The sequence below is a fragment of the Perognathus longimembris genome, chromosome 1 (assembly GCF_023159225.1).
Source record: "Perognathus longimembris pacificus isolate PPM17 chromosome 1, ASM2315922v1, whole genome shotgun sequence".
In the NCBI taxonomy this organism is placed as follows: Eukaryota; Metazoa; Chordata; class Mammalia; order Rodentia; family Heteromyidae; genus Perognathus; species Perognathus longimembris.
In genome coordinates, this window is record NC_063161.1 from 115,066,853 (window position 1) to 115,211,031 (window position 144,179).

Consider the following 144,179-nt stretch of genomic DNA (forward strand, 5'->3'; position numbering starts at 1 on the left):
TGCAGAAATCCACAATCATAAAGAAATGAAGGAGCCTGATGAAAAAGGAGTTTAGCTGGAAGAAATACCACCAAGAAAGGGAAAACACTTAGTATGGCAGGGAGGCCAATGACTAAGACTACCTGTGACACAAGAACATCACTAGATTAAGAGGAAGAGGTTAAAACATGACTGAAAACCAGATGGACTTGCCTGATCCATCTGCCATTCATTTATTCATTTCCTTAACTGTATTAATTTAATAAGCATTTACTATTGCCTAACATGTGCCTGGTGCCACGTGTGACACAATTTCATGATTCCTCATGCAAAAAGAAGGACAGTAAGTGGGAAAGAAAATTATTATGGAGATGTGAACCTGAGTCTGGCTCTAATCTATATGATTTTAGAGTTCTTACTAGCCACACTGTAGTACTATTGGAGTAAGTCAGATTTCTTTCACCATAATTGCAGAGAGCTTTAGGCCTGAACTTCTGAAGAATGACAATTTATCTGGCTCAGCATAACCATGCAACCTTGAGGCTTGCAGGCATGCTTTACCATAGGTAATCCTGAATGTAGCCTAGAGACTGTGTCCATGTACAGCCGTCCTTGGCCAAATGCCACTTTTGTCTAATAGGAATATATAAAAAGAAACTACTAACGATAAGGGAGTTGAAAATTATAAAGTTATGAGCTATGGAATGCTGATGGACAAAATGTGAAAGTGTGAATGGGGTACAGAGTTTGAGTCTATGCTAGGATGTTCTGGTGTATAGAGTCTTATTGAGCTATTACACTCAATGCTGCTACTGCTCCTGCTACTCCTGCTGTTTCTGCGGCGGCTGCTACTGCTGCATCTGTGGACAGGCCAGCCTGTGAATAAACGTGATCTCCATCTTCACCACGCCTGGCAGCTTCCTTCAGCTTTCCCAAATCACAGAAGCTGAGAACCAGACACACAACTATGCTAGTCTTTTTATCTGTGCTCTCTCAGTGGGTCTAAGGGTAATGTGTTTCACAGAATTTTAAAATTTAGCATAATGAAAGAGCCAATGAGATGCTTCAACTCTATTCATTTTACTATGTTTCTCTCAGCTGTAATATTTCCCCCATAATATAAATTTAATTTGTGCTCTTTACTTAAAACATTTATACCATGGCAAGAAATAAAGTTTTAACAGTAAATGTAAAAAGAAAAATTCTGAAGATGTGACTTTCTTTTACCAGTTCGAAGGTTTGGATTCCAGGAAGTTCTACTCAAAAATCTTAACTTCCTAATATGAAAGTCATCGTTTTTGTTTAATAGATTCCTCATGCAAAGAGTGCTAGACATATTTACAGAAGTCTGTCACCTAGCTAGGGGGCTATCTCAGCCCATCATGTCTTTCTCAGTGTTCAGCAGCCATAGGTAACATATGCCAAAATTTTAAGCAAGTATATTTTAACACTGGATAGCTTGATTCAAAATACTGTAATACATGTGAGTTCTGACAAATGATCTTGCTGAAAGAAGAGAAGAAAAGGAAACTCAGGTCAATGTGAACTGAAAACATGCCTTGATTTCTAGTCTACTCTAACATTAGAGGACGTTTAAGCATAATTCACCCAGTTCTAGTTTTATATACAGTTTGAACCTGACCCATCAGAGCTAACCTTCAGTTTTTTGTTTTGTTTTGCTTTACTGACAAATGAAAGTAGAGCCTACCACAGAAGGGATGTCTACAAAATCAAGTGGAACCAGTATTATAATATTCTGTAACCAACCATCCTACCTAATACAACCAGTTTTAATTCCCTGTCACATGACCCTAGGTATCTCTACCACTTAAAAATATCTTATTCATTTACTTGTTGATTGATCTGCTGTTTCACCTCACTCCCTCACTAGAATGTGAGTCCAAGAGTACCAAGAATTTCCATGTCAAATACCAAGCTGTGCCTACTACTTAGGGGAACTCCTCAGTAAATACTGGTTGAATAATAGAGGCTCAGGAAGTGACAGATAATTTCATATGTATATGAGAGTATATGCATATATTGCATACATAATATATTAAACAAATGTGTATATTCATACACACACACACACACACACACACACACACACATACACACACACACATAAACACCTAGAATCCCAGAACTTAGGAAGCTGAGGCAGAAGAGATGGTCTGTACCAAATAGTGAGTCCCTAACTCTTTCCATCCATTTGGAATTGATTCTGGTGCAGGGTGAAATATAAGGATCTAGTTTTAGTTTTTTACAGGTGTTTAACCAATTTTGACAGCAGCATTTGTTGAAGAAGCTGTTTTTCTTCCATTTTATATTTTTAACTACCTTATCAAAGATTAGGTGGCCATAAATCTGTGGGTTCATTTCTGGGTCTTCAGTTCTATTCCATTGGTCCTCAGGCCTGTTCTTGTGCCAATAACAAGCTCTTTTTATTACTATAGCTTTGTAATCGAGTTTGAAGTTTGATATTGATATTCCTCCAAAACTGTTCTTCCTGTTAATGATTGTTTTTACTATTGGAGATCTTTTATTGTTCCATATGAATTTTTGGATTGCTTCCTTTATTTCATTAAAGAATGGTGTTGGGTTATTGATGGGCATTGCATTGAATTTGTAGATATCCATTGGCAGTATTGATATTTTCACGATGTCAACTCTCCCAATCCTGGAGCACAGGAGGTTTTTCTACTTTCTTAAGTTCTGTTTTAATTTCCTTTTTCAGGATTTTAAACTTGTCATCATAGAGGTCTTTCACTTCTTTGGTTAAGGTTATTCCTAAGTATTTTTTAGGCTATTGCAAAAGGAGTTGCTTTCCTGACTTTAGCCTCACTGTTCACATTGTTGACATACAGAAAAGCCATTGATTTTTGAGGATTAATTTTATAACCTGCTACTTTGCCAAAGTTTGGATCCACTCAAGTAACTTGAGAGTAGAGTCTATGGGGTTCTTTAAACACAGGATCGTGTCATCTGCAAAGATAGAGTTTTAATTCATCTTTCCTTAATTGGATCCCCTCTATATTTGTCTCTTGCCTTATTGCTCTGGCTAGGAATTCTAGTACTCTCTTGAAGAGGCATGGAAAGAGAAGACATCCTTGCCTCACTCCTAGTTTGAAAGGAAATGGCTTTAACTTTTTACCCTTAAGTATAATGCTAGAAGTAAGTTTGTCATTCACAGCCTTAATTATATTTAGGAATGTTCCATGGATTCCTAGTTTCTCCAGAACTTTCATCATAAATAGGTGTTGGATCTTGTCAAATGCTTTTTCTGAATCTGAAAACACTACAGGAAGGATTAGGAGAAACATTTGGGCTTTTTGGCACAGGTCAAAACTTTCTTAATGAAGACCCAGAAACACAACAAATCAAAGATATGTCAGACAAATGGGATTGCATGAAACTACAGAGCTTCTGCATGGCAAAGGACATAGCTAGCAAGATAAATAGGAAGCCCACAGACTGGGAGAAAATCCTAACTGGAAATACAACAGACAAGAGCCTTATATCTAAAATATATTTAAAACTCAAAAAATTAAGTTTCCCCAAAATAAATCCTCAAAAGAACAACTGCCCCATTAATAACTCGTGTAAACACTTAAAGAGAGACTACTCTGAAGAGGAAATGAGAATGGCCAAGAAGCGCATGAAGAAGTGCTCAACATCCCTAGCCATAAAAGAAATGCACATCAGAACAACATTGAGATTCTCCTTCACCCCAGTATGAATGGCCATTTATCAAGAAAACTAATAATAACAGATGCTGGTGGGGAAGTGGCCAAAAGGGAACCCTACTACACTGTTGGTGGGAGTGTAAACTTGTTCAACAACTCCAGAAAGCAGAGTGGGGGTTCCTCAAAAGGCTAAACATAAAGCTCCCCTGTGACCTGGCAACCCTACTTTTGGTCATTTACCCAAAGGATCACATACAAGACAAACAAAACTACACGCACAACTGTGTTTATTGCTGCATTATTTACCATAGCTAAAATATGGAGCCAACCCAGATGCCCCTCAGTAGATGAATGGATCAAGAAATTGTATATATACACAATGGAATTCTATGCTCCTATCAAAAAGAATGACATTGCATATGGAAATTGAAAGATTTTGAAAAAATCATACTAATATAAGTGATCCAGACCCAAAGAAACATAGACCATATGGTTTCTCTCATTGTTAATAATTATTAAATGTCTAGGATAGTCCTAGCAGATGATCACAATAGCTCAATAAGATGATGCTAAGCGAAATGAACTCCAACTTATGGAGACAAGTTGTTTATCATTGTTGTTATTTTATTTTATTTTATTTTTTGCCAGTCCTGGGCCTTGGACTCAGGGCCTGAGCACTGTCCCTGGCTTCTTCCCGCTCAAGGCTAGCACTCTGCCACTTGAGCCACAGCGCCGCTTCTGGCCGTTTTCTGTATATGTGGTGCTGGGGAATCGAACCTAGGGCCTCGTGTATCCGAGGCAGGCACTCTTGCCATTAGGCTATATCCCCAGCCCCATTGTTGTTATTTTTTAAGGCAGGTAACTAGCAAGAAAAGCCAAGACACTGTGGCCTACGACTGTCCACAAATGGGAATAATTAGATATACTTAGAGCATAAGCCCTCAGCACTGGAAATTTTCATTCCTCAGCAGATCAAAGCTCTAATAGAGAATGAGAGGTGCCCTCAGTGAGTGATCCCATGAGACAAGGCTCCTATGGTTCAAATAACAAGGAAGGCAGAAGACTGCTGTTGTCAGCATCCTGCATGGTCTATGACTGAGCTTATCAGTCACCAGAGGAGACCTTACTCTCCCCCATTTTACTCTGGCTCAAGACACTGACCCTGACCTTACACTATTATTCAGACATGGTTAATGACTTTGAGATGGAGTGATTATTCTGGCTCAACCACATGGGCCCAGTGTACTCACATGGTCCTTCACAAGGAAAGGCAGGAAAATCTAAGCCAGGGAAGGCCTTATCACAATGGGACTCAGGGAGGTAAGAAGTGATGACAGAAACAAGACAGTGGTATGACTGTTCACCCAAGAATGTGGGACACTTCAAGGAACATACTTACCCGTTGAGCCTCCTGATGGACTCTGCTCTGCTGACACCTTGATTTTAGTGAATTTCCTGTTTCAAGGTAAAGTTGAGGCTTTCTCTTACGGTGGATTGTATATAGATACATACATACACACACATATAATACATACTATGTGTAGTATATATTTTATGTAGTAGTATAATATATAACATGCAATATATTATATACAATGAAAATAATTATTATATATAGTGTGTGTGTGCGTGTGTGTGTGTGTGTGTGTGTGTGTGTGTTTAGGTAACTGTACTAATGACACAGCAGTGAAATAGGCAATCCTAGGAGTTGAAGCCACAAACACATACCAGGATGTTTCTTCCATTAGAGCACAGCTGCCTACCCACTCTTTTCTACTAGGGAGATGGCTGTCATTCTCCTTTAGCTTGTTTTAAAGTCTACTTAATGGCATATAACTTCACCCATCTGTCCTGCTTTCCACAGCTCCCTTTTCAGGCACAATAGCCTAGCCAATTCCATCTGCCCAGGCGGAGGCAGCCTTGCTTGGCTCCCAGGCTCTGCTCTTATAACTTCTAGGAACTGGTTACTGAGCATTGTTAGAGTCCCTCATTTAATTCAGTATTGAAACATCGACCTTCTGTTCCCATCCCTACAAGGTTAAAGCCCCTCCAAGAAACCTTCCATATTTTCTTATACTTCTCAGAGAAGTGTTGGATACATGGGTCCACCACTGAGGGACTCCACAGCCCAGCTGTGTAGCTGAAAGTTGACTAGGGAAGCAATGGCTCCCTGATGAGCTGCTGAGATGGAGCCTTCAGAGTTTTGGCAGGGTAAATGATTGACTCCTCCCGGCCTGCCAGCCAGGCTTCTCTGTGGGCCTGACCATGTGTAAGTTGGTTCTGGTGGCACTCCTTCAGAGCCCACATTTGGCAGGCAGCAAAGCAGACAATGTTTTAAAAGATGTTTTTATTTGCTTTAACGTTTGTTTCATTTTCCTCCACCTTCACTCTAACATGTTGGAACTGAAATACACTTTTTACATTTGTGGCAAAGTTCCTGTGTCTAATGAGATAGATGTCCCGAGGGGAGTTCAAATCAGGAAGCATGGGCCTGATGTTTGTATTCCGGGGTCTGCCACATGCAAATAGGCAGACTTACCTATACCTCTTAAAGTCTGTAACTTCAGCTCTAGAGTCTTTCTACACAAGATCTGCTCCATACCCACGTATAATATTTAACTTGCCTTTAAAATTTTATATAAAAGATACCATGGCTTAGGACAACAGTGCTTTTGTGACAGACTTCCTGAAAGAAAAGACTCCCCATCATTTTATGCCTGATTTAACTTGATCCTTCAGGAACAGGAATTTAGCCAGCTATGCTATGAAACAATGCAAATCACATTCACAAGGTCTGTAATATGCCATTCATTAGGATGACTCTCTTGGCTTCCACTGTGGGTGTCCTCTTGCTCTACCATAAGATCTGAGGGAATACAAAAGAGCCAAGCCACTAAAATAGCTGCAATAGAAAGCACTGTGGTCATAGGGCCAACGCCAACACCAAAGGCATGCACCAACTAAAGTGCAGATGTTCCATTTGGCAATGAGACATGGCATGTGGGCCTTTCAGAGTCAGTGAACCAAACAGGATGATGAGGGTTTTCATCTTCAAGAACTTGTGCCCGTAGTTATAATTGAAGAGATTGAATTCTCTTTCTTCAAAAATGATGTGTGACCAGTCCCTAGGGACTTACATACAGAAGACACTTGGTTCTTGTTCTTCACTTTGGTGTCATCAAGTTTTCAGGTACAGTAAAGACACAGGTACATGGAGTTCTCAGGGTGTTCTGCTGCTTGTTGTGAAATGAAGCCATCAGAGGGAAATTGCTAAGATAGAATTGGAGAGAAGGTCATGTTTCTTGAGGATCATGATCAATGTGTCCTATTTAAAATTTCCAGTCTTATTGAGCTTGGATGGCCCTGGCTTGTAATCCTAATTACTCAGAAATACAACCCTCCTCTCAAACGTTCAATAATATGGGGTCAGTTAAACACTAAAGTTCATACTCTGGATTCCCAATCCTCAATACCTCAGACTACAATCTTATATATAAACTAAGAAGATGTTGTAGAGCATGGTGGCTCCTAATCCAATGCAATTGGTATATCTTATTTGAAGAGAAATTTGAGACCAGAGAATGTTACTAGGGGAAAATGTCATAGTAAGATGAAGGCTGAGATGGAGGTAGGACAGCAGAACTCAAGGAACACCAAATGTTACTAGCCAATCAGCCAAAACTAAAGGACCTAGAACAGATTCCCCTCTCAGTCCTCAGAAGGAGCCAAAATTTCCCAAGATCTTGACCTCCAAGTCTACCTCCAGCTGTATCCACGAAAGAAGAAAGCTCTGTTGTTTAATCCATTCGGTTAGTAATGCTTTTAGGGGCAATCATAGAAAGCTAATTAACACAGCAACTATTTTTGTGCATAGGTCTCCCTCAAAATTAAAATACATAAGATAGTATAGCTTCTTCCCTAGATTTCCAGGCAATCAAATAAAGATATGACTTAAAAGTTGAAAATATATGTTAGAATTAAAAAGATACTTTCATGTTTCATTTGTAAGTTGGTATACTTTCTGAAAGGTAAGCTGCAAATTTTTCAGTGTCTTTCTGAAGAAAGGGGACACCGAAATTTTGAAGAGCAGAAACACTGTGAATGAGGCTGTGATGTGTATGAACACTGGGTTTTGAGATCTGAAGAGGATATGCAAAGGAGAACTTAAGTGGTGGTGTAGCTGTATGAGAAGAATGAAATGATGAATATATATTGTCCCCTCACCAGCTACCATGATGAGAACCACTGTTGATGTCACTAATTTCCTTCCATTTTTCTCAGACACCAACCAGAATTATCAGGAAGTTATTCCAAGACACAATGAAATTCCATCTAAATTATATGCAGTACTAAATTACAAGCCGTACAATGAATGAACTGAAGTGGTTGCTCTGGCCATCACCCAGTCCCCTCTTCTGTGAACCGAGACTCACATTCCCTGTGATGCCAGGAAGCTTCTTTTATTTGGTGGTTGAAGTCTCATTGCTGAATATGCCACTGTGTATTGCCTCTTCACATTAGGCTCCACTTCATCAAGAGTACAGACCACATTCAAGTAGTACAAAATCAGCAGAAAGCAGTTGTAACTTATTTTTAAGTTTTAAGCAATGATTTATTTGAGCATAACAGGAGTAAGACAGGGAGAAACAGAAAAAGAGAAACATGTCCTGCTATAATTCCTATTTAATGTTGTTCTTGCTCTGTTACCTGCTAGAAACATTCACTCTCGGCTGAGGAGCTCTAGATAGTCAATTCTCAGAGAGAGAAAGAAGAAATATCCAAATGGATCTATGGAAACAAGGGCCAAACTAGATAGTCTACCTTCTAGAACATAATATCATAGAACGGCCACAGATTTAAAGTTTATATTCTATTCTGGGAGGAATCTTCTTTTGGCAAATCCTCTTCAGGAGGGCATCTAAGCTGTTCTTTGTAAATATCCATTCCTCTTGTCCCTTGTGCCAGCAGTTTTTCTGCGGTTCAGTAAATGCTATGATTAGTGGATTCATGGTGGCCTATCCTGTGCTCTCAAGGGGATTCATTGGTCTAATGTGATAGTGCATGTGGTCCTATGTTAGTGAAGCAAACGTCCCTCACATAATGATGTTGACTGGGGCCCTAGGAATGACCATATCATTTAGAATGTGTTGGTTTTAGTAGAGATAGATTGTAGTCAACTTGGCGGAAGTGGCCAAGTAATCTCCTTAGGAGCACTGTCCCATTAGGAGTTCTGAGTTGGCTTGTCATTGGCAGATTAGATATTCAGCAACAGTAGTTATGACATTAGTTTTGATGAGGGGAGCCTTGAGTTCTTCCCTATCACCGTAACTTGTCTGGTCAGGAGTTAATTGAACAAATATTAGCGTCTGGTAACTGACACTGAATCTTAGACGTACCTCTTCCACATCACAAGAGATTGCTATTGAGCATGTCTCATCTTTTGAATTAGTGTATCTGTCAGAAAGCAAGCCCTGAGAGGAAGCTCTGGTCACAAAGTCATTTTATGGACTATCATCATCCTACCAGGGCCCAAGGACTAGGGCATAATTTTCGGGTACAGATGGCATAATTTTGTTCCAGAAACATATGACTCTACACTGTGGTTCTCTTATTGTGGCTCACCATAAACTTTGCATAGCATCTTTTCCTACCACAATGATGTCTATAATAATTTTATATATTCTGTATAATTCCTCCTGGGTCTTCCAGAGCTTATGGCCTAAGCAGCAGGGTCACTTGCATTGTGACCTGGCCCTCTGCAAAGCTCTCTTGCTAGGGTTTTACTCAAAGCTGGCCATCTCCCAGGCCATTGGGTAAATAAGTTGGGACTATTTTCCCAGTTTCAAATACAGCAATGCATGCTTCCTAAATACAAATAAGGCATTATAGTTCCCTTTTTGTTGTAACAGGTACTTTACTTCAGAGGAAAGTACTGCTGATGTTTAAAAGTTAATGATGCTGGCTGGCCCATGAATCTGTAGATGACTAGTCACCTGATCCCTAGAGAGTTTCCTAAAATATTGAACATTTGCTGCTTCCTGATAATCTAGTTTGACTCATAAATCTATGTTTTTGATACAGTGGGTCCATTTGATGTTTACAGAATACCCACACTATACCCATTCCTTCAGACCGTATTGAATTAATACAGTTCACAGGCAAGATAGCAAGAAGCTTTTGTCTGCTTCATGGGAAGAGAAACGATATTTTTAATACACATAAAATGAATGTATTTACGGCTCAATGGCTACTTTTCACATTCCTAAAACTGTGTTATTATTTGTATACATGGACATCTTATCCAACAAAGCAGGTACAATCTGAGCTCCAACTTGAGTGATTAGTAGTCCATCACCATTCTCCAGTGTTGCAGTGGCAAAACTGATGAATGACTTAACAAGGGGACGAGAAGTACCACTTCTACATAATGTACATGACAGGTAGCACTAATCTCTGCTAGTCTAGCATACTACCTTATTTTTAAGACTTCCATTAGACGGAATAATGAAGGGATATTTTCAGAAGCTTCCTTTTGGGCTTTTACAGCTATGATGATTCTAGCCTGGCAGGTAAAGAAATCAGCATGAGGAACCTCCAAAATGATAAGAAAATGGTCCCCATGTGAATCCATGAAAACAACAATATACTGTAATCTAGGCTTTGGTCCAGCCTCTGTCTATTGCTTGGTTACCAAATGTTCACCTTCACAGGAGGGTCATTGTAAGACTTGTGTTCTCAGAGCCAAATTAGATTCTGCATCAATAGCATTTGAAATGTCTGGATGTTATTCTGCCTTTTCTAACCAAACAGAGGTGAAACATTTAGGGAGAAACTGGAGAATTCCAACACACTGTGGAGCTGTAAGTCCCCTCCATCTTACTCCCCAGATACTTAGCATCTGCTTCAGCAAATGGATTCTGAGTCCAAAAACAAACTTAATCCAGGAAACTGAGCAATGGAATGTGACTGTCTACTGAATGATTACTTACCATGTCACATTTTGTTTTGTTTTCTGGTACTAGCACTTTAATTCTAGGTCTTACACTTGCTAGCAGATGCCTTGCTACTTGAGCCCCAACCTCAGCATTTTTTTTTTGCCTTCCTTACTTTTCAAATAGAGTATTGTGTTTTTCCATAGATTTGCCTGGATGGTGGTTCTCCTAGATGGTGATTCTCCTCCATATGCCTCCCACATCACTGGGCTCATAATTGCATACTGTCATATTCAGTTTACATTTTAAGTTAAATCTTATTACCTTATTGCCTGGGTTGACCATAAAATATGACCCTCCCAATCTCCATCTCTGCAATAGCTGGGAATCAAGGTATGGGCCACCAGATACAGCCCTGCTGTAACCTCTTGGTATTTGGATGATACAGTTGGAACAATCTTTGAAAATTTTCCATTTATCCTTCCTGTGGTTCTATTAAACATCTCTACAGTTTTATGCAATGAAGGCCCCCTGTGCTGGCACATAGACCAAGTTGTCACTGCCATTGTTTCTATTTTACATGCCAGTTGGCCTCCATCATCTTCAGATTCTGTTACCTACATTGATGTCAGGAAGCTTAGCTCTAGAGTTGCATCTCCATGGTCATCCCAAGCCCTTAGAGTTCAGATATGAGAATCCCTGTTTTCCATAGGGATGTCTCCTGGAACAGTAAGATAGTGTTTGCATACCTTATACACTGCATTAACTCAGCACATCCACTTTCTATCAGCCTCTTACACCCTTTTATTTTGCCTGACCTAGAGCAGTTCTAGTAGCTCTATTTCATTCTCTGTAATCCTTTGATTTCTCGAAATGTATACCAGGATCCTTGTAAAAAACACTATCAGTGAAAAATACCCTAGTATTAATAAATTCTCCACAGTCTAAATTTCATTCCTCAGCCTGTGATCAGTAGCCTTGTGACTTAGTCACTACCTCGACCACCTGTTGACTGGATCCCACAGTTATATTGTGACCTCGTTTATTTCTGCCATTAGACTTGATTATTACCACTTTAATGGTTGAGTATTGTTGTAAGATAAAGTAATTTTTGTTTTGGTGCCAGTGGAAAATTAGGGGTACATATTGAGGGAACAATATATTATTTGGCAAGACTGAGAGCTCTATATCAACTTTAAAGCAAAGAAAGAAAGATAAATTATTACAGAGAAGAATGAGTCACTTTGGAAGAGATACAGTATAATGTAGAAATTTAGGGTTTTCCAGTTCACCAATTCTGATTCTTCTCTTAAATCATAGAATCCCGTTCTTTGCTAAACACAGCTCTGACCTGAGTAGCAGACATACTGAGGTTAAGAGTCTAACCTGGACTTCTGGATCTCCAATTGTTTTTAGATAGCATCTCTTTAGATGCTATCAAGAAGACCATCTCACTTTCAAGTTTAACATCAAATTAATGGTTAATTGTTCTTAAGTTGAGTTGTTCTCCAATGCATCAATATCTCTCAGAAAGAGTTGTCTGAATTCTTCCTTTTCACAAAAGGCCACAAATTCTATCCGTTTAGAACTTTCCTTGATCACCTCAGCTAACCTTACTTGCCTCATGAAAGCAATATTTACAAATACAATCACACTAAAGTTATAATTTCAGCACACAAATTTGGGAGGGGAGAGGACTCCATATCACTTTTCTACCACCAATGATAAGATTCTGCTCCAAAACTCCATTTTACCAAGTGTTTCCTTTTCCTCAAGGAGAGCAACTCTGAGATATGAGACTAACACCCAGGTGATATGATGAAGCATGTTGTTGGAATCTCAGAAGTTAGGGAAGCAAGAATATACCCGTGATGCTGCTTCAATGAGGTGCTCATTTGATCCTACGGAGAGCATTAAATCTGGGAAGTCCAATTCAAAGAAGGAGGCTAAACTTTATTTTTCTACTCCAAGACCAGCTTTTACAACAGAGCTATCAGCCTGAGCAACCATCAGTCTCATGAGCTGGATTAATGTGCTCACTACTTCTAGAGAGGATCTGGGTGGCAACATGTAGTTACTCATTCTAGACAAATGAAAGTCATTGGCCAAAAATAATGTGATAGGGGAGGATTTAATTAGCTAGGAAAATGGGATAGCAAGGAAGGAGGAAATATAATTTAATTAACTACTGTATTTTAGACTGATTTTTGAGAATAATTTTTCTTGGTATGTTTATCACACTCTAAGATATAATTGGATACTGTTAAATATATGTAAAGACACTTATAAAATATTCCAAAGCACATTAATCTTATATAACTGAAGATATGCTAGAGATGTCCTTAAAGTTAATTTAAGAACATCTGTTGCTACCCATTAACTAGTAACAGAAATTGAAAATATTTGGGCAATTTATTACTTAATCTTTTGATTTAAAGAAAATAGAAACTTAAATTTTACTGCGCCTAAACTGATTCCATCTTCTTGGTAAATAAATGAGTTCAGTAAATAATGACCTTGAAAATTAAAAAAAATAACTCAAATGTTTTGTGGGCTGGGGATATGGCCTAGTGGCAAGAGTGCCTGCCTCATATACATGAGGCCCTGGGTTCGATTCCCCAGCACCACATATACAGAAAATGGCCAGAAGTGGCGCTGTGGCTCAAGTGGCAGAGTGCTAGCCTTGAGCAAAAAGAAGCCAGGGACAGTGCTCAGGCCCTGAGTCCAAGCCCCAGGACTGGCAAAAAAAAAAAAAAAAAAGTAATAAGTATCCATCTCTTCTTTCTTTGCTTTTGATATTCTCAGTCATTATTAAAAATAGGCCAGATTAGGCAATGTTACTCTAAAGGATTCATGTGTAGTTGCCAGAAGGTTTTACTATGGTTGTGTCAATGGCACACAATACTACATACGAAAAAACCCAAGTCCTTAGCACACAACAGGTGCTACCAGGAAGTGACAAAACTTTTTTTTTTTTTTTTACAAACTTTTAGATTTATTTCTGTCATGGAATTTCCAGTTTGGAAGCAACCCTAGAAATGACACAGCCCTTCAGTGTTGTATTATGCAGAACCCGGAGAAACATGGTTTATCAAAGTTTGCTCCAAGGCCATAACCCAAGTAATCTTGTTCCCAGATTGCAGAATTGACTGGTGAGCCCAAAAAGCTTTCTGAATGTTGGGCTGGGAATATGGCCTAGTGGCAGTAGTGCTTGCCTCATATACATGAAGCCCAGGGTTTGATTCCCCAGCACCACATATACAGAAAATGGCCAGAAGTGGCGCTGTAGCTCAAGTGGTAAAGTGCTAGCCTTGAGCAAAAAGAAGGCAGGGACAGTGTTCAGGCCCTGAGTCCAAGGTGGAGCCTAGTGTGAGGTTTTTCTGTCATTGCAGTCACTCTTAAAGGAGATTTTTAGAACAGCCCCCCCCCCCCATCTTTATTGCTGTCACTTCATGGTTATTCATGAAGGGAATAACTATCCATGCTGTGCTGCCACATAACAGACCCAGAAGTCATGCAGACAATGAATTGAACTGAAACCTCTGAAGACATGAGCCCAAACCAGCCTTTTTTATATATTGATTATCTTTGGTGTTTATTATAGTAATGGAAATCTAACTAATAGTTTATTGATATTTAAAATTGTATTTCCAGGGAGCTATACTCACCAATTCAGAGAAGTACTTTATCTATACTTTCATTTGATTATTGCAAATACAGGATATTCTGTAAGTAAGGCATTTTACTTTTGTCCAAATACAAGTAGTGTAAGAACTATATTGCCTATCATAAGTAAAACTTACTGCTGACTCATAATATGACTGGGAATTTTACCAATAGCTTTAATTGTATATATTAATCATTTCAAAATGGAGCACTGGGAGAGACTATTTTTATTCTGTCTAAGAGAAATTCCTTTTATTAATATCAATTTAGAGATACCACATTAAAAATAAGATATATACAACATTAACAAAAGTTATGCCTGTGATTCAAGCTCTAGTGCCAACATTCATCATAATTATTTAATAACAACTAATTTGTCCTGAGTCTCTTAGGTAATTTCTTTTTAAAGATTTTTCCATTTGTCACCCATAATCTCATGCTGTGCTAATAAAGTGAGGTGGTTAATCAGGTCATTCTTTTGGTTAATAGATGGAACTCCACAGTCAATAAGACAAAGTTTAGGTTCTTGGTATGAAAGAGAAAGCTCACCATTTCCAATCCATAGCATCTCATCATGATCACCTGTTATATAGTCACATATTTTTCAGAAGAATGGATCAAGTATCATTCTTCAAATTCATACTTTGCTTAGGCCACACAGAAATGGAAATTCTGGAAGATATTGACATTTCTTTCTCATTTAATTAGCAAATTCCTTCTCATTTTGACCTCATTGTTCACTCTTTTTACAAAATTTGTTTTATCTTCTCAATGTAAGTGTTACAACAGTTATTTTAAGTGTAAATTTAACTTCAATAAAGACTACCAGGACAATTAGGAAAATATTATTTCCAGATGTCTATGAGAGTAATACTGAAAGAGATTTGCATGTGAGTCAGAATAGATAGATGAATAGATAGATAGATATCGTTCACTCAATGTGGATGAGTACTGTCTGCTTATCTAAGAGTATGGATAAGCCAGAAAATTTGAGGAAGGCAATTTCCTCTATTTGTTACCTCTAGAACAGGGATATTCAATCACTTTTACCTTAGGATGTCAACACTGCAAATTTTCTGGTCTTTGGCCTATGAGACTTGCCTCAGTGACCACCTCCAACTTCCTATGTTCCCATACCTTTAGATTTGAACAGAGCCATGCTACTGACTTTCAAGTTTTCCAGCTTGCAGATAGCTTATCATGGGATTTTTCAGCCTTCAAAACTGCATAAGCCACTTTCCCTAATACACCTTTATCTGGAACTACAATATAAGTAACATACTGACTCTGTCATTCTGGAAAACCCTTATTAATAAATAAGGTCACTATGTAATTTTTCATCTAAATTGGGACAAGTTAGAAAGTGAAAGAGAGCAATGCTACACTATAGTCTAATAGATGTGGGTGAAGTGTGATAAACTAGGAACTTCCCTTGGCTACTGAAATGGGCCACCCCTTACCTGTAAAAAGAGTTGATTGTTTCCTTTTCTTTGAACTTCTTCCTTTACTTTGTGCTAACCACTATCCAAATACTTACTGTCTTACCTTGAAATTATATGTATGTCTTAATATATTTGGAGCTAAAGCATTAGGCACCATATACAAACAATAACCACCACAAATCTTATCAGGGCAACAGCACATGGTACATTATTAGAACTCTATATCTGAATTAAACCAAAGGACAAAGATATATCACTAGTCTGGCAAAAACATACAGTTGGTTAACATTTGGAGCCCTACTAACCCAGCCTGAAGGTAAGAAGTTCCATGTGCTTACCTCAGGATAGTCTTTCGAATCAGACTGACGAGATAGTATAAGCAGCCAGAATCAGAAAGGTGCAGACGTGTTTGACAAACAACTTTAAGGGCTGGGAGTGACCAGAAACCACAGATAAAATGAGAGCCAGATGCAGATGAAATAGGAGTTGAGGAGATCCTGTGTGAAAGCAAAGTTTGACAAAAGAGAGGGTTAAAAACCAGAAGAAGGAGTCAAAACAGCCAACATGTAGTGCTTTTGGCAAAGAAAGAAGGAAGGAAGGGAGGGAGAGAGGGAGGAAGGGAGAGAGGGAGGGAGGGAGGGAGGAAGGGAGAGAGGGAGGGAGGGAGGGAAGGAAGAAAGAAAAAGAAAGAAAGAAAGAAAGAAAGAAAGAAAGAAAGAAAGAAAGAAAGAAAGAAAGAAGAAGAAGGAAGGAAGGAAGGAAGGAAGGAAGGAAGGAAGGAAGGAAGGAAGGAAGGAAGGAAGGAAGGAAGGGAAGGAAGGAAGGAAGGAGGGAAAGGAAGGAAGGAAGGAAGGGAAGGAAGGAAGGAAAGAAAGAAGAAGAAGAAAGAAAGAAAGAAAGAAAGAAAGAAAGAAAGAAAGAAAGAAAGAAAGAAAGAAAGAAAGAAAGAAAGAAAGAAGAAAGAAAAGAAATATCCTGGAATGTTGGTTAATTAACCTTCCCTAGGTTTGTGGATAGATGGTACTTAAAATACTAGGTCAGTGATCAGAGGCCCTCATCACCACCCGTTGCATAATATACATATGTTCAGATACAAATATACATGTTTCATCAGTGTGGTTATGCACATATATTCAAATTTTACACCCTATTAAGTCCATATATAAGGATAGAAATGGGCATTTGCTGTGATAAAATACTAGAAGAAAACAAATTGAGGAAGATTTGTTTTAGCCCATGCCTTCAGAGGTTTCAGTACATTGTTAGTTGGCTCCATGGCAGAACGTCGTGGTAGACTTCAGGAGGGTGAAGGCGATACCCATATCATGGCAGTTAAAAAATAAAGACAGAAGAAAAAGCCCCAGTATCCCCTTCAGTAGGGGCAGACCCCTGGTAACCTAATGTACTTCTGCTAGGCCCCTCCTCCTAAATTTTTCATAATTAAGCAGGGAGCTAGCCTCTCCCACAGGAGCATTTAAGGAGAACATTTGAGATCCAAACCACAATAATAAGTTACAAGTAATTTCATTCTATTCATTTTCTTCTAAAGAAGTAAGATTTTCTGAAATGTGTTATATAAAAGTTAGCTTATTTCCAGAAACTAGCTAAGCCAAAGACTTTGCACTTTTTCCTGATGAAATAAAAGTTCCTTAATAAGAGGAAGAATATTACTTTGATTAATCAAAGTTTTACTGCTCAACTTAAATATTCTCAGAAACCTTCTCAAGCTCCACTTAAATTATCCCAGCTGGACAAGGAACACACCCTATATAAAAATATGTTCCAGGGTAACACATTTTATTCCAAATCAGATACATTTTAGCTCCATTTCCTCATCAGTCTACTTAGAGGGAGAAAGTCTGAAAAGAGCCTGTGTGATTATGCACTTGATAATACTGACTCTTAAATTATTTCCATTGTATCATTTCCATTTAATGAGGATTTTTCTTTTTATTTTCAAATTATTATTATCAAACTGATGTTCAGAGAGGTTACAATTTCATACATTAGGCATTGGATACATTACTTGTACTATTTGTTACCTCGTCCCTCGTACCCCCCCCCACCCTCCTCCCCCTTTCCCTTTCCACCCATGAGGTGTTCAGTTCATTTATACCAAACAGTTTTGCAAGTATTGCTTTTGTAGCTGTTTTTCTTTTTTTACCTTGTGTCTCTCAATAGGATTTTTCTTTTTCTTTCAGTGATTCCCAAGAAACAACATTAACTTTTCCCTTCAGTGTTTCACCTCTTTGAAGCTTGATCTGTCCATCTTTTCTCCACCACAGTTGTTTTCTTTATTATAATTGAAGCCACCCTCTGCTAGAAAGTGAAGGTCCTTTAACAGTACTTGAAGTGCAATTTTGATATTAGATTTGGCCAGAAATTATCTTTGCTTTCAGGATGTATTCAACTACCTCCCCTATAAACCCACATTCCCTAGGGTCCCTGTTCATAGACCTCCCTGATAAAGCTACCTTTCCAGATGATGTCCATTCTCTTCTGTCAGAATCCATCCCAGACTTTCTCTCATCTCTATCTCAGGCAATTGTGTTCTGAAAACCAGTACTGTAAACCAATCCATGTTAGAATGATGCCAACTTAACCTCTGAGTTGACAAAGCCTTCTAACCAAGAAACAAAAGCATGTATGATGAAATTTCTGGCCAGGAAATAACATATTAAGTAATACAGCAATTCTACTACCCCTCAAAACATGTCACATAAGTTACTGTCTATCTCACCTGGCTGTGTCGTGGGCCAGGAGTGACCATCATATTTAGCTTAAATTTCCATAAGAGTTACTTTATAAAATTATTCTTTAAAAAATTCTGCAAACTCTTAATATGGCACAGTTAAATAGGCATCAGTTTCATTCTCAGAAGCAGTTTAAGATCATTTGACAGTCAAAGGTAGGTAGAAACCCCTATGAATTAACGAATTACACTTAAAGAATTACAAAGGAAAGTTTCTGGGCCTAGAAGATATATGGCTTTCCAGGTTGGTCTATAAAATTTTTCTTTGTCAACTGCCTCAGGCATTTTGTAAATGACATTATATGGGAAGCATTTTGGAGAGAGCACTCTGATGTGCACATTAGCAAAATGTATTTCTGTACTTTTGTGAATCTGTGAATTAGCAGATTGCACTAATGACAGTCATAGAAATACAACTACAGTTAATGAAGAAACTCTAATTGAGGCAGAAGAGTAACTGTACTTTTGGAAATTGCAACCACAAATACTGTGGACTCTCTGAGATTAATACAATAAAATAAACTATATGGATGAATGTGGTGCAAAAAAGGATCAGATCACCAAACACTGCTGGAGAAGCTGGACAAAAAAAAATTAGTATTTAAACAGATTATAATTTCTTAGAGAATGGGAAGGTGTGGACACAGGCATGTATAACTTTTATATTTTGTGCCCGTGTTAATGCATAATCTGTGACAAAATTCACTTCTATACATATGCTTCCATGATTCTTTTGTTGTTGTTTTTTTATTAATGTTTTAAGTAAAAGATGTAACAACTAAATTAAGGAGGAGCTTAAACTGGAATTAAATTCTACTCAATTGTATTGCAGCATCTCTGCTTGAAACATTTTAGTAGTTTCCAGAGGCATTTAAAATAAAATTCAACCTCACTCAATAACCTACAATTTTCAAGCCTCAAATCTGTCACTATTTGCTTTGATCACAACATTCCAACCACCCTTGTTTTCTGTAATATCCCTAAATACTCAACTAAAACCCTATTCTTGTTTTCCAGTGTTGCTGTGTGTCCACACTGGCCTTGAGAATTTTCTTCCCTGCTGATAGCATAGATGGCTCCTTCTATGGCTTCATGTCTCAATTTTATTACAGTCCCCTTTGGGAGACCATCTCATTTCTCCATATTTAAATGGCTTTCTTTTTTTTTTTTTTCTCCTACTACTCACACCACAACTATTTCCTCCCAGAAGCCAATTTATTTCATTTTCTTCTCTTAACCATTATTTAACAATCTTCATTGTTTATCTCTGCCCCTCTGTTAAAAGCTGGGTAAGGGTGGGGCCATGACTGTGTTGGTCATGACTTGATATCTCTCAATAGGTCCTTGTCATCTCTGCCAAGGGTTCCACAGAGATATGCTTAAGGCAGCCCTTAAGTGAAGCCAGACTCAATGGTTTCTTGTGAGGTAGAGATCACTGGATCTTCCACCTAGCAAACACAAAGCCTCAAGTCCACTCTACCTTTTTCCTAAAAAAAAAACCAAAACCCTTAAAGACTAATTATTTTTCCTCATTTCAGTAAATATTATTTTATATGATCAGAGGCATGGAGGCATTGTGCCTTTGTATTCCTTCTCTAAGCGTATCCTCTTTTGGTCTCTCTGTGTGTAAGTGCCTAGAGTCCAGCATAATTTATCAAGTTCTGCTGTATTTTAGACCTAGCTTTTCTGCATATGAGAGAAAACGCATCATTTGTCTCTTGAGCTTGGATTACCTCACTTAAAATGATTTGTTCTAGGTCCACCCATTTTCCTGTAAATGACATAATATTATTCTTTCTAATGGCTGTGTAAAATTCCATTTTGTAAATGACATTATATAGGAGCCATAGTGTATAAGTACCACATGTTGGTGTGCATAAGTACCACATTTTTTGATCCACTCATTTATTGTAGGGTATCTGGCCTATTTCCATGACTTGGCCATTATGAATAGTGCAGCAATGAGAGTGGATGTGCAAGTGTCTTTACAGTATCCTGGCTTATGATGCTCTGGGTAGATGACCAGGAGTGGTATGACTGGGTGGTAGGGAAGATCTATGTTTAGTTTTTTTGAAGAACCTCCAGATTGCTGTCCCTAGTGGTTGTGTTGGTTTACATTCCCACCAACAGTGTAACAGGGTTCCTTTTTCCCCACTTCCTCACCAGCATTTGCTGTGGTCAGAATTCATGATGCTAGTCAATCTAACTGGAATGAGATGGAATTTCAAAGTGCATTCCCTTTGTGGCCAAAGATGTTGATCATTTCCTCACAAGTTTTATTTGTTCTTTTTAATTTTGTTTTTGTTTTTGTAAAAGGATCTCTCTCTCTCTCTCTCTCTCTCTCTCTCTCTCTCTCTCTCTCTCTCTCTATTTTGTGCTGGTCCTGAGGCTTGAACTCAGGGCCTGGTTTCTGTCCCTGAGCTTTTGTGCTCCAGTCTAGGCCTCTACCACTTGAGCTAGAGTTCTACTTCCATTAAAGGCAAATTCTTTCTTGGGAGATCCAAACAGAACAGTACAACTTAGAATGAAATAAAGAAAAGTGAGAAAGAAAGAGACAAATACAAGATCATATCTAAGATTCTCAGTTGCTAATTGGAATACAGCTTCTCCAGAGACATTTGGCTCAGCCATAAAAGATGTGTTCAGATGAGACAAATCATCACTGGGCCTTGGAATTACCCCTTAAAGGGACAGAATGAAAAGAACTTACATCCCCTTTTCTCTTGTGGCTATGGCTGGCATATGTTCTGTTCCCATACAAAATTTATATGCTAGAAGCTTGGTCTCCAGGACATGGTATTACAGTAGTGGAAACTTTAATAGGTTGGGCCTTAAAAAGTTCATTAAGTCACTGGCTTTCTACTTCAAGAATGGATTGTGTTTAATATTAAGACAAATATTAAGATCACCATAGCCAAGTAAGATTGACAGTAACCTACATGACATGATTTTATGAGTAACAAAATTGCTGTTTTATCACATACATTGTTTTTGGAAGTAAGTTGTTATAATATGGGGCCGTATCTTCCTGGTGCTTGGTATTTTCTATATGCAGTCACTTTCCTTTCTGCTTCTCTGTCATATTGCCATACAAAGTGCCCCTCACCAGGACGTCAAAGCTGAGCTCTTGAATCTACCAATCCTGACCCAAGTAAACCTCTTATAAAGAAATTACTTGGTTATAACAAAAAGAAAACAGACTAAGGCATTCACTGATTACAGTTCTGCAATAAGCAACTGCCTAAGCAACCTCACAACCTCTGTACTTGAGGGAAGCCAGAGAAGAGCAAGATTTTGTATCATGTTTCTTTAATGTTGTTAAAGGATAGGAGGAAGAAGTATCTTACAAGTCTGGTTAGGGCAAGCTTAGGCTCTAGTTCTAAGTGATTTTTGCTACAAAAGTATAATGGAGGGATGATCAGAGCTAAGTGGTCACCACGGAAAATGATAAGTGTGTGTTCCCCAGAGATGAGGAACTGTAGCTGTACTCATGGGTACCCTCCACGATCACGTGACCAGAAGACTGAACGATAAGTGAAACCAAGGAACTTAGAAAAGGTGCTTCAATTGGGTTTCATTTGGTGCTCAATTTGTGTTTGTCAAGTTAAAAATGAAAAGATGGATATCACCAGGTGCTTGTTGCGCATGCCTGTAATCCTATCTACTCAGAAGGCTGAGATTTGAGGATCACAGTTCAGTCAACCCAGGAAGGAAAGCCCATGAGATTCCTATCCCCAATAAACTACTAAAAAACAAAAGCCAGAAGTGGAACTAAGGCTCAAATGACTGAGTGCTGGCTTTGAGCAAAAAAGCTCAGGAACAGTGCCCAGGCCCTGAGTTCAAGCTGTAGGACCCATGTACTGAAAGACAGAGAGAGAGAGAGAGAGAGACAGACAGACAGACAGACAGACTGAGAGAGACAGAGAGAGACAGAGACAGCGACAGAGACAGAGACAGAGACAGAGAGAGACAGAGAGGAGGCGGGGAGGGGAGAGAAAATTTTAATTCTATCGTTTAGCTTGGTAAACAGATCCACACAAAAATTGTTTGAGAAGGACATACTCCTTTATATTATCATTTTACATGTTATATTGTTACTTCTGAACTTTCACTAGAATAGAGTTTATTTGATATCTACCAGTTTGGCCTTTTATTTCTGGTCCCTGTGTCAATACTTTCATCCTCTTCTCCAATACAGCTATGTACTCCTCACATTCATTTGCATTGTTTTAGCATATCTTTCTATATCTCAACATCTCAGCACCAATTTCATAGAAAGTGATCTGAGGGCAATTTTTTCCACTGGGCATCTTAGCAATGGACTAGTGAGAAAGGAGGGGAAATATGGGAATGAACAGCTTTGAGGATATGCACTAATTTGGCTGATGATAAAGATCAACAGTCAGTAGCTCCAATTGTAAGTTCATGAAAAGTTGAGATTGAGATGACATTTAATATACAAATGGGAAGAAAGTTTTGTCTATGACATGTTTTATCATTTGATTTTGGGCAAAGATTTAAGTGGTTAAGCTTGGAATATATGAAATGGATTCCAACTTCAAGATAGAAGGCATGGCCGAGGGAAGATAGAAATCAAATTTACTGAGCATCTGGTATATGTTAGGCAGTGGATATATGATTATTCAAATTAAATTCATACTTACAAACTATATGAAGGTGTTACCATTTCTGTTTTGAGATGAGTTAGTGGAGACTCAGTCAGGTTATACATCTCTTCCAAAGCAGTCAAGTTTATCTGACTCCCAGTTCTATGGTAACCTATCATAGCTTGGTATGGTGACAAGTTTCCAGAGCATTTGGCATGGAAGGTAGAGGACAAAGCAAAATTCAGGTTCTACGCAGAATGAGGAATGAGACATGGCAGTATATAGAGACAGATTCTAAGGAGGAAGATTTCAGGCTCCCAATTAAGACTGTGGGAGCAGGGCTCCTGCTCTGTCTCAGGCCCTGGACTCACATCAGCTTTCCCTCACTGATGCCATTATACAAAACATTCTACCCTCTATGCTTCTACTTTCTCTGTATAACTGAAGCACAGTCTCTTTCCAGAGGTGTCTGGTTTACACTGCCATATAAACTGAAAAACAAACAAAAATTTAAAAACCTAGTATGTCCCATACATTCAAGGAAGATTCAGTGAGACGACCTCCTTTGCATGTGTTTTTTTAATTTATTGTAAGGGCTATATACAGAGGGGATTACATTACATAAGTCAGGTAATGAGTATATTTTCTTTTCTTTTTTCTTTTTTTGCCAGTCCTAGGGCTTGAACTCAGGGCCTGAACACTGTCCCTGGCTTCTTTTTCCTCAAGGCTAGCACTCTACCACTTGAGCCACAGCACCACTTCTAGCCTTTTCTGTTTATGTGGTACTGAGGAATCGAACCCAGGGCGTCATGTATGCTAGGCAAGTACTCTACCATTAGGCTACATTCCCAGCCCTCAAGTACATTTCCTTTTGAACCGTATCACCCTCTCCCTCATTCTCTTCTAGTTTTCTCCTCCCAATCCCCTCCCCAAAAAGTTGTATAGTTCCATTCCATTCCAGTGTCTAGTGGGTTCCCCTGCTGAACTGGTTTACCCTGGTCCCACCATTTCTGTGCTTCCCCTTTCTCTTCCAAATCAGATAAACTTATATATAAGACAAAGTGTACAGAAATCAAAAGCAGTGACAGAAGGGAATAAACCAAAGAAAAGGGAAAGAAGAAAAGAAAACAAAAAAACCCACTAATAGTATATTTTTTTAAAAAAACTTCCTACTTCCATTTCTTAGAGTTCATTTTGATAAACATCATTTTATATGACCTTATGTTCATAGCTATTGAGGCCTTGTGATCCTCTGCTAAGAATGTCCTTCTTTGTTCCCACTGTGTGACTGTTTAGATAGCTTTTTAATAAATCATCACACATGGGCTTGGCCAAAACTGATCACTGTTTATTAGCAGACTCAAATACAAAAATCACAGACACCTCAGTTCATCCTAATAAGCCTATTGATCTGATCCTATTGCCAGCATCTCCACCTTCTACAAGGATCACAGGAAGTTATTAGCTTCCTTGAAATGTTTCCAGCAGTATAGATCTCGTGAATCAGATCCTCCATATAGATGATGCTATCTTTACCAAGAATCCCAACAGCCAAAGAGTTATCTGTGAAGGCAATTCGCTTCTTACTGATTTTGCCACAACCATGCTTGCACAGTAGCTCATTTACTGACTTCCGGTTTGAGTACCCCCATGCAATATATCTATGGTTCCACAATCCTCAGCATATTAACTGAAGCCTCATAGAGCTTAAAAAAGCTGACACGGATGATCTAGCAAAATCAAAGAAGCTGCAACACCTGCAGCACCGTATGGTCCGTTGCACTCACATCATTGATACCTCTGATTCTGATGACAAATGCCAATTTGGGTTCTGCAGGTAGATAGAAGTTGCCCACTTTTCTGGTCAGTTTAGCCATTGGGATATCAGTTCTGTACATTTGACTATATTCCTTGGGGAAGTGCTTAGCTTTTTATAGATGAACTTCCTCCTTGCCTTTCAAAATATCTTTTTGGTACATTTCTTTTTCAGATGTTTTATCTTCAGCTCAGGGAGATTCCTTTCCTTTTCCCTAAGGGTTTCTGGCACAATAAGAACCTCCTTTTTCGTGTCTTCAGCACCCTCCTTGGTTCTTACTGGGAAAGAGAAATAAATATTTAAGTCAAAAGAAATTTCAAAAGCAAAACCGTTTAATGCCTTCATACTCACTATATCTGAGAAGCTCTGTCAGCCCTGTGTTATCAGTGCTGTTTAAGCCATGTGTGACTTACTGAGTGTTTCCCTGACCTTAATTGTATAAAATACAGGTCTCCTAAAAAGCAGATGTTGCCCTCAAAGTAAATTACAGGTTAATATGTTTAATTTAAGGGAGAAGGTGAGAAATTTTTCAATTTGTTGAAAGGTCTAGTGTCTTTAAGCAGAAGTTCTGTACCCACAGCACAGCACTAAACCCTAGGCATGCTCAGCATCCATGGTGTTTCCTCAGTGGAGATCTCCTTGGAACCACAAACCCACAGATATCACAGGTCTACTGTACAGGCTTCTTGGAGAAATGAAGTATATTCATGAAATTATGTTAGCAACACTAGAGAGAATGCAATGACCCTTCGTGTGTACACACATGTGTTTGTGTGTGCAAGAATGCAAGAAATGTACACACTACCTTACCTATGTAACTGTAACCCCCTCTGTAATCACCTTGACAGTAAAATTAAATTTAAAAGAATGAATGCATAGCAGTTAGCAATAAAAGTGAAGGGTGAAAGCAAGAACAGGTGTGTGTAGAGTGCGGATACTGAGAAAGTATATATATAAGGGAATGGATAGACTTGGATAGACTGGGTCTAGAGCAATTGCTGTCTACCCTCAGGACCACTAAAGTTATGTCTACATTCTCTGAAAATAAGCCAAATGTCTAACTTTAAGGTGTCCCTAAAACCCCTCTCCCAAACACATATACACACATCAAAGTAAAATGCAATTTTCACCTCAAATCTCTACAGTGTTCGTTTGACTTTTACTCTCATTCTTCGGAATAAATCTCATTCTTTGGAAAATAAAATGGCATCTTCTCTTCCTGCTCTTACAATTCTCTCCCATTACTTAATAAAATATCACTAGTTTACTGGATTTCAATCCCATAATATTGGCATTTGAAGGAAAGAAAGACAAAAATACTAAAAATAGAATATTTAAAACATTTGTGCTTTCTTTGAAATCCTGGGAATATGTATTTCAGATTCTTTTTCTCTGATCTATTTAGTTGATACAGAAGAAACTAAAATAAGAAACTTGTGTTCAAGAGATAGCAAACATGAATAGAGACAAATAGCTTAGTACAAATGGAGAAACAGATTATAGCGTTCATGGTTGAACAGACTATACTTAAAATTACATATAAAGTTTCTGCATACATTACTTCTTTACTCAATCAGAATGTTTCTATGCATTATCATTTTTGGAGTTGGAAGACTTTCATTCTTGGTCTTATCCCAAAGATAAAGCTTTCAGAAGTTGAACATAATGTTCTCATCTGCTTATAACTAAGCATAATGAAAAAAATCACCTTCACAACAATTAAACATAATTTTTTTCATATAACCCAAACCCAGATGAACTATAGTACTGAAATTTGCTTGTGTCTAAACCTAAAAGAAAGTAGAGGCTTTGAATAATTTGAACCTTTCCCCTTACATGTAACCAAGTTATAAGTATAGACTGAACCTTCAGTCTATACCTGGTCTTATCAGCTTATGTATGCAAATGTCTCAACATAAACAAGTATACTTGATTTACAAGGAAAAATGTTGTCAAGATATAACAAATATTATAATTATACTGCATTTGCTTCAGAAAGTTTCTGGGGAGAATATGAGGGGTTGAAGATCAATATATCCTGCCACAATTTTTTCTCTCTCAGAGGTAGTCTCCTTAGAGAGAATATAAAGTCATTTGTATTCCTTCCTGTCCTGTCACTATATATGTATGTATATATATGCATCAAAAATGTATTCCAATGTTTCATGTATTTTAAAACATATATATGTATATAAGTGGCGGCATATTGTACTTATCCTTTTGCAATCTGCTTTTTTTTGCTCGACATTTTGTTTTTGAGAATTATCCATGTTGATACAGAGAGAAAGTTAAACATTATTTAAGAAAGTAAAAACATCCCATCTCACTAAGAGAATCTTAAAAACCTACATGGCATTTTGTGGATGATGTAAGAACTATATCCAAGCAACCCAAAGGTCTTCTACCTTGTGACCTCAATGTGGTGGCTGCCTTGTCACCTCATCCTTTGGCTACCCTTTCGTCTGGTAGCCAGGGAATGATAGCTAGGACTCCCTGATGCCACAGTCAAGGTAGCACAACAACCATTCTGACCTTAGCCTCTGTTTCTAAAAAGACGCCCTTAAAATGACTGTGGCATCAACATCCTACTAGTTATGGGCTACCAACAAGCCAACTGTTTTTTAGAAGAATGAGAAAAGTTTCCATATTCTTGTTAGAGTAACTACAAAAAGGCCCATTGTTGGATGCTTCTTTTAAGTGTTTCACAATTTGTGTTAGATCTCTGAGTTCCTATATACAACTGGTGTTAGGTACATCTTCTATTTCTTAGGCATACTTATTTCCTGACTAAGTAGGAATTTGGGAAGCCCAGCCTTCCAGCTGGATTAATGAGTGAGCCTTCTTTCTCACAGAGAAACACTCTTTCTTTTAAATGGAATGTTTTCTAGCTTTCTACTCTCATCTCTTACCCTTGTTTTATGATGAAGTCTCATTCTGATAAACTCATTATAAGTTGTAAATGTCCTACCTTGAAAATGCATTTCCTACAGCTAATATACAAAGCATCATAGCTTGCTGTGAGCACAGCACACTGTAGTGTATTGGGTTGGTTTTTTTTTCCTTCCTGACTGTGTGGCGAAGTGGTAGCGACAGCTCACTGCTTCTGCCAACCATCAGAAGAAATTATCATGTTACATATAGGTAACCTGAGAAAAGGTCAAAATCCAAAATTCAGTTCTACTGACCACATTTCATCATTCATTGATGCTTTGCATCATCAAATTGAAAAATAGTATAAGTCAAGCTACCATAAGTCAGGACTGTCTGTACCTTACTATCTTATTTTTGTCTTGACTTCCATGAAAATTTATGAATGCAAGTAGATGCATTGGAGGTAAGAGAGAGAATTGAGAGAAGTGTCATCTGATTCTATTCATTAGAAAAACTAAATGTCAACTTTGGCTCAGCAATAACACCAACCTAAGAATATACTTGAGGTAAGAGGCCCATATGTCCAGAATAGGTAAAAGAGGTGGGGGGGAATACAAAATCTGGTACATGATATACCACCTGTATACCACCATGTTTCTTTATGGAAGATGTATACATGATGAGGGTGGTAAGTATAAACACTGGGAACCAATCAATCTGTCTCCATTATTACTGAAAATGTTATGGTCAAGCTAGATTTTTTTCAGTCCCATGTCATTTACTTGATAGACTGTCATATTATTTGGATGAAAATACAATAGCCTTGTGTGATCACTTGTTCAGAGTTCATACTTAAGGGCTGTCTTAAGTCAGGACTTAGTGGCTCATGCCTGTAATCCTAACTCCTCAGGGGCCTGAGATGTGAAAATCAAAATTTGAAGCCAGCTCAGGCAGACAAATCTAAGGCTCTCAAATCTGCAATTAATAAGCAAAAACTCAGAAGTGGAGGTATGGTTCCCATGAACAAAAAATAAAAAAACAACTGAGTGCTCAAGGCCCAAAGTTTTGGCACACAATAAAAGATGTTTTATATCAATTATCCACATCTTCATGCATATTCTCTATTCCTTAACATGTTAAACTTTCATGGAATGTGTACTGTGTGTGAAACTCTAAAACTAGACACTCATATAAAGTAAGTCATGGTCTATCTTGGATTGTGTTTTTCTATCAATAGTCTTTTAGTAGCTTGAACTTTGTGAGAGCAGGGGTTGTAACTTATTCATCTGTATACAAATCAGCCATACCAATTAAGGATCTGTCATTGCTGTGTTTGTTTTGATGAATTCACATCTTAGAGATCTCAGTTTTATGAATTTAATATAGTAATATTTACTGGAGAAAATAGAGTATTTGATTTGGCCCATATAGGAAAACAAAATCATCACTAAATATCAGTATCTTTTCTAGGACCAAAATCCCTTATTCAAGGCTTTGAAGGAGATGTCAAAGGTAATAAATGCACTTTGAACGCAATCATACAATACAATGCAAGGAATGTGGTAACAACTGCATGAAAAATAAAAGATTAGGAAATATTAGGAAAGCCTAGGAAACATTTTTTGAAGCTTCATGGAGGCTCTCAGTTAATTTCCTCCTTATCACAACTACGTTTGCTTGTTTCTGAAAGACACAGGATGCACTGAGCCCCTCGACCTTTGTATTTGCTAATCTGTACATGTTATGTACTTAGCACAGACTTGACTCAGTCTGTATCAGGGCAGCACAAACCAGCATGAGGCTGTGCCTGACTTTAATTTGGAATCCTAAGTGAGCCCCCTCAGCGGGATGCCTGAGCTCACATCATCTGTCCTTGTCAATCACATTGCCTTTCCCTCCAATTCTATTTCAGATGAGACCCCCCAAGGAACCATGGGAAATCATGCCATCTTCAGAGGCTGTGGTAGCTCATTCTAATCTGAATCCCAAATTGCACAACAAGCCTCATATTTTAAAAATAATTTTGGGATCTTTTGATGCTCTGATCTCAAATGAAGCATTTTACATTGGGATAACTGTGTATAAACAAATAGCTTCCTATCAAAGAGTCTTGATTTTTAATCAGGTTTAATCCGGGAAAGTATGGGAGGAAAAGACTCATGGATACAGAGACAATAGAGCATTTTGCCTATGTGCCGAGTTGGCATTTCTCTATGTTAGCACAGGCTGTAACAATTATCTGTCCAGCCCATTTGCTCATGACCTTTCAAGATCCTTCTCAGTGTCATGATATATCACAGCATGAGTATCAATAACTATCAGTGTGATGAATTAATAAGGGAACAAAACCAGGTAGGGCAAGTGACACTGGGTACAGAATTGTTTCTGTAACAATAATGGCACATTATTTCTTATTTCTATACACACACCTTGTTTTCCCTAAAAACACAAAGCTAGTATATAAATTATTATACACTGTGATTTGGCAGCAACTTTTCTTGTGCTCAAAATAAATACAGCAATACTCTGAACTACACATCATTACCCAATTTATAGCTGCGGCAACTGAGGCTTACAGAAGTGAGAGCCTTGGCCAGTATGTAGCCAGTATGATATAAAGATCTCTCTCTCTCTCTTTCTCTCTCTCTCTCTCTCTCTCTCTCTCACACACACACACACACACACACAGACACTCCATTGTGACATAAAGAACTCATAGACTTGGGGCTAGAAATGTAGAAAAGTAGTAGAGTATTTCACTAGCCTGTGTAGTATCTTGAGTTTGATTTCTTGCGCTAAAAAAGATAAACAAAATGAATAAACATTTCATACTCTATTCATATTCTTTATAGTTTTTTTTCCAGAGCTGAGGACCAAACTCAGGGCCTTGCACTCTCCAGGCAGGCACTCTTCCCACTGTGGTAAACCCTCGGCCCTTACTCTATTCATATTTTACTTCTCACTCCAGATCTTTGACTTTAAAATTTTAGAAGTTAAAAATGGCTTTACTGAGCTCAAGTAATGAACATGTTTTAAGTTAGGAAATGTTTAATATGAGGCAGACAGAGGGAAATTTGCCTGACTCAAATTTCCTGAAACATCTCGTTTTCCACAAAATGAGTCATGTTTAAAGCAATGGAATCTAAAATAGAATATTTGCCTTAATCTTCAATGTGGAGTTGGACACATTGAGCCCAGGAGTGTTCCTTTAAACCTACCTCAGTTGATCTGATAAGTGATGTAAAAATATCTCTTCCAACTGCTCAACATGTACCTAAAGTTCAGTAAAAAGAAATAATATTCAGGAAGGATTTTCTGACAGATGTGTTATTCATCATCTTAACCTTGGACAAATTCAGCCCAATGGAGATTTGAATAACTCTGGTCTCATTAGAATTATTCTACCTAACATTAATTAGATGACCTCAGTTTGACTAAGTGAACCCCATCAACTGGGCCACAAAGTATGACAGCAAAGTGCAATCCCCAAGGGCACCTTCACATAGCCAATGACGTAAGCAGCCTCCCCTGGAGCTGTGCAACAGGTAGTCCTGTCTACAAACTTATTCTGTGACAACCACTCTAGAATTTACTGGGAAGATGTTATAGTGCTGCATCTTCTTCATCTAAGCCTGTCCTAAAGAAATCCACTGTAATATTTTTTTCTCTTGTATTCCCTTCCCGTGGTTTTACCCCTGCTATCGCTGTATCTGATCTTAGTACCCTATATACTGTATATATGTGTATTAGAACTAGGGAAGGCAAAGGCAATACCAAAATCAAGAGACAAAGGATAAAAAGACAAACCATTCCAAAAGCAATACTTACAAAACCATGTGGTGTAAACCAACTGTACAACTCATGGGGGGGGGGGAGAGAGAAAAGGGGAGGGGGAGGCAGGGGGAAATGAGGGAGGAGGTAACAAGTTGGATAAGAAATGTACTCACTGCCTTACACATAAAACTGTAACCCCTCTGTACTTCACTTTAACAATAAAGAAGGAAAAAAAAAAGAAATTCACAAAGGGAAATCCTAGTTGGATGCCCATGGCTCATGCCTGTAATGCTAGCAACTCAGGAGGGCTGAGATCTGAGGATCTTGTTTCAAAACCAGCCTGGGTGGAAAAGTCCCCGTGAGACTTTTATCTCCAATTAACCACTCAAACACCGTTAAGTGGCTCTGGGGCTCAAGTGGTAGAACACTAGCCTGAAGTACAAAGAAGCACGCACAAAGAGGCTCAAAGACAGTGCCCAGGTCCCGAGTTCAAGCCCCACAACTGACCACAAAATAAAAAAAGGAGATCCTCTCAGGCTTCAATGAATAAGGTGCTTTTACAGGTAACTCGCAGTCAAGCATTGATATTTTGAACATAGTTTTCTGGACACTCAGAGAGAAAGATTATGCTCACCTTCACAATTTATCACCACACACTTTTATGAAAATATTTGCTTTACATTATTCCTTTAGCCTAGTATTTTCACCTTTTTGAAAACTTACAAAGTGCTGGGAATATGGCCTAGTGTTAGTGTGCTAGCCTCATATACATGAAGCCCTGGGTTCTATTCCTCAGCACATATATAGAAAAAGCCAGAAGCGGGGCTATGGCTCAAGTGGTAGAGTGATAGCCTGGAGCAAAAAGAAGCCAGGGTCAGTGCTTAGGCCCTGAGTTCAAGCCCCAGGCCTGGCAAAAAAAAAATCATCCAAAATGTGCAGAATTATATACATTTTATCCTGTTCACATCCTTTTGAAAGATTTTAGAAATGCTTTAAAAAGTAAGCTTTCAATTATTTCTAATCCTGAGAATCAAATTACAAGAGCAACCCACAATTATTGTGGAGGTATTTGATAATACTCATTATCTAAAGAGTATTGAAAGAAAACAATGATGAATATCAAAAGGGGAAATAAATTGTCAAAGATTATTAAAGAGAAATAAATAGGACACATCCCAAAGTCACAAACCCGGGTATTTATTATTTTATTGCCTGCCTTTGTAACACATTTGTATTCAAGCCGCATTTTCTATATTGTTTTCCTGTGTACATAGTATATTCATTGATCTTTGGAAGGGTTATTATATTATTGCATTTATATACTTAAAATTAATAGTCCATTAAGTTGGGCTTTTATAACATTTTACAATATTCACTTTTACATGGCATTTTATCAAAAACCCTTGTAGCTGAATCTTTACAAAACAATTTGAGTTGTTTCAATATAATAAGCAAGATATGTTTTCTTTTAGGTGTTAAGAAAATTATGTGGCTCTGGTACACATAAAGGTTAGTTCTGCCAATTAGTATATTCCTCTCCTACATCTACATTACTGTGCTCCTGGCTGGTGTTTCCTAGACTTCCCTTTTCTTTTTGAAAATACATGTGTTGGTCACTTAGTGCTTCTAAGTTATTCTTATAGTTGCATGCTTTCTCATGTGTTTACAAGCACAAAATACAAAATGAACAAGCCATAGACTGGTGTCTCATGCCTGTAATCCTAAGTACTCAGAAGGCTGAGATCTGAGGATCGTAGTTCAAAGCCTGCTAAGACAGGAAAGTCCATACTCTTATCTCCAATTGACCACCAGAAAAAAAGAAATATGGAAGTGGAACTGTGGCTCAAAGTGATAGAGCACTAGCCTTGAGCAGAAAAGCTCAGGGACAGCACCCAGGCCCTCAGTTCAAGCCCTACTATTGACAAAAAAAAAAAAAAAAATCTGTTTCCTCCTGTTATGTAAGTGGCTTGCAGCTGTAGTCTATGAACAGTGGAATTTATCTTAGTGTTCAGAGCAAGTAACAACTCTTTTAACCTTGGTGAAGTTCATAAAAGTATGAGACTTTCCAGGACTGCGATTTGCTCTTACACAGAGCCTAAGAAGCTCTACAGAGTTACTTTTAAAAAGGATTATTGACAAACAGGTTGTAAATTGACCTTGTCCTTGTGTTTTGCTACTATGGAGACCACAAGGAGACCAAGAGCCCCCAAACTGTCTGTTAAGTGGAATGTAGCTTCCAAAATGCCCCCCCTCCAAATTCCTAAGCCTTCTCACCTAAAGAGCTAAACTCAGAGTCACAACTCAAACTCCACTTCTCATTCCAGCAGCCTTTGAAGAAGTTGCTCCTTAAGAATAAAGTAAAGTAGTTCAGACTCTTCTGTGTACACATGACAGTCTGCCCTAAAGAATGTCCTGAGAGTGATCACCATGACCCAGGGAATAATGCTATTTTGGGTGCTGCTTTGTGGATGGGCACTTGGACTTAACCTGTTTCTCCTGGGCAAAAATATAGCCCCTAACTTACATCTGCCACATTATAAACCAGGAAAAAATCAACTAAAGCTGCTTGCAAGAAAAAAAAATGGTCCTAGCTTTTCCTTCCTCTTCTGCTCTCTCTTCTCTTCTCTTAAGCTTGATGGGGAAACCCCTCACAAATCTCCACCTTGAAAAGAGAGATTCTTCCACCGTGGGCTCTGTCTTGTGTATTGTCTCCATATGCCACTGAGGACCATTTATCCTGAAGTCAAATGATAAAGTTGCACTTCTGTTTCCAATGGCACACGTCCAGCCCAAGTGAGACTGGCAGCCTTGTGAGCAAGCTTCCCAACCGGGTCACCAAGTGCAGTAGTGCAGCTGGAAAGCGTTTTCTCACTGCTGTGCCCCCAGACTGCGGTTAGCTTCAAATTCCTGTGAATGTGACTAAAAAATGTTTGCATTTTAGCCACAATCACTAACAAATTACACACACTCACTCTTCAACGCACAGACCAAAAGAAAGCCTGACCCCATTATCAAAACGCAAGCCCAGATGGTGAGGAGACCCAGCCTAATGAGGGCCTTTCCGTCATCTCCAACAAATTTCTTGTCAATCATGCCACAACACATATGGGGTCTCCCTTCAGAAACATCAGTGTTGGAAGATTCAGGGGCCTTCCAGCAAAAGGAGCCTGCCTTCAAAAGTAGTTACTCATTTGTTTAGAGCTTCAGGAATGTTTCTCCCTTCTCTTCTTTTCTATGTCCCTTTCCCTAAGAACAAAGATTACAATGCATATAGGCTAGACAACTTTATCAGCCTTAAATCTCAAAATGGAGCAGCCAGAAAGTCTGAACAGCCTTCTTGGCTCAGTACTGAGGGCAGGAGGGAAATGAACTCAGAGAAAAAGTAAGATATCAATAAGCATTCTCAAATGGTCTTCTGAATTCAGAACATATTTTCTTGAAACTAAATTACAGGGCACAATTCTCACTTTTACAGTAAGAGTTACAAAGAAAACTTCGTCATGGGTGGATTATAGTGATACAACCTATCACCCCAGCACTCTGGAGATGAAGGCAGGAGAATAATAATTTTGAGAACAGCTTGGGTTTCAAGGGAAAACCTTCCTGTAAAAAGAAAAATTAAAAAAAAATCAGACAAAATCAACCACAGCATGGTATGAACATTAAAAAAAATACAAAGCATTGCATATATTCCTCTTTCTAGGAAAGAACTTTGCCCCCTGCCCTCCCAGGCCTTCTAATGTTGGCCTTCTAGGCCTGTCCATGGATGTTTTCCTTTTACTACATTTGGGTTCTCCTTTACACTCTCAGGTAAGATCATTCCTCTTTCTCTTTGCACTTTATCTTCTTTCCAGCCTCTATGCATGATTCTTTGATTGAGAAGTATTGCCTCCATGTTTTTCCCGGCCAGGCTGTTCTAATCAGTGAGGGAGCTTCTCCCCTGAAGAAGCAGCCACAGCTGTGTATCCTTTGCAAAGGCCCTTACTTGGTGTGCTGAGCTCCAAGCAGAAGAAAAGCTTTGTAAATTTCATGTGGGAGATTTGTAGCAAAGAGCAGAGTCCAAGAGCAGGGCAAGTTGTGTGTAGAAGGCTGAGATCCATGCACTAAGGACAAACCAGTGTCTGTATCAGGAAGTTTTCAAAATGGTTGCTGCTTCCATTATACTGACAATGCGAAGTGGATTGTGGAGCAGAAGAAAAGTCCTATGGTGCAAGAATGGAGCTCTATTTTCTATGTGAGTCTAAGTAAAGAGAAAGACAAATAGAACCTTTCACCGATAGGCATATTTTAGAGTTCAAGTGTGACATGACGGGTCCAAAATAGATTCCACATGATTGGAGCAGCTCCAGAATCCCTGTCCCTGAATAGCAATCAGTGTTGGAGGCTAAGAGCCGGCATGCACTATCATCACATAAAACATGGAAGAAACAGCAAATCCCACACAGCTGCTAGTGAGCAAGGACAATTCATCCTGCAGCAATGTGCTGTGAGCACATTTTCTTCAAGTACTCAGCTTACTTTAAATTGAGGCTCCCTTTGCCTCTTTACATGGAACTTAATGAATATCCAGGCTTTTACAACAGCTTTCTCTTCATGAAGAAGAGTTAGGCTCTCTGCAATGCTCAATCTTGGCAGAACTAATGACCCAAGAGTTTTACACTAATTTAATTTCATGGAAAGCCCCTCATAATTTGAAACCATGCAGGATCCCAAGCAACTGAGAAGAGGCAGACTAAATTTTCAGGCCCCTCCAACCTGATCATGTAGAATACTGATAGGGGATAAGAAAGTTTTGAATGGAGTGGTTTATTACAATATGACTAATGGCTACCTATCTTTGAAAATTTACAGACTGTAGGAAAAGGAAGGAGAATGAAGTATGTAGCTAAGAAGTGAGGAAGACAAGAGAAAGGGGAAAGTAGAAGGCTAAAAGGCAGATGGAATCCACAAGTTCTCAAGTATTCCCTTTAACACAGTTACTAGAATGGCTTCCTATTTTCCTAATCTTGATGAAATCCTTCAAAGTTTTATGTTGAAAGGATCAGCTATAGGTTATGCTTAGACCCCAAAACTAATCTAATGGGCTCTTGTTGGTAAATAAAACTTTGGGAGACATTGTCAATCCATGAATTCTCTCTTCTGCCATCTTTAGGAGTCCCATTATTGTGAAAATAAGGAAAATGAGACAAAAGGAAGAACTGAGCACTTACGGAAATGACTGGTACAGCACTTACTACCACTGCATGCAAACTAGCCAGCAAGTCAGCATCTGAACAAAATGATAGAAATAAGATAATTAGATTTTTATCCCCTGAGTTGGCATTCTCTTTATCATTTAAATATCTCTATTTGATAGTCTGTGACTCTAACTTGCTTATATCATAAACTGATTTTCTACAGATAACCCTCTTTGATTATAATAACAGTTATTATCATTTAGGAGCTGAGAACGAGATCAAAACATAAATCAGTAGTTGAGAATGTCTATGAGTTGCCTTTTTTTAATAACTTGAAACTTTCTTTTTTCCTTCAATCATGGTATGACTAATACAAAGCTTAATGATACAAAGAAGTAGTACTTTCAGACATGTTTCTGGTCACGTTACTGCGGCACTTTACTATTCTTTAAGACGTACAAGTACTATAATATTGTTTAAATATAGGCCTGGGATATCCTGCTAGGGTTGAATCACTAAGGTTACAAACAAGTAAAGCTTCAGTTAGTATATTGCAAAGCATCAATTCATGGTTTTCAAAAATGGTATGAAATGACATAATCATAAAGCTTAGAGCTCAAAGCAACCTTTATGGATCATCTGGTCTTGTCCTATGCCTTTAGAAAAATCACATATTATGGCTGGTAGATAAAGAACCTGAACTTCAAAAAGACAAGCTGTCTAGTTCAATTTCACCCAGTTAGTTCAGGGGTTTTGACCTCTTGTCTTTTGCTCCAAGTATAATTCTTTATGTGGAATCAAAATCCAACTAAACTTAAATCCATAGAGACAGAAAGCAGATAAGCAGTTTCCAGTGGAGTAAGGGAGGCAATGAGCACTAACTGCTGAAAAGGTACATGGTTTCTTTTCGGAGTGATAAAAGTGTTGTATAACTAGATAGTAAGATAGTGAACTTCTGAAATATCACATTAAATGGTTTGAAACTTTGCCTTTTGTCTTAATCAAGAAAAAGGTATCCCTATTAACTGCTCACCATTCTATCTCCTCAAATTCCTTCAAGTTCCTTGAGCTCAAGGGCTATACTCTCTCTTTACCCTCCAATACCTGGAACATGCTCATTAAATTCTACTGAATCCTCTTTAAAAATTCTAATCATCCTTAGTAGTAAGAATCACCACAAATCACAAGTCATGTTTCTTAGCTTACTGCAGCATTACTATAATTTTGTCTAGCCTCTTCATTCCACTAGTTTGTCAGATAAGATTATCTGAGGGGCTGGGAATATGGCTTAGTGATATAATGCTTGCCTTGCATGCATGAAGCCCTGGGTTCAATTCCTCAGCACCACATATACAGAAAGGCCAGAAGTTCAACTGGTAAAGTATTAGCCTTGAGCTAAAAGAATCCAGCGACAGTGCTCAGGCCCTGAGTCCCAGCCCCAGGACTGGCAAAAAAAAAAAAAGGAAAGAAAGAAAGAAAGAAAGAAAACGAAAAGAAAAACGGTTATCTGAGACGTGAATGGATTTGATTTCCTAGAGGGTACAAAAATACATATTGTTATTGGTATGGTAGTAGTGATGAGCCTGTTCCTAGTAGATTCTTATTTGTCTAGGTGGTAAGAATAAATCTTTTGACATCCCCAGCAGCTGGAAAAGCATATTTCCTCACAAAGTTAGAATGCTATGTATTTATCGCACCAGTTCAAATCAACTTTGAATATCCTACTCCTGTTAATTCCTTGGGAGACCTGTTCATAAGACATCCCAGAAGCACTACACTAGCCCAAGGCAGCACACATTTATTCTTCAACCAGAGAAATAAGGAAGCCAAGCCTGAGCCTTATACTCTGATCCTCACACATGGTAAGGCAAGAAATGAGTTTTCCCTTTTAATGGACACTATTCCTCATAAGTAATTTCATTCCTCTCATAAAACCCCTATTCCAAATGGAAAGTTATCAATGAAACACACAAACTTACTATTTTAGTAGAAAAAATGTAAGTAGAATTATGCAGCAAGTCTTGGAACAGATTTTTTTAATTTATTTATTGTCAAAGTGATGTACAGAGGGGTTACAGTTTCACATGTAAGGTAGTGCATATATATCCAACTTGTTACCTTCTTCCTTATTTTCCCCCACCTTCCCCCCTCCCCATTTACCTCCTCCTCCCATGAGTTGTACAGCTGGTTTACAGCATATAGTTTTATAAGTATTGCTGTTGCATTGGTTTGTCTTTTTATCCTTCATCTCTCAATTTTGATATTCTCCTTCCTTTCCCTAATTCCAATACATGTATATGCAATATCCAGGGTACCAAAATCAGTTACAGTGATATCAGGGGAAGAAAGACAAAAGAAAAACGCATAATTTCACATGGTATGTTGAAAAAAACAGCAACAATGATAAACCACTTGTTTCCATAACTTGGAGTTCATTTTGCTTAGCATCATCTTGTGTGTTCATATATACATATCTATTGAACTATTGTGATTTTTCTGCTAGAAAAATAAGAGCAGATTCAGAGGGTTTTAATTTTTTGAAAATAATGATAAAATGATAACTTATATGGGAAAATAAGATGTACTCAAATAAATCCAATAGCTGTAGTGTAAATGGAAAAGCTGCTAAGAAGAAATTTAAAATATTTCAAAGAAATTCCACTAAAATATTGATAAACCAGATGTTTCTTCCAATGAGACTTCTCACATTTTCAAGAAACAGGTAATTTCCATACAGAATAAATTCTACTTCAGCTCATAGAAACAGATGGGAAGTTTTAAAATCAATTTTAGAAAGTAAGTATAGTCTTGAAAACAAAACTTCATAAGAAGGAACACAAAATAACTAGCAAAAACACTGTGAATGATATATTTGGTTATGAATATTGGAGATTCAGTCCTAAATAAAAAAGCAAATAGAGTATAATATATTTTTTAAGTTCCCTCCCTAATGCTGGTAGCTTTTGCCTGTAATCCTAGTTACTTGAGAGGTTGAGATCTCAGATCACAGTTCAAAGCTAGCAGGGGAAGGAAAGTCCATGAGACTTATCTCCAAGTAACCACCAGAAAACCAGAAGTCATGCTGTGATTCAAGTTGTAGCACTAGCCTTGAGTGAAAAAGCTCAGGGACAGCACCCAGGCCCTGAGTTTAAGCTCCACAATGGAATATATCAATTAAAACAATTTTTTAAAACATAAATATGTAAACTTAAAATATACTAAAGTCAAGAAAAGTATAAAAATCAATCACTTCCTAATTATTTTGATACATGCAAAAACTGACTGTGTTAGATTACTTGCAGGTAAAGTATCAGAATGGTAGATATAGTATATAAGGGCACAAGGCTCCTATCGTCCCAACCCTGCCTTCAGTGACATCACATTGATAGCTTGAAATCACCCCTGAAAGGAATATTTGCAACAACAAATTCACCATACAATTAAAAGAGAAAAGGAATTGGGAATTGGTTGGTGATTGATTGATTGATTAGATAAGGAATTAGCAAAATTTTTCTATAACAAGCTGTATAATAACTATTTTAGGTTTTATGGGCCATGCTCCTATGCCATAGCTGCCATTGAATGCTGAAAGCCACCAGCTGACAATACACAAACACAAACAATTACATTACAATAAAACTTTATTTACAAAGACAGGCATTGTATCAGTTTTTTCCTTTTGGGCCTAATTTGTTGACTAAGGACCTAAATTTTTCAATGAAATTGAAAATTTTAATGATGCAGGTTAAACTTAAATGTGGCATGAAAATGATCAGTACATAGTGAAAAGCACAATAAATCAATAAATCAAGAGATGTCTTTCAGAACTTGAAGTAATTGAAAGGAATAGTTTTACATGAGTAGCAATCATGTAAACATTTATCCTTCATCTTCACTGTTTTATTTTCACCTTTCACTTTAATATGTGTAAGCCAAAAATAACAAATGTCAAGTAGCAATCACAATAGTCTTCACTTTTCAGTTGCAACAAAAAATTGACTAAGTATGCAAGTGTTATTCAAAAATCAATAAAAGCACTTTGTAAAAATCTGTGGTAGTATATGTCTATAATCCCAACATTCTTGAGGCTAATGTAGAAGGATAATGAGTTTAAGGTAGCAGGGAGTTTGTAGAATTTGCAAGAAAAGAATTCTGAAAATCGTTCTTTTAGACAAGGTAAACAGGTAAGAAAAGAAATGAGAAAATAAGCTGTGGTCAAGAATCAAAAATTTATTTTTGTAGGGGACAACATTTTCTACAGTGAAATTGGGAGAGTCAAGTGAAAATTAAAACTTTTTTTAAAAAAGGATCCCTAGTGGTCTAGTGGCTAGGATTCAGCGCTTTCACTGCCACGGCTCGGGTTCGATTCCTGGTCAAGGAACCAAAAAAGAAAAAGGAAATAAAGCTTCAACTGAGTAATGACAAAAGTAATAGATGTCCTGAAAATCACAAAAAGCCAGAGTGAAAATAATATAAAACACAAGTTCATATTTTATAGCATTTAAAAATAAAAAGCTCTACAACAGCTATGGTACTTATGTAAATAGAGAATATATTAATATGTTTACCCACAAGTAGTAAAGTTTTCTGTACTTATACAAACATGTATTTCATTTTCTTAAGTGTCCTAATTTCCAACTATTTATTTGTATTATATCAGATTTATACCATGCTCTGAGTCCCTAGTAAATCTTTTAGGAAATCGATATATTTTTCCATTGTTAATCTGACCAGCAAAATATATTTGTTTTAATTTTCATTTCTTTTAAATTATAATAAGTATTTTTCATAAGGATGCTATTTTTTCAGCAAATCGCTTATTAATGTTCCTAATATGTTCCTTTATTTTTATTTTTATTGTTTATAATATTCTATATATCAAGGAAGTAAATCATTTATGCTATATATATTTTCAAGTTTATTTCTTTATGTCTTTTTTATTTCCCCTCCTAGGGATTGAACTCAGGGTCTGGGCACTGTCTCTGAGCATCTTTGTGCTCAAGGCTAGTGCTCTACCACTTGAGCCTCAGGGCCACTTCCCGCATTTTCTGAGTATGTTATTGGAGAACCTGGGAAAGAATGAGGCAGGGGGTGACACTGACTTAAGTAACTGTAACCCCTCTGTACATCACTTTTACAATTTAAAATATACTGTTATTATAATGAAACAAATCATTAAAACTCAAAAAAAAACTTACATCGGATAACAAACTCTCCATTAAAAAGTGAGTGATAACAAATTATCTGTGATCTAGTTTCATTCTTATAAAGTCACTGTTCAAATCTATTTTGAATTTATTTTTATTTTTTTCTTTTATTGTCAAAGTGAATAACAGAGGGGATACAGTTTCATATGTAAGGCAATGAGTACATTTTTTTCTTCAGCTTGTTACCTCCTCCCTCATTTCCCCCCCTCCCTCTCCCCCTCATGAGTTGTACAGTTGGTTTACACCAAATGGTTTTGTAAGTATTGCTTTTGGCATTGTCTTTTATCCCTTGTCTCTTGATTTTGATATTCCCTTTCCCTTCCCTAGTTCTAATACACATATTTACAGTATTCAGGGTACTCCGATGAGATACAGTGATAGCGGGGGTACCACCACCTGATGGAAATGCGAGATGAATTAACTTTTATAAAGTAATAAATATGTAGAAATCCAGGTTCTGCTATAGCTTGTTGCTATAGCTTGTTGTTCCTCAGAGACCCTTGTTCTAAAAAGTTTGGTCCTAGGCCTACATTGCTACTAGAAAGTAGTGAAAATATTAGGAGGTCAGGCTTGGTAAGAGGATGTTAGGTTGCTGAGGTGTGTCCTTGGAGAAACTTCTGATATTCTGCCCCTTTCATCTCTCTCTTTTTGTTCCTTGTCCTTTGTAGATAAAGACTTCTCTTGTACTATACACTCCCATCATTATATACTATCTGACCACTGACCCAAAGCAGGAGAACCAAGAGACCATGGATTGAAATGTGTGACATCATGAACCAAAATGTTTTCCTCCATGTTGATTTATCTCATGTATTTTTTACTAGGAAAAGAAAGCTAATGCAACTTCCCCTGTCCAACAATATTGGTATCTGCTAAAAAGAGATTTATATACTAGTGTTTAAAACTCCTGTATTAAAGTGTTTACAACATAGTGGAGGAACTTCCAGTGATCACACTTTCCCATTAAAATTGTGATTTGTGCTAGAATTAAAAGGCAAGTAATGCTAAATGAAGTTGACTTGGCATGGATAACAGTTTCTCAAAGCATCTAAAGTAAAAGAATAAAGGATGAAGGAAGAGGCTTAGTTGAAGCAGGACACTTTCAAGGTAGAGAACATGGACAAATTTCTGAAGGAAGATCATAGCATGCCTACAAAACTTCAAAAACAGAGACAAAATGAGGGGACGGGTAGGGGGGAACCTGTAAAATGAGATGGAGCTAGAACATCAGTAAGAGCCTTGAAGTTGGGGGAAGAATTCTGATTTGTTTCTAAAGAGTTAAAAAGTGACTTGTTAAAGATGTTAAAATGGTAGATGACATAATCCGGTTTATATTTTACAAAGATTATTCTTACTACAATCAAGCAAATGGATACAAGAAAGTCAATTTTGCTGTGGCCCTCTTGAATACCAAAAGAGATAAAAGCTATCTTTTATAGAATGCCCACTAAATGCCAAGCACTTTACATGAATTATTTTAGATTTTCATAATAATCATGCAAGTAAAATATTGTATTGTTTGCATTAGAGTAATACTGAGGCAAGAAAACAATGACATGAACTGCTTTGAGAACATTCAGCTCTCAAGAAACAGTTCAGTAAGCTTCCCAGCTTATCAGATGGCAATTCAGGGATAAGACTTCTTTTTAGTAGTTTCTCCAAACCCTACATTGCATAGTTCTTGTACCGTGCCTAAGGATACATCATCATATCCAGACTCTACTCAGAAAAATGAAAATTGTAGTCAAAACGAATCTATTGAGGTCAAAGAATTAACTAGCAACCATCTCTGCCTAGTTGACCAGATAGATCTGAATGACATGGAAGTTCTCACTGCAAAGGAAATAGGTGAGAGTGGTCCACCTCTGAGTGAGAAGACAGAAAGTTACATACAGCTACTAGCTTCTGTCCTGGATAATAGGGCTTTTTAAATAAATATGACAAAAGTACAACAGATAAAGCTAAATAACTTTTCCAAAACCACACAAGTATCAATGGCTGGAAGCAAATTCAATCACTCACTCGTCTGACTCCAATTCTTTATCTGTTCATCAAACCACTGAATTTCCAATGTTCTAACATACTTGCCTTCATATCCTCCTCTCAACTTTTAAGAATCCATGATCTAAAGGGAGTAGGCAAAATCTTACAATCTTACTTTCCTTCCCTACACCATCATTGGTTTACTTTTTATAAATAATGTTTTATTAAGACAGACTTCCTCACTCTTTTAGATGTTATTGATGGTTGCTTTTCACCAAGATGGTGTAACTAAGTAGCCAGGACAGAACTACAAAGCCAAAAATACGATTCGCTCTTTACAGAAAGTTTGATCATTTCTATCCTCTATCTTTGTTCACAATAATGCTTTTTTCACAAGAGAGAATTTGTAGGTCAAATATACTCTATACTTTCATAAGATGAACAAGAAATCATGAGCTCTCCAGTGGCCCATGGAAGGATAAGGTAAGAATTCCACAATAAAGCCATGTAAGAGGAGAAATAAAAGTTAAAATATACTTTTCAACAGGACCAAAGAGAGGCAATGTCAGTGCCACACTGAGAAGCGACAGCGTAACTGTAAGGATAACAGATATACAGTCTGAAGCTGTTCCCTTTATACAGTGTTGATTAAAATTTGTTAATACCATATGTTAGTCCTATGGAAAGAAGCATGGTCTGACTCTGAATTTTGGAATTTTACCAGCAAACTTGTAGTATCTGCAGTCACAGATTTGCTGAACTGCTCATCTCCACGCAGGCTGAGGCTGAAGGTTACAGAGGAGAGAGCAAGAAGAAGGCAGGAAAGCTGTTCTGTGCTCAGCTTCAGATGAGAGGGGCTACACATGGCACATTCTTGTCAAACTCAATCAGTCCTGCAGGCCCACATTTACATGGAGGAATATGCTGTTGCTGCTGCTGCTGCTTCTGAAGATATAGTTTTTTTTAAAATTGGATTTTAACAAAGAGCGATCTGATTGGCTGTCAAGCTATCCAGCTGTGAGATTAACAGGACCATATCCACTAATTGGGACTTGTTAGGTACATCATCATTCATTAAATCAATAAGCCCATGAAAGGGAAGAACAGCAAGAAAAGATCTCTGTGGACCTACTTTTGTTCCCTCTTTTTGTGTACGATTCCAAATGGGCTCATTCTTTTTAACTCTTTAACTTCTACACAGTTTACCCTGCCTTTAGTTCTTCAGGTCAAACAAGGAAGTCTGGGGAGGTCAGACTTTTTGTTCTTTGTTTTAACTGTGTTCTGAAGCCAAATTCAGATCCCAGTTTAATGTGGGACACCAGAAAGAAAGAGAAATAATCTTTTCCTGATTCAGAAGCTTTGGCTACTGGACCCTTTTCTCTCACAAGACCTATAGGTTCTGCCCCAAAGATCTGAGTTTAGAAAGTGATATTTCCAGAGTTCAGATGTATTATTTGCCGTTGGTGTCAGAAAAAAAATTCCACTGAATTGCTGAACTTCCAAAGGAAGTACTTCAGGAAAAGTATTTTTTTCCGGGGACCTTAATCTAGAAATTTGTTGTGTTTCCTCAAACTGTATGGGGAGGGGGGATGATCACCATAATACAAAAGGAATACCCATGTCCTTTATTTTGAAAGTCCTACCATAAAAAGTATTGTCTTAAGGGAAGCATAGGGATTTTAAAGAGTGATTTCTTTAGTCTCTCTTACATGCAAGGCATTTTTTTTGTCCTTGGTTTTCACCCCCTCTTCCTCATTTGCTTCTCTGGAAAATTCCAAGACTTGAGTTATTGTAGCATAATTCATACCTACTTGTTGTAGGTGTACTTGGCCTTCAGGTTTGTGCCTTGCTACACCAGAGGTATGAGTTATTACACAATAATTCACATCATATAATGTCTTATTGCTTAATTAACTTTCCTATCAGACTAACACATTTTTAGCATCAGCAAATGTAGTGCCCTCATATGACTTAAAAGCATTCATCTATTTCATACTTGTGGGTCAAGAATATCATGGGACTATTCATTAAACGTGAGTTAAATACCAGGGCTAGAATAAAAATGATCATCTTTTATATAAGTAAAATGTACAAACTGCCCTTTGCATTGGGGGAAACAGGAAACAGACTATTGTATTATAGCTAAAAGAGAATTTACTTCCTGGCATTTGCACAGATGAAAAAAATGTAGAGGAATCATTTTGGTGGCTCCTTTTTCCTGTCCAATTGCATAACTGTTCGAATTTCAAAACATCTGCTATCCCTTTTTTAAAACTGGTTTTAAGTTTGCAGGTGTGATCACAAGGGATAGAACATCTGTGGCTTCCCTTAGAATGAAGAGGAATATATGCGAAGCTGGCAGATGATATCAGCTGCTACTAAGTAACAACCGTCTCACTGTTTATTCTACAGCTCCACACATTCACAGTTCATGCTCTGTAGTTTAGAATTTTTCCCAGATGCACTTCCCAAACTTATCTTCTGTCCATAGGTCAGGAGTAAACTGGACATTTACTTTTAACTTCTCTGCCAGTGAACTCTGCCTATCAAACTATTAGCCCCCTTGCAACGGAAAGTACAAGGTACACCTTCAATTCTGTGGGAAACATTCTAGGTCCTTCTGTGTGATATTCACTCAGAGTTGGCCACAAACTGGTGGACAGAGAGGCTTGGTTAAAAAACAAAGTTGAATATATTCACAGGTACTAGAGTTAGGAAGTTTAGCACACCAGAAATGAACACAAAACACAGGATGATCAGGAGGAACACTGGTGTGAGAAGAAGGTCTCCATCAATGCCTATATAGGGGTTTCTGAGTGAAAGGCAAAGAAGGTGGCCATGTCAACAGTTTAGGGTGAGTACATATGCCTATTCTGGCCAATTGCTAAGTTGTATTGGAGGTCTCTTTATGGTACCTGACTCTGGGATGACCAAGACAGAGAATTATGACCTCTTGGAGACACAGACTGGATCTACAAGGAAATTCAAAAGGTGTGACTCTGGAGTGGCTACTGTGCATACCAAAGACTAGCTTCACTGAGCCCTTGTTATCTTGAGCAAAAGGCTAGCTTCCCTTTCTCATCCCAACAGCAAGCATTCACTACTACAAAGAATATTTAAGGTATTAAAACATAAAGAAAACATATACATATGTAATACAGAAGTGTAGGCATAAAATCAATCAATTGTTGATAAAGTAGGTTTGTCCCATTTACTGATGACCAGAAATAAGAAGCTAAGAGGCTGAAGTGTATCAGCTGGCTGGCCAGCTGAGGATATGTTATCTCAAGGCTCTTTACTTCATAAATGCCAGGAATATCAAGAAGAGGAGCAAGGCTTCCTTAGTAAAGAAGATGGCCTTCAACTTTGAGGGAAAAACGAAACATTTTTATTCATCATAACAGATTACTGCCAGCTAGATAGGTTTCCTAGAAGGATTATAGAATTTAGAAACAGATACGTTTTGATCTGAACTCTAAAATAACCATGTACTGGCTACAGGACTTCAGACAAATCTCAGTTTCTTTAACCATAATATAAGGCCAATGATTATCACCTCAGGATTGAGATGACAATTAAAGGTGATGTGTACAAGATAAGATGTGATAATTCTCACAATTATTATGAATCATTAATAAAGGATTGTTCTCCATACTTTTTATAGCCTCATGTAAAAAAGAAAATGACCCATGAAAACTATTTCCAATCAAATTTGATTAACTATAAGCAAACAGCATGGACTGACAAAAAAACAAAACAGACAAACAGAGACTTTTGGAGAAGGTAGAGAAGAAGAAAATTCACTTTGTCACCCCCTTGTCAAGGAGCTCATGCACTGATAGGAATAGCAATTCCTATTCAAATCATATTCCTATGATAGGAAGACTGCAATTCTAAATTTATACCCCAAGGAAAAATGCAGAGCTCACCCTACTGTAGGTCAAAGAGTACATTATGTAGAGGCTTATGATCTTCATCCTTGGAAGAGTTGGTATTGTGTGAAAAATGAATAAAACTACTGCTATCACAAGACCAGAAATATGTCAGGGCAGATCTTCTAGAGACTGAGAACTTGATACACTGTAGTCTCAGTCCTCAGATCAGAAAAAGATCATCATTTCTTGAAATTATCCTCTGAGAGAGCCATAGACCTGATTATCCACCTAGTAGACATTCATATGTTAGTGTGAATTTTTGTGTTCAGATTATCTTCTCCAAATAATGTTCACAGAGAAAAATTTTGACGGGATGTTAAAGGAATAACTTTTCAATCCAAAGTTTAATTTTTAAGCTCTGTTGTCTACCCTTTCCCAAGAAATAGATCAAATTGTAGTAGATTCTAATTTCCAGCTGCTGCAAACAGATGTATTCAGTTCATGGATTTATCCATAGCAAATACGGAGAGTGAAGTCAAGCTGAGAAAGCAGCTGCTGTTGAGAAATAGCCAAAGAAGGAGGTAAATCAAACAATGGCCAATCCTACTGCTGAATAAAAGACAGTGAACATGTCTAATGGGTAGGATGAAGGAAAGGGTGTTAAGGGCATAGAAGTAGGGAGATGAATATTGGAGATGTTCATCCAACAAATGGTTTTTAGCCTGGTCTTTCAGTAGCCACAGGTCTTCCTCCAATCATAGTAGAATACTACTGATGACCATTGGCCATCTGGGACACAGCAGGTAGAAGAATGTTCTACATAGAGCAGCTTAGTGAAGCTTGGCTGACAGATACAGGGACTACTGAAGGACACTGTAAAATCAGTGGCAAGAGAAATAATGAACAAATGTATTATTATGAGCATATATGAAAAAGTCAAAACGAAATTCTCTTTATGTACAACCAATATACGGTAATAAAATAATTTTGAAAGACTGAAGAGCTATGAGAGCAGTAAAATCCAACAATTTATTCAGACATTTTCTTATAATCCCACAAGACATTAAGTCTTATGTTAAAAAAAACAAACAAACACAAAACAACCCTGGGTCTACACTTGGCATTTAATGACCAAGGCTAGATCTAGCTGTGGCTGCATTTATTGGTTCTCAAATGATAAATGTTCATAACCATACTTCTTCCTTTGGCTTGGAATAGGTAAACTGGAACAAGAGAAGAAAACTAAGTGTGGAGTGAAATGGGCTATACTAGGCTCTTTGACTGAGGAATCATGCTTCTCCTCAGGGGAAAGCATCACCTTTGCAGGCAGAGGAAGGCTGCACACAGAGTGCTGGGTGCTTCACCGATCCTTTCTAATACTCAGGTTTTCCTACTGGCCAGAAACATTCAAAACGATCTCATGAACAAAGTTCCTTATATATTGTAGTAATCACATGGAAACGAGTGTCATCATGCATTGGCCCTCACATACAATGGAACTCATCACTCTTTACCAGCCAAACCCTTCTGGGAACTGTCCTTCCTGAAGAGACAGGAGACTAGTTATCTCCCAACTGATACATAGGCACTGGAGCCAAGCTCACATCAGAGGATGACCTGGCGGTGCCCTCCAGACCACAGCAGCTGCTCAGTCCCAGGCTAAGCCCTACCATCTCATTTTCCTCCCATCAGCAGCACACAGCTGCCTTCAGTCATCTCACTGGGGAGGCAGGGGAGTTTCCCACCTTCTTCTTGAAAAAGGGGTATCAGCTGTGCCTCTTCTCCTCTGGCTCCACCCACATTCCACAGCTCTGCTCAAAAGCTGCTCAAGGCAGGCAGCCACTTTCAGCCCTCTCTTGGCAGCGAGTCCTGGCCAAGTTTGTGACCACAGCTGTTCTACCTAGGTTGTAGGGAATGGGTCAAAGAATGACCTAAAACAGCTGCCTGGTTCAGCAAAGGCTGGAAAGAAAAGTGTGTAAGATCCTCAGGCTTGGTGGAGAGATGAGCATTTGCATATGCACATACCTATGAGGGCGTAGATGCCCTGCTTGTATGAATGGTCATCTCAGGAAGCAGGTGTGCATGAGGTGAGGGAAGATATGAATATGAGGGCAGCTGCAAACATATGTGACTGCTATTAAAATGCATAATGCATATGCATTATTAGATCTGGATCCTAAAAATTAGCAAGCCAAATTAAATGTAGATGTGTCAAGATGGTCTTCCAAATGTGCTTATGTGGTTCTCATTGTTTATAAAGTCAAGATGTGCCAAATGAGCTCTTTAAAGAACAGTTAAGACTTATTCATATAAATGGAAGTTTTTAGTTTGGCCAAACTTTGGATGCTGCTCAGAAGTTCCTGAGCCCTCTTTGAAGCCCTCTGCCTAAAGGCACCCTTGAAGATGAAGTTGATCCAGAAGCTCTGCTTGGTTGGAGCCAGATGCTCAGATGCCTGAATGCACCAGCCACATGCCCGTACAACACAGGATGCTCAAGCTGCCAATAGACATCCATATGGATTTCCTTCCCACCTGGCAGGATTTGGCCCAAGTTACCTTATTTCCTTTTTTCTTCACCACTGCATGGCTAAAAGTGGTACCACCCTCTACCTCATCCACCCAACTCTGCCCCATCTCTGCCTAATGGGAGACGGGGCACTAGTGCAGCACTAACTCTGGGGACATCCACATGTGATTTTCTTTTAGATTCTGTATCCCCACTTGGTTTGAGACACATAGCACATGGTTTGGGTGTGTCATTCAGATATTGACAAGCCAGAGAGTAGCTTAGAAGACAGACTGTCATGTTTGTGAATAGGTTTTCTTATAGCTACATGGTTTGCTCTGGTGAATGTGTTCATATTTAATAGTTATTTTGTAACTTGAAAAATGGATGACCTCCTTCTCCTTAAATAGATACCAACCAAGCTAGTATTTAAGGCTCCAGATCCACCTACCTATTATATCAGTCTAATAAAATTGCTGAACATTTGTTATATTCGGGGCATCTTCTTAGGCACCTGGTGATAATGTGATGAATAAGGGATCTCTTACTAGCTCTCAGATAAATAAGATCATGCTGCAAAGTAGATAGAGAAGATTAATTCCTATTAAACAAATGGTAGGAGAGCAGGTATAATGGATGGAATGCACCACGGAGATGTAATAGGGTTAATACCATGTTAGTCAACTTGTAGTAAGAATAAGTTTGCAAAGTTCAGAATTTTTAATGACCTTGGAAGTCAACCTGAAAAGATTTTTCTTGACTTTGGGGAGTCACTGCAATTAAAATAATCAGAAAGGATACATAAGAAATTGTATCATGGGTACTAATAACATGATAGTGTAAACAATACTGAGACCTCTCTTTTCTTGAGTCACCAAGTAGAAATGGAGGATTTGCTAATGAAGAGAACGTCTAGTTGACTCGGAAGAGCATCCTCCTGAGAGGAGTCATCCTTTGGGGGAGAGCTGAGTTTGTAAGTCAGGATTTTATGTTCTTCATGTTCATTGTAGGAAAGAATCTGAGCTTATTTCTCCCTGGGCCAGCAAACCAGGTGTCCACTAGAGAATCATTTCTGAAATTTGAATGAATAATTATGAAAACAAGATTGCCCAGATCCTTTGCTGTACCTGCAGGCTCACAGTCTCAGGAAAATACACAAAACATCTTGGAAGCTGGATCCTAAGACCCAGTAAATATTTGCATCATGAGATTCTAAAGGTGCTTCCATCTCCTAATTTCACATACTTGAGACTGAACAAGGATTCCAAGTTTCCCACAAACTTAGTGCAAATCATGAAATACAGGATGGACAGCAACAGACTGGCCAGAATGATGAATGGAGTGAGGACACGGAGAACCATCCATCAGGAGTGAGGTAAGAAAGTTGCTCTGCCCACATAAGACTGCTGGGTAGACATCACAAAGTACCCAGGATACCACACCACATAAATGGAGGCTGGATACCATACCCAAACATTAGACTAGGTGAAGTAGCAGTTGTGTGGGAATATTACCAGCTATCTAGTTCTCAAATAGGATGCCTCTAACAGGATGCAAATAACAGGAGCAAATTCATTTCCTGATGACCTTCTATATTCCCCTGTGTACAGAACAACTACCTGAGATGGGAAGAAAAAAACATAGAGAACCCAGCAAACCTCACTTCCTTGTACTCAGCTTTCAGCAATGGCTGATTTACTTAAAGGTAGGGTGTTTGGGAGCTGAATCTGAGATCGTAACAACTGAATTAAAAAAAAAAAATCAGTAAACTACAATGATGATTTCTAGAAGGGGCTAACAAAGATTTTCTATAACTCATAAGTGTGGGCACTGGGCTTAATACAGTTTATAGCAGTTTGAAGAAAAAAACAATATATTAGTCACATGTATTGAACAGTTGAGATATAATAAAAGACGGTTGAAAGTAGTAAGCACCCAAACTGCTACACTAGCAATGAGATAAAACTATAGAGCTTGATTTATGAGTAAATTTTAAAAAAGAAGAATGGACACAAAAGGACCCTATTTCATTTTTAATTTTTCTTGTTGTTGTTGTTAATGAGTAAAAGAGTCAAGAAATCTTTTGAAAAATTGCATAAAAACATATGGCTCATAGTACCAGGGAAATGCACATATTCATACCCAAAGTTTAGCATACAACTTCCAGGAGGTTCATACATCCAATAATTTTCCTTAAGGATATAAAATTTCTACAAAGTTTGGGAAGCTGATGCTACCATTAAAAAAAAGTAAGAAAACAGTGAGCCTTTATGAGCAGAAACCCAAAGCTTATACCAGCGCAAAACTAACATCCAGACCCATATATTCACAAATACCATGTGAATGTTGATTTTTCAACTCAAAACATCCAAAAATTTGCAATCATGGTTCTTCTAATCTTGTTCTTCCTTTATGCTCTCTGACCTGATGAAAATGGCATTAGGGGGAAGAAGAGGTTAATACAGTCAAGAATTGTTTGCATATAACACAAAATTAAGAACAATAAAGAGGTAGGTCCAAAGTGGGGGGGGGGGGTGAAATGTTGAAAGGAGTGACAGAGATCAAGGTAGATTGCATTTATAAACTGTCGGGACCCCTTTCACCCTCGCGCGTATCCCACCCCGTCCTGCCGGGCGGAAAGCTAGAGTGCAGCCCAATGTGCAAACCTTGGCAGTGCATAGTTGCAAGATGCCCCGCCTCCCCTCGCACACTTAAAGAACAATACGGGAGTCATGCAGGCTGTCTCGGGGTAAGCTTCTGGAACTTCCACCGTTTTACTCAGGGGAGGGGTTTATATAACAGTAATGGCAGCAGGAAGGGGAGGAACTAACTGCATACTAGCGATAGGCTGATAAGCTGCCCATCATAGTGATGTCACAGAACTTCCTCTACGGGCAATCATCACATCCCATAGGACCGCCCCTTGGGCCTGGCCCAGCGCCATTTTGACACACACACACATGTGGCCGAGGCGGAAGGCAGGGCTGGTTTGCTACCTCTTCTGGTTCTGGACCTGGAAGGGGGTAGGAGTGACTAACAGTCACGCAGCCCCAGGGCGGGAGAAGGTGGCAGTCTCTCAGGACTGCTCCCCTCAATGCCAAGCCAATACCCCAACATCTCCCCCTTTTGTTTTTTTTAAAATAGCAGGAGGTGCTGTATACATAAGGCATGTGTAGGCATGAGGCAAATGATGACATAAGATATATGTGGGGCCTCTTCCACAAAGGGGGGGTAGGTGAAGGGGCCATCCATTTGGCTCAGTCCAGAGAAATTGGAGTCCTTAGCCCATTTCTGCACCACTCAAGATAATACAGACATCATTCCCCTCTTCTAGCAGTGAGATAGAAGCAGGTTTAAGCTTTAACGACTCTGGTAGTCCACAGCAGCCAAGGCGCTAGTAACTTAAAACATGTGGTTAGTAAAAAACTTTTATCATAAGCATTGAGGCAAGGTGTCAAAAACCTCAACTCCTATTTCCCTCCAACTAGAACCCCTAAGTTTAGCAGCAGGGGAGAGACAAAAGGGAAACAACAAAGTAATAATACTCCATTCCAATTTTTTTTGTAAGGCTGCAAGCAATATTGCCACAGCAAAAATTACGCCAGAAAAGACGTCAAGCAGAGTCCAGGAAGCAAACAAGGAAGGGAAGCTGGCTGCCTCTGGTGTCGTCTACCACTGATGCACACAGGCAGGCTCCCATATTGCCATGGAAGAGCAGAAGAAATCCAGCATGGTCCTTGTATTCTTAGAGAGAACAAGAAGAAGACATTTCTCAGAGCAAGTTCTCTGGGCTTAATTTCCCAATCTGGAAAGGCACATACATGACTATTTAAATATGAATATTTAAAATTTTTTGTGTAAATTTAAGATATTTAATGTAAGCATAGCTGTCCTTAACTGGTCATGGGGGCTGTTCCCCTCCTTTTTGTTTTTAAAAATGACACAGGAGGACACCAGGCTGGGAATATGGGCGAGGTCATTTCTTCTGGAACTACTTCCTGCTGAAAGGGGGTGAAGTAATCAGGGGCACCTGATTTGCCTGGTACCATCCAGTCTGGTTGGTAAAAGTCCTCATCATTACTACAAGAATGGTTCTTAGGGCCAGAGGGTATCATGGTCTCCTCTGGCCAGCTCCTGTAGTTTGGGCACATCAGGAAGTCCCTAGGGCTGGGACCTCCAGGGTCCAGATCTGCTTTGGGCACAGCAGTGTAGAAGGATGATGGCCTTGAACTGCAAGTTCCCAGGTGGTGACCTCAGTGAGGGATGTTATTATGTTAAAAGAGACTTTTGAAAAGGTCAGGCAAAAAGCTGACAAGTTCACAGGGCTAGTTAACATGAATGGCATAGGAGAACATACCCTGGGCATAAGCCAGAAAAGTTCCATTTAGAACATGAACCCAATTGTGGCCAATTACAAGGAAGGAGGGATAGCTGAAGGAAGTGTTTAGGGATAGTGGTCAGGTTTGGAGTAGCCAGTCAGAGGCTAAAATAAATAAATAAATATATATATATATATATATATATATATATTATACAAATATATAACTGGCAGGAAAAGGAAAGCAGACAGGTATGGGCATTGGGTAGTACAGCTATTCCTCCTGATCTCCCGGCTCTGATTAGTTTTGAAAGGGCGAGATAAAGTGACACCATTTAGGATGTGACATCATTCTCCTCTTAATCCTCTCCATGATCCTTGTTCCCTGGACTGGCTGAGTCCCAGGGGTCTAGGTGCTTGTTGCTGGGATGGCATGCTCCCATTGGCATTCACGGGGTTTGAACTCAGGGCCTGAGCACTGTCCCTGAGTACTTCTGCTCGAGGCTAGTGCTCTACCACTTGAGCCATGGTGCTGCTTTCAGCATTTCTCCAGTTCTCTTGAGCCAAGCTTCCAAGTCTGGCTCTTTGCTGGTTAATTGGGAGATGGAGTTTTAGAGAGATTTTCTGTCCAGGCTGGCTTCGAACTGCGATCCGAGGAGTTCTAGCCATAAAAGCCCTTTTTATATCCAATTAAACCAACAAGGAGAACAATAGGAACAGAGCCCACCTGTAACTTGTCAGGAATTGACCAACAACTGCTTGTCAGAGTTCAGTCATAACACTTAGAGAACAGCAGACTGAATGAGATCTATGTGCCATTAATTTAAATCATACCATTTGATCTTACCGGCAGGCGGAAGAGAGCACAAATGAATAATAATTAGGAGGGAAAAAGGTTAGGACAATGTAGAAGTCTCAATTTCAGTGGATCTGAAGTGGCTGTGTCTTCCATCCAAAATTAGCAGGCCAGCAGGAAAGATGCGTTGTATGTGGGTAAGGCTGTAGTAGGATCTCAGAGAGTCCTCTGGACATCCTGTCACACCTCCTGCAAGATTCTACACAGACTGTTTAAAGACATTTGAAATCCCCCAGTATTTCCTGGTTGGTTGCTCTGAGTATTCTCTGGCTTTTGGAAGCTGATGCCCTTCTGGTTCAAGCAGGGTAAAAAGATTTTCCTAGTCACAAAATCCACACGGCTAGCACACATTTTTAACCTGTATTCTGTGAAGCAAAACATTAATTTTTGGGTCAGGAAAATTTAGGTTAATAGTCACATTTGTATAAAATGATTCTGATCCCTCGATCTTAAAAGAGTTTTAAGCGAGTTAATGCATAGTTAGAAGGCAGTAATTTTTAAGCCATGATGCTAGATCTTATATGCTTTTTATCCACAGACAAATGGACAGATAAACATACACAGACACGGTTGTACACAATCTTTGAGCACTCTTAAAATTGTTTTTTTTTGATTGGCCATGTAAGTTTTCTGGAATTCCAGTGGCAAAATGATATTATTTTGCCCATATTTTAGTAAGCAACAAAAACCTTCCAGCAAACCAAAATTTTCACAGATTATCCGAGATGCCACATTTTAAGAAACCAGTTGGGAGACAGGACATGAACAGAACAGACACGTGGCACGGCTTAACACAGCAAGACATCTTTAAGCCCCTGCCCAGCCTTGGGGGATTTGGCATGCCTATCACCTGGGGAGAGGGCGGGAGGAGGCCACCCCAGAACCTATCAAACATTAACAACAAAAATCAAGGCCTTTTTTGTCTAGCAGGCCTCAGAAGCGGGAAGCGGGGGAAAGGCCAAGTAAAGGCAGCCAGGCCAAATGTGCACGCCGCCACCTTTGCTCTCCAGGGCCGCCGCCACCGCCGGGGGGGCCCCTTCTGCCTCAGCCGCCACTGGGCCAAAAACGGTGCGAGGATCCGGCAACACCTGCTCCGAGCGGGTGGACCAGGAGCAGTGCTCTCCACACACCGTTGCCAGTGCTGCCGCCGTCCCGTGCGTCCCGGGATCACCATTCGAAAATCAGGACTCAGAACCCCGGGGGGAGTGGGGCAGGGAGGTCTTGGCCCAGACGGCAGCACCCGTTCCGTGCGCCACCGGCCTCCTGCCTCCGCTGCTGCCCCGTGCTCGGCTCTGAGGCAAAGGCACCTTTGGGCTGACCCTGCCCCGACGCTCCCCGGCAGGCTTGCGTCAGGTTGGGTTCCCGCCTGCCACCTCCGCCCTGTGCACAGCGCCAGCCTCAGGCATCACTGGGGCTGTGGCCGCCGCCAGCGCTGCAGGACCTGGATCGCCTGCCCCACTCGTTGTGAAGCCGCGGCAGGACCCGCACACGAGCCCATCCGCCCCAGGCAGCGGAAAACCTGTTACTCTCCCTAGCAGCCCATTTAAAAGGGCCAGCAGCATGTTCTGCAATTCCTCGGTCTTCAGCCCAAGTGTCCCACAAGTCCAATCCAGTATTTTTGGAGCGTGAATCTACTTTGGCTCTGCCCCACCATTCCCACCAGGGTGGGGGGAACTACACACCCGGAAAACCGTCCGCGATCCAAGGGCTTGCCGGTTTAATCTACGTTTCCCGTGGGCTTCGTGCCCCACATTTCGGGCGCCATTTCTGTCGGTACTCCTTTCACCCTCGCATGTATCCCACCCTGTCCCACCGGGCTGAAAGCTGGAGTGCGGCCCAATGTGCAAACCTTGGCAGTGCGTAGTCCCGAGACGCCCCTCCTCCCCTCGCATACTTAAAGAACAACATGGGAGTCATGCGGGCTATCTCAGGGTAAGCTTCTGGAATTTCCACCGGTTTTACTCAGGGGAGGGGTTTATATAACAGTAATGGCGGCAGGAAGGGGAGGGACTAACTGCATACTAGCGATAGGCTGATAAGCTGCCCATCATAGTGATGTCACAGAACTTCCTCTATGGGCAATCATCACATCCCATAGGATAGGACCGCCCCTTGGGCCTGGCCCAGCGCCATTTTGACACATACACACACACACACACACACACACACACACACGTGGCCGAGCCGGAAGGCGGGGCTGGTTTGCTACCTCTTCCGGTTCTAGACCCAGAAGGAGGTAGGAGTGGATAACAGTCACTCAGCCCCAGGGTGGGAGAAGGGGGCAGTCTCTCAGGACTGCTCCCCTCAATGCCAAGCTGATGCCCCAACAATAAAATGGTGTTAAATGGCAATAAACATCCAATATACATCCTAAAAAATTAAGAACAGTAAAGAGTGCATTGAGAGGGAAGGGTGAAAGTATTCAAAGAGGTGCCATTGATCAATATCAACTACTTTGCTGAATGGCAACCCCTTTGTAGAACTACTTAAAGATAATAAAAATATTCAACAAAAAGAGAAAAAAGGGGGAAAAGGAAGAAGAATATATGTCATTACTCTGATCCTAAATACTTAGGCTAAGTTCTCCAGTATTATCAGCCAGTTTTGTTTTACTTTCTGGACACTAATGAAGCACTCATTTATGTTACTCTTCCTTCCTCTTTCCTAATTCCCACCATCCTCCATCACAAGCCTCATGGATTTTTGTGTCCACTAGCATACAGCTCCATCTCTTCTAGCTACTGTAGCTAAAGCAGTGATTCAGAAGTAATGCATTGATCGTCTCATTGCAATACCTCATCAGTGGTTAACATGGCTCTGCAGTGAATCCCTTGCTCCTTTACTTGGAGTGGTTCTTGATCTGACCTCTGGTTATTTATCTGTCTATCCTCCACATTCATTAGTCATGTTGTACCAAGTACTGTTTCTCAATATTTCTATAAAAATTCTCCTTTCATTGGGCCAGGTATATTGGTTTAACTCTTGTTGCCCCAGCTATGAGGGAAGAAGACATAAGGATGATTGCAGTTCAAGGCAAGTCTGGGAAAAACTTTACCAAGACCTCTATCTTAATCAATAAGGTGGTTGTGGTGGCATCCTTATGTAGTCCCAGCTATACAGGAGGACCTTGGTATGATTCTGGCTATGGGGGGAAAAATGTGAATCACTCCCTGAAAATAATCTGAAAGCACAAACAAGCTAGGGAAATGATGGTTCAAGTGGTGGAGCACCCACTTAGCAAGTATGAAGTCCTGTGTGCAAATCTCACCACCAACAAAGGAAAAAGAAGAGTCTTTTTTTTCCCCTTATAGCCTACTTTGGCTGGCTGAATTCTGTCCATGCTTTAGATCTTGAATTAGTTGTGTCTTCCTGAGGAAGCCCTTTGAATCTTTCCTCGATGTTTTCTTTATTAGCGGAAACCCCAAAGTTATACTATTGCAAATCTCCCTTCTAACACCCATGTATTTACAAACACCATGTGAACGTTGGGAATGAGGGAAGCAAAGATAGGGAAGACTTCTGTTCAAAGTAAGTCTGGAAAAAAAATAACTTTACTAAGACCTCTATCTTAATCAATAAAGTAGTTGTGGTGGCATCCTTATGTACTCCTTTCTTAGCACCTTCTGCTGCCACTTATAGAGCCAGAACGACTCTGTATTGCAGTGGCCTGTTCTTTGAAAGAGAAATGAGTTGTGTCTTCATTCGCCAGATCCCTAAGTTATAATCTCTGGAACAAAGATGCTCAAGAGAAAACTTTGTGGCTGGATGCATTAGTCAATGAGCAAGTAATGAATGGGAATACATAAACGGATGGTAAAATGAACAGGAAAAATGTTGGGGAGATATTTTCTACTTTTGTATATATTTGAATTTTCCTTATTATCACCAATGTTTTGTTCTTTCTAACTTCCCTTATTATCACCCATGAGTTGTTCTTCCCACTTTGTCAGCCTCTGAACTCCTTCAGAATTTATTACCTGTGAAATACATTTCAGCATGTGATGACATAGTCTCATAACTTCTTAAATTGTTTCATAGTCTCATAACTTCTTAAATTGTTTCATTTGAACAAGTTTTGCCTCTACTTCAAGATAAGATGGAGGTGTGTGTGTGTGTGTGTGTGTGTGTGTGTGTGTGTGTGTGTATGCTTGGTTATTTTCTCAGCAAACCTACCAGATACCAGGGTACTTAGTGACATGCTGGGAAAAGTTGGCACTGAATAATCCCTGTTAATTAATTAACATCATTAACAATCATCAATTTCTTTGTATTCTACAATAAGCCTTATGAATTTTTCCTCATCATTTCATTTCCAGTCCAGGAGTGAATCAAGGAGTCATGCCCTTTTGGGGAAATACATCTTTTGATGATATCTGTGTTACTTTTAATCCAAACATCAAGTCTGGAAAATACATCCATTTAGCAAATGCTAAAAAGTAGGAAGAAAATTAAAGGTAATATGGACCTTGCCAGTCTTCACTTTAGCCTGGTCCCATGGGGCATTCCAGAACATTAATTTACCTCAGAACTGGTCCTAAGACAAGGCTGTTATACGTCTTCATTGCAAACTATGGATTATTGATAGATATTTCACAATGCAAAGGCTTCCAGGTAAACAAGGATAAGCCTCTAGAGAAAGGGATGCTAAGAATGGAGAACACACTGAGAAGACTGACTGTTCACACACTGGCTGGGGGCAGGGGGAGATTCAGATGGGGCACCAAGAGCATCCACAACAGTTGGGAGCTGATCTCTTTTTATAAAGACTATGCTCTGTCCAGTGAGTGGAAAAGACATAAGCAAAATCTTTAACATGAAGCACAATAAAGGCTTGGTTTGCACAGGGTAGTAAGAAAGATGACACATCCCTAGGAAACTAATCCTTCTAAACTCTATTTGTTTAGAAAACAATTATGGAATTGTAGATGAAAAAAAAAAACTTCTGTTTTTAAGGGGAAAAAAGAATCAAGAGTAAGAATTAGGGGATTAAGATAAAATTACTTCACCCATAAAAGGACCTACCTATTTTTTAATGATACTAGGCCAACTTTCCTCAACCTTATATGAGATTTTGTATGGAGCAATGAGAATGCCTGAAGCAAAGTTTTATTTTGGTTTACAGCCTGATAGTTTTCTGTCTCTCCACCCATCTAAGAGTTCCAGTCACCAAGCCAAAACACTTACTATAATTGAACATCTTTAAGCTTTTGCTCACGAGTTGATTATCAGTTATACATCTCTGATACAGGGGAAAACATCTTGAATTCAAAACATGGACACCCCAGTGAGCAGGAAATAATTTACTTGCTATGTCTAGTTTGTGTTAGTCTCTACTGTCAGTGCTCACAACCAACTTTGATAGAAGGAAAACATGGTTTTCATGACCATTCATATGTTTGCCCTTGGCAAGTAGCTTTTTTCTTTGGCAGAACTGGCTGGCTGTGTGGTAGCACCTTCACAATTTTGGCTGGCAAGTCTTCCATTTACCCATCTGCGTGTACACAGCACAGCCATCTATCCGTTTCAGGGTGTGGTAGGATTATGTTTCATGGGACCGGGTTTCTGCTGAAGCTTCCTCAGGCCCTTGCATGCCAGCCAAACACTTTGTAGGCTCGGGGAAAAAAAAAATGTTCCAAAGTACAGAGATAGACAGCAGCCACTGCCCCTAAATTACAACAAAGAGCATGCCATTAAACATGTTTGTATCTGGCTTATGGATAATGCAGAGCAATTAGCAATCAATTGGCATCTTAATGGTAGAGGATATAGGATATAGAGGGAACTATGAGAGCGAAATTCACCATTTGCTGGGTTAAAACACACACACACACACACACACACACACACACACACGCACACACACACACACACACGTCTTAAGCTGCTTTCCAAAGCTGAAGTCTTTAATTGTCCCAGGGCTCTATATAAAAGATCTAACAAAATAACCACATTCATTTCCATCTACCTACCTGGCAAAGCAATAGGAAAATGTTGGGATTAAATAAATGCCAGTGTCCTTTGATATGCAGAGACATGTCTTACTTATCTTTGTAAATTCAACTCCCGCATGGCCTAAAGCCTGGTTGCAAAGTAGGCACTCAATAAACGGTGTTGAATGAAATAATTAATACATTGAGTAAATTTGTGTGCCTAATTTTTCTGGACAAACCAATTATTTCAACTCTAAGTTTTTTGATCTAGAAAAGACAAAAAAAGGGGAGGGGGCTGGGAATGTGGCTTAGTGGTAGAGTGCTGCTTTGCAAGCATGAAGACCTGGGTTCAATCCCTCAGTACCACATAAACAGCAAAAGCCAGAAGTGGTGCTGTGGCTCAAGTAGTAGAGTGCTAGCCTTGAGCAAAAAGAAGCCAGGGACCATGCTCAGGCCCGGAGTCCAAGCCCCAGGACTGGCCAAAAAAAAAAAAAAAAAAAAAAAAGAAGAAGAAAATGTCTACTTTAATCAAACTTTGTCAATGTCTATCCTTTCATATCAAACTTTCTTATCATTGATTAGATGTCTAGTGATAACAAGAGCCTCCATCATCTCAGCAGTTAAAGAAGAGTTGCTGTTTACTTTGAACACTATTCAGGATCTGGTTTGCTAAGAGACCTTCGAAGCTACAGCTTTCTGAAAACTGCACAGACCACCACACTTTAATCTGGAAAATAATCATTTGTCTCTTTTCCAAATGCCTATTTACACACAGCTCATACAAGAAATAGACATGCAAGAGCCTCGGAAAGAAAGGAAAACTGATTTAGATGACTTTCATAACAACATTCAAGTTTAAAGTAGAATATTGTCTCTCAATGGAGTATTTTGACCCTGCTATTTTACAGCTGAAGATAGGCTGATTTTTGCTTTCAAATTGCCACTAGTGACCTGACCGTAGTTAGTACATACCAAAGAGGAATTTCTCATGGAATAGCCTCATTACAAATAAAAAACATCAGCTGTTTATTTTAATTCGTAATTAAGAAGAGCAAACATGAAATGAAAAGGATAATAGCCAAAGTGGTTCATTGAAAACTATATTGGAGATCTGAAGATCTGACTCCCTCCCCAAACTAGGCTTTGTAGAAGAAAATGAAAAATGAAATTGTGCACACTAAAATTATATTTAAATAAAAATTAAATAGAAAAAAATCTTTTTTTAGTTTTAGACTTAATACAACCATATGGCTATGTATAAAACTGAGATGGCATGAAACCATGTATATAAAATATTAATATCACTTATCTTCATCAGTTGGAAAAAGTAATGTTAAGCAAGAGTTCGTGTACCATCTAAAGGGATTATATAAACCTGGAAATCAAACTCCTAGGTAAAATGGTGTGTTCATCATAAATGTGGATCCATCTAAATAAATTTCCCATAGAAGATGGACACAATTTATAACTCCCACTAACAGGGTATGAGAGTGTTGGTTCTCAAAACCCTTGTTCATGTTTAAGTATCTTTGCTAAGTTTACTTTATTGTTTTAATACACATTTCTCTTACTATAAGTGAGGCTGGTCATCTTTCCATATGTTTAAGAACCATATAAATTTCCTTTTATGTGAACTGATTGCCTGGTTGTCTCAGCACCATTTAATACTTATCTCAGATTTTTCAATACCACATTTATTATGTACTAAATTATTTCATATATTTTGGTTTATAGCTTTTATGTTTCACCATTGATTGATCTATATTACATTCCATTATTCTGATGTTGTAATTATTGTAGATTTATAATAGATTTTAATACTTGCTGGGGCTGATAACCTCCTGTTATTATCATTTTCAGCAATTTCTTGGCTACTATTGTTTTAGACACTTTAGAATTAGATTGACTAGATTTTGAAAACATATCTCTATCTGTATATACTTATATATAATTTTATTATTTTTCTAAAAGCGATTGTTAATGAAATTGAGGCCTTTAGTAATAAATTAGGTGAAGATAATAACTGAAAAAAATCTAAAATAAAATCCATGCCTTTATATAGCTTCTACAAAGCTATAACTTGCATATTTTATGTGTGCCTCATCTTTATCAAATTTCCTGCGAAACATAATTTCAATAAAATTAATGTCCTTAACTATAAAAGTTAAAATTTGAATGTCTTAATGTCACTTGAAGGGAAATTGACCAGGATATTTGATTAGATAGAAAGGGAAGTTCTAGACAAACATTTTTAATAACAAAAGTTGATTGATACTCATATTTTCCATTTATTTGTTTTTTTAGGTAATACCTCACTAAGCCTCAGTATAGGGAAAGAATCCTTAAGGAGGAAAACATGGCTTTGAATCCTATTTGACCTTCTCTTATATCTACAGACTAGGTCTTTTTGTAATTGTTCTGAGCCTGGGTTAGGAGATAATAAGAATGTTGTGAGCATTATGTAACATCATGATATAAACTTGAACTAAATAACACTAAAAACCTATTCAATGCATGTTTGCTGAGTAAACGCAAGGATGAACAATGAAAGCAATGAATAAGACTCTTTGATTTACATCAGCTAGTTGTGACTTTCCTGCTCTGGCCCTGAACCATTCTCCACCTTTCCTATTGACACAACTGGTGTATAAATGTGCAAAACCCCAGCCAGGCTAGAAGGAGCCAGAATGTTCTCTTAGGTCATGGATACAGACATCAACTGGCCCAATCTGTTATCAGTCCCTGATTTTTCCCTCATACAATAATTCCCTAATCAACAAAGTTAATACAGACCAAGAAACTTTTTACTGAAACCTAAATAATTCTCAGTGGTATACTGGGATCATTGGCTTCTGACAATGAACTCAATTGCTTTCATATGAACACTGAATTTCATGACTTGTAAAAGCCCCATAATGTTTATAAAATGCTAAAAAGGTATTTTTTTAAAGAAATAGATAAGTTTACATTGTATATGTGCCTAGGTTATAAGTTTCATGTTAACACACTAGGCATTTCTTTTGTATTTTCTATTCTAGTGCATTCAGTGCATCCAATTATCTTTCTCAGTATGGCAATAAAAGAACTCTGATTAGGAAACAATTGCACTTTTCCAGTGAAATTCAGGCCAAAATGGAAGAGAAATTTCAATCACAGACAGCAGCCAAATTATATGGATGCACTACAAGTCATCTTTTGGCCAACAGAGAAGAAAGACAAACTAAGAAGGCAAAATCTAGAGTAGGAGGAGATCTAGCTTAGGCATAGAGTTATTTCTCAAGGAGAATGGCCCAAAGTGAAAAATGCAAAGCTCAAAATTAAGAGCACTATAGATAGTGGCTTCTATGTGTAATGGATACGCTGAGGAATATGACATGGGAACAGAAATCCCTAAGCAAGGGAAAAAAGAAAATTGGAGTCAAAGATATCTACATTCTAACCCTTATTTCCCCATGTTCTGTGTGTCTAATAAGCATATCATCTCAACTCTATGAAGTTATGGACATGGAAATGTTCAACATATCTATGTTATTTAGAGTTAAGCAGTTCTCCGCATCTTGATTACAAGCATATCTACCTCAATAAAGTCAGCCAAAGCCCAGGGAGGATGAGATGGGAGCCAAGCCGCTTGGGGAGGGAATAATCGTAAAGAGTTGTCAAGGCTTCTTCTCTGTGGGCTACTCTTCAAGAAGGAAATGGAGTTCAAGTCACAATACAGTCATATAGACCTAAATCTCTTGCTGCTAAATATGAGGTAAATGATTTATTTCTGTGTATACAAAATCACCTGGGTACAGTGTGGCCTCTTCACACTAGAATTAAATTTTAAAATCAAGTTCATAACTAACCATTTCATAAACTGTGTTTCCTATGTGTAGCTTTAAAATATTCATTCAGAATGAACTATAAACTCAGGACTTGAATAAAGAGCTCTGAAACCCTCAATTCCACACATGTCTTATCTTGGCCTAACACCTACCTTCTGTTCTTCTCATTTCAGCTCTACCTGACATAGCTAGCAAAGAGCTTCATGGGGTCACATGTTAATATATAGTGTGAAATGTCAATGCCATGCATAGTCCTCTGAAAACATCTGCCTTTGGCCAAACCTCTATCCATACCCATGTACTGCCATGCATCCTCAAGAGGATGTTCCCTCTGTCCTCTGGATGAACCAGAGAAGAAAAACTCAAGACTTCAGAATTAGGCTTGGGAGTCTCTGCACTAGAAATGCTTCAGTCTTGAGATCTGAGGATATGGTCTGAGAGATAAGGAAACATGTCCAGAGAGGTACATTAAGTGTATCTGAAGGCAAAACAAAAATTATCTTGCCAAATTCATTTAATTAATTTGAGATGCTATAACAAAGTACCATTAACTGGGTAGCTTACAAACTGAAATCCATTTCTCAATGTTTTAGAGGCTGGAAAGTCCAAGATAAAGGTGAAATTCAAGGTCTGGCTCATTGTTGATGGGTTCTCACATGGAAGTTCAAGGAAGCTATTTGAGAACTCTTTTGTAAAGGCAACAACCCTATTTGTGAGGATAATCACACCCACTAAGACAGTACTTCCTAATACTCTCACCTTAGGAGCTAAGATTTGGACCCCAAATTGGCAAGGGACTGGGATAGGAGACAGAAAAAAATGTTCAGATGACAGTGTTGAGGTTAGTCCAGCCTGCATTAGCAGGTAAGTAGGGACCAGACAAACAGGGGAAATCTCTGATCTTCCCATAGGGATCATATTCTAAAATCTACTTCTCTAGTTCCTTACCTAAAAGAGTTTCTCTACTTAGACAATAAAAGTTTTGGAACTAATATAGCTAAAATCTCATCTGCATTTCATTTATTTCTCATAATTCTTGTGAGCCTAAAATGTTCTAAAATTCACAGTTCAAAAAGGGAGAGAAGAAGGACAGAGGCTGGTGTCAACAAGTTTCAGAATAGAATTTAAGAACCAGTTCTTTTTATAAATCATGCTTCATCTCAGCTGAGTTACATAGAGTTGAAGAAATGTAATAAATGCTCTCAGTTTCACTGAAATAAAATTCAATATGTAATCAAACAAAGAGTTCAAAGAGAAGTACTTTAGTTATTATATAAACAGATAAAATACAAAATTGGACTTTAGCATAAACAGATAGGCCTTCAATGATCTATTACAGAAGCCCAAGAACTCTTGAAAAGGAAACAAATTAATCATGGAGGAAAAAATATTAATATTAGCATATGTCTTTTCTTGACAGAATGTCTCAAAATTCACATTTAGTAGTCTATCAATATCCTTTCAAAGTTCTGATATGGAAAACAGTAAAGACCTGATGAATCTGCAGTATATAATTAGTTTTAAATTTTATAACAGCTTTTTCAAGGTCTCCCTCCTGATGTGCATAAACATATAAATGACCAGCATAAGAAAGAGATACCTCAGGAACTTGAGTGCCCAATGAATAAAATCAATACTTGTTCTTTTAAACATGTTATAGTCACATCTCCACTCTTTCATACAAATTCACTTCAAATGACTAGAATAACAATGAGTGTCTAGTCATGAATTTTCAACCAATAGACTAAAAGCATTTTCATATTAATTATCTCAAACATATGCTTGTCAAGAAGCCAAAGATTCTTAAAACCAAGATTCTTAATTAGGTAGCTCCACCATCCCCCCCCACAAATGCTGTTTTCTACTTTGATAACAGCACTCATATTTGTTCTCTTTTCCATGGTACTGCTTTCCCAGATTCACTTCTTTTATCTTCAGCCTACATGATGTACCTGAGGAACAGTACAAACCTACAATTTTCTCTCACACCATATTGACACTTCCTAAAGCTCTATCTCTAGTTCAGATCCTATTCTTGAGCTCAGGACTTGTCCTCTAGATATTTCTCTCTATGTATGTCCAAAAAATACTCAATTTTCACAAAACTCAAAGTGAGTTCATGGTCGACCCTGTTCTACCACCTCATCCTGAATCTTTGCGCTCAGTACTATTACAGTTAGAGACAGACATTGAAAGAGGAATCCTCCTCTCATTCTCTACTGGTACTTTTCATGGCAGCTACCAACCTCACCCAGTAGCATGCGTTATTCTCAGTTACTGTTGCTTCTGTCATGGTTCAGTAACTCACTATGTCTCCTGTTGCCTCTTGCAGCAGCCCTCTAATTCATCTTCCTGACTCTGGCTTTATGCACCTACTTTTCACTATTTTTAATAATTAATTTACTTTATTGTTATTATAGAGGTGATGTACAGAGGGATTACAATTACATGAGTCAGGTAATGAGTGCATTTCCTCTCATACAGTGTATTCTATTCCCTCACTCTCTCCCAGTCACTTTCGACCAATTTAAGCTCTGTGTTGCTGTCTGTTCTAACATGCAATTATTACACCCTTCCTCAGCTTTGAATTCTTCTGTAGCTCATGTAGTCACGTTTTCTAAACTTGTCTTACCTCTACAGGTACCAGTTTATTAGATCAGAGTCAGCACTGAAGGTGCTATAGGTTTACAAGCACCTCAGGTAATTCTTATCATTAATCAAGAAATATTGATCCAAAAAATTAACTCTCAACTATTTGCAGCCTATATAAGCCCAGCTTCAATGCCTCCACCCTTTCTCCTCGAAATCCCTAAATACACACATAGACATCACAGGTAGCCTTTATCTGGCATGAGTTCCCCAAAGCAGGGTATTACTTAATGCCTTTCTCTCTTATTCAATGCCTTTTTGCAAGCTGCTTCCCCTTAGAGATCTCTTCTCCCCAGAGATCCAACCTCTGGATTATCCAATAGTACTGTAATTCTTTGTCTAAAGCCTCACTCATCCATGAAGCCTTCTCTTGTTTCTCAGACTTATTTAAGGGAACCACTGTCATCCTATATCCCCATGTGTTTTGTGTATACCTCCGTTATAACATTTGAGCATACTCCCACCCTTCCAATCAAACTGTTAAGATACACATTGACCCACTAAAGTAGGGGTTTGAGGACACAATTTATGAATTTATCTATGACTCTCTGCCCAAAGCCTAGTATTAAGTAAATATGACTGAATGCCACATTAACTGGAAAATACTGGTCTGGATCCTAGCTTTACTCACTATCTTATCACAGCATAAACAACACACTCTCCAAGAACCTCAGTTTCCTCATACATAAGATCAATTTATATTTTCTCACATAAGATACTTTATAGAAAACTTCAAATATATAAAAAAGTAGAAAGAATGGTATAATGAATCCTCTGATACACACACACCCAATTTCAATCATGGTAGATTCCCAGCCAATACATTTTTCCCATGACTCTATCCACTGCTCCCTTCTTATTTTCAGATTATATTAGTATAAATTCTCTCCCTATATACACACATACATATATATAATTTAATCAATAAGTAATGTAGTGCATATTTCCCAAAATACTCTTCAAACTCTTTGAAATTCCATAAATACTACAGCCACTCCCTGGTAGTTTGAATTAATGGTCATAATTTGCCACAAACACACATCACCATATTAGGACTTATCACTCATACCCTGCCTTATAATCAAGTATTTCCCAACTCCTAGAATTTGGGTTTGGCAAATAGAGTTTATCAAATCTTTTATCAGCTAGATGTTTGTGGACATGACTTACACCAAGCTTAAGAAAAAAAAACACCTTACGATTCAATTTAAGCTCTCATATTCAGGATTTTACAAGAGATGCTTCAATAATGACTAGTTTGTCCGAGAGTAAGAAGCACATGTAGAAATCCTGGACCCAACATGATACTTATAGCTATCCCAGCCAACTCACAAGTCCATAGTTTGAAGCACAGCCACTCAATGCAAGTCTGTGTTAAGAAAAAAACATTTAATCCTATGTGCCACTGCTGTTTTATAGCTGTTTGTCATACAGAAGAATTTTGAACAATACTATCAATTAACATAAATTTAAAATTAGCAGTAATTCCTTAATATCACCAAATAATATATTAACTAATATTTTTATTTAATAATGATTTTAATGTTTTTGAATGATGACCTCTCTTACAGGTTTAATGTTTTAATTTAACTTTACATATGTAGATTACATATGTAGGGTAATGAGTTATATACATACAGTAGTGGGAACATTTCTTGTCATACTTGTTACACCTCCCTCATTATTTCTCCCACTTTTCCTTCTTCCCACTACCCAGAGTTGTACAGTTCATTTCTAACACATTGTCTTATGAGTATCATTGTTGCATCAGTTCATTCTTTGTCCTTTGTCTCATCATTATGTTGTTCCCCTTCATATATACAAGACACAGGGTACCAAAATAAAAAACAGTGACAACAGGAGCCAAACCAAAGAGGGAAACAAACACAAAAGAAATAACTTCACACAGTACATTAAAACCAACAAAGACAAACCTCATTCCCATATCTTGGAGTTCATTTCAATTAGCATAATCTTATATAGTCATATGTATATAGCTATTGAGCTATTGTGATCCTCTGCTAGGACTATCCTACAAGAAACATAGCCCCATGACCAAGACATTTTTGTTGAGTTCTTTAGACATAAAATTTACACACAATGTCTAAATCATAAGTACCTCATGTCATTTTGCCAAATAGTAGAGAGTTTTATGATTCAAGTTTCTATCAGGATAGAAAATACTACTTCCACAGGAAGTTCCCTTATGGCCTATCTGAGTCTATTTCCACATACAATCTACTTCCTTGGGCAAACTCTGTTTTGATTTTCCATCACAAAATGGTTTGGCCTGTTTAATTAGAATTTTATATAAATGGAATCTTAAAATAAATATTCTTTGGCTGAGCATATTTTAAGACTCTTCCATGTCATGTTCAATAATTATGGACAAGCAGCATTACAATGTATGAATATGCCAAATTTTCTTAGACATTCTATTGAGGGTTACCTGAACAATGTCAATTTGGGGCTATTATGAATAATGCTGCTCTGGTCATTTATAATAAACTTTCATTGACACATATTTTTATTTATCTTGGGGAAAGTCTCAGTTGTACAATTTTTAATCTTAGATAAGCTTTAGCCTTAGGTTTTTTTAAGGAATTGTTATTACTTTTTCTAGCATGCTTATACCATTTTACATTCTGACAAACAATTATAAGAGTTCCGGTTACTCTACTTTTAGGTCAGCCTTCAGCATTGTCAGTCTTTTTAATATTGACCTTCCTAGTGAGTCTAAAATCTACTGCATTTTTGATGTTGATTTTCTGTTCCTATTTCCCTGATGATACCAATCATAATTCCATATGTTTGTTGACCATTCTTTCCTTTAAATTTAATTTTATTGTCAAGGTGATGTACAGAGTGATTATAGTTACATAAGTAAGGTAGTGAGTACATTTCTTCTCATATTAGTTACTCCCTCCTTCATTTTACTCCCACCTTCCCTCCTTCCCAATATGGCCCCCTAAGTTGTATAGTTAATTCCCAACATATTGTCTTGTGAGTGTCACTGTTGCATTGGTTCACCATTTATCCTTTGTCTTGCCATTTTGATGTTCTCCTTCCCTTCCCTAATTCAGACATATATATATATGTATATATACATATACACACACACATACACACTCACACACACACACACAACAGCCAGGGTAATGAAATCAAATACAGTGACAACAGGGGATAAACCATAGAAAAGAAAAAAGAAATAATTTCACATGGTACATTAAAAATAAGAATAACAATGAAAGACCTCTTGTTTCCACATCATTTCACTTAGTATCATCTTACATGATCATATGTACATAGCTATTGAGCCATTGTGATCCTTTTCTAGGAGTATCCTAGACATATACCCATTATTATCAATGAGGAAAAACATGGAATCTATGTTTCTTTGGGTCTGGCTCACATCACTTAATATGATTTTTTTCCAAGTCTTTCTATTTCCTTAGGAAGCATGATAGATGCATGGGATTCCATTGCTTATATATAGCACATTTTATTTATCCATTCATCTACTGAGGGGCACTTGGGGTGGTTTCATAGTTTAGCTATGGTAAATAATGTTGTAATGAACATGGTTATGCTGGTAGCTTTATTATGGCCTCGTTTGTGATCCTTTGGGTAAATGTCCAGAAGTGGGATTGCTGCGTCATAGGGAAGATCTATGTTAGCCTTTTGAAGAATCTCCATACTGCTTTCCAGAGTGGTTGAACAAGTTTACACTCCCACCAACAGTGTAGTAGCATTCCCTTTTGGTTTTGGCCATTTGTATATCTTCATTTTCCAATTTTCTATTAGGTCTTTTCTTTTTACTATAGAGTCAGAAGAATTACAACATCTTTTAAATTATAATTTTTGGTGTAAGTTTTTTGCTACATACACATTTTAAAATTTCTTTCAGTCTGTGACTAACCATTGACATTTTAGTGGTGTCTTTTTAAAGTTAACTTTTTTATTCTAAGATAATCATTTTCTTCCATGATGACATCTTGAATAGCTAAGAAACAATATTGCAACCCCAATAAAAATAAGTAAAATTCATTCAGGGTGCTGATGCCCACACCTGTAATCCTAGCTATTCAGGAGAAAGCGATGTAAAGATCGTCATGCAAAATCAGCCTAGGCAAAAAATCCCATTATCTTCACAAGCTGGAAAGAAGAAACTAGGAAGTAAATGCAAACCATACAAATAGAAAGTGAATCACAAAAAGGCAGGCTTAAACCCAAGCAAGCATATCAAGAATCATATTACATTTTAATAAACCAATCTTTATATCCTAGCAAGTAGTATGGAAGAAAGTAATAAGCTGGTCCTACAATATACATGGGCAGGCAAAATATGTAGAATAGGAATTTGTTTTAAAAAAGAATAGGATGTCGATACATAAACTGTCTGATATTTAGAACTTACTATAATGTTCCACAATAAAGGCCTATGGATAGACACACAGATCAACAGGAAATAACTCAGAACAGGTGCTCATAATATCAACAAAGTTTTTAACAACTGCTCCAAGATAATTCAACTGGGAAGTGTTTTTATTTAAAAATTATACTGGAGGAACTATATTGTTTTCTCATAAGGAAAAAGAAATGAAAGCAGGCATTTATTTTCTGCAACACATACAAGAAGTAACTTGAAATAAATCATCAAAAAGGATTAGACAAAAATAAAAGGTGAACCAATAGTTTCTAAAAGAAAAAATAGTAAAAGAAATATTTGTGAGAAAAAGAAATATTTCTTAAATAGGTCCCAAAGAGCACCAAATACAAAAGAAAAAGAATGATTAAATAACCTGCCTCCAAATTAAAAACATGTGCTCTCTCTCTAAAAAAAAAAAAAACCAAACTAAGATTAAGAGAGCAAAAAAGGCAAACTGGTAGAAAATATAAAACATGTACTGTAATGTACTGTATAAGGAACACTTCCAATTTAATGAGAAGTAACACTAAGATTATTTTTATGAGGAAAATATTTGAACCAACCTGTCACAAAAGAAGATGAACAAATACCCATTAATATGTGAATAATCACTCTAATATGCATCAGGAAAAAAATGAAATGTCTTTATACACTCACTAGATAAACAAAAATTAAAGACATATACAACCTGAAGTATTGATGAGGATATAGAACAAGCAGTACTCATATTACATCTCCACAGTGATAACTTTGAAAAAGAATTTGGCAGTATCTTATAAAGTTGAATGTACATTTACTTTGCGATTCAGCTCCCCTCTTGTAGAATCTTATCTGAGGTAAATGTATATATATATATATGTATACATATATATGTATACATATATATACATATATTTATATATATATAACTGTATACAAATGCTTAATCAGCATTATTAATAATACCACCATTGAAACTGTACAAATATCACTGAACTGCTACATAGATAAAGAAACTTACCCATCAGATAAATATACTGGAAAATATATTTAGCAATAAAATGGAAACAGCTATCTGTACATGGATTAGCACAGATGAATCATAAAAGCAACATGGTCAATGAGCGAAACCAGACCCAAAAATGAGATGGAGCAGGTCAGTGGTTGTTTATAAGTTAGACTTTGGAAAAGTAATGATTAGCAAAATGGCATGTGAAAATGATTTGAACTGATAGAAGTCAGTTGAAGATTATATTGATTATGTACCTTTGTACCACTGTCCAGTATGGTCAAACTGCATATTTGAAGTGGGAAAATTTATCACACATAAATGGTACCTCAAAAAAGATACATCATATGAGAAAAATGGTAAATCAACTATTATCAACACTAAAAGTCTCACACTGTGAATCTACCCTGGGCTTTATTATAAGGGAAAAATGTAATGAGTGAATTAATGAGAATGAGACCTACCCAATTCTTTCTTTTTACTAGGAAGATATGAATCAGTCTGGATGAGGATTTCACCAACAATGATGCTAAGCAACAACTCAGTACTGAAGTTATTTATGCCTAAAATTTCCTTTCAAAGTTTCCAAGGACTCAAAGAGGAAAAGAAAGATGGCAAGTAGAAAATAAGATTCCGTTATTTTAGATCTGTTTCTCCACTTGATTCTCTGTATCTTGGTACTTTTTGGAGTTGTTCATTAAATTCTCATTTTCAAACATGCAACCACTCCTTTTTCCCAAATATCACATGACTTATGATAGAAAAAGAAGAGTCATCAATGACAAATATCATTATAACTCTTTCATCATTGCTCTGTATTGCTTCATTCACCTGAAAAAGATTCAGTGTGTGTCAGGGAAATACAAAGAAAATGAGACTGATTTAAAGACAGCAGTGTAGTCAAATGAAAAATCATGTGGAGATACAGATATACCTTTTTTTTCCTGGTTCCCACCCTGGGGTTAGAACTCAGGGCCTACAAAATATATTTGTTTTTTTTTTCCCTCAAGGCTGGAGCTTGGATACTTCAGCCATGACATCACTTCCAGCTTTTTGCTGGTTAATTGGTGATAAGTCTCAGGAACTTTTCCAGCCCGGGAAACCCAAGGCTTCTTTTTTTTATATAATTTATTTATTTGTTTTTTATTGTCGAACTGATATACAGAGCGGTTACAGTTTCATACATTAGGCTTTGGATACATTTCTTGTACTGTTTGTTACCTCGCCCCTCATTCCCCCCGCCCCCTACCCCTTTCCCTTCCCCCCCCATGAGTTGTTCAGTAGATTTACACTAAACAGTTTTGCAAGTATTGCTTTTGTAATTGTTTGTCTTTTTTACCCTGTGTCTCTCGATTTTGGTATTCCCTTTCAGTTAATCCAAGGCTTCTTGAAGCCACAGTCCTCAGATCTCAGCCTTGTGAGTTGCTAGAGCTGTGAGCCACCAGCACCTAGCTACACATATTCTTTTATAAAAATGAAACAGATGAGATCAGGCGCATTCAGGGTGGTATGGCCGTGAACTCCATGTTATGAAAACAACTGTTATTTCACTGTTGTAATTACTTTCAACATGCCATGTGAAACTGTAGCTTCTATTGTTGATGATACTCTTGTATCCCCTTCCTGTGGTTGTACCGGCACTATCACTGTATCTTATCTGAGTACACTGGAAACTGTATACACTGGTATTAGAACTAGGAAAGTGAAAGAGAATACCAAAATCGAAAGACACAGGATAAAAGGTCTAACGACTACAAAATCAATACTTGCAAAAATGTTTGGTGTAAAACAACTGAACAACTCATGGAGGGAGAGGGAAAGAGGGTGAGGGGAGGGGGGAATGAAGGAGGAGGTAACAAACAGTACAAGAAATGAATCCAATGCCTAACATATGAAACTGTAACCTCTCATACATCACTTTGACAATAAATAAGGAAAACAAAAAATAAAAAAATTAAACAGATGCTAATTTTCATTGCACACTATCTAATAGCTCCATTCTAGCTGCATCTTAGAGACTATCTTACTTAATGTTCCTTCCTGAAATACAAGTTTATGTTAAAATCCCCATTTTGCAGACAAGAAAATATAGGTAAGAAATATTTGAAGTGATTCATCAATCCATGATCTTTCTGTTGTGTTATGCTTGTCTATACTGATGTGTATGATATTATCAAAGATACATAAAGAATAAGTAAATAAATAAGAGCAACTGTTCCTACCTTTACAGCTCACAGTCTTACTGTCAAAGAGCACAGGCACTTAGAGTAAACACTGAGGTATTTACTCTCAGTGCATGTGCACGAGTATCTATATCAAAACAGATAATAAGCCTATTTAATATATAAGAGGCACAATTAAAAACCATATATTCAAATTATGGCTATTTCTGCCCTTAGGTGAAATGCAGGTTGCCACATATGAAGCAAACATCTTGATGGGGAATGGTAGTATTTTATTTTCAATTGTTCTGTTAGTTTTTTCTATTATAAACTCCCTAAAGAGAGGTATGGGGCCATGTAAGTATTTGAAGTCCCCATAATGTCTTATTAAAGCTAAGACTGACATATTGTTTGAATGCTAACTGAGTGCACAGACACCTTAAGCTTTTAAGAAACGGAAATAAGCAGGCATTTGGGTTCTGATTCTTAATAACTCCTGTTTATTTTAATCTAATTCTGGTGTCCCCTATTCCCTAACACTTCCATTCTAATTAAATTCACACTGAAGTTTCAAACTCATAAGACAGAATGCAGAAAAAATTCAGCATACTTGTCATACAAGTGGCTTTAGGAGACTTATTTCAACCTCAAATTCAAGAGATTGGCCTGAGGCCCAGGCATAGAAAAACAGATGAAAAGAAAGGAAAGGAAAAGGAAAGCAAAATGAGAAGGTAGAAAAGGATGGAAATTTTCTGCTTTTCCAGACTGAGGACTTGAGGAAAAGACCTCCAGACAGAAGTATGGGTATTTTGGTTTTTTGGGGGTTTTTTTTGTTGTTGTTGTTTGCCATTCCTGGGGCTTGAACTCAGGGCCTCAGCACTGTCCCTGGCTTTTTTTTGCTCAAGGCTAGCACTCTACCACTTGAGCCACAGCGCCACTTCCAGCTTTTTCTATGGTGTTTTTTCCAGTGCTTTATGCATACCAGGCAAGCACTCCACCACTCTACACTCGGCCACATTCCCAGAAGTGTGTTCTTAATCAGCCATCACTTGTGTAGCTCATCTGGTTCAAGGAATCCTAGCCATATCATTAACCTCTCTGAGTTCTAATTTTCTCACTTGCAAACTGTAGTTAATTACAAAAATGCCAACCTTCCTAAGTTATTACAAGGCTTAACTGTGACAATATGTGTGAAAGCAATTGGAAATCTCTAAAAATATATTACAAATATTCACCTCATATGAGAGTGAATGTGTGTGTGTTTCTGTGTCTGTATGTGTACAGCCACAGCTGAATGCATTGGAAGTAAGGAGAGAACTGTGTATCCCAGGTGAAACTTAACTCTGATTGTCCACTCTACACAGTCTCAAACTTGGAGGAGTCCAGCAGAAAAGGACAGTGACCCCCAGAAACTGCATGATATGAGATGCCAAAGATGGGAGGAAAAGTGGAAAAATGGAGAGCTGGGGAGAGAGACTGTTTAATGTTCAAAACCAGTGCCAAGCTAAATTAGAAACATGAGTCTATGTACCTGTAACTTACCTCATCGGAATATAATTTGTAACCTGAGATCTCCTCCCAGAGAAGTAAAAATAGCAAAGCACTCCAGCAGGTCTGCTCTCTGTTGAATGGAAGAACTGGGTGGGGGAGGGCAGGCTGAGGAGAGGGCTACACAGAGAATGCCAACCATGTGGTCTTGGCGGGAAAACTTTTTCCTCTCACCAAATGATGGCAAAGGGAACAGAGCCAAGACTGATGGCCTCAAGGGCCATCTAGAGAAGGAGGATCTGCTGTCCTCAAGTGACCCATTTCTGTTTCTGTCACAAGCACTGACAATCTTCTCCAAGTGAACTGTCATTTTAGTTCTGCCTGACTAATCCTGCCATGATCCATGCATAGAAGATAGTGTAGGAGAAAGAAGCAAGGCTCCTGTAGGTGAGTCTGCTTTTTCAGGCATGCTCTGGCTCCTCCACTGTAGTAGAAATGATTATCTGGCACTCTGCATGCATCTTTCCCTCACTTGAGGAAGTGAGCTTGTGAATCTACAAAGTACGCTTTGCTGCTCTTCTTCAACTTAGGGTCTAGTTGCTCTCACATCAACTCTATGCCAGATGTGTAATACTTTGAGTGTGCAAGTAGGGAATAAACTGATTTTTAATTAATTACATAAAAAATTAGTGCTTAGGGATGACTTGCAGCATTACTTTTTGATAATCACATATTGAATATTGTTAATATGATGAATATGATTTGAGAATTACCAATGATAAATCAACCATATGTTTATTAAATAAAGAGTACGTATATTGGGCAGGGGGAGAAGCAGCTAGGTCTCAGGATAGTCCCATAATTTCAAATATAATCCAAAATATTAAGCTACATACTCTTAGCCCTTTGGCTAAACAAATTTGCTCTGTAACGTTTTAAAAAGAATTTTAGAGCCAAAAGTGGCTCATGCCTATAACCTTAACTACTCAGGTGGCTGAGGTCTGAGGATTGTGATTTTAAACCAGTCCAAGCAGGTAAACCCATTAGTCTTATCTCTAATTAACCAACAAAAAGTGAAGTGGTGGCTCAAGTGGTAAAGTGCTAGCCTTGAGCATAAAAGTTCAGGGACAGGCTTTTTTTTCCGTCTGGCGGCAGCCATCAGGTAAGCCGAGATGGGTGCCTACAAGTACATCCAGGAGCTATGGAGGAAGAAGCAGTCAGATGTGATGCATTTTCTTCTGAGAGTCTGCTGCTGGCAGTACCGCCAGCTCTCAGCCCTGCACCGGGCGGGGCCGCCCCACCCGGCCAGATAAGGCGCGCCGCCTGGGATACTAAGCCAAGCAAGGTTACGTCATATACAGGATTCGTGTGCGCCGCGGTGGCCGCAAACGCCCGGTTCCTAAAGGTGCGACTTATGGCAAGCCTGTCCATCATGGTGTTAACCAGCCCAAATTTGCTCGTAGCCTTCAGTCTGTTGCTGAGGAGAGGGCTGGGCATCACTGTGGAGCTCTGAGAGTCCTGAATTCTTACTGGGTTGGTGAAGATTCTACATACAAATTCTTTGAGGTTATCCTCATTGATCCATTCCACAAGGCCATCAGCAGAAATCCTGACACCCAGTGGATCACCAAACCAGTCCACAAGCACAGAGAAATGCGTGGGCTGACCTCTGCAGGCCGCAAGAGTCGTGGCCTTGGAAAGGGCCACAAGTTCCACCACACTATCTGTGGTTCTCGCCGAGCAGCGTGGAGACAGCGCAATACTCTCCAGCTCCTTACCTAATAAACAATTTAGGACAGTCATGTCTGCTTAAAGGTGTTATTTGTCTGTTAGAACTAGTTTGCAGATTATTTCATGACTGCTTTGTCAAATTATGGGAGTGCAATAATGTTTGGAGTCTAAAGTGATGGTATTTCTTGTTTCTCCTAAGATAAACTTTTTTCTGTCTTTGCTTTATCTTATTAGGGAATATGCCAGTATTTAAAACATTGCTATGTGGTTTAATAGGTGAAATAAATTCTTGAAAAGAGGATCACTGAAGAAAAAAAAAAGTTCAGGGACAGGCCCCATAACTTAGTTCAAGACCCAGGACTGGCATACACACACACACACACACACACACACACACACACACACACACACACGTCTTAGAATTAATTGCAAAAGCTCCATTTGTCCACTAGAATAAGGTTTATTCACTTATTTTGCAGGTATTCTTCCTATTGACATTTGAAGAGGTATTTTTACTTCAGTCTTACTTCGTTATTAAAGCTTTATAGATTATGAAGAATCAAGGGGAAGCCTGTACTCTCACCTGGCTTCTTTAAAAAAAAAAAAAATATATATATATATATATATATATATATATATATATATATATATATGTCAGAGTGAGAAAAAGGAAAAAAAAAACAAAACATGGAATCTCCCAGGCCTGCATTAGAATCTTGGCTTTGCTGCATAAGCTCTACAATCCTTGAAAGACATAAGCTCTACAATCCTTGACAGACTTAAAATAACTTTTCTGAGCTTAATTCCATCACTGTTGAAAAAAATGAAAGACTATGGTCTACTAACTTTGTTGGGTTGTTTGATTTTTGTGACAGTAAAATATCAGAGGCTAAAAGCCACCAAAAATGTTTGGTCTAAGAAATATAATGCAAGCCACATTTCATAATTTTAAACTTTGAAACTATATTTTTAAATGGCAAATAAACTAATAAAAATAATTAAAAGAACACATTTTCTTTAATCCATAATATCAAAAATATTATCATTTGAAGACCTAATTAGCAAAGCTATATTAATGAATATCTTACATTATTTTTTCCAACTAAATCTTCATAAGCCAGCATGTTTTTTCATATACTACACACTTTATTTAGGGAACTACATTTCCAAGAAATACTTAATCTAAATTTAGATTTGTTAAAATTTATAATTGAAAAAACATATTCACATATCTGTTGTTCCAAAAGTACTTAAATATTTTCCAAAAATGGAATTAAGCATCAAGGTTTGAAATTTAAAGTATTAAGTTAAAGAAAAATTTAAAATTAATTTGTGCATCACACTGTTCTCCTTTAAAGAGCCTAATAGCCATATGTGGCTAGAGGCTACTCAAGACCTTGAAGCCTTACAGCACTGCTAGGTACTGAATGATTGAATTGTCTCCTATTACCCATTAACATCTAATGAGGTTCTGAAGTCCCAACTTTGAAATCAATGTGAATATGTGTAATAGGCTTTCCCTAGACTAAGAACCAAACATTGGTGTGGCATAATTTCTATCTGTCATCACACATATTACCTAAAATAGGCTTTGGAAGCAATAGGCATCACACTGCTCTAGTTTTGTTTTGCTTTTAATGTATTTCGGTTTGCCATACAGCTCACATTGCACCCTTCTATCCTTTCCTACCACTGATGACTAATAATAATAATAATGCCAATGTTTTCAGTGGATGTAAAATATGAACATAGAGAGAGGGAATTAGCACTACTGCTCCAGAAATTTATAAACACTTGAGCTTAACACCTTGTCCATGGCCAGAGCAATTAGACAAGAAAAATAATAAACAAGAGGCAAGTTTAAAATAGAAAGAAGTGAAATACTCTGCTTGCTGATACATAGTTTCTGTTTTCTATGTACTATAAACACAGAAAATCCTATCAACTCCACACCAAAATTTTCATAAATGATAAAGGAATTCCATAAAGTTCCGAACCTAAACTCAGTATACAAAAAATCATTATTCTTTTTACATACTATCTGGAAAAGAAAATTAAGACTATTATCTCATTTGCAATAGCATTAGAAGAATAAAAGACAAGACTGCTGCCATAGCGCACCGGGGAGGCATTGCAGCAGGCTGCCTGGGGGTGCCCATGTGGTCCATGGCAGCGGCTAGGCTCGCTGTGTCATCCGCAATCCTGGCAAGCAGTGTGGGGTCTGCCCTGGTGGCTGTGGTCCTTTAAGAGCTGAGGCAGCCATACCCTGAAGAGAAGAGGATCATGGGAAGAAGAGTTGGTGCCCTCTGTCTGGCCTGACCCATTGAGGGACCAGTCTTCAGGAGAGGGGGTGAAGGGAAAGGGGAGGGATTAAGGCACCAAATCAAGAAGTAAGAAATATAAATAAAGAGATAAGGAATAAAAACAAGTTGTGAAAAGAAAAAAAAGAATAAAGGGGGCTGGGGATATGGCCTAGTGGCAAGAGTGCCTGCCTCGGATACACGAGGCCCTGGGTTCGATTCCCCAGCACCACATATACAGAAAACGGCCAGAAGTGGCTCTGTGGCTCAAGGGGCAGAGTGCTAGCCTTCAGCGGGAAGAAGCCAGGGACAGTGCTCAGGCCCTGAGTCCAAGGCCCAGGACTGGCCAAAAAAAAAAAAAAAGAATAAAGGACAAAAAATTACCCTCAGACATGATAAATTATATAGGACTCTAAACATTCACACAGTGAGACGAAAAGGGAATATTCTTAGGAGAGGATCACAAAGGCTCAATAGCTATGTTCATGCAATCATGTAAGAAGATGTTTATTGAAATGAACCTCAAGAAGTAGAAATGAGGATTTTTTTAAGTTTTGCTGTTTGGTGTTTTTTTTTGTTTGTTTTAATATCTCCCTTGTTGCTGTTTTTTATTTCTGTACCTTTTGTATGAAAGTTTATTTGTTTTGGGGAGGGGAAGGGGAAGCACAGAAATGGTGGGAACACAACAAGGGTGAACAAATGCAGCCGTGATACTCACTAGACACTATGTTGAAAATGAATTATACCACCTGTGCAGGAATGAGAGGACACTGTTCAAAAGGAAATTTACTTATTACCTGACTTATTTAACTGTAACTCTTTTGCATATAACCTTTACAATAACAATTATTTTTAAAATTAAAAATGAAATAAATTTATAAATAAATATTAATAATAATCAATCATGAATACTTGTAAAATAAATTAAAAACAAAAGGAAAATAAAAAGAATAAACATACTGAATTATATTTTAACTAAGAAAGTGAAAGAGTTCTACATTAATAACAGTAAAACATCAATGAAAGAAGTTGAAGAAGACACAAGCAAATACAAAATAGAAGAATTAGTGTTGTAAAAGTACCCACACTACCCACAATGGTCTTCAAATTTAGCTTAACCTCTATAAAATTCCAATGACATTTTCCAGATAAAGAAAAAAATGTCTAATATTCATTTGTAGCCACAAAAAAAGTCCTGTAGCCAAAGCAATCTTGATGAAGGAAAAAACAAAGACATAAATGTTGCACAGTCATACAAACTACAGTAATCAAAACATCATGGCATTGTCTTAAAAACATGCACAAGGACCAATGGAATGATTTGATAGTTCAGAACTGAACCCATGCATAGTCCAACAATTTTTGACAAAGGTGCCAAAAATGCAGCAGCAGCATGGTGTAAGAACAGTCTCTCAATAAATGGCGTTAAAACAAAAAAAACAGCAATACACAGGAAGAGGGAGAAATCAATTGATCTTATATGTAGAAGCTAGAGTTAGCTTACAAACTCATAAGTAAATATGTTGGGTGGTATACAAATGTAAATAAATTTAATATTAGCTACTAACTGAAGTACAGTAGATTCAATAGAGATCTCAAATAGTATTACTGGAAAGCCAAAATCAAAGCTCAGCAAAATAAAATACCAAGAGCCGGTGCTGGTGGCTCACACACGTAATCCTAGCTATTCAAGAGGCCAAGATCTGAGGCTCATGGTTCAAAGCCAGTCCAGGCAGGAAAGTCTGTGAAACTTTAACTCCAATTAACCCCCTGAAAATTGGAAGCGGCTCAAAGTGGTAGAGCACTAGCCTTGAGTAAAAAGAGTTCAGGATCTGTGCCCAGGCTGAGCTCAAACCCTACAGCCTACAAATAACAACAACAAAAAAAAAACGGGAAGTGGGTTCGGGTAGGGGAAGAAAGGCATGGGGTTGGGTCAAGGGGAAAGGAGTAAAGGAATGAAGAGGGGAAATGCAAACAAAAATCCAATGTATATGCTACAAAATTAAGAAGAGTGAGGAAAAGGGTGGGGAGGAGAGAGACGAGTGAGAATGTTGAAAAGTTTGACATTGGTCAAGTTATATTTTACTCATAAACTACTTTGTTAAATGGCAACTCCTTTGTACAGCTACTTAAAAGAAAATTTTAAAAATCAATTGAAAAGAGATTACAGATTTTAACAAACCCCAAATTGTCAAACTACTAGAAGTAAACTGGAGGAATTACCACATCTATGGTATGAATGATTTCAGGTATATGAGACTACCAGCAAAGGCATCTGTGGGAACCCTAGAGCCCCGTGGGAACTATGACTCGGTGCAGGAAGTATGAGTGCATGGAGAATGCCTGATGCCAGCGGAAAACTGCTCATTGTATGACCATTTTATCTTGTGTCTAAGTAGAGACACAGGATTCTGAGTGTTTGGTTTTTTGCAGTAATCTTGTCAAAAGACAGGATAAGTGCCTATGTGTACTTATCTTCCTGCTTCCTGATATCCTGCTAACTGCCCCTTCCAATGTGGCCTTTGATCTATAAATGAAATTTGCCTCAAGGAAATCCCTGCAACCCCTTAAAAGTAGAGGATGGGAAAAGATTCCTTCAGTTTTAATCATATTTGTCAATTAAAATCAATCCTTGTCTGTCATGGTGATATGGAAATATCATGAAATATCACTGAATGGACAATAGTATCTGCTGGATGGAACCAGCAGGCAACTAAAGCAAAAATAGACGGATATTGTTGCATCATACAAAAAGCTTCTATAGAACAAAGGAAACAATTAAGAGTAAGAGACAATTTGACATTTGGAGAAAATATTTGCAAATCATACATCTAATGAAAGGTTAATATCTAAAATGTAAAAAATATTTATTTAATGAAAAAAAAAACCCTCCAATTTTCGAAACAAGCAAAAGTTCCCAAAATAAGATGTACAAATGGCCAACAGGTATGTGATAAAAATGTTCAAGATTACTAATCAGTAGGGAAAGGCAAATTAAAGCACGGTGAGATATTACCTCATACGTGGTACAATGAGTATTATAGAAAGGTTGAGATACCAGTGTTACTGATAATAATGAGAAAAAGAAACTCTTGCACACTGTTATTGGTGAGAATATTGGTAAAGTAATTATGAAAAACAAAATGGTTTTTCTCACAAAACTAAAAGTAGATGGGTACAGATGGCTCATAACATAATCCTGGCTACCCAGGAGGCTGAGATCTGAGAATTACCTTTGAAGCAAGCCCAGGAAGGAAAGTCTCTGAGACTCTTGTTTCTAATTAACTACCTAAAAGCTGGAAGTGGAGCTGTGACTCTACTGGTAGAGCACTAGCCTTGAGCACAAAAGCTCAGGGATAGCACCCAGGCCCTGAGCTCAAGCCCCAGGACCAGAACAAAAAGAAAAGAAAAAGAAACTAAAAGTAGAACCACTATATGATCCAGCAGTCCCAGTGCTGCATATTTAGCCAAAATAATTGATATCAGTATGCCACAGAGATATCTACATTCCCATGTTCACAACCACATTATATACATATGTCAGGATATTAAAACAACGCAAATACCCATACATGGATGAATGGATAAAGAAAAAAATCCCTTTCTCATGTTCCTTGGTATCATAGGCCTAATAGTCACTTGGAAAAACTAAACTTTCATTAAACTTTAATTGCCTAATGAGACTGTCAAATAAATTGTCTATCTTCTAGGGCAACAAGAATATGTTTGACCAAAACTAAACCAAGCAACTATCTTATTGAAATTTAATCTTAGACAAAGTATCACAGAGAATATAAATGGCTAGAGCTCTTTCTTTAAGCATCTTGACATCTTAACCTCTGCCTCTGGATTCTAACACCTTCTTTACCTAGTATTAGGATGTTTCTTCAATTGCCTGACCCTATAAGCTTCAATAATTTCTTTCCTTTCTGTTCTCCCAAAGTTATTCAGAGTCTGTTGTTGGGACTGAATTATTCCTCACTGAAATAATAAACGTTTTGTTATAAAATATGAATTCTCAGGCCCATACCTGCTTGACCAAAATGAACTTGCTGCTCTTTCTCTGACTATGCAAACAGAAAGATGCCTATTAATGAGATCATGAAGTTGAGTAACAATCTCAGACAATTGCTTTGCAGTTTCCCAAGAGTCCTAATTATAATCCTTATTTGTCTCTAAATGAGGCAACCTTCACTGTGAAGGTGTGAGGATTTTTTTTAAGGATAGGGAAAGAAACTTGAAATTATTTCAATCTATAAAGATCTTTTCAGAGTGACTATGATTGGTATCTTGTAAAATATAGTCACATGACAAGATCAAACAGACCAAATATAGAAAATAATTGAATATTTTCTTTCCATTTTCAAGGCAAATTATCTTCATTCTGGAGCCTCTTAGTCATGTTCCACCCCATGGCTAATCTTTCATTGTTTGTTTTTTCTTAACTTCTGTGGCCTTACATTTCTACATCAACAATTATTTTGAGAAGTCTTAGAAGCTATAAGATGTTTATGCTCTCTGAAACCAACATAAGTATATACAACAAACTGGATATACTGTTGTTCATCAAACTGATCACAGTAGTGTGACTATTAATGATAGAAAGATAGTCGTGTGTTCAGAGAAATACAAGAAGCACTGTTCTGCAAGTATTCATAAAACTATAGCCAAAAGTTACATACAGTATATAGTATAAGCAAATTTTTTGGCAGTCTAAATTACCAGGAATCATTTTTAAATTAAATCTCATAATTCTATTGCTTTCCTCTGACCCCATTCGTGTTTCTTTAGGAATGTGCTTTTTTTATTTTTTTTCAACATTATTACCAGCTCCCATATTTCAGACCTTGTGTTGATCTTGAGACCAAGTCACAGCTTTTCTCCTTTCTCATTAGCAGAAGCTTTGCTTGGGTGGGGCTGGGATAACCCATGCTTTGTCACAATCTTCCACTCTATTACCGACGCTCTGCTGGTAACAAATACACATTTGGAAGTTCCATAAGGTCTTTCAGGTCATTCATTTCAGGTCACATTTGAAATCCTAATGTTCAGAGCTGAAGGCCAGTGTCCCACAAAAGAAGACTGTACCCTTGAGTTGTTTTCCCTGGTGAATAACAGCTATACAGGCTGGACAGGCAATGAAAGAAATCTGCCCATTCAGCTCCCATTACTTTCATGTATCTTACTCATTAGTTCCATTCTTATGGTAATGTGACCCCTTAGGATTGTCAAAATAGGACACTTAAAAGCAGGCAAGTGGAGCATTGTGTGCAAACCTTAAGGCAGGAGAGGGTCTGGCTGGGAATGGCTGGAAAGCCCCACAGCTGGCTACCTCCTCAAAAGGACCAAGGCTCAAGGAGACTTGCATTTGAGATGAAGAAAAAAGAAATTTGAGTTGGCTAGAATGGTAATTTCTGCCTAACCATGTCCTAACCTATCTGCAAAGGCCTTTTCTCATGCACCTGTGAATTCTGTTTGGTGAGACCTGAAGATGGATATAGTAGGACTCTATCCCTTCCCTCTACTTGAACATAGAGGCCCTGTGCCCCTCTGAGGACTCAAACAACATTCATCAGTAAGTGACTGTCTGGATTATGCAGTCCTGTTCTATGTGGAACAACCTATCATTCTTCTCAAGCCTGGTGGAGGCATTTTTCCCCCTCAGGAAGTCATCACTGACTTCTAAGTGTATTGCTAAGGAATAAAACCCACCTTTAAGGGTGGAGTGTATTACTGCAATAGTTTCTCTCCACAGTTGCCATTGCATTCATTTGTGGCAATATAGAACTTTCAGAAGAGTAAAATCCAGAAATGATGAGAAACAAATATCCCTTTTTCCATTAGAAAGCATTTTTGTCCTTTGCTAGGATGAAAATGACAGTCAAAAGAAAAACTTCTTTTTTCTTTTGTTTATCTTCCCTATGGTTTAACCCCTGTTGTCACTGTGTTTGATTTTGGAAGCCTGGGTATTGTATATAAATTAATCTAAGTTAGGGAAGGGAAGGGGAAGATCAAAATGGTGAGACAAAGGGTAAAAGGAGAGAACCCATGCCATAGCTGCACTCATAAGACATTATGTTGGAAATTAAGAAGTGGGGGGTGGTATTGGGGAGGAGGGAAAGTGAATGAAAAATGAGGGAGGAGGTAACAAGTCTGATAAGAAATATACTCAGTACCTTATGTGTATAATTGTAACCCCTCTGTATGTCACCTTGACAATAAAATTAAATTTTAAAATGATAGTCAGAAGAGATTCTTCCTGGTTCTCTGAAATACTGCATTTAATGGCCTCGTGTTTGTGTGTGTGTGTGTGTGTGTGTGTGTGTGTGTGTATACATGTGTGCTTTATAACAGAAGGGTTTATGTGTGTAGGAAATGATTTAAATAAAAGAAACACATTGTAGGCACCTTAACTGTATTAGTTTATTTAATCAAGAAGTGACTTACCAATGTAAAACATAAAACTTTAAATGGCTCAGAAATATTAGATAATGGGTCCATATTCACGTAACCCATAGCCCATTAGGGAAAACCCAGGATTTAAACAAGTCCAGTTACAAACTTCATACTACTTCTTTTTTGTGCCAATTCTAGGGCTTGAACTCAGGGCCTGGGTACTGTCCCTGAGCTTCTTTTTGCTCAAAGTTAGTATTCTACCATTGAGCCATAGCTACAGTTCTGCTTTTTTTCTGAGTAGTTTATTAGAAATGAGTTTATAGACTTTCTTGTCTAAGCTAGCTTCAAACCGAGATCCTCAGATCACAGCCTCCTGAATAGCTAGGATTACAGGACTGAGAACCTGGCACTCCATGCTATTTCTAACTGCACAAATACTGTTGTAAACCATAAATATACACCATCTCATTGTGAGTGGGCTCTTATGATATAGTCTTGGAGAGTTTTTCAGGGAACAGATGAGCGCTCTAGAATGGGATCAGAGGACAAAATGATTTTTGACATACATTCAGCCACACTAGCCTGCCTACAGACACCAGTATTCCAATTCCATAGTGAATCCCTTCAGCAAAAACATCCCATATCATGGCCAGCATTTTCTTTACACAAAATAATACTTACTAAAGGATGGCAAGGACTTGGCAAGTGACCTGAGGTTTCTCAGCCAGGACAGATGTGGTCAGCAATGTCTAGAGATAGGTACGAGAGTGTCTGTGGCAGTATTGTTCCTAAGTCCTTTCACCCAGCCACCAAGTGTCACACAGCCCTGCATTTAACCATATTTAATTACTATCTACTACAGTGTCTGGGCACCATTAACATACACATCATTGTTCAGATGTCCTTTGCCACAGCAAAGTAGTGAAAACCAGAGATGATGGGAAACAAGAAGACAATGAACAAAGTTTCTAAATAAAGGGGGCAGAAGGAAGGTGGGAAATAAGGTAGGCAGCCAACAGTGAGTGGCTGGAAGAGAAAAGACAAGGAGGTACAGTGCTATTTTCTCTTTTCCAAGTATGCAACTTAGGATGTCAGCAGAAGCCTGCTCATTTACCTCAGGACCTCTGGGCTATCTTCACAGTCTGACATTCTCCAGGCTGAGCTCAGACACCAGGGGTTATTAAGGAAAAGCAGTGGTTACAGGCCAAGGCTGCACACCTGCCTAGAAAGCAGTTCAAGAGATTGTTTTCTCCAGTAGGTCCACTGAAAAATTATAGATCCCTTGAGCTCAGTGTTCTCAAAAATTGGCAAGGGCATTATGAAATGTGTAAACCATGAAATGTTTTGCTTGATCTCAAGTCTCTTGTTAATTATGATATTTATTGAGTGGTTACTATGTGTTGGACATTCTACTAGGTGTTTCTTGTGTTACAAAAAGTATCTAATTTTCACTAGGAAACCTCAAGTATTCTTTATTTTCAATACATGATAAGGAAACTGAGTGTTAGGGAGTTTATGAACTAGATAAAGAACCAGGAAATGGAGTCAGTGGGTAGCAAAGCCACTGTAGTCTGATTGTGTGTTCTATTAAATTAAGTTTCTTGAGTATGTTGAGGCAGAGGATGTAATGACAGGGCAGAGAGCTAGATTTTTAAGCTTTGCATTAAAACAATTTTAAGCCAAAGACAATAATAGATGCATCTATTGTTGTACCAATTCAAAAATCAGCAGTCCGTTTAGAGCATTAGTGTCAAGAACATTAAGGAAACTGGGCATTATACTTGTAACCCTAACTACACAGGAGGCTAAGATCTGAAAGATCATGGTACAAAGCAAGCCTGAGCAGAAAACTCTGTGTGACTCTTAGCTCTAATCAACCAGCAAAATGCTGAACTGGAGATGTGGTTCAAGGAATAGAGTGCCAGTTGTAAGCAAGAAAGCCAAGGAAAAGCACAAAGACCGAGTTCTAGCAACAGAGAATGAATGGGGAAAGGGCAAGGACTCTTTTTAACAGGTCTAAATATATGGCTAGTCAGGTCTGTGGCTACCTCTGTTATAATGTATGAGCTATACCAGAAGATAGAGAGCTATGGGCTAATTATTTGTACAGAAAATAAAATCTTTTCCTTCTGAAACATTGAACTCTGATCTGAAAACTGCCCTCCCTCCAAGGGCAGTGGCAAGCACTTACTCCTGGGATGTTAAAGCTACTTCCACAAAGTTGCTTGGTGAGTCCTTTGAAGCAGCAGACCTCATAGCCACTAATATAGTCCCTGGTTGTATGCTCAAATCTTGGGGCAGAGATGAACAACAACTATCCTTCTCTATTCTGCACGGATGTCTAGTAAATAGATTCCAAAATAATTATTTTTGGGACACTTGTCCTTTTTTCTGGTTATCTTGATGTCACACAAGAGGTCAGAAGTGCTTTCAAAGATGAACTTGACCTAACCCTCTGTTTGCTGGCTGTCACACAAGATTTCAATCCCCACCCACATCTCATAGCCTCAATTTCCCAGCCTTTGTGTATAGTTTCTTTCCATCCAATGACCAAACTCTGAAAACATAGTCACTTTTGTTTTAAGCTTCAAACCATCAGCTTTAGTACAGCAACTGGGTTGCTGGGTTACAGAACTTGGCTCAAGTCTGTAATCAAAATCTAGACCTCAGGAGGCAACTTCGAGAGAGTCAGATGCCTTTCAGAAATCGAATCAAGTTGAATGGTAAGAGAAGAAAGAAACTTTACTTTCTGCTGGAAAAAAATAATTTTTCTCTGATAACCAGGGCCTAGGGATTTTTTCAAGCTGGCTTCTCACATGTATGTTAAATCTAGAAATGTGGCACTGAAAGTCTGGTCATTAATTTATATACAAGTTTGCTCATTAAGTTATAAACACATTTTACCAGAAAAATTATTACTTTAATGTATTACTTTATGGCATTATAATTTTAAGAATATATAAGAAAAATGTACAATTGGGATATTAGCAGTGACTCTTACAGTGAATGCATACTCAAAAGTTTAAAATAACAACAGCTAATATTTACTGAGAACTCACAACATGCTGGATACCATTCTACATATCTCACCAAGATTAACACTTTTATTACTATGAAGTCACTACAATTAATCCTACCCATGTTATAGTTTTAGGATATGAGTACAGAGAGGTGAAACTACCTGCCCCAAAACATGTACAATCATATTCTGAGTCGAGCAGTCAGCCAGACGTCAGAATTTTTTTTTTCTTTTTTTTTTTTTTTTTTTTTTTTTTGCGGAGGAGGTGGGCACTACCAGGACTTAAACTCAAGAGTCTCACACTCTTCCTTGGCTTGCTTGCTCATGGCTAGTGCTCTACAAATTGAACACCTTCAGTCTCGAATTTTGCTGGTTACTTGGAGTATTATGGATTTTTCTGCCTGGCTTCAAACCATGATCCTCTGGGTCCCAGGCCCCTTCCAAATTAGATAGGAATTATACTACCAAATAGACTTAATATTTATAATCAATTTGTCATACTTCTTGCTCTCTTCTAATATCTCTTGACCTCCCATCTTCCCCAACACTCCTGACTTTAACATCACGCTAGTTAACTAGCTCATTTAACAAAGCTAGCAAATCTGGAAAAACATACCTGAATATAGTAAGAATGCAATTAATATTAAACTGTCAAGTTGGATGCAAATTTTTATGCAGTCTGCCCTTGTTTATATTCCAGGTCCATTGGAGTTTGGTTTACACTGAGTGTTCTATTGGCAACAATTTACAAGGTAGGCACCATTAGCCAAAGCAGGAAAACTCGGATAAATGAGGTGGTTTTCCAAGGCCACAGGTGGCAGAACTAGGACTGATATGTCTACCAGGCTATGGTCCTTGTGTATTCAGTCTTTCTCCTGGATTATCATTTTCTGGGAATTTCTGCCTCCTTTCTTTCTTTGGGAGCAATATAGTATCTTGTGATACTATATGTGTATGTGTGTGCGCACGCGCGTGCACACACACACACACACACAAACGCACACATGACTGAATTCAATTGACCAAGAAACTGCACTGTTTCCTTTGCCTGCCTTTCTCTTGAGGCTGAGGAGATTGTAAAGCAACTACATCCTTTCCTTCTCTCATCTGAGGCTTCATTGGTGATTTCCAAAGCCAAACTCCCTTGAGTCTATGTTAGGAGCACATATTTCTTTTTAATTTATTCATTGTTATTGTAAAGGCAATGTATAGAGGGTTACACAAGTCAGATAAAGAGTACATTTCTTTTGAACTGTATCACCCTCTCCCCTCAGTTTTTCGCTCCCATCTCAACAAACAAGGTATGTAGTTCATTTTCAATGTGTGTCTAGTGAGTATCACAGGCTGCATTTGTTCACCCTTTGTCCCACCATTTTGTGCCCTGTGTCTGTTTGTAATCCTTTCAGGGTGTCATAACAAAATATTACAAAATGGGTGGCTTAGAAACCACAGAATTTAGCTTCCCACACTTCTGGAAGCTGAGAAGTCTAAGATAAAGGCACTCATAAGTTAATGTCTGGAGGATCTTGATGATGCCTCTTAGCTGTATTCTCAAGTGTTGGAATGGATAAACAAATTAATTTAGGCCTTTATTATAATGGAACTAATCCCATCCATAAAGGCTCCATCATCTAATCACTTCCCAAAGGGTCATTCCCTGATACTACCATCATGCAAGAACTTCAGCATAGGAGTTTGCAGGAGACCTTAATAGTATACACATGCATAAGAAGAAAGGAACAGCTAGATGATAATTCTTCTTCCTCAACTCAGGGGAACAACAACTTCTCAGCTGTTGAGCTCAGGACTGTTGCAGCAGCCTAAGCTACCATCTCTCAGTGTTGCTCTTTCTTCTTCATGGGGCAACTTGTGGTTGGCCTTTCCTCCTCAAAGACAATTGGGCCAAATAAAATTGTATGTGTATAACTTCTCAGGTATAGTAATGTTGCCTTGTCTTTTTTTTAAACTACTCACTACCATGTTATTTCATATTCTACTATCTTTTATCTGAGCCAGGAATGCAGTCAGCAAAGTGGGGAGGGGTGGGAGTTGGGACCAAGGGGAGAAGAGTAGAAGAATAACCAAAGTTCTAAAGTGTGTTTCTTTTATTTAGTAAGAAGCTCTGTCGGGTTTTAAAAGTGCACTTACGAATCCATGTGGTTTTAGAGTGGAGCAGCCAGCCCTGGCGTGGTTTGGTGGCTGGCAATGGGAGCCTCTGGAGATGGGTGGATCTCATCTCCATTTCTGTTCCTTGAGTTTGCTTTTTGGTTAGAGCAGATCTATTCCTGTGGGATACCTGGGTTTGGGGGTAGACAGCTGGGCATCTGTCATCAGCTTTATTCACTGTATAGGCATACTGTATAGGCATGACCCATCAAGGGACTTCTGGTTGGTGGTGAAGAAAGTTGGGAGAGGGAAGGATGTCACCCCAAAGTAGGCCTCTCCCATGGGCTTAGACCAGGCCAGTCACTTAACATCATTTACATGGTTCTGTGTAATTACAAAGTTTATGTGTATAAAACAAGCTGTTTCTGTGAAACTGTGTATTTTGTAAATAAAGATATTACTACTTTGAAAAGAATAAAGATAATTTTAAAACATATAAAATACATTATCCGTATTTAAGTATGGAACAATTGGGCTTTAAATTCCTCTTCCAATCTTATTCTTAATACCACTTAGTAAAATAATAAAAGCTGAAAATTTGGGAATCTAGCTCTGGATATACAAAATAGATGTCCTGTGCTAAGGAAAATAGAGCCAACCACTTATTTCAGGAACCGGAAGCAATGACCCTTTTATATCCTATTTTGAACTTGAATCTTGAACACTGAATTCTGGTTTTGATCATGTTCCAAGTCTCCTTCTATAGAACTCTGAATTTCACAGATGTGCTGTAGTATTATTTGCCTTCCTTAGTTTGTGCTTTCATGTACACACACACACACACACACACACACCTAACTTAGAATACATGTGAATGAACAATTACAGGTAATCAGTTACAACACTTTTCTAGTGAATGTGTTAGACATTTGAAATATATTATCTCAGAAGCCTTCAATTAGATACTGGTGGCTCACACATGTAATCCTAGTTACTCAGGAAACTGAGATATAAGGATTGAGATTCAAAGACAACCTGGGTAGAGAAGACTGTGAGACTCTTATCTCCAATAAACCAGAAAAAATGGGAAGTAAAGATATAGCTCAAGTAACAAAGCATCAGCCTTGAGCAAAAAAGACAAAAGAGAGCATGAGTCCTGATTCAATCTCCAAACTGGAGGGCAGGGGAGGAACCAAACTCCCTCTTCAAAAAAAAAAGAAAAAAAAAGCCCAAAAAACAAATTTCAGAATTTTACCTATTTATCTTCATATTAAAAATGAAGAATGTGTCTGAGTAAGGTCAAATGATCTACTAATGTAAGAAACAAATATATCCTAAATAAGAGTGTGGACTGTAGATTTACTTATAAGCCCAAGTTTGCATTATCATAGTGTCCCACTAGTCAAGCTGCAAACAGAATAACTTGCTCCAAATGGGAAGGTACAGGCAATGAACTTTGGTGAGGACCTACTGTGCACCTGATTCTGTATCAACATTTTGCATGCTTCAAGCTATTCAAGTTTGCAAAATCCATTGTTTATGTGATCCAGATAGCTGACACTTCTAAGATTTATAACTCATTCATAAGGTGCAAATGCAGTGTTTGCAATCATGATGAACAATGCAATGCCTAATTTCAAAGTTGACTTCAAGCTCACATCATTTATTAGATAGAAGCTCTTTGCTCCCATCTTTCTTTTACACTAGCATCTGGGATTCTATGCTATGTTTCGATCAAATTTCTATTACAAATTAGATATTTATGCATTTCTTGGAGTATGCTTCATCTCAACAACTACAAGTATAGTGACTGAAACCAAAATTGGAAGGATAAATGAATAGATAAATATTTCTGGGAAATAGTACCTTTTTCCATTCTAGTACATTTATGTAAGTTTTCATTAAGGATATTTTATATTGTCTCCATCAGGATCATTTCACTATTTGTTTAAATCAATTCAGCAAACACCTCCCAAACCCATTCAGTCTCTCTTTCTCTCTGTCTCTGTGTCTGTCTGACTCTGTCTCTCTATCTTTGTCTGTGTCTCTCTGTGTCTCTGTCTCTCTCTGTTTCTCTGCCTCTGTCTCTGTCTCCCCTGGTTTGAACTCAACTTTGTGCTTAGTAGGCAGGTTACAACTGAGGTCTAGCTATTGTTTAGAGAGGATTTTCCCTTTTTCCTAGGCATACTTCCTGCAATAGTTGAGATTATTGATGTGCTCCTCTGTGCCCAGCTTAATTCTATTGAGATTGAGTCTCATAAACCTTTTGCCTTGGTTGACCTTGAGCCTTCTAATGTCTGCCTCCTAAGGAGCTAAGATTATAGGCACAAGCCATTGGCACCTGACTCTGTTGTCGATGTTTGTTTTTCTTTTAAACTTATGTATTTACTCCCATGTTATGAATTGCCACATAAACTGCCTTTGCTAATTGAATCTTAATACATAATAATTTGTTTTATTCTCCCCTCACATTCTCTATAACAAAGCATTTTCATTATTAGATATGTAAATATTGTTCAGTACCTTGTCAAGTAATATACTATGGCTATATGTTTTCATTTTGGAACTCTTGTTTTTTCAGGATTTAACAATGTTGTCAGTTTTAGTTATTACTTTTTAAACTTCTACTTAAATTTTATTTTATCAAAAATTTTGGAATAGGGCTGGGGATATAGCCTAGTGGCAAGAGCACTTGCCTCGCATACATGAAGCCCTGGGTTCGATTCCCCAGCACCGCATATACAGAAAACGGCCAGAAGTGGCGCTGTGGCTCAAGTGGCAGAGTGCTAGCCTTGAGCAAAAGGAAGCCAGGGACAGTGCTCAGGCCCTGAGTCCAAGCCCCAGGACTGGCCAAAAAAAAAAAAAAAAAAAAATTGGAATAGATCACTTAGTTGGTAATTGTATATAATCAATGCAATTAAGTGATATTCATTATCTTTTTAAAAACTTTTATTCCCAGGGATTGAATCCAGTCTCCTGCACATGATAGGAAAGTGCCCTGCCACTCAGATCTCACTTTTTCTTTTCAGTGCATATACTCATACTTAACTTTTCTATGCACCTGCTCTATTCTACATGCAATTCTCTTCACACATTCACTTTTATTAAATTGGAAGTTTCCTTTCAGAATTTCCTTTTCTTCAAATTTCTTTTGCATCCCGTCGTGGTGTCTTTGTCATTTTTTTTTAACTTACTATTGTTTTATGGAAAATGTCTTTAATTTCCATTGATTTGATTTCTAACTTTCATAAAAGTTAGAAAAAATTAGTTACAAAAAAAGTTAGAAAAAATTTTAGATTGGAAATTACTTCAAACTTTTAAGGCACTTGCGTTCTTCTCTACCCCCAAAAAAAGCTGTAAAGAGGGAAGTGTGTTGGTTCAGGCTCGTAATACTAAATACTTAGGAGGCCAAGGCAGGAAGATATTTACACCTGAACTCACATTTAATTCCATCCCTGGCTAAGTTAAACAAACAAACACAACAAACAAGCAAACAAATAAATAAGAACTAGGAGTGTAGCTCAAGTGGTAGGCCCTGGATTTAATTCAAAGCACTGGGGCATTCTCAGGGCATTCTAATACCTGATCTATTTTATGTGTGAAAATGATTTGTATTTTCTGTTCTTTGGATTTTTTTTTTTTTTTTTTTTTTTTTTTGCCGTTCCTGGGGCTTGAACTCAGGGCCTAGGCTCTATTCCTGAGCCACTCTGTGCTCAAGGTTAGCACTGTACCACTGGAGCCACAGCACCACATCAGGCTTTTTCTGTTTATGTGGTACTGAGGAATCAAACCCAGGGGTTCATGAATGCTAGGGAAGCACTCTACCACTAAGCCACATTCCCAGACCTATTCTTTGGAAATGTTGAGCACTTGTTGTCCTTGTAAAACTGTCCTAGTATAGGTAGTCAGAGGCCCTTTCTTTTATATTGGAGATATTATTTGACCTATTTAATCACTATTTCTTTTTTTCATGTTACTCTAGTCTTTTCCCATAATTTATATTCTTTTATCCCCTAATATTCTTACTTTTCTTCTAATTTCTACTTCTTTTATTTTTGGTAAATGCTATTTTTGAAAACTCTTTAAAAATTAATTTCTAAGAATTCCATCCCATTCTTAGAATATCCTTTCTTTAATAGGGTGTTCCAAATTTCAGACAGTTCCTAGTCTTCTCAATTAAACTACATATTTCTTTTTCTTATTTTTTTTACATTGGTGGATGTGTATGTGCATGTGTGTATGCTTGGGTCTTGAACTTGGGCTTGGGTGCTGTCCCTGAGCTTCTCGGCTCAAGGCTAGTGCTCTACCACTTTAGCCACAGCTCCATTTTTTTTTACTTTTTTGGTAACTAATTGCAGGTAAGGGTTTAATGGACTTTCTTGCCCAGGCTGGTTTCCAACCACAGTCCTCAGATCCTAATCTCCTGAGTAGCTAGGATTACAGGAGTGAGCTACCCTACCAGTCCCCAACTACATGTTGGTAGATTTTTAAGAAAAATTATATCTTCAAAATTTTGAATTCAATGTCTTAATTGTATGGGACAAAAATTTCACATTTTTATACTTCCATATGACCATTTTTTAGCATCTGTGACCATATAGAGCTATTCAAAATGTCCTTTGAGAAAAAGAGATTCCCATTTTGTTATTACCATGGAAAGTTACAGTGATTTTAATTTCTTGGAGCTGACCATGGCTATCAGGTGTCTTGAATCCCAGTTGGAGAGATTTTATCTTAATTAAACAAATGGTTTCTAAAGGTTATTCATTAATACAGTTACAAAAAAAAAATCTCATCTCAGATCCACTGGACAAGGAATCCCTTAGGAAATGAACAAGAAATGCACTTTTTTTTTTAAGTTTCCCAGATGACCACAAGGGCCAAGACAGCAAACAATTGCATGTTATCTTGTGCCCTTTACCCTTTTCAGGTGATGGTGACTAAATGTTTCTTATCTGTTTCTCCCTTGTAATATTCCCTCCAGACTAGCTTGTTTGCAATTTGGAACAGAAGGAAAGTATTGCAGCTATGTCAAAGGTCTGTTGCATCATTTCGGTATTGCCCACATTCTGTTTGTCATGGACCAAGAATAAAGGATCTGACCTGGCTACATTTTATTTTTCCTTGTGCCACCTCATCTGATTCCATTTATCTTCATTGCATCCATAAGGTTCTCCTGGACATAAAGGAAGAACATGTAATCTGTAACCCATCCATAGTCTTTCTACCTTAACTCCATGCTGATCCATGCTAGCATATCTTCTTTGTCTAACATCTATAAAAACAAAATAGAACACTGCTTCATTACTCCAAAAGAAGTTCTGAATATCATGTGGGGTAGATAAGAGAAGATCCAAGTTAGGAAGCACCAGATAATGTTTGTTACTGCTCCTCTACTCTCACAAACAGCTCTTGAATTTTCCCCATGCAAATTTAACACAGCATACACCAAGAATGTCTCACCCTCCTTTATTCTTATCAGGGTCACTTGAAATCACAGCCTATAAGGCAAAATAGGCTTCAAGTATTTTCTTTAAGAGAGACTAACACTAATACAGAATAGACATTTTATTCCTTCAGCTTTGTTAAGGCAAGAAAATTAAGGCATGGTTATTAGTCTGATCTTGAGATTCCATTATTAATAATAGAATGTGACCACAATGTAATAACTGAGAATCAAATCTTGGGTTGCTTACAGCAATTAGGGGAAAAACTAAGTACTTTTATGATAAACACCCTGTCCTGCAACTCTTTTGCAAACAGAGTCCAGGATACATGTCAACCCTTCATCTACTTGGCAGGCAAAATTCCAAGGACATGAAGTCACAGTTGTCATCATAAGATCCACAACTGAATTACACTTTCCTTTGCCACACATAAAATAGGGCAAAGGTGGAGAACAGGCTCGGCTTAGAAATAAAAGAGAACACTGACATACTGTAAGGAACATAACTGAGAATAGGGCTGATGTGAAATGACGATTTCAATGACCAATTCAAAATCAATAAAAATGCCAGATAGTACTTGTAAAGCTATAGCCTCTTAAAAAGCATCCTAATGAAATTGCCCAGTGTATCAATATGTGCATAATTGTGTACTCAGAGAAATATGAGCCAGTCCTCTCTGCACACCTACTTAGATATAGTACCACTGCAACACACAAGCCTAGGGGCAGCCACAACCAACACACACAGTTCTCTTTGTAGGCCAAATTCCAAAGCAAAGTTTGGGAAACATGTTTAAACATTGTCACCCCTGAGAAGAGAGGCCTCAGGAAGACATGGTCACATAACCCACAGGTCACCTACAGAAACCAGGTCACCTCAGGAATCAGGAAGAATAACAGAGACCTCCTAAGAGAAGATCCAGGTGCTGTTGAATGGGGGGTTGGTGAATACAGAAGACAAATGATGTGATAAGAATTGAGTCAACTCTTGTGCTACATGTAGGGTGAATAGAAAGAAAAGACTAGGAAATGAGCGCCAGAGTTGGTTTGTCTACGTGGTTTCATCGCACACAAAGAAAGTGAGGCCCTTCCATGTATAAATACCTACTGAAATCTAAGTCAGCATCAGATATGTATGAATACCTGGCAATATATAAAATTCTACCAACTGAGAACCAGGGATCACATGGTAGTTTAAGTGAGTGCTAACAGTGTGGTGGAATCTGGCACATTCTAGGTGGGATGACTATAAACAAGGGAGCTAGTATTTAGGACCTCACAAGAGCTTATGAGATCCAATCAGTATTAAGTATTTGTATACCCAAACTCCCAAATTAATAAATTAAACAGCCAATATATGCTCATATTTCAATATCATATGACATAATAAAACAACTATAAAATGCATATAAGAAATTAGGTTATGGCATTGTTTTTAACACTTTCCCTCTTAACTTTCACCTTCCCAGTAGCTTGGACAGGTTTATAGCTCCATATTATGGATGGGAAAACTGAGGACCAATAAAGATAAAAGAATGATCTGAGATCTGACAGTTGAAAGTTCACCTCTGTGGCTTTTCTCTCAAAATTAAAGTGGCTTTTCCAATCAATGGAGAAAAGAAAAATGTGGTTTGAAATAATTGAAAAGTTTCTCATGCTTTTTTCCACTTATATCACCACCCTACATTGCTTCACCCCACACCATTTCACTATTTATTAATGTGCTCCTAAGACTAGAAGAGACCAACCACACACCAAAATATTAGCACCACTCATGCCATACTAAAGTCAGCTGCAAAATAGGCCAGTGTTGTGCATTGGCTGGTCCTCTCCTCTAACTGTGTGTTGTGTTCAATTCTGTGAGAAGACACCTTGTAGAATGCCTTTCAAAAATCTCCATCATGAGTCCCAAACTTTACACGCTGGCTATATTTTACCAAGGGCAAAGATGGAGTACAACTTTCCTTAATGTGAAATCCCCACTCTCGCCATCTCTGGCAGAAAGTGGCCTTTGAGTGCCCTGCCTGAAATAAGTGGGGTTCTATAAACATACTGGTCTTTTCTGGGGCCTCAGAAAGCAGAGCTTCACCTCCCCCCACTGATTTTGTGTGCAGCACTGAAAGCATGAATCTTGGATGCTGTTTCAGAAGGAACCATGAGCTATTTATTCTTAGTCTGAAATTGGCAGGCTTTACATTTTGGAGAAATTTTAATAGGACTAGCAGAGGAACTAACATTAGGGATTATTTTCTCAGTGTGGGGCTAGATGTGTAATGCATATGTTTGCCCTGAGGACCCTCAGCCACGTACTGTAAAACTTTGTTAAAATGCCTTTCTCCTCGACTATTAACATTTTTCTACACACATTGTTCATTTGTAATAATCCAAGCCAAAAGTTTATAAAGCTATGTTCCCCAAAAGACCATTAGATTTGTGTTAATTAATTAGCAAAATATTACACATATGAAATTCCAAGGTCTAGTTACCCTGTTGGGCTAAAAAAAGATTTTTTTTCTAATTATTGACTACTTTTTGCTACTTTAAGTCCACCACCTAGGTTCTTGGAGAGAGCAAGCTTCTGGGAGATGGAGAGGTCTCCAATGGCAACACAGGTCCATGCTGAATGGGGGAGTGGGAGGAAGGCCCTGCAGCTGTCAGAATCGCAGAGGATTTGGGAGGAAGTAAAAGGAGATTTGTAGGACAGACTTTAAAAGGGAAAAGTGAGGTGCAGTCCTCTAAAATCACTGAATCTTAAACACTTGAAGGAAATGCAATCTTAATAGAGTGTACAGCAAGGAGATGATGACTTACACTTACTTGCAAGAAAAAGAATATATATATAATATTGTTATATTCTTGATTGTTTGGACTTACTTCTGAATTGTCAGAGCTGTGCTTTTAGTTCTAGTTTGATAGAAGTTTCTAGTTTGATAAGCATATTGTTTTCTCATTACTTCTAGTAATGAGAAATTTGCAATGGTTATATAATACTTTTATATATGGTCATAGTGGTCACATATATACAGGTACATATATATACATATACATGCATGCAATAATATGTGTATAATATATACAAATACATAAATATAATCACTCTGATTAGCATGGTTTTCATCACAGTAGGAAGCAGGGTTAGTCACTAATTTTTCTTAAGCGTAAGCCATTCCCCAGAGCTGTGTGTTCTGTGTATGTGTCTTCTTGTAATTTTATAACAATCACAAAGAATGATTATCCATAGGTGACACATGAGAAACCTGAAGCCTATAGAGGTTACATAACTTGATGACATCACAATCCTAATATTCAGTGGAAATGGGACTTGAACTTTAGCATGTTCCCCCCCCAAATGAAAAAAATCTCAGGCTCCTTCTCCTAAAACACCGTTCTTAGAAAAACAGTTGTACAATACACATATGTAAGCCAGAGTTTCCTCTTAACAATGAAGTTCTCTTTGTTCCCTATCAGGAATATTGATTTTTAATTTTAAGACCAGTCTCTAAGTGTGTGCAAAATTATTATTGCCATTTGTCATTTTTATACCTTTTAATGGGAGAGGCCATTCCTTAGCAACAGCCATCTTTATGTCAGGGGCTTTTAAATTAAACAGAACTGTTGAGATCTGGGGGTTGGGGGTGAGGAGTGGAGGGGAGGCAGTGAGAGACAATAGAGGAGGAGGAAGGACAGAAAAAGACACAGTCTGAACAAGGGACAGGGACCAAAGCTGGGGAATTTTTCATGGTAAGGGCAATATTTCTGAGAATCTACGTGAACTTCATTAACCCTTTACTGTGGTACACATTAACCCTTTACTAACCAGGGCCCCAAAGTTCAGAGCCTTCACAATATAACTCTACTACAACTAATTCTCCAGGAATCTGATTTAAATCTGCTAGTGATAGTCATCAGCATGAACTTAAAGGTTAACCCTTTCTTTGCTTACTAGATGATTTTATTAACTATCAGTGAATGTGAAATGGTTTGTCAAGAAAAAGGTGTCTATTGGAATGGATTATGATAGAAATTTTGTCATCAGCTTCGTAAATTCTTTGCAATGTTCAATTATCCTTGGACCACTAATATGATTATTGTATTGTTACAGGTTTATCATTTTTATTCAACAGTGTTGCCTCTGATCTCTATTTTTTACTAATGTATATTTGTGTTTGTTTATTAGCTGAATCAAGTGATTTATTGTATTGTCTCAGATTGGTAGGGTAAACACATAAAGTAGTTTTACTTCTCAAATCACTCTCTTTTGTCAGGCAGTAGACAGTGGTCTGAATAGATGTTGGGAATCAAAATAGCTCAGCCACTTTATTAAAGCAGCAAATTTCTGCCTTTAGCTGTTAGCTATGTGCCTCGTTTTTCTACTTCATTGAAAAATATTTACGCAGTGACTTGCAGGAATTGACAGAAGAGAGTGAGAAGTCAACTGCTCTACTCTTCTCACTTAGCCTTGACCTTACTGGCTCAAGGGTAAGAGTGAGGCTGCATGGCCTGCTTCATGATTCAGCTCTTACTCTCCATTTTCAAGACCTTGTTTTGTGGACATTCTCTTGGTATTGGCTGTCTGTTCACAGGTTGAACCATGAATCAGAAATACAGAAGCTCTAGTTCAATTTGTTCCTCTTCTCATCAAACATTACATGCATATCCTTTTTCACACTCCAATGGTTTTTAGTGTATTTACTTTGTGTGGAAACATCAGTACCATATACATAAGCATATATATTTGTTTAAATGAAAGCTCAAAATCATGACAATAAAATTTAAATTTACAAAAATAAATAGCCAAAAATTATAGCCAAGTTATGGAAACAGCCCAGAATAGATGAGTGTATAAAAAAAAAAGGTGGTACCTATACACAATGTAATTTAACACAGTCATTAGAAAGAATAATATTATGTCATTTTAAAGGAAATGGATGGACCTAGAACAAATCATGTTAAGTGAGGTAAGCCAAGCTCAGAGAGACAAACAGCACATGTTTTCCGCCATATGTGGAAGCTAGTTCTAAAATACACGACCAATTACACAAGAGTGTAGGCATTCACACATAGTGAGGCCAAAAGAGGATAGTCTTAGGGAAGGGACACAGAACTGCGATGCCTCTGTGCCTCTGATCATATAAAATAATATTTATCAAAATGAACTCCAGGAAATGGAAATGAGGTGAGTTTTTTCTTTATTGTTTTTTTCCTTTTTGTCTTATTTGCTCATTTTCTGTTGGGGGAAGCACAAAAATGGAGTGATATAAGGTGAACAAATGCAGCAGTAGAAACCATGTTGAAAATAAACTATACAGCTAGTGGGTAGGGGCAGGAGGAAAAAGGAAAAAATTGGGAAACAAAGGAAAGGGTGACACTGCCCAAAAAGAAATGTACTCATTACCTGACTTATGAAAATGTAGCCCACTTGTGCATCATCACCTTTATACTAACAACAAAAAATTCAAGAATTGAGAAGTAGTAACTGGAAAATTTGATAATAAAAACCAAAATGAAGTTCTTCATTGTTGCTAAGTAGTATTACTCAATGAAGTCTTGAGCTTGAGATCTGTTTTGTCTAATAGAGGGAAGTCATCAGCAGCTACACTGATGTAAAGGACATGTTTATAGAAAATGAGATTTACTCATTTCTCATGAACCATCAAAAGTATACAAGTCAATGTCAAATACATTCTAAAATTATAGATGACATTTTATATACTTGAAGAGATGTTGTGCTGCTATTTCCTTCCATGTATAGACATAAACTTCATTTTACAAGGATCCTCATACCCTTCTCCTTCTCTTTTCTTCTTTCTTTTTTCCTTCTTTCCATTTCTCCTTTCCTCCCTTCTTCTGTTCCTTTCTTCCTTGCTCCCTTCTTTCCTTACTTCCTCCCTTCCTCCCTCTTTTCCTTCCTTCCTCAACATATGGCTATGTGAACTTCTCCTGGTATCCACAACCCTGCAAGCCACCATAGGAAAGCTTCCATCACTCTGGAGCAGAGTACAGTGAACAACCACAGTATTTCTGAATTACTAACCTGCAAAACGGTAAGTATGCTAAAATGATTAATGCCCCTTGGAATAAAGTTTGGGGGTGAATTGTGATTCTGAAATAGAAATTCATAGGGTTACCATGTATATCCAAGTTTACAGCCAGACCCATTATATACTTATTATCACAAAGTAGTTACAAATAGCAGTGGTTCTATCATGTTATCTCAGTTTTCATAATAGCTACATGTCCACCTTCTTGTGTGTGTGTGTGTGTGTGTGTGTGTGTGTGTGTGTGTGTGCACGTGGGCATGTGGGCACCAGTCCTGGGGCTTGACCTCAAGGCCTAGGCACTGTCTCTGAGCTGTTGTGCTCAAGGTTAGTGTTCTGCCACTTGAATCGCAGCTTCACTTTTGGTTTTTATTTTTTGCTGGTTAATTCAAGATTTGAGTCTTATGGACTTTCCTGCCTAGGCTGGCTTTGAACCATGATCCTCACACCTCAACCTCCTGTATAGCTAGGATTATAGGCATGAGCTACCAATGCCTGGCTGTCTACCTTCTTAATACACTGAGTTCTATAATTCAGCCATGGTCTTACTAAACCGTATTGTCTTAAATTATTTTACACATCACATAACATGGAACCAAATATTGTTTATTTCTGAAATTAGGACTTGGCACATATATTTCTCTCATAACTTCAGAATTCTTCATGTATGTCTCAAACAAGAGAAATATTAAAAATGTAGAGGCAGTCATCTATTTCAGCTGGCCCCAGGTCCACAGTTAACCAATTGGGGACCAAAAATTGGTTTTGATGTATATTTATACTGAATATATATAATATTTTCCTACCATCACTTCCTAAACTAGAAAATGTATGATGCATTTGTACTGTATTAAATATTATAAATAACCCATCGATGATTTAAAATATGTGGAAAACTTGTGAAGTTTTTTTTTTTAATAAATAATGAGCTAGTTTACAGAAGGGGCATTCACATGGATTGGCATCCATAGGCATCCCTGGATTCAATCTCGAGAGACTAAAGGACACCTGCATATTTAAGAGAAAACTTCTCAACTGCTGACTCTATAAAGGCCCCAGACCAGAATTTTGTATATATTGGGACATGTGGCAACAGACTAAACAGATGGAAAGAAAAGCCAGATTGTACATTTTTTTTGCAACATTTGAATCTTTGGTACCATTCATTATTAAAAGAGCACAAGCCACTAAAACAGAGGACAAATTAAATGTTCATGAACAATGGTGTTCATATTTAACAATAGATACTACTTCTTCAACACATTTGGAAATCAAACACAATAGAGTATTTTAACCCTATGAGGTAGATGCTGTTACCATCTCATTTTATGGATAAGAAAACTGAAGGTAAAAGAGGTTAAGAAATCTGTACAGACATCTAACTGTACAAGAAATGTACCCAGTGCCTAACGTATGAAACCGTAACCTCTCTGTATATCAGTTTGATAATAAAATTTTGGAAAAAAAAAGAAGAAATGGATCTACATATTCTGTCTATCTATTTGTAGTTCCCTATTTCTCTCCAGCCCTCTCCTCTTTTTTGCTCTCTCTCTCCCTGGTTGTGTTCTGTACTTTAGAAAGTGACTGAGAAAGATCTCTAAATTCTCCAAGCTTAAAACATGCCTATGACTTAGTGTGATTAATTTTTTAACTTTAAACAGTATCAAAGACTTGGAGATAATAATTATTTTATTTATCCTAATAATAACTATAATAATTAAATTGTAAAGAATTCAGATGCATCAAGAGAGAACTATTCAATTCCTAAGAGAAGCATATAGCCTGGGAGGAGGGAATGAGGGGGGAGAAGCAAAAAAGAAAACGAATTCGGTTTTCTAAAAACAGAAGGTCACAGGGAAACAATCTTCACAAGTGAGAACATTCAACTTGAGGATAAATTCCTGACTCCAGGTTTTTTAGAGCACTGAAAAACAGTAGCTTTACATTTTTAATATTTTAAAGAAAAGTTTACTCAGGATTGGGGTGATTTTAACAAAGTCTGTCTTAGAGACTAGGACTTGATTACATGGCATTTTATAGGATCTTGTGAATGCTGACAATGATCGAGTCTAACTCATACAAGGCTGCAGCAAATGTTGGCAGCACTCTTTCTGAGTATCTGCTGTCTCTCTATAGCTCAGTGGCCATCCTTGCCACCCCAAACAGTGCCAAGAGCAGATGGTTTTTGTTTTTTTGTGTGTGCATTTTTTTCTGTTGCTGGTGGTGGCTTGGAGTCCAGTGCCCTATAAATTAAAACTAGGATTAATGTGGACTTTTATTTAGAAAAGAAAAAGTTGGGTCTTCAGGGGAACAATTTCTAATGATCTCCTTCAATACTACATAGCAAACACACAGAACATGCCATATGAATGTCACTGGGGAAATTTCAATGAGGAGCTTGAGAAACATACCGTGATTTGGCAGGAGCATGATTTGAATGTGGTCGTGGAGGTCCCACGAGCAACATATGCTTTCACTAAGCTGCACTCTGCTTTTCTTTCACAGTGTGAGCTTTTAAAACATTACTTTTTATTTTCTACGATTATCATTCTGAACCCAAACCAAAGTAGTTAACTCTGAATAAAACTATCCTATTATGAAATTAGAGCTCATCCTGGGAAAGAAAGGGGGGGAAGGAAATGATGTCTAAATGTGACCCCTTTCTCTTCGCTCCACCCCTTCCAAACCAACAAAAGCTAAAGCAGGAAGGGGGGGTGCTGAAGGAGAAGTCTGCTTATGATTATGAATTGAACTTTGAACCATTCCTATTGTTCCTGCCAAGGATTTGTGAATGCTAATGTAAAAAGATATATAAAGTCAGATCTGCTAAGGTATTTTAAGAGTCTACTGTTAAGAACTAAGCTTTTTTTCCCCTTGCTTCATTGTTAAAGATAATATGCCTTTCGAACAGAAATGCTTTCAAGATGTAACCATATTTTGAAATGAGTATCATAATACATCCTTTGCAAGTCTGGAATTTGGAAACAAAGGCCTTGCTTTAATCTGTTTTTCTTCTTACCTGATGAGCAGTGTGACAGTGCAGCTGGAGGAGGTTCAGACATGTCCCCAGTCTCGTTTGCTTTTCTTCCTCTTTCTTCATCGTGTGGGCCCTGACAACCTTTCTTTCTGAAGCTACATAAATTACACAAGGTTAAGACTAGCACTTGTTGTACTGGCTCCAAAACAAGCCAAGACAAGAAAGGACCTCAACCCGATGGATGGACTTCCAGTATTTCTGAGGAATCAGTAGAGCGGTAAAGTCTCTGGCTTTCCTGGCCAATGAATAACAACAGACCTTGGAACTTAGACTAGGTTTCCTTTCTTTACCTTTTACATAGCTATCAGGATATTTCCAGTTATTCAAAAAGGATAAAATAGGCCCAACTTCTTCATGATTATTTTCCACCCTGATTCACAAACACTTTTAATTTTGCAATACCATCTCCCTTGCAAATCAGAAGCAAAATACTCCAGTGTGGCAAAGCACAGAGATGGTCAAACGCTAATGAGCTGAGCTTTTCCTACTGAGATTGGACTCAGGAAAATAATTCATTACTTTTCAAACAGGAACCCAAAGAGTAACAACCACAAGGTAGTAGGCCTTGGTTTTAAAGTAAATGGTATGTCAATACACCCACCTGATTAGAGGATAACAACTATGACTTGAAAATAGAAGGAACTTAAAACTTTCTAAGGATAGATTTAGCACTGTATTTTAGTTGAATTTAGATCTAAGATCTGACTTCAGGAACTATATTTCTATGTGAACCTTAAAAAAATTGTATCAATTTTCCTAAGAAAGTTTTGGGTTAACATTTCCAGTCTTCAGAGGAGGACTTAAGGATCTAGTTTATTCCTAGAGAGCATTAGTCAACCCAAAAATCTTTCCATTGTCAACACCCTTCAGGCCTCCAGAAAGAACACTGTTTTGAATTGTAAAGCCTAGCAGTCTTCTGCAACAGTGTACAACACTGCATTAAGGGAAACTTGATCTCAAATGGGATAAATCTGTTATTATTTCCAACAGACATAAGGACTTACATATAAGAATATGGGCTTGAGGCTATTCTCTATATTCTACCTAATTAATGGGATGTCTGGGTTCCAACAAAGACCCTTTCCATGAGAAGCCTATGGGACCTCTCCTCCTATTCCAGCCAGCATCAAAACACTGGCAATACTTTTCTAACAATATGGAATTTAGCAAAACCACCACATTACTAGACAATTGTGAATGTAATTGTGTCAAACTGACAAACTGCAGGGACAATGGACAGAAAGCTATAGTTACATTGTAAGGATCTGGATGAGTCCATTCTTAAATCAAGAATTATGATGATTCTAAAGTTATAATGCAGTAGCAAAAGAAAATAAACCAGATAAAACAAAACACAGTCATTTTATGCTTCCTTTTATCTCATGCCTTTGGGCCTTAGTGTGATATAAAAATATGTTGTGGGTTTTTTTTTACTTGTCTAAAATTGTTTAGGTTTACAGAAGGTTTTATAGACATTAAAAAAAACCTGTCACCCGTCAACCATTCATTAAAAATAAACACAAAATTTATATTCCTCAGTAAACAAAAGCTGAAGAGTACGTAACATTAAGCCTGCCCTACATGAATTTTTCAAGAGAGTCTTGCAAGTAAAATTAAAGGATATTTGACAGTAAATCAAGGGCATCTGAAAAAATAAGATCTCAATAAAAGTAAGTGCATGTATAATTATAAAAGCTAGTATTATTATAAGTGGTTTGTATATAATTCCATGTTTCAGTTTCTACATGACTTAAGACACCAGGACATTAAAAACTTATTAGTCTAGGAGTTATTATTGTTACTTTGGTTTGTAAATCCACATAATTTAAGAGACTTGTTGGGTTATATTTTGGAATGAATAATATAAGTATATATAATTTTGTGACAGGGATAAAACTGGAATGGATGAGATTGAAGTGTTAAAAATTACAGTTTTATAGGTTGAGTTTAAGCTATTAAAAATTCAAGTAAAATGTTACAACTTTAATATGTTAAATACAACTTCCACGATATTCACAAATATAATACCCATGGAAAACACTTAAAAGGAAATGAAAAAAGAATTTAAACATTTCAATACCAAAAATAATTTCAATAAAAATAAAGAGTGATTCAGGAAGTGAGGAAGAAAGAAGATCATTCAAGACAAATGGTGACAGAAAACTAGATATCCATATCCAAAGGCAGAAAATAGATCCATACATAGTACCAAATACGAAGCTAACTCAAAATAGAATAGAGATCTGGGTGTAAGAACTAAGACAATAAAAGTTCAAAAAACTAAAAACCAGGAAAAAGCTTAATGGCATTAGATTTGGCAATAATTCATCGGATATGACATGAAAAACATGTGTACATGAAAATTGATGTCCAAAATATACACAGAACTCCTAAAATGCAACAAGTACAAAAAATTAATTAAAAAGTAGGCAAAGGACCTGAATAAACATTTCTGGATAAACATTCTTCCTAACAATTATAAAAATGATCAATAGCCATTATAAGATGCTCAATATCACTAATCCATGTGGAAATGCACCTCAAATGTAGTATATATAATATTAAAATGCAACATAATATGTATATTATATACAAATGTTGTGTATTTATTATCTCACAATCATTTGATTGCTCAAAATCAAAACTTGAGGACTTGGAAATTTAACCTTGCCTATAGGAGGAGCAGTATTACAAAATGGCACATTAATGAAATATAGTCATTTTCATATAAACAGTGATAACAATGACCATTTATTAGCTGCCTAGAATTCATAAGCTAGATTTTAAACAGAATCAAGCATTACTAAATCTCTCTGATTTTCAGGTGAAAAAATTAGGTTCACTAATATCTCTCATCCCTCTCCCCCTCTCTGTCCCTTTCCCTGGTTCTCTCTCCATTGAGAAACATATTTGGGATTTGAACAAAGGCCTCACACACTAATTAAGCAAGCATTCTGACTCTTTTATGCTATACCCAACCCCTTTTTTTGCCATTAAGATCGGAATCTCTATCCCCACCCCCGCCTCTTAGGCTAACTCAGAATAATGATTTAATGACTCTTCCAACGGTCCATCCTCAGTATCTTAGATTAAAGGGGTATAACAACATGCCTGAAAATTGCTGTTTTTTTCCACTAGAGGGAAAATATGTTTCACATACCTCATTTTAAAACCCAAATTTTCTGCAGAGCAAGGTTGACATAGACCTTTGAAAACTATAGAGTGAAATACAGGCTTTGTTATCTGTCAGTTACAGATTGCTGGTCACAGGCCCAAACATGAAAAGGGAAAGATATAAGATTTCCAGTTATTGCCATTTGTGATGTGCTACAGTCATAAGTTCCTCAAACTTCCTGTAATAGCTTTTGATATCCTGAAGTTTCTAATTACCGGAAGATGTAACATATAGATATGATAAAAATATACAATATATATGTTATCTAGAGCTAGAGCATTATATATAATATATTTATATAATTGCATATTTTATGATTATAGATAATATATAACATATACTATAACATATGCAATACATTATGTAATATATAATTGTATGTATTATTTTATATGTGATATATAATAATTATATATAACATATATAATTATATATTTTGTAATATTAATATATGTAATATAATATATTATATAGTGTATAACATTAAAATACAATATTTTATATATACTATACATTTTATACAAATGCATGTATATATTATATACATTACATATTATAAGTAAATGGTATATATGTGCCTAATATGTATATGATGTATATACAAATTATATGTGTGTAAATAATATATACATTGAAATATATGATACAATATATTACATGTGCTATATATTATTTATATAATGTACATAATATATTCTATAATATATATAACTATACAATAATTACCTAAAATATAATATTATATTATATGCATATATTTGTTTTGACGATACAAGTGTTTGAACTCATGGACTCTCGCTTGCTAGAGAGAGTCCTTTCTAGTGAAATACATTTCCAGACCTTTTGTGCACTGGATCTTTTGGGACAGAATCTTTTTTCCCTAGGCCCATGGCTGGATTATGAATCCTATTTTACCTTTTCTGCCATAGATGGGATGGCTGGGATGCACTTCTACATCCAGCTTCTTCCATTCACTTAGATTCATATGGACTGTGCTGTCCACACTTGGCCAAGAGCCACGATCCTGATCATTTCAGCCTCCTGTATAGCTGGAATGACAGTCACTCTCCACCATATTTTCAATTGACCCAATGTCAGCTTTCTAAGTTGATGGGATTACAGGCATGAGAGACTGCACCCCCCCCTCCCCCAAAGCATTACATTTTTAGAAGGGCTTATCCTGAGTCTTTAAACTACAAATGTGGGGCTGGGGATATGGCCTAGTGGCAAGATTGCTTGCCTCGTATACATGAGGCCCTGGGTTCGATTCCCCAGCACCACATATACAGAAAATGGCCAGAAGTGGCATTGTGGCTCAAGTGGCAGAGTGCTAGCCTTGAGCAAAAAGAAGCCATGGACAGTGCTCAGGCCCTGAGTCCAAAGCCCCAGGACTGGCCAAAAAAAAAAAATAAATAAATAAAATAAAATAAAATACAAATGTCCTTCTTGAGTTGATAATAGTCCACACATTTCCCTATCAACAAGATTTGTTTTTTTTTGTTTTTTTTTTGTTTTTTTTTTGGCCAGTCGTGGGCCTTGGACTCAGGGCCTGAGCACTGTCCCTGGCTTCTTCCCGCTCAAGGCTAGCACTCTGCCACTTGAGCCACAGCGCCGCTTCTGGCCGTTTTCTGTATATGTGGTGCTGGGGAATCGAACCTAGGGCCTCGTGTATCCGAGGCAGGCACTCTTGCCACTAGGCTATATCCCCAGCGCAACACAAGATTTGTTTTGATTTGTTCTGAGAGTTGGGCTTGAACTCAGAGCCTGGACACTATCCCTGGGTTTTGTTTTTGCTCAAGGCTGGAGCTGTACCACTTTGAGCCACAGCTCCATTTCCAGTTTTCTGGTGGATAATTGGAGATAAGTCTTTAGAATTTCCTGCCCAGGTTGGCTTCAAAGGACAATCCTCAGATCTCAGCCTCCTGAGTAGCTAGGATTACAGGTGTGAGCTACCAGTCCCAGCTTTTCAAGAGTCTTTAATTGAAATTGTGCACCTATTTTATAACAGGCATTTCCATCTTATTCTAGGATTTCACAATGATCCTATTTTAAACATATAAATGTTGATAGAATAATTTAGTAGCTTCAAAATATGAAATCTAAATCTGAGAAGTTTAGCTTTACTTTCATTGATGGGGACGATCTGGGATGAGACTAAATTAGGGCCTCTACTTTTAATGTCTTCAAGTTAATAGTCTATAAATCCAGTGCCATTTCCCATGTTACTACACCCATTAAGAATCTGTTGGGGCTGGGGATATAGCCTAGTGGCAAGAGTGCCTGCCTCGGATACACGAGGCCCTAGGTTCGATTCCCCAGCACCACATATACAGAAAACGGCCAGAAGGGGCGCTGTGGCTCAAGTGGCAGAGTGCTAGCCTTGGGCGGGAAGAAGCCAGGGACAGTGCTCAGACCCTGAGTACAAGGCCCAGGACTGGCCAAAAAAAAAACAAAACAAAACAAAACAAAAAAAAAGAATCTGTTAATAAGAATTGTTTTTCAAAAATAATACTCCTACACTCAAATTCTTCTGTATTCTATCATGATACCTGCATTTTTAATCTCAGTTTATAACCACTTTCTTAAAAAGAAAACAAGCAAGAAGGAAGGGAGGGAGGGGATGGGAAGGGATGGTAGGGGAGGGAAGGGAAGGGTGGGAAAGGAAGGAAGGGAAGGAAGAAAGGAAAGAAGGAAGGAAGGAAGGAAGGAAGGAAGAAGGAAGGAAGGAAGGAAGGAAGGAAGGAAGGAAGGAAGGAAGGAAGGAAGGAAGGAAGGAAGGAAGGAAGGAAGGAAGGAAGGAAAGGAGGGAGGGAGGGAGGGAGGAAGGAATAGCAAGGTGCCAGTAGCTAACACCCATAATCTTAGTTATTCAAGAGGTCTAAATATCACAGTTTGAAGCCAGCTAGGACAGGAAAGTTCATGAGATTCTTATTTCCAATTAACTATCAGAGAGAGAGAGAGAGAGAGAGAGAGAGAGAGAGAGAGAGAGAGAGAGAAGAAATACAGTGTAGCTCATGTGGTAAGAATGCTATTCTTAGCACAAAAGTTCAAGGACAGACCCTATGACCTGAATTCAAGCACCAGGACTAGCAAAGAAAAAAAAAAAAGGAAGCAACAACAATAAAACTAAGATGGAGACTCATGTATGGAATTTTAACTACATATGAGGCAGAAGTTTGAGGGATCGTGGTTCAAGGCAAGTACAAACAGGAAATTTGTAAGACTTCATGTCCAAAATAACAAGGAAAAAGTATGGCTGAAGTTATAGCTCAAGTGGCAGAGAAGCAGCTAGGAAGAATGAGGCCCTGAGTTCAAACCCCACTAACACCAAAAGGGGGGGAAAAAGGGAGGAGGAGGAGGGGGAGGGGGAGGAGGAGGAGGGGAGGAGGAGGAGGAGGAGGAGGAGGAGGAGGAGGAGGAGGAGGAGGAGGAGGAGGAGGAGGAGGAGGAGGAGGAGGAGGAGGAGGAGGAGGAGGAGGAGGAGGAGGAGGAGGAGGAGGAGGAGGAGGAGGAGGAGGAGGAGGAGGAGGAGGAGGAGGAGGAGGAGGAGGAGGAGGAGGAGGAGGAGGAGGAGGAGGAGGAGGAGGAGGAGGAGGAGGAGGAGGAGGAGGAGGAGGAGGAGGAGGAGGAGGAGGAGGAGGAGGAGGAGGAGGAGGAGGAGGAGGAGGAGGAAAGAGGAGGAGGAGGAAAGAAAAAAGAGGCAGAGCCAAAATTATTTGTTCTCATTATCCTTCTTATGCTGACATTATGATAGGGAGTTAAACCATTTTACACCTTAACCCCTCTGTACATCACTTTAACAATAAAGAAATGGGAAAAAAAAGGGGGGGTGGGGAGAAATAGCCTACAAATGAAACTTTGTGAGGATCAATCTACTCTCAACGACCCAAAATCACATTGAGGTCCTTGATTTGTGCACCTTGTGCAATATGTCTTTCAAATCAGTGCAAAGTGCAAGGGATTGTGTTCCTCAGGATGGTACCTGGCCATGTCTGTAGGAATGTTCATCTATGATTGATTTCATAAATCTAATGATATTTGTTAAATATTGAATGACTAAGAATTCAGATATGACTAAGTTAACTTTTGCCATCAGCCCCTTCCCTACTCCATCTTTTTTCCCAGCCTTACTTTCTTGTCCTATTATTTCCAAATACAGTATTTGTCATATAAAACAAAAGAAAAAGCAGCTTTGAGGGGTTTTGTTTTGTCTCAGATCTGAGAAATGACAAGGGAGAATTCCTTTCTCCATAGACCATTGCACCTAGCATTAAGAAGCCTGCAAAAGATGACTACATAAGACCCATGTGGGCAGAGGTATCCATAAGACTTGAGCACAATAATGGCTTTGATAAGGCTTGATGCTTTGATGACCAAGAAGCAATTAATCTGATTTATCACAGCCAGATTTACATCTGTTTATAAGGGGGAGCTTATATTTCTTCAGTAACAGCAGCAACAGCCTGACAATTTATGAGACATTTACTATATGGATGGCATTGTGCTGAATAAACACTTTACAAGAATCTGCTAATTTATTGTTTGTAACAATACTGAGTAGAAGGCATGGCTTTGATTTTTTTCTAGACTTACCGGAGAAAAAGGAACTAGTTTAGAGAACTCCTACAGGTCTTCCAAGGTAGTAGAGTTACAAGAATTAGAGTAAGGACTCAAACCCTGTGCTGTCAAACATACTACAATGTTTTTATCTGTCCTTAACAGAGCTAAAAGCACCCCAGATCAAACAGATGATTGCTTCAAGAATTGAGAATGGAGGAAGGAAATCTAGACCAATAAGAGGTACCTGTATAGTTTTGTAAACACATTTGTGTGTAATTTCACATTCACATGTATGTAAGTAGGAGAAAGAAGAAGGGAGCTCATGATGATATGAACACTAGTACCCCAAAAAGTGATACAATATAAAAGTGAGTAGAGGCACAGAGAAGTAAGAAGATGAGTACAAAGATACTTCTCTCTATGTTCCCCTACTCCATTCATCTAACAATCATGCCAAACATTACTACAATGAAAAAGATAATTTTGAAAATCTCCTGTAGTTATCGGTAAACCATAAAAACAAGGAAAGCCATTTTATCTAAATTGTCAAAATATTGCATAATACTGTATATATTTTGGAGACACAACTTCTAAGTGAAATTGTTCTCCAAATGTCTCTAAGAATAGAAATATACGTAGCAGAAGCATATGTTCTGCTTCATATATCATTGAATAAAATTATAGCTTTCCTAAATGTTCTTTCAAAATATAAAAGATTATTAAATAATATTCAAGAATCAATAACAGGGACCTCTATTGGGTGCTGATCCAAAAACCTTGGAATTTTGGAGAAATCCTGTGATCCAGTAATCACAGCTAGATTTGAAAGACAAAGGAAATATTTTGCTAAAGGATACAATTGTTGTATGCCTTGAAAAATACTTGATAGTGAGTTGTGACCTGTGCAAATCATCTATGAACTGTCTGAAGCCTAGACATCATTCTTTGCTTGAACTCCCAATTCTGCACCCCTTTCAACACTTAGAAAATAGCTTACTTCTATATATGCTATTCTGACTCCATAACCTATTCCTTATTTCCATAGCCTAAAACTGAGGTTGTAAATTACTGGTTGTGCCTCTTTAATTCTTATCCCTCTCCTGGGTACCCCTGCATATATCACATTACTTTGTGAAGCAAGGAGCATGAGAAATTGGAGGGAAATATTCATTTTAATGCCAGAATAAAAAACCAAGTTACTAATTCCTCATAAACCCCCATAGGGATGACAATGGTAATGAAAATTTTTCTTAGGGAATTTCTTAGGAAGGAGCAAGTAATAAAAATTCAAACACTAGTCTCAAATCCTGTCTGTAGAAATGGAGGGACTTCCATTCACAGTGTGGAGGCCTCCTCATTTGTTAAGGATGGCAAAAAGTTCCAATCAAGGGCTCTGTGTTTTTCTTTCTATTTCAATCTATATACAATCAATGACACATAGTTAACATTCCTTGTCAATGTCTTTCCTCAGTCCTAATGGTATAGCTATAAGCTTCCCAACTCCTCTAAGCACTGTTAAAGCCACGTATACCAAGTTGAAAAGCAACACTTTCTTTGGATGTAATAACTGACTTATTGCATGTTAAAATAATAATCAAAATGTTTATTCAAGCCTACTCAAAAAATAACAATTTCATACTTTACAACCTTTAGTAATTATGTCATTTGTAATCAATTGCTGTTTTCATTACTCATATCATATTCTGTAGATGGTTTCTATTACATAATTGTTTATCTTCAATAAATACATTTTAATAAGCAGTTGTATTTATACTCCATGAAATAACAGTCCCAATTAATTTATGTTGAATACTCATTTGGGAGCTTAAATTTAAATCCTGCCAAACATTCCATAAGCATGATTCAAGTCAAATTAAATAACAAAAGGTGTGCAATGTGGTTATAAAATGCAAATTGCCATAGCTTTGATTTGCAAGAAGATTGTGAAGTAGCTATTTTTTTTTAAGTTATGGTATTTTAGAGAAGAAAGATTCATTTCCTAGGACTTTATGACAGTATTCATGAAGGATTTCCATAAGTTCTTTCATAATAATGTATCAGTAAAACAAAAGCCCTTTTGCTTATTATTTTTTATTTTTTCCAATCAACATGGGCAAACTGCCTTCATAATTGCATGAAGAGAATAGGTCTTACATGTGATCATTTTGACCAGCATTATTGTAATAGTGTTAGAGGTAAAATATCAAATTTCATTTAACAGAAAAATATTAACTTTAGGCAAAAGGGCAAGGTTCATTTTTCAGTTCTCAAAACTGTTAGGCTGAATTGTTAAACTGGTCAGACAGATTAATCAAAGAACATTTTTTCTGTCTTTTATTAGAAAGAATGAAAGACATCTTTTGAAAAATAAAAAAGAAACAAAGAACATAGTGTCTAATTTTCATGTCTTATCAAACTCCCCTTTATGTTACACTCAGATGAAGTTCAGGACATTATGAGCTGAGGAATGTTCTAGAATTACTGAACAATAAAGAAGAAAAAAAAGGAAATGTCAGAGATATTCACAGGAGCGTCATAACTTTAAATTCATTTGATACATATCACACATACACTGACTTACACCAATTACATGCAGTTGATGACAAAATTGTCCCAAGATCCAGATGGAGTGAACCCATAGAACCAATAAGCATAACTTCACTAAAGAGAGGTTCATCCAGGTGTGAAACAACTGGGGTCTTGGGTACACTGAAGTCTCAGAAAAACAGAAGCTCTTGGTCAGATCCATCAGCACTTGGAACCTTACTTTTTTAATGCATGGCATTTGTGAAATCTCCAAGTATGCAAGACTATTGCTTTTCAACACATATTTTTGAAATCTCTAGAACCATCAAATAATATTCAGTGATTTTTGTGAGGTCCTGCTAAGGTTAGCACAGAAAGGGGACCACCCACACAGCCAAACTGGCATGACTCTTCAATTTTCATTGTCAAAAGGACAAAGGAATTGTTTTAATGAAGTGTTTTTCAGTTGTCTTTTGTTTCATATTTTACACAGGAAAAAGGAAAATGTTTCTTCAGTTCAGGGCATCTGAATCATATTTCCAAGGGGACAGGCATTTTCAGGACAGTAAGTACTAAATTATAAATAACTTTCAATAAATTAAACTGTAGTCTGGCCTTTTTTTTTCTTCCTTGGAAACATTTAGCCTTCAGAAGACTTAATTGTTCTTCAAGATAAACCGACAGTTACTTCTAAAGTATATAAGACAATTGGGCACATGTCAGTTTTTAAAAAGTGACGAGATAATGTGGCACAACAGTTCAGCAAGAAACTCCACTGAACCAATAAATGCAAATATATTCTCGCTTTCTACCTCATGTCAACCAGTTCAACTTGTAAAACTGGACAAGCTCTCTACTAGTGGTTTGAAGATCATAATAGTCTTAGTTACAGTTGAATGTCATCTCACCACAGGTGCCATGAAGGAAAAGTGGAGGTTATCTTGTAAATCAGACGCCAGAAAAATAAATGGATACCTCAGTAGTTTATATAGTTCTAGTGAACATATTTAGACACCATATTCTTTAGTGAAGTGTTCCTTTCTCTTCTCCTTCCAGCATGGATATGGGCTGAGGGTTCCATGAACAGAAATAAAAGTCTGTACTTTTCTAGTTATGCACAATCAAATAAATAGAGCTTAAGTTAAATAAACTCTGATTGGTTAATCTTTCCACATTCTGGACAAAAGTGTTATTTTTTTATATAATTCTGCCTATAAGAGGAGCATTTGAAAAAAATAGAACAATTGAAAGTATTAGTGAAGGCAGAATTAAATAAGTAATCTGGAGGTTTCAGGAAAATACTGGTAGACTTGAAACTTCCTCTCACTCTTTAGGTCTTTTGATAGCATCACAAAGAGTGCCCATCTATTAAATTAGTCATGGATGGAAGTTTTTACGAGTAGAGACAGAAGGAAAAATTAATTATTCTCTTCTATGATCTGACAAAATTTTACTTCTGTGCCATTTTTTACTGTTTACTTCTGTCCAAATATTTTTTCATTCCAAGTTTGTCCCCATCTTTCTCCATGCCTACAACTCTAAGAGAGGAATCACTACATTATGCTGAAATTTAAAAATACTTTTAAATATAAGCTCAGCTGCTTAAGAAAAGGAGCTAACACATCACAAAATAGCATATAAAATCAAAGGGGTGAACAAATGTAGGTTCAAACTGTTTAGAAACATGTACAAGTAAATGAGAAGTACAAAAAAGCTATCCTCTATGGTATTGTAGTGATTTCACTTCTTAATCTTTGTTGTTGTTGTTGTTGTTGTTGTTGCTGCTGCTGCTGCTGTTGTTTCTGTTGTTGGTTTTGGGCCCTAAACTCAGAGCCTGGGCACTGTCCCTGAGCTCTTTAGCTCAAGGCTAGCCCTCTACCACTTTGAGTTACAGCTCCACTTCTGGTTTTCTGGCAGTCAATTGGAGATAAGAGTCTCACAGACTTTCTTGCTTAGGCTGTCTTTGAACCACAATCCTGAGATCTCAGCCTCCTGAGTAGCTAGGATTACAGTAAGTGTGACCTACCAGCACCCAGCTCACTTCTTCACCTTGAGTGAGAAGTGATACCAGAACATTCCTGCTGAAAATGATTGGAACAAAGAAATTTGCTTTTTCCACTGTCTTATCACTAACAGCACCTAAGTTCCCTAACTGAAAACATAATAAATGTTTGAATGAATGAGAAAGAGTGAGCAGAAATCGCATGGAAGAAAATGGAAAGAGAATTGAAAAAGAACATCTTCTTTTTTTGGTCTTAAGGCCCTCTCCTTCTTTTGAAACTAGGGAAGTTTGCACGTTACTGCACAGACCACTGGGCAGATAGCCAGTTGTCCTCTGGGGAAAGGCAAACCTGATTCTCATTTAAAATGGATGCTGATTTTTATGGCTCTAGGTTACTTGTAATCAGAGGATACACACTGAACTTGAACTCTCTCAGACATACCCAAATTGTTACACGGTAGACCTGGGGAGTTATTCACGTCCTGTTGTCAAAATGCTAAGATTGCAGAAATTGTATGGAACCTTTATATGTAGTCTGCTCTGACCATCCTCAACTAGAAGACATATTATCTACTTATATAACTCTCCCATTTTGACATATTATTACCATTACTTTTGTAGCTCTTCCATTTTGACTTAATATTACTGTTACTTAAGTGCATACCCAGTTTCATCAGGGTCTAATGGAGAATAGTACTTGAAATGCTTTACAATCGCTAATCCCTTCTGATATAAGCCCCTCTAGTTTGCTTCCTCATATACAATAGAGTGAATCTTTCTGATTGCAGTCCAGTTAAACTATTCATCAAAAGAACCCTTTCCATCCCACCCTTGGCCCTCACATACTTACTATCTTACATCCCAAAATGTTTAGAGTTAATCATAGTAGTTAGCCCTGCCTGAATGCTGACTTAATGTCCCTTAAGATGTTGAGTATGTTATTTATGTACCTATTTTAAATCTTACTGGTTCTCTGTCAGATAGCATTAAACTCTTTACAATAAAGAATGATGGGGCTTCAAGAATGAAGTAATTTCCCCAAATCCAACCTGCTAAAGAATGGTCAAAACTAAGTTTGAACCCAATCTACTTGATTCCAAACTCTATACTGGAAGCCATGATGTAATCCTACCTCAAGGTCAGCAGAGTAGACCTTCCAGGTCCTTACTCCAAGAGTTGTTTCCTGGGCTGGGAATATGGCCTAGTGGCAAGAGTGTTGCCTCATATACATGAAGCCCTGGGTTCAATTCCCCAGCACCACATATATAGAAAATGGCCAGAAGTGGCACTGTGGCTCAAGTGGCAGAGTGCTAGCCTTGAGCAAAAACAAGCCAGGGACAGTGCTCAGGCCATGAGTCTAAGGCCCAGGACTGACAAAAGAATTGTTTCCTAGAAAAAGACAGAGAGAAACAGAGACAGAGACAGAGAAAGGCAGCTGCATGGAACTAACTAACTAAATAAATAAATAAATGAAATAAGATACGTTCTTACAGAAAATGCTCTCTATATCAAAACTTCCAGACTGCAGGAAGGAGAATGACAGTAAGTCAAGCTTACACCCATATGATGTGAAAGTTCAGAAAGTCAGCCAGCTTCTATGATACCAAAAGCCTATTGTCCTGGAAATTCATTGTCAGGGAAGCTAAGGTTTTGTTTTTAAACAGGAAAGGGACTTCAAACATCTATTTCTACTATAAACTGAGATCTACTGGAAAAAAATCCTTTATACCTCAGTCCACTCTGATTTATTTTTCCAGAAGTTTCTATTTTTCCCCAGGAGATAGTTCTCTATATTTCCTTGTGAGTAATTTTCTTTTTTAAAAAAGTGCAATTAATTGAGTTATTGTGTAAAAAGAACTCATGCATAAGTGAGGGTAGTCAACACAGATAGGCCCATGGCTAACATTGAATGTAACAGGTATGAATTATTACCCACTTGTTCATGCTGTAACGTATCTTCTTGCTTAATGGAAGCAATAAGTCCTAAGTCCAAAGTTTGGTGTTTTTCTTTTTAATTTCCCCCCTGATTAACTTCATTCATTATTCTCAAAGTAAGACACTTAACAATAGTAGAATATTCATTCATGTGCACCAACTCATTCCCATGTGTCACTTAGGTAAGATACAGCTCTGGGAATATTCTCTGTCCTAAAAATACCTCACAGAGTGACATTACTTTTTTGTCCTTTATTCAAAGCTTTGTACAAACAAAATATTAGTAGTGCTGTAATGCTGGTGATATTTTAGGTGGCTCACACAGATACAGTTTGGTGTAAAAGTCAATTTATTTTTTCCCTCTTCCTGTCTTTCTGTCTTTGCTTTCTCTCCCAGAAACACATAGACCTGATGGCATTATCAGAGGCCAAAGTTGCTCTTTCATTTTTTAAGTCTTTTTTGGACTAACACCACTGTCAGAAGACTTGCCTCTTTGGCACTAGAGATATGGGAGTTTTTCTTCTCTGTAAAAGGTCTTTCTTGGGGGCATTGCTGAGCACTTGAAGTACTTGGGGCTTTAGAGTCCTTTGCAGAACCTGTAAAATAACATTACTCAGGCAACAGCAGAGTATTTTGAGAGTCACACAAGACTATTAGGAACAACATGAATGCCACTGAGGAAAAAGCTATGTGAAGTGAAGGTGAATATTAGAATATTGGAGCATTCACTATGCAACAGTCATTGTTCCAAGACCCTCATATTAGGTTGCTTAATTATAGTATAAGAGAGGACTTTTCTTATTTTCATCTTGCAGATAGATTAAATCATCTGCCAAAGTTAAATATAGAATGACTGACACAACTAGAATTCAAAAACAAAGGTAAGTATGTGATGTTAAAAGTTAGGGTTTTTTTTTTTTGTAACCCTTTCATTCACTAATAAACAGTCACTCTGAAAGAGGAAAGCCATATATGACATATAATAAGTAGTTATCTAATTTTTCCTTTTTCAAATTTAGAAACTTACTATTTCCCTTCCTATTCTAAAGCCTGATATGTCTTAGTTTTCATAGATATGATTTATGTTTTGTTTTCATGATATCTAGAAATTGTTGAGTAGATAAGAAATAATGATAGGTTGCATTTGCCTAAAATCTCAATGTGATGCAAAATAATTGTCAAATAACACTTAATGGGTCTTCATAAATTTAGTTGACAAGAGAAGTGCTAGATAATATTGTCTTATCAATTTAGCCAGAGAAGATGATAAAATGTTTAACTTTTTTTCAAGAATAATCAATAACAAGCAATTAGCAAGCATAAGAATTCCAGTTCGAGGTATAATGCTAGGCTTCTGAACAAAAGAGACAAAAAATCAATAAAAGCAGGCAGAAAGGAAGACAGGAAGGCCAGAGAGACAAGAAGAGAAGACGGCAAAAAGAAATGGGAGAATTAGCTAAGAATGAAGTAATTAAGTAATAGAACAAAAAGAAACATTCAGACACACCCCCAGTCCACTGAAATTGTCTCACTAGTCCCCTCAACGAAAGCAATCCTAAAGCAGTCCCCTCCCTGCCATTATAAATCCTTTGTGCCATTGTAGATTTTAAAATAATGAATTGGCTAGTTATCAATGAACACAGACACAAAACAGAGTATCCCAGAAGAAGGTATCTTTAATCTTAAAGATTACTTTGGAGTCTCTAGAACTTTATGTATTTGTTAAATAATCCCAGAATGCCTTGAAAATTTCTGTTTGGTGCATTTTTTTTCTTTAAAGTTTTCAGTGTCTTGCTTTTAGTCACCTTGCTCAAAATAATGGCTCTTTTCTTCGTGGAATTTCAGTTTTGACCCAAATTATGTCACAAATTTTACTCAAATTATATGACGGAGGAGTAATTAACAAACTACCTACACCAGGAGAAAGAATGCAAAATCAAAACTTATTTTCTACTCTTATATGAAAAATCAATATTCCTTCCCTTTATGTTTTTTTTTCACACACATCTAATGACAACCATTTTTGTGTTGGTTTTTTTTTTCTCTTTTTTTTTTTTCTTATTTATTGTCAAAGTGATGTCCAGAGAGGTTACAGTTTCACATGTTAAGCCTTGGGAACATTTCTTTTACTGTTTGTTATCTCCTAGTTTTGTGTTGTTGTTGTTGTTGTTGTTGTTTTAAAAAAAAAAAGTATGGCCAGAACAAAAGGACAAATACTGTTTGGATCCATTTATATACCTTAAATAGTCAAAACCAGAAAGTAGAATAACAGTTACCAGGGGCTGGAGAAGTGGGAGAGGGAAAACAGGAGTTTTAAATGGGGAAGAAGAAAAATGTTCTGGAGATGGACAGTGATGATAGTTCTACAATGGGAAGGTACTTAATGCCATTGGATTACATACTTTAAAATATTTCTTAAAAAGGTAAATTGTGTTCTACTTTACCACAATAAAAATGTACTCATACTTTTGTAGATAAAAGGATGAATAAAAGCAGCACAATAGTTCAGTCTTAACAGCAATATAAAAGACACATTTACTTGAAACAGTTGCTACTCTGATAAGAAAACTCACTTACATGTCCCCCAAATAGTCCAGATGATCCCCTCCCTCCCAGATGAGACAAGAGCATTTAAACCCCACTCTCTACTTGGAGATATGCTGAAGACAAAAGTGTGCTGGCAATCCCTTTATGTTCTTTACCTAGAAACTTTTCTTTAAGTTTATACCCTTTTTATCTCCTGAGGATGGTCTAAAAATGAAACTGATTTAGAGATTTTGCTATTGCTCATTATTATTATGAACTTGGAACTTTTGTCAAGCTGTTCCTGTTTACCCACCAGCAGTTCCAGTTTACCTCTATAGTCCTCGTCTAATTATTAATACCCCTTCCTTTCACTCCCAATGTGTTCCAGTTAGGATCCTGTATTTTATTTTACCTAGAACTTACATAAAAGTATATATGCATAAAAGAAATACATCATATTCAAGCAGTTAGGCTATCCAGAGTTAAGAATCTCAGAAGTGGTTAGATGTTATACAAGCTATGTATGATGGCTTATTTAATTTGTAATATCTTTGATCTTAAAAGAGTATGATAGCTCCATTTTATAAATGAGGAAATCAAAGCTGAGTAAAATCAGGAGGTTTTTCTTAGATCACATCTTTGATTCTCATCTGGATGACTAGATTATCTAAACCAAATTTCTGTGACATGGCAACATTTAATTTTCCGATTGTCCTTCCATTCAGAGATTTAAATTGTCGGTATGTTTTAATAAAATGAAAGAATTAAATGAAGGAAAGTCAATTGCAGCCTTTTAGGTATCTATGGTATCAATACTGTCCTTTTCTGGGAATATTTTTAATTAATAGGACCCTTTGGGGCATTTAATTGAAGGGCATAGTAACAGATATTTACTTCTCATAATGCAGAAATATTTTAACAGTATGAGATATTTCTTTCACTAGCTCTGGGAGTTGATTTTAATAGATTCCAATAAATAACCTCATTGTGCTAACTTACCACTAGCAAAACACAAGTATGTTTTGTATTTCTGCACCAGTTCAAACAAGTTAGCAGGCATGTACATGGCTTATCAGTTTTCTGAAGGGTGACTTATTTGCTGAAATCGAGTCCTGATAACTAGATTGCTCTTCTTATCCAGTTGGTGCTGGTAAGAGAATCTCTAAGCAACAAGAGAGCAAAAACAATCATGGTTCGACATGATTTGTTTTAGTCAGAATCAAACTTAAACCAACTGTTCAACTTGTATTATGAATAAGAAGCAGAGTACAAACTAAAAAGATCTTAAGATGAAGAAAATAGCCTCCTTTCTAAGCTTTTACAATTGTGTATTTTTGAACTCTGGTGATTTTCTTGTTGTTTTATTTTGATTATCAATTCTTTCTGCTCAGTAACAGAGCAGTAATTTTGGCTCATTGTTTCAGAGGAGAGAATTCTTGGCACTGAATCAATGAACAACATAATTTCCTAGCTCATGCCTACCCATTCTGTAGATTAGAGACATTTGTTTTTAAAGCAAATCTAGGTTCCTTTTAATGAGATATGGCAATACTGTGTATTAAATAATCATTTTAAGGATTCCTGCTATAATTGTGGAGTTGACAGAAGTCAAAAAGTAAAGAAGATAAACAAATACAAGTCGTAATCACTTAAATGGGCAATCTCATTGGATATAATCTGAAGTAGACTTATCACTGCTTCCCCTTTCTCTTCAGCCCTTTGGAAGGGCTGTTGCTTTTACCTTTCAAAAGATGCTTGAGTCCATCCTTTCCATTTCCTTTACTTCTGATACTCCTCAGGGCATAGCTATAGCATCCAAACTGTGGCTGCAGTTTCTAAATGATTTACAGATCTAGTTTCTTCAACCTCTGATCCAGTGGTTTTCAAACTGTTTTTAACTGTAGAAATATTTCCTAATCTAAAATTTCACTGGGATGGGGGTGGGTATACCTTAGTGATAGAGCACTGGTTTAGTATGCCTGTGGCTGCTAAGCAGATTCAATCTTTAGCACCAGCATCACCACCACCACCACAAAAATAAATTAGTTAAATAATTTAAAAGTAGATGTTCAATGGTATGTAAAGGAAAAAAAATTTGCTTGAAGTAAGGTCAGGAGACCTTGGACCAAAAAATAGTTTAAAATCCATAGCTCAACTTCAGTTTTATTTATCAGTGTATGTTGATAATTGAAAAAGGTTTCATAAAATATGTATTTTCTATGAATAGGGTGAGGACTAAATTCAGGTATTTGCCTTTTTAACTTCTAAGGTGATTCTGATATGTTGGGTTCTAAATTCGTATTGAGGGAAATACTGCCTTTTATATAATTTCTACATCTTGAATATATTACATCTCTACTTAAGAAATTCTATTGGCTTGCTAAGCACTAGCTAGCAAGCATGTATGTCTAGATTTCTCAAAATCTGACCCTTATCTTAAACTCTTTTTCTGAATGTATGTGCACTAGCACAGATTTGTCACTCTTCCTTGAGCATAACTCACCTTTCTATAACTTCTCACTAATGTAAGTTATTTTCTCCCTGAGAGATTCCTGTAATGCCTTTAAGGCTCAAAGTAAATATCATCCTCTCTTCACTTCCAGAGATAGAGATTGCTTCCTCTTTTTGAATATATTCTGATATTAAATATGGTTGCTCTTACCACTTTCAATCCAAAAAATTACCAATATGTTTATACACTTTACTAGTCTGTGGGATCTTCAAAGACAAAGAAACTCTCTTAATCATTTTCATTTCTATAGCATAGCATCCTATAGTAGGAGAGCCACAAGTATTTGTTAAATTAATTAATTATTATAGCATCAGGCCTTAGGATAATTGGTAAAGGTCATAAAGTCAGAAGATTTGGTTTGCCACACTCTTGCTACTTTCTACCATTGTGTCAACAGAAAATAAATTCATTATGATAAACATGAGAACTTAGAAAAACTTTAAAATGTTCTCTTGAGTATCACAATAGCAAATTACATAGTCACACATTTAAATAAATGCATATATGTGAAAACATATACATATTGCTTAGTAAATGAATTAAATTAGAATTATCTTTTAATTCTACAAAGTGAAATCCAAGACAGGATAGTTTGCTAGAAGATTAAATCAAACATTAGAAGACTAATACTAATCTTACACAAACACAGAGAATAAAGGTACTTGAAATGCTTCCTGGCAGGTTTGTTGTCTGTGTAATTTTTAAACTGATACCAAAATCTAAGAAAAACATGATAAGAAGACAAATTTTATTACCCATGGATATTCACATAATTTCTTAGTAAAATATTATGATGTCAAACCCTAAAAAAGACTACATATTAAGACCAAATGGGGTTCCTTTTAAGAACATATTGTTAACATTAACATCAGTTGATGTAAATATACAATACTAAAGACTAAAGTTGAAAAGACTGTGATCACTTACTAAATACACCAACAAATATTTGGTAGAATTCAATCCCAATTCAAGATAAAAGCTCTCAGTAAAAAGGAGAGAACAAGTTTCTCAACCAGAAAGATGTTTCTTCAAATTAAACTTATCAGTATATTCATTAATTCATTGGCCCATTCTAATGGGTTATTTCTCATCTCCCCTTATGTGTCACATATGTTAAGATGAGGTAGAAGACATGTTCTAATTGTTATAAGTATTTAAAGGAGAAGGACTCTGATATTTGGAATAATTATATTCGGAAGAACACTAAGTAATATGTTTTGAACAGGTAATATAAATGTGTAAGGGACAAGTTTACAAAGAATGACATTGCCCCATTCGTAAGGAAATGGAAGGACTTAGAAAAAAATTATACTAAGTGACGTGAGCCAGACCCAAAGAAACAAGGACTCGATGGTTTCCCTCATAGGGAATAATTAGCACAGGTTTAGGCTAGTCACAGCAGAGGATCATGAGAGCCCAATAGCTATGCCCTTATGAACACATAAGATGATGCTAAGTGAAATGAACTCCATGTTATGGAAATGAGTGTTATATCACTGTTGTAATTACTTTCAGCATACCATGTGAAACCGTAGCTTCTTTTGTTGATGATCCTCTTGTATCCCCTTCCTGTGGTTGTCTCTGCACTATCACTGTATCTCATCTGAGTACCCTGGATACTATATATACTGGTATTAGAACTAGGAAGTGAAAGGGAATATCAAAATTGAGAGACAACAGATAAAAAGACAAATGACTCCAGAAGCAATACTTGCAAAACTATTTGGTGTAAACCAACTAAACAACTCATGGGGGGAGAGGTAAAGGGGGAGGGGAAGGGGGAATGAGGGAGGAGGTAACAAATAGTACAGAAAATGTAACCATGGCCTTACATATGAAACTGTAACCCCTCTGTACATAACTTTGACAATAAGTAAGTAATTATTTTAAAAATGTGTAAGGGAAAGAAAATTTGTTTCAATGCTAACCATATGCTAGAAATCTTTGTATACATACATTGCCTCTTTGCTGCCTCCTAGGAACACTACAATTAATGGATATGTTTGCTTTATAATATCATCATTGCCATCATCACATTTCAGAGGAAAACTACAGGATTCAGAAAACATCTAAAAATTTCTTGTCAACATAAAGCTGAAAAATTACAAAAATGGGTCTGAATTTTAATGTAACTTCCTTTCCTGAAGAATAGCTGTAATATATCTTGTGTTGGTTTTAAATATTATACTAGTATAGTAAGGAAGAAAGTGGTAGTGGGGGAAACAAACTAAAATATTTATAAAAATTTTTATAATTGCTAAAGAGAGATGATAATTCTTGAATATTTATTGTTTATCATTCCACTAGTTTTTTTGGTACCTCTCCTGGCACTTGGACTCAGGACCTGGGTGCTGTCTCTGAGCTTTTGCTCAAGACTAGTGCTCTACCACTTGAGCCAGAGCTCCATCTGTGGCTTTTGTGGGTAGTTTATTGGAGATAAGAAACTCATAGACTTTCCTTCCCAATCTGTCTTTGAACTATGATCCTCATATCTCAGCCTCCCAAGTGGCTAGGATTACAGGTATGAGCAACCAGCAGCCAGCTTTCATTTCACACACACACACACACCTGCTTTTCTCGAGGACCAATTTTCTCTGTGTGGTCCACTTATTTGCATTGCCTTTATTAAGAATTGAGGTGAGGTTTAATCACAGAAAACGTTTAAACAAACAAAATAAAGAATAAAAAAGGAAGACAAAGTTGGGAAGTATCTAGAAACATGAATAGATTTTCTATAAAGGGGCTGACTTTTTAAATAAAAGGATAATAGGTGTGGGAAAAGAGGGGATAATACAAATTCATATTACTCGATTAGTTTGCATTTTTGAGAACCTTGAAAGCTAAGCAAGGAGTAATAGTTTTTTTTTGCTTTTATTCTATACACCATGTTAATTCATCATTGAAGTATTTGCTGAGTTCTAAAAGCTTGGAATAACTTGGATCAATATCACGATGATAAATATCATTAGACCAAACACTAGCACATAACTCTTCCCAAATAAGGATCTTAGAGAGGCAGATGTCAAATTAATATTGTGGGGCACACCAACTGGCCCCGCCTGTCCACGCCCGGGAGGTGTGTGGTTGTTGCGCCTCGGGAGTGAGGCCCTGAAGAGCCCCGCCTGCCTCAGTCCCTGGGGGCGTGCTTGCTTGCACCGCCTCCCGGAAGAGGGATCCCAGTTAGCCCCGCTTGCCTTCTGGGTCCAGAATTGGGAAGGCGGCTGTAGCTGGCCATGCCTCCCAGCCTTAAGACCATGTGCAGCAAGATGGCTGCCGGCAGTAACCTGGGGGCAGTCCTGCTAGTACTTAGGCCGCCCCTTAGGGAGGTACCATGGCCTTCTGCCCTTGACTGACAGCTCAGACCGCCAATCATCGCCCCTGGCTAGGTATGTTACACCCTCCTCTTCCTGCTGCCATTGCCCATACTTAAGATCGGGTCCGCCTCACTAAAACTGAGAGCAGTCTTGAACCTCTCCCGAGTCGTCTGATTGTCCAACTGCCGGCGAAAGGTTGGGTTGGGCTGGGTGCGGGCGACTCACGGCTCGTTACCTATTCTTGGTTCACACTCAGCAGGGTGCGCTTCCTTGCCTCTCCCGCTGGATGGGAGAGCACCCGGGGTGCAGGGACCCCTGCAAATATTCCGTTGCTCTAAGTATTTTTTTTCTTTTTTGGTGGTATTGGGTCTTGAATGCAAGGCTTTGTACTTGCCATACAAGAGCTTTACTTAAAGCACATCTCCAGCCCTTTTTGCTCTTATTTGTAAAATAGAGTCTCAAAATAATCCAGGACAGTGAGACAGCAATCCTACCATATTTGGGATGAGGGCATGCATCACCATGCCTAACTTTTTCTGATAAGATGGAGGGGAGATGGGTGTGATTGTGGATTTTTGCTTTTCCTCTTTGGACATTTCTTCAAACTGCTAATTCCCCTCTACTCTAACACCAAAGGACAGCCAAATACACGTGAAGACCAGTTAGCAAGTGTCGCTCACTTCCCAAATCCCACCCTAACAGGATGCTTGCCAATCAGAAAATCATGAAAACTTTTTACTATGTAAAATACACTCTTCTTTCTAGCATCTATGTATACATGCTAAAATAAGTTACCAGCAATGCATTCTCTGGAAACAAGTTTATAATAAGTAGCCTGTGCTTCTTCTGTTGAAGGCTTAGGTCTTGTCTTTAACACATTGTATGGCAGAACCATTTTGTCCTGGCTCTGAAAACAGAGCATTCCAGAAGACCATTCTTTCTATCAAATGAAGCTAAAAAAAGCACCCCAAGTGTGTTTGACATTGTACTTTTCATGTATGCCATATCTAATGGGATCTCATAACCAGTATACTAAAGGCTGGTGAGAAAGGGTCCTTTTATTTAAACTGATGTACTCAACATTTATTCCTTGCTAGTGAATCCTTTCTCTCCTCCCTCCTCTCCTCTCCCAGTATTGCTACAATAAACTAACAATCTCTTGCTTCTTGAATCATTCTCACATGGTTCCAAAGGGCTACTATTTAGCTAGCTATAATAACAGGAGTAAAGACAAATGTATAAGAAAAGAGAGGAGATGACATGAAAAACAGTGAGTGGCTAGGAAATAGTTGATAAATAACAGTACAGTAGAAGCAATTGCTAAGTCTTTTATTTGAAAATCCTATTAAGTCTAGGAATATTGCACTGAAACCATTAAAACATCAGCTATTTTAGTTCCCTTCTCCTGAACTAGCTTTTGGTTATCCTTCAGTTCTAAGGACAAATTTCAAACTAGAGGTTTAATGCTGTCTGGCTTTGAAGAGCACTTAAGCTTATAAAAGAAATAAATTGGTACATAGCAGTGTCACACTAAATAGATGATTTATTGACAGTTTTTCAGAACTACTCTAGGTTATTTTTTGTGGCATGTATCCAAATGGAATAGGCTCCAATTTCCACACTACTCCAATATCTGGCATGAAGGATTTTTATGGCACATAACCTTTCCCTCTGAACTAGTGTCTGGTCATCTTTTAAACTGAAAATTGATCAGCATCTTAGCCTTTGAAGGAGTATACTTGATTTTCTCCAAGCAATTTATATAATGCAGGCAAGTAACTTGACAGTTGCTTCCTATTGTTCTAATTTGGGGAAATTTAGGAGACTTGACAGCTGCCATATATAGGAGAGTATAAGAAAGAACTTTGATATATTAAAGTTTTGTAGACAAACCAAATGGTAGTCCCATGTTCTGGCATTCCCATTTCCATAGACAAAAGAAGATAGACACTCAAGTTTAAACAAAAACAAATTTAACATTTCTTTGACTTTTTGTTCTAAGAACTCCTCTCCCCCTAATGGATTGGATGGTGCCTGCCATCATTGGCTAGGGGAGGTCTTCTTTCCTTAGTCTACAGATTCACTGCTAATGATCTCCAAGAATAGCTTCACAGACACTCATAATTATTGTTTACTTGCTACTAGACATACCTTAGCACAAAATGAGTCAACAAAAATGGCCAGGCTACCCTACTGAAGGTTATTACATCCACCCTTCAGCACAGCAGGGAAGGCAAAGGGTAGGTGAAATCTAAGGGGCTACATGTACTAAAATTAGTCGATATTTCTAAATTTAGACAAAGTTATACAAATGTACAGTAGCCCAGAATCCCTTCATTCATTCAATCAATTAAAATTGACTTAGAACTAATTGAATGAATGTCATGATTATGGATATTGTAGGAGATTTAAAAACTAAATAAACTAGCCTAGGAAATTGAATATAACTTTTTTAAAGTTTGGAAAGTGAGACAAAAAAGATATTAGGAGTGGCTCTAGATTTGGGACCCTTACCTTTGAATTCCTCCCAACTGGCACTGGTATTTCTTGATTTAATTTCCTTGTCTAGTTTGGACATGATTATACTTGTTAATTTAATCATCTCCTTTTTTCCTTACAATTAATAATATTGGGGACTGGGAGCCACCTCACCTCACCCTTTCCTCTTTCCTATTTTCTACATAGTTTGGTTTTCATTCCTTTTATTTATTTTCCTCTAAAATTTGGTTAAAATCCATGCTTATTCCTTTGAACAGACCAGTTAAACAAAGTTACACTTACATATAAATGACTCAAAATGATTTATTGTGTGACTATTACTCACAGAGTATAAAATACTTTAAAGTAAAATATATAGCTTACTATTTTTTTTTCTGTGAGTTGAATGTCCAAAGAGTTCTGTTTTTGGTCACACAAAATAGATTACTACTTTCCACCTAACCAGACAGGATGAAATCATATAAAGTATCCAAAGGACAAAAAGTCTATTTCAGGTTTCATTGTCCATAAGTCCTTACAGCTCTGAAATTTCTAGTGCAATTCTCACTCTGACTTTCCTTTGAACAGGACTGGATATTTACATGTCCCTTTTTGCTTTAACCTTTACAGAAAAGTATATTGCCACTATTAATAATGTAATACCTGGCATAGTCAAAGAATTGGATTCTGGATTTCTCTTCACCAGGTTAAGTAGCCCCCATTCCTATAGGATTTCTTTTTCACAAATACATGTTTATCTATTAATCTTCTTCTATTTTTTCCTTGAGTTGTTCTCCCTTTCTAAGTTACAAGGTTCATAAAGGGACATGACATTCTAAATAAAGACATGACCACCAATGCCTGCCAGGCCTATGTATAGACTAAGTTGAAAGCTGCCAGCCTGGTTTGATTTGAGATACAGAATACTACCAGTTCTCCTCTTCTGCAGACCCACTCACCCAGCCAAAAATAGCTGCCCTATCTTGCCTGCCAATGTGATTTTCCCATCCCTCTTCAGCAGGGTCTCTAGGAAAGGAGTTAGAGGAAAAGCAACTATTATTTCTTAAGAAAGTACACTTGGCTTCATACCTAACAGTTGTTTCATCTAATTTCAAGTATATTAAAAAGTAAACTATTCAGTGAGAAAATAGCAACATAAGCTTTGTAATCAGACAAATCTAGGTTTAAATTCCAGCTCTAACACTCATTAGCTGCTTCTCCCAGCAAAAGCTCATTCTCAAACTGTACACATTCTATAGCATAGAATGTTGTGATAAATAAGTGGATAATCTAGACCAGGTTACCTACGGAAGGTTATTACAAACATCCCTCAGCACATCAGAGAAAGCAAAGAGTAGGTAAAATCTAGATCACCTTCTCTTTGTATTGTAACTAGGGAAGGGAAAAGGAATACAAAACTTGAGAGACAGAAAGACCAATGCAACAGCAATACTTACAAAATTATATAATGTAAACCAACTGTACAACTCATGAGGGGAGAGGGAAATGGAGAGGGAGGGGAAATGAAGGAGGAGGTAACAAGTTGGAAAAGAAATGTACTCACTGCCTTGCATATGAAATTGTAGCCCCTCTGTACTTCACTTTGACAATAAAGAGTAAACAAACAAACAAAAAAGCCAGGAGTGAAGCTGTGGCTCAAGTGGTAGAGCATTGAGGGAAAAAACTCAGGAACAGTTCAAAGGCTCTGAGTTTAAGCCCCAAGACTAGGAAAGAATGAGAGAGGGAAAGAAGGAAGAAAGGAAGGAAGGAAGGAAGGAAGGAAGGAAGGAAGGAAGGAAGGAAGGAAGGAAGGAAGGAAGGAAGGAAGGAAGGGAGGAAGGAAGGAAGGAAGGAAGGAAGGAAGGAAGGAAGGAAGGAAGGAAGGAAGGAGAGCCTGTGAAGGCAAAAACACAACACCTTAATGTTTACCCTATGATGCACCAGAAAAATTGTTTGTTGAACTTGTGCTTAATTAGAGAAAACACTGTCATGTGCTCTTTCTATAATTGTCACCACAAAGAAAATTGATTGGTGGATAGATCCTATATAGGCTAACAAAGACATTGAAACTGGTATACCAGTTTCAAATCTTTGGCTGGGTCATTGTGTAGCAAAGGAAATGGCTATGAAAGAAAAGAGATTAATAAAATAAACTACCATACATAAAGATGCTAGGTAATAGCTCATTGTGAAAGCATCTGGCATCCTTTCAAATTACAAGGCAGGTAGAAATATATTATTCTTTCTCATTAATATTTTCCCCTCTCTCCATCCTGTGTGTGTGTGTGTGTGTGTGTGTGTGTGTGTGTGTGTGTGTGTATTTAGGAGAGAGAAAGGGAGAGGGAGAGGGAGAGAGAGGAGAGAGAGAGGTGATGTGTTAGTGCATGTGCATATGGATCTACAGTTATCTTGTCTGGCCTTAAAGAAACGAAGAAGCATGTCCACAACTTACACTGGTGGGGATACCTCAAGAAATGTTTTGCTAGAGAGATCAAAATCACCTCAACCCTGTGGGAGGACTTGGGCACCAAATGTTACAATAAATTTTTCTATGTAATATTTGGAGCATTGCTTTGGATAGATTAATCATAATTCCAGGTCTAGGAGAAATCAACTATAAATATCTGAGATTACCATTTTCAATAGACAAACTTACTGGTATCAGCCCTTCACTGTGATTTTATTTACTGAATAATGGAAATAAATCCTTGGGTGACATCATTGAAAATAGAGAACATTTTCCCAAGTGATAGATGCTAGTAATTAGAAAGAAAGCAGTTGAGGACTGGGTTGTGATACTTAATGTTTTCCTAGCAAGAGTTAAGATCCTGTATTCAATACCCAGTACAGGAAAGAGAAAAGGGAGGAGAAAGGAGAATGGAGGAGAGATGAGGGTCATGGGCCACAAGCCACAGGCAAGGAAAGGAAAGAAGAAAGAGAGAGGAAGAGAAGGATAGAGCAAGAAATGGGCAGGGAGACAGGAAAATATACAGGAAGGAAGGAAGGAAGGAAGGAAGGAAGGAAGGAAGAAAGGAAGGAAGGAGGGAGGGAGGGAGGGAGGGAGGGAGGGAGGGAAATAGGAAAGGAAGGAGGGCGGAGGAGGAGGAGGAGGAGGAGGAGGAGGAGGAGGAGGAGGAGGAGAGGAGGAGGAGGAGGAGGAGGAGGAGGAGGAGGGGAGGAGGAGGAGGAGGAGGAGGAGGAGGAGGAGGAGGAGGAGGAGGAGGAGGAGGAGGAGGAGGAGGAGGAGGAGAAAGAAAGAAAGAAAGAAAGAAAGAAAGAAAGAAAGAAAGAAAGAAAGAAAGAAAGAAAGAAAGAAAGAAAGAAAGAGAAAGAAAGAAAGAAAGAAAGAAAGAAAGAAAGAAAGAAAGAAAGAAAGAAAAGAAAAGAAAAGAAAAGAAAAGAAAAGAAAGATTGTGAGAGACATAGGAAAATATAGATCTATGACTATCAATCATGGATTGATACCTGGAGAACTTCAATGAGAAGTCCTCCATGAAAAGGTTTTACGATTAAAAAAAAAATCCCATAGATCACAGGAAAAAATCGTATGGTAACTTTGATGCCTCTTTATTGATTGAAATTGTTTTTGTTTCCCCTGCCACCAACCATCACAGCTTTTATCTACTTCAAAGTGTTAATCTTTGCAGTTAGTATGAAGGAATATAAATAAAATAATAACAGTTTGAATGTAAGGCTACTCACACTCTCAAACATTCAGGTTTATAATATATAACAGTGAGAAGAGAAGAATCAAAACACATCTCTTGTCAGGTGTAGGTGGTTCACCTTTGTAATCCTAAGTACTTAGCAAGTTGAGATGTACAGATCATAGTTCAAAACCAGCAAGGACGGGGCTGGGCATATAGCCTAGTGGCAAGAGTGCCTGCCTCGGATACACGAGGCCCTAGGTTCGATTCCCCAGCACCACATATACAGAAAACGGCCAGAAGCGGCGCTGTGGCTCAAGTGGCAGAGTGCTAGCCTTGAGCGGGAAGAAGCCAGGGACAGTGCTCAGGCCCTGAGTCCAAGGCCCAGGACTGGCCAAAAAAAAAAAAAAAAAAAAAAAGCCAGCAAGGACAGGAAATTCCATGAGACTCCTATCTCCAATTAACCACTAGAAAACCAGAAGGTTCTCAATGGCTCCAAGTGGTAGAATGCTAACCTTCAGAGATGAAGATTAAGGACAGTACCAGGCCTTGAATTCAGGCCCCACAACCAATCGAACACACACACTTTTTATGACCAACAATTCAGCTTTCTCTAGAACGTCAATGTTTCTGTAGGATCAGACCACTGATTGAAGATTCTGAAGATTCTGTCCCTCACTCATCTCTACTTGGCAGTGGGCTTTATTAAGAAGAAAGGGCAGCTGACTGCAGGGCATGAGGTAGAGGTAAAGTTTCCTTATTAGGAGGTCTTTCTCACACACTAAAAGTGTGATTACACATAACCATTCTTATCACTCAGTGAAGCTAAATGAATATGCTTAGTCAAGATTCAGTCTTTTAGAACTTAAATGAAGGAGCCAGTAGAGATGGGTTCAGTCTCCATATCAGTTAGTGGTCCTGTTTGGGAAGCTCCATCATAATGACAGAAAAAGTTTAGTTTCTCACTGGTGTTGTATTTTTGTTGTTGTTGTTTCTTTGTTGTTGTTGTTTCTGAAATTCAGGAAGTTAGTTCAATCTTGAATGTGCACATATCTAAATACCCCACCCATTCCTAAGGGATTGTTAATAAGGAGTTCTCCTTCAGAGAGGAAGCCAGCGTAGGGAGAACAAGGCAGGCAGATGCTACAAGATAGCCTCATTCCCAGTAAATGGGAATTTGGATGGAAATTAAAAGTTGCTGACTCCATCACAGAGGAAAACAGGCATTTCCAGCAACCATACTGGCCTACAGAATGATTGATTCTCCACCTGTGTGGTCATTTCAAACCAGAAACAAAGTTAATGAAACGGAGATTTACCTAAGGTCCACAGACTGCAGTGACCACATACATGAGCAGGAACAAGGTCATCTTCTGTGTAATGAGAACCTCATACCCCAGAACTAATGACCCAAACTCCCAAATCTTCTTTCAACTGGACTTAAGAAAACATCAGTCATCTTTTTCAAACATTAGGTTGCACAGAGCAATTCTGAGATGAACCTGTGCTTGTAGAACGCTCTGGAACTTTTCATCAACATGTGTGCACACGAAATATGATCCCAAGAAAATGTTTCACGCCATTATGGTATGCACTACACTGCATTATATTTACACATGTGTGCCTGCCTTTTGCAATTTTTTTCTTCAGGGAGATGCCTTAAATATCTTCATATCACCTTACCTGTGATAAACCCTGACACAAGCTAGAAACCCCTGATGTCTATGGAGTGGATAGGTGAATCTCAGCTTTAGAGCCATGGTGTCTTTTCCTACAAAACTACATGTTATTTTCCTTTCCCTTCAAAGATATGGAAAGCTCCACCTAAAATGGTGAGACAGGATATGTACTTCTTACATTCCAGACCAAGATCTACATTTGGTAACAAGTTTATGAAGAGTGAGGAAAATTGAAAAAAGAATTTAAAAAAATATTTCCTGCCAAGATACACAATTCATGAATAAATAGAGAATCATCTCATCTTACTATAATGAATATTTCATCTGCTCCTGTATGGCTTTCTGCTTGAAGAAGAGTAAAAGAAATGATCTGAGGTTAAGCAAGGTTCCTGAAGAATCTAAAATAGCTCTTAGTAATATGAGCTTCAAAATCATCTGGGGTGGAAATGGTGCAGTGGCTCAGGTGGTACAGCACTAGCCTTGAGCTAAAGAGCTCAAGAGACAGCACCCAGGCCCAGAATTCAAGCCCAATGACACACAAAAAAGAGGGGGAGGGGCTTGGGGACATTGCTAAGAAATTAACAGCAGATTCATATTTTCCATGGTTCTCATTTTTAGAGACTCAGAGCCTGCTGAACACAGTGAACACTGTTACTGAAGGAAACACAGAATATGGCAAGAATGCTACAGAATGGAACTAAGGGTGTGTGTGAGCCCAAATGATATTATACAATGGAAAGAATGTATGACTTTCAGTTCAGAGGAGGTAAAAAAAAGTTCAGGTAAATTTATTAAAAATTATAAACCAAGAATCCTGTAGGATGAATAAGCAGTTTGGAGATTCAGATTTTATAGTTAATGTTCTGGAATGCTAGCCAAGTAAAGATAAGAGACTGCCAAGGAAAGTAATACCCAATAAAAACAAGGAGGAAAAAAAAAGCAATACAGTATTTTACTTTGCCTCTCCATACTGAGGCTTTTCTAGACTTTCAAAAGCACATTGGCATGAATTTGTTTTCAGCTTTCTATAGTTTTGGAAAACCATAGTCCAAAGTATCTGAAGGTATTCCATTGTAAAGGTCTGTAATAGAAATGTTGGAAACTCTGGATACAAGAGCAAAGATCATTTCTACTCTAAACTGAAAAATGTTATTTATCAAACTATAATATCCACTGTGTATATGGTAGATAATATAAGCCAAACCCAAGAACCTAACTCACATTTCTATGTTTGTTGACTTTTTAAAGAGTAATTTGGTGAGAAAAATCTTGATCATTCTGATTTCTCCCTGGATATTTAATAGTCAATCAAATAGTCCATGGTCTTCATTTCTCAAGCATGTAATTATTTCTGTGGGCATATTAACTAGTTCAAATCAAACGCTTTATTGTATACATCAACCTTGTTAAAACGTTGTGAAATGGCAGTCCTACACTAATCACAAATTTCAAAAAGCACAATAATTAAACTGCACAAATGAACTTCATAAAATACAAAACTAAATTATGACTCCATATTATACAAGTGAAGGGCACACTATCATCAATTGAACACGCAGAATAATCCAAAAATGATATTTCATATAAAATATTTGAAGAATCATAAAAATTTCAACTTGTCTATCATTAACAATGTATTGATAAATTATATCAGTCACAGTGTATGTTCAGTCCTCATTATTATCAAAAATTAATTTGGACTAGACCTCAGATTAATGATAGCAAGAAATGTCAAATTGATAGGTATAATAAAATATAAAAGTAGAAATGTAGAAGAATAAAAATAAACCAAGACAATTCCTAAAGATACCATGATTTAGCGAAAAAGACTATCATTTTGTCCTTTTCACTATAGGTTATAAGCTTGACTGTTTTGTAGTATTTTACCATCTTTAATTAGAATATCAAAATATTGACAAACATTATTTTCATGAGAAAATTATTCCTGAAATATTGTCATTTTTTTCACAACTGGAAAAAGATTACTAGACAACTTAGGTATAAAAAAAGTTGGTTTCAGTATTGCAACAGTTATTAAAGAATATATTGGATTCATTTTTTTAAAATTGGTTCCTTGAAACAAATGCTCTATACATCTTTCTGAGAGATACTAGAAATTCTTTCTTGGTTTCCGTGATTCCTCTTAATATTGCCAAACAAAACTAGTAATGTCTATGCCTTAAGAAAACTGAATTTCACTAGAAAATTACCAGCTTTATTGCAAATACTTATAGACTTTTAAATTAAGCTGTCAATTTATTTCACTCTAGTTTTAAATGTTTCACTAGATAAGCATTTCCTTTCTCCATTTGCTCCAACTATTACTAATTCAATAGTTATTAAATAGAGAATTGTTCTTTCTTCAGATAAGCAAGAATTAAAAATACAAACCCCAGGCAAAAGATTCTTAGAATTGATCATATTTAAAGTCGCAACTTAAGTTGATTTTCTTCAACTTTACTGTATCAACCACTCACTTCAAAATTATTTTATGCTATAATAACTTTACAAAAACCTTCTAGAATCTGACCTAGTAAGGCAGCATCTGTCTGTAGGTTGGCACCCACAGCTGTTTCCATGCAAAGGAAAGTCTATTGAGCCACTGGCACTACTTTTGTGACCAAAAGTTCCAGGAGAAACTTTTGTTCTCAGTATTATTTTATTTGTATACTTTTAACTTCCCCAATTATGCTTTTAAATTGGGAGACATTAGAGTTCCTCTTAATGTGTACATTGAAGTGTCATGAATTAAATACTATTAAGTGAAAAATAATTCATTGTTGTATTGTTTACATTTTTTATTTTCCTAAAAATAAACCCTCATTGGATTCAGTGTCCTGATAAGTTTGAACATATCTTAAATCATCCATTCTGAACCTTAATTTTTACATGTTTTGAAGTAAGCTGAAATGGATGTTACTGACATTATTAGTTCAATACCTTGAGATCATTTCAGACTTGATGAGAAAAAAAGACTTTTGGACAAGCTAGTGATTTTGAATGTTGTGTTTGAGCTTGTACTTTCAGAGAACTTTCTTTACATAGTGAAATTCTTTCATCTGTTGAGGAAATAACAGAGTGGAGCTACCGGTAGTTGGAAAACACTTTTCAAAGTGGGGCTTCATTTCCATTCTTATTGATAGCATGATTTTTGTCTTTGGGGTTTTGCTGTTCTGCTGGTCCTGGGGTTTGAAATCAGCCTGGGACCTGTCACTGAGCTTCTCCTGCTCAAGATGAACACTCTACCATTGAGCCACAGCACCACTTCCACCTTTTTTTGAGTAGTTTATTGGAGATAAGAGTCTCATGGGGTTGCCTGCCCAGGCTGGCTTCAAACTCCCATCCTTAGATCTCAGCCGCCTGAGTAGCTAGGATTACAGGCATGAGCCACTGGGGCCCTGCTTGAGACCATGTTTTGGCAAACATTTGGAGACATAACTTTCAGTTAGAGAGCAGGTAATAAAAATATTATCAATTTTAACTATTTATTATCATTCTTAATGTGATAATTGTTATGGTTTTCAAAATCTTCTGTTCATAAATCCGAATTTCTGCAGTTATATAAAAAGAAATGGATGTTAAATAGGCATAAGGAAAGCCAGTTTATGTCTTTTTTAAGTTGCCACATCTTGGAAATATTGAACAATGATATCAGTTTCCTATGAAAGAATGTCTAAAATATCCTATCCAGTAAAGCTTAATTGACAAGAGCCTGTTGTATATATCATAAATTGAAGAATAAAGCCAAAATAGACATCAGAGAATCAGCAGAGGTAAGAGTAGAAGGGTCATGGTGTTTCAAGGGTTGGTTCCCAACAACTGCTTGTAAGAACCTACCTATAAATTATGATGCTATGAAACTCCTGACTTTTAGTCCTGAGCTGCCTCAATTTAGTGAGACTGGCCCAAATTAGATAATCTGAAGACCTTTGGACCTCCATTTCCTCAACTGGAGAATGGAAAGGATAGATGTAGAAAAAGTTCTCAGTGTTCTACTTTGTATCTTTTCTTTTGGACATTCAGAAACAATGCTCTCCACCACCAACTTTAAGCCACGGCATTTCCTGCCATGTCTGACATCTTAGCTCTACAGTTTTTGCTCGCTTAGGCTGTAGCGTTCACTTTGTCGGGGAAAGAGTGACTCATATCAAGAGACGAAATTGTGAAGGAAAACAGTGGCATACATGAAAACCTGATGTGCAGTGTGAGCCACTTGGTAGCAATCCCATAGAAGAGGAAAATATGGTTTTTGAAAATGTCCTTGGAAGATTATATGAGTCTTTGTAAACTTGTTTGCAACAAAGAAGACAAAGAAAAGGAGGTAGAAAATTAGGGAGCGGAAAAATAGAGGAAAACTCTGAGAACTGTAAGAGGAAGTCAGTGAGTCCAAATAAAGAACTGCTGGAGAGGAATGAAGATGGAGACCTCTCTGAAGAGAAAATTTTAATGCTGAAAATAAATATATTCCCTTAACTGCTGCAGCTAGTCCTGAGTTGAATCCTATTAAAAGCAGATATTTTATGGCTAAAGACGTTTTATTTAAAGTTCCAAGATTTTAGTCACAGAGGGAGCCAGATTTCATCCATCAATTTAGACTTTATGTTAGATTTTTCTGTGACATAGAAACATTTTTATTAAAAATTACATCTGATTTTGCTAGATTTTCAATGAAAAGAAAGAATGTTTTAAATTGCCTATGGTATAAAAATATTGCCCAGCTTATAATACTTTATAACACATTTTTAAAAATTTGAGAATAAGATAGTTTGGAGAAAGGCTGGGTTTATTTTGAGTCCAAATGTCTAAGTTTTAATAGATAGACTATTACTAATTATCTGTGAAATTGTGAATGTTTTCTGCATTTTAAAATCATGGTAATGACTCTGATGTTGAAGATTTTTCAAAGTGATACTGAAGTTCGGCCTGCTCCAAGGTGAGGGTTCACAGACAAATGTAACAACCGAAATACCTATACTGTGAATCAACCAGGTATTCTGCTCTCCTTAATATCTCATAAGCAATGTGGACTTTTTATTACTGTGAAATAATAGTTGGCATAACAACATTCCCTATACAGACTGGTTTTTCCTTTCCTTTCCCTTCTCCTTTTTTCTTTGTTGTGCTACTATTTTGGGCTTACATTCACAGCCTTCAACTCTTGGTTTGGATTTTTTTTTTTTTTTGCTTATGATACTTTACCACTTTAGACTAATTTACTTTTAGTCTAGCATTTTTGCTGTTTAATTGGACTTACAGTCTCAAAGTTGTCTACCTTGGTCAACTTTAAGCCACAGTCCTCAGCGCTCAATCTCCTGCATAGCTAGAATTACAGGTGTGTGTCAGCAACCCCTGGCTTAATTTTCCTTTGAAGTGAATTTATATCAAGTAATATTAATTATCAAACTTCTGAAAATTCAGAAGTTATAATTAAAATACATGTTAGACATACATACTCATGTACTAATACCTTTTCTTCAGATTTGTTTTCATATGTCCTAGAAAAATTTGGAAATTTAATTACAATGAGTGAAAAGTTAGGTACTTCGATTTGTAAATTTATAGCCTTCTTTGGCTTTTTAATTTTTTGAGATAAAATTTCAGTATTTATCCCAGGCTGCTTTTGGACTCAAAATCCTTCTGCCTCAGCCTCCTGAGTCATTGGAAAATATGTATTTACCACCATCCCTGGCTATATTCCTCTAAATATATGATTTTATATAGTAAATTATTTATTGTAAATATATCTTGTTTTAGTTACATATATTAAAAACAGTCACATTTACTCCTCTATAAATCACATTGTCTTCAAAATAGAGTACATTAAATGAAAGGACTACTTTGCACCTGTTTCCATGTAAGTTAAGTGAAATGTGTTAATGTGGAATAGGGGGATGGGTCAATACTGATTAAGAGAAATTTTAAGACTGACATCACATTGGAGGAAGAAAATGCTATAATATAAATTCACCAATGGATATTTTAATTACTACAAATATTGTTAGATATGAAGATATATGTGTAGACATAGACATATATATGAATACATGTTGTATATGTTACATATATAAAAAACATAAAATAACATTCATATATAAATAGCACAGCTATAGATGTATATCTGTAGAATATGTATAGAAACCTATCATATATGCTCTTTGCATATAGTATATAAGCCTGTTTTGCATATGTTATTTCACATAACATAAAACATGCTTTGCATATAAGCTATGTATGTAACGTGTGTGTAAAATAACTTATAATAGTAGTTTGATCACATAAAATTAACATTTTAAAAGTCAAAACTTGGGCTGGGGATATGGCCTAGTGGCAAGAGAGCTTGCCTCGTATACATGAGGCCCTGGGTTCAATTCCCCAACACCACATATACAGAAAACGGCCAGAAGTGGCGCTGTGGCTCAGGGGGCAGAGTGCTAGCCTTGAGCAAAAGGAAGCCAGGGACAGTGCTCAGGCCCTGAGTTCAAGGCCCAGGACTGGCCAAAAAAAAAAAAAGTCAAAACTTACTGAGTACCATATGTGTATGTTAACTAATTAAAACAAGAAGAAGAAAAGAAAATTTCCCAATAGTATAATGCCACTAATTGAGAAAACATAGAAAGAAGGAGTTAGAAAATCACAACAGATGAGAAATGTTAGAGGAAGGATAAGATTTGCCTATGATTTGAAAATATCTACCCACAATTTTTCCTATTAATTGTAAAGGGTAAAATGGTAACTTTAGAGGAATTATACTTAATAAATGTCACCTAATCGGTGATGAAACTTACCATCACCAATACAGGGACAAAGTAAAGTGTTGTTCTCCCTCACA

At 37.5% G+C, this 144,179-nt stretch overlaps 2 pseudogenes; one reads left to right on the forward strand and one right to left on the reverse strand.

Moving 5' to 3' along the window:
- Window positions 1-24,512: 24,512 nt before the first annotated feature.
- On the reverse strand, window positions 24,513-107,035 carry LOC125352652 (annotated as a pseudogene).
- Window positions 78,063-78,705, forward strand: LOC125356595 (annotated as a pseudogene).
- Window positions 107,036-144,179: the final 37,144 nt, after the last annotated feature.